Raw genomic sequence first — 124,914 nt, 5'->3', positions numbered from 1 at the left:
GTAGTGATGCACGCCTTTAATCCCAGCCCTAGAGAGGAATATAAGATGGGAGGAGACAGCTCTCAGGCTCAGTCTCATTCTGAGGATTCCTGGAGGAAGATTGCCATTTTGGACTGAGGTAGAGTTAAGAGTCAGTGACTGGTTGTTTTGCTTTTCTGACCTTCAGGCAAACTTTATTTATTAAAATACAAATGAAATATCACTACATGGCTCAGTGGATAAGAGCACTGACTGCTCTTCCAGAGGACTCATGTTCATTTTCTAGCACCCACATGATGACTCACAGCATCTGCAATTTGCCGGGCAATGGTGGTGCATGCCTTTAATCCCAGCACTTGGGAGGCAGAGGCAGGCGGATCTCTGTGAGTTCAAGACCAGCCTGGTCTACAAGAGCTAGTTCCAGGACAGGCTCCAAAACCACAGAGAAACCCTGTCTCGAAAAACCAAAAAAAAAAAAAAAACAGCACCTGCAATTTGAGTTCCAGCCGATTAGATGCCCTCTTCTGACCTCCTTGAGCACTGCACATGCATGGACGGAGTCTGGGGGGACCACCCATGCTCAAAATAATTTTAAAAGTTTTTTGCAAACATGTGACAATTTATAGTCGCGTCCTCTCAGAAGCGCCGGTGTTCCTCCTTCAGAGAGCTTGAAGTCGAATGTTTTTTTCAAGCTGGGTGTGGTAGTACACACCTTTAATCACAGCACTTGAGAGGCAATGACAGGCTGACCTCTGAGTTGGAGGCTAGCCTGGTCTCCAGAGCAAGTTCTAGAACCATTGAGGGCCACACAGAGAAACCCTGTTTTGATAAACAAAAAAATTTAAAAAAGGAAAGAAACTTTAATTTCAAGAAGAATGTATTGGAGGTGTTGCAGTATGTCTAGAAAGTCGCCCATGTGGTCAAACTGTTAGTGTGACAGTGTGGTAACTTGGTCAACTTTCACACTGTGAATCCCTGTATCACACATCGCACACCCGACAAGACATTCCTGGCATTTCAGAAGTCCCCTCTATACCCACTCCCCATCCCACCCCCATGTAGCAAACCATCCTGCCTCCTCTGCAGAAAATCCAGTATCCCTAACATCAAGAGTCATACAGAGAACATGACCACAGCCCAGAAAATCCAGTATCCCTAACATCAAGAGTCATACAGAGAACATGACCACAGCCCAGAAAATCCAGTATCCCTAACATCAAGAGTCATACAGAAAACATGACTACAGCCCAGAAAAGCCAGTATCCCTAACATCAAGAGTCATACAGAGAACATGACCACAGCCCAGAAAAGCCAGCTTTCTAATTCAGTGTGCGAATATGTTTGCTGCTGGGCTTGGGAAGATGATCAGGGGGAGAAAGGACTTGCAACCTGAGTTCCACCCATGGAACTCACAGAAAAGGAGTTCCAACTCCCAAATGTTGTCTCTGACCGGCACGTGTCCTGCGGTACCCACACTCAAAGAAATATTTTTTTAATTAAAGTTACTTAAATTGAAATTACTTTAAATTAAAATTACTTAAATCCTAGGAAACCACATCACTGCAGGCTCCCTGAATTTCCAATTACTTGTATTTTGGAAGCCTGGGTGATGTGCTTTGCAAAGATAAGTATACTTATTCTCGTGTCCCCAGTTAGGTTGGAGAAAGCAGGAACCCACACGATTTTTAAATCCCAGGTGTGGTCAGCGCAGCATCCTTGTGTCCAGTATTCCTTCTTTGGGAACCAGTGAGCATCTCTTAGCATCTTATTCTATCACTAGTACATTTTCAGACCCGACGAGAGGATGACGTGCTGAGATGCTCTTCAGTCCTGACAGCATTAACCCGAGGTAAGACCATCACTACACTCAAGACTCCTGCTGCCTGTTGTGGTGGTGAGTGCTGTCTCCATGCTCTCCACCTCAGCCTAGATAGAAGGAAATCCTCCTCGACCCCGGAAAAGCAGTCTGAGAACGGACCTGAGCTAGTCCCCCAGCTCTTTCCTTCGTGGACTTAGGTTCCCTGGTCTTCCTTTTATGTGGATCCTGCAAAATGCACAGAACAAGTGACTTCACTGATTAGGGTGATTTGGGCTCTGTGAGTAGGCGTTTCATTCTCTGGCAGTTCTGTGGGAATGAACAGGGCTTTGCCTTACAACCAGTTCCTTGAAAGATCCTAAGAGCATTGCTGTTCTCAACACTATCCCCAAACTTCATCTCAACCAGGGCGACCCAGGGCGTACTTCTGCTCTTCACAACTACCCTGAGGTAGGATAGGGTGAGCGTCACTGTCCTCTGCCTGAGACTTGGGGAGGTGGAGTAACTGACCCAGATTTAGTGGTAGATGGACCCCAATGCCCTTCTGTCGTCTTGTGTCCCTGCTTTGTGTATAAGGTCCCACTTTGTGGCAGCCTAGTGCAGAAAGTCATAGGCTTCGAGAGCAGCAGATCCCAGGTGGGATCTGGTTTCAGTCTTGATGAAAATTTAGACAGGTTATTGCCATTGACTCTGCTTAAGCGAATGAGGGAGGACAGTACCCGCTCTACAGTGTAACTGCAAACTCCCAGCAGGGTGTCCGCCCCACTGTCTTACCCACCGTGACAAATCTCAGCCTCCATTACCATGTGGCCATAGACCTTCAGTTCATTCTGCTTTGACTTCTTCCTAATGGTGAAATAGATCCATAGTTATTGAGAAGTCACCCCCCCCCACACACACACACACACACTTTGGCATCTTCCTTTCTTCCCCTGGAGGACAGTCTGAGCAAGGATCAGGCCCACATTGTCAGGTAGTTACCGAAACCTAAGGCAGATGAAATCTACATAGAAGCCATAATCTAAAAACCAAGTCAAAAAGACTTCCGTCTCTCAGAAGAACCTGTGCTCCAAGGTGCCCCACAGCCTGCTTCATTGCATCTTGTGGCTGATGAGCGCTTCTGTTTGTTAATGCTGGGACAGAAGCCAGGTGACAGTAACTTGATCAAATTCACACTCCCAGATTGTTCCCACACGGACCATGGCCCTTTAGGAAGTGAAGGTCATGGCCAGGACCTTAAGACTTATTGGAGACATTCAGTAACTATGGATGTGACCCGCGGGGTGACTGGTCTCAGGTCTTCGAGAATTGTAATCTTCAACAACACTGAGGGAGAAAACTCAGGACTAACTTTCCAGAAGAACAAAATACAGTGGCAAACCATTGTGAGTCTGAGTGGGCTTCTCTGCAATGCTCGCCACCATTGCTCCCAGCCAGATCTGAAGACAGCAGTAGAGCACAGGAGGTCCAGTCATCCACGAGAGGACCTGTCCTTTCTCCCACATGATGTTCACTGCAGTTCAGATCCTGAGCGTGTGGGATGGTGGGGACTAGGGAGCTCTGGTAGCCTCAGGACAAAACAGGATCCTAGGTTCCTGGGAGATCCAGAACAGCACAAGGAGCAACTCACAGCCTCCAGAGAGCCTTTCTTCGCAGGCTCCATTGCACTGTCCTCTCCGAGAAAGGGACCTCTTTCCAAGGAAAGGCCACACAGCACAGGAGCTCTGGCATCACATCCAGCTATCAGCTGGACTTGCTCCAGAGAGGAGCCATTCTCCCCTGCTCTGGTGGCTTGTTCAGACCCCGAGGTCCAGTCACTACTGTAATTCATCACCACACTTGTCCTGAACCGGGAAATAGTCTCAACAATGGCCACTGCCATGTCATAGGATCTCAGCAAGTCCCAAGGCATTTTTGTCTACCTCTCTGCTGCTCTTGTCATTGCTGGAGCATGCCCTGCGCTGTTGTTGGCCTGTCCCTGAACAGGGAGAAGAGGCCCTATAGCAGTTATACCACTGGTCACAGCTTGGCGCCCTTGAAAGTCTGCAGTATATCTTAATCAGCGAAATGTTCGGGTACACTTAGTCTAGCTGTATGGACTGATGAATGAGTGTGTCAGTACTTTTTAAATATTTTGAAATATTTATACATTCATATAGTATGCTTTTTTCAAACTGGCCCCCAATTCCCTCCTCTCCAATACTTCCCCTACCCTCTCACACTTTCCCTCCCAAGTTAAAGTAAATCCACTTAGTGCTTCTCTCATTAGCTGTGGGACCAGCCAGTCATCTTTGAAGAAAGCTGACTCTCTCTTCCCCAGAAGCCATTAGTTGCCAATAGTTTCTCAGGGGTGTCAGGTTTTTTAAACTCCATGATGAGTAAATTCTTTTTTTTAAAAACTGTCACACTTCCTGCACTTCCACTTTTCACCACCAGGTGTCAGTAGACCATGCAGAAGAGCCGTAGAATTCTTTTGGGTAGCGGAAGAAGGTTCCTCCCGTACTTCTCCAGGAGTCCCTGCTCTTTTTGCACCTGTCTGACTTCGTAGTCTCAACTGTTCTACACCGAAGATCTCACCAAGGTTTCCTCCCCTAGGGTTGGAGAGCGGTGGCTGGATCTAAAGGTTTACTATGAGCCTGGCAGGGATCTAAAGGTTTACTGGAACCAATGGTTTGCTTATCAAGGAAATTCTGGGAGCAGCCGTGAGTTCTGATGAGAAAGCTGCGTAAGGAGAGTTAGAGCCCAAAAGTAGCCCCACAGGGCTTTTCCTGTGTGCCCCAAAGGTGAAGCCTTAGCTACCTTCCCCTCCATATTACACGAAGTCACCTGGCTTTAAAGAATGCCTTTTCTCCTCTCCACCCCATGACAAGAACCAACGGCTGACCTCGCATCTTTCCCCAAGTGCAGAACAAGCAGATGGGGAACAAGGCTATTCCTGGAAGCATACATTCCGGGATACTGTGGGATGCCTGAACCTAGGACTTTCATTCCCGCAGGAAGCCTGCCACCTTAGGACTCTCACTGACCTATCCCATTGCTGCCTTCCTACTACTGGACTTTGACTGTAAGCACATTGGTACTGTGACCATCGACTGGACAATACAGCAGGCACCAAGCAGACTTCCTGTATCAGTGTACAGGGTGGAGATGCCGATGCTAGTGGGAGGGAGATGGTGTCAGATTGTATTATGCTACCCAGAGGGATGTACAATTTCAAGCTCAAGGAATGTGTGTTTGTGTGTGTACAAGCATCTGTGTGCTGTGTGTGCATGTGTGTTCATATATGTGATACTAGACACTAAGCCACACAAATGCTCTACTACTCAACTCCATCCCAGTTCTTCGAATCATTTTTACTTTGAGACAGGGTCTTGTTAAGTTGTTCAGACTGCCCTGAACTTGCTGCTCAGACAGACTTTGAACTCGATCCTCCAGCCTCAGCCTTCCAGGTTGGTAGTGCAGGTCTATGCCCCACTTCTGTTACACTCTGAACCGCGGGGGATCTTGGGGGAGGGACATCACAAATAGCTACCGTAAGGCTGGATGTTTTTTTATTCTCAGTGACAGTCCAACCGGTTGCCAGGGGGCGGTGCTACCTCCCTAGAGGTCTGTGGATGCCAGTGGGGAGTGTTCAGTGAACACATAGCATAGGCATTTGGAACAGAAGTTGTTGAACTGCACATTTAATCTTACACTTCCAGTATTGAATATATTTCACGCACTTTTCTACAACTAAATCAAAAAACAAGGAATAACCCATAGCAGAATTAGAACTAGAAAAACCATAAGCTAAATTTACGTGTCCTTCACAGCTGTGCCCATCACTGCATTTGGTCCTTCCTCCTCCCTTAGATTTAGGGAATGTATAGTGGGAATGGGTAATTCTTGTTTCCATTCTTTTTCTTCATGTTATTCTATACCTACACGCATATTTTTCACATGCGTAAATATATTATTGTCTGCATTCCATATATAAAAATGAACCCGTGGCTTTTTTCTTCCTGCCATCGCATGATCTCACTTAATATTACACACTCTAAGTCCATTCGTTGGAGCTGAGTAGTGCTCCATTTTACATACATCCCGAATTTTCAATACCCAAATGGCCAATTATTTTTGAAGCAACTATTCAGTATCCCTAAGCATCAGAGAAATGTAAATTTAAACTACTTTGAGATATACCTCACCCCCAGTCACAAGGTTGTCATCAGCAAATATGACAGCAAATGTTGGGGAGGGTGTGGAGAGAAAGGAACTGTTACTCATTGTCGGGGGGGGGGAGGTAAATATAGACGGGCTGGCGAGATGGTTCGGTGGTTAAGAGCACTTGGCTGCTCTCCCAGAGGTCCTGAGTTCAATTCTCAGCCACCATATGAGATGGCTCACAACCATCTCTAGTGGGCTCAAATCCTTTCTTCTGGTGCGCATGAAGACAGATCACTCCTATGCATAAAATACATGAATAAATCTTTAAAAAATAAATATAGCCATTATGGAAAACAGTTTGGAGATTTTACAAAAAATTAAAAATAGAACTACCATATGACGCGATTTTGCACCCAGGTATACTCAGAGAACTACATACCCTACCACAGTGATATCTGCAGTCCGTGTTTATTGCTTCTCTATACGATCGCAAGGAAATGGCTCCAATCTGGTGCCAGATAACTATATTTATATAAGATCTATATTATATGAATATATACTCATTTATATACATATATGAATGCTAAGTGTTTCTCAGGGCAAACCATTCAGCAAACAACTATTCCCAATTTATAGAAATGAAATGAATAACTGGAGCCACCCCTCAGAGCACACATGCCCTGAGGTCATCTCTATCGGATTCCCAAGCGCTGGCCTTTGGAGCAGACCCCTTCAGTCTGATGTGCTGGTTTGGGCGTCTAGTTTAAAAAGATAATAATAATTAATAATAATAATAATAATAATAATAATAATAATAATAATAATAATAATAATAGATGATGATCCCTCTGGGGTTTGAGGTGAGCTACTGCAGGCAGCCGGGACGAGGAAGATGCAGTGAGCTGAGCCTGTACTTCCTCACCACCAAGTCACTCTCAGTTCGAATCCCATCTGCCCCCCACCCCCACCCCCACCCCTTTCTGCGACCTGCCCAGACGCCCCAGGGCTCTTGTCAGAAGGCTTGTTTTAAACAAAGGGCCACGCCCTCTCCCAAAGCCCAGGCAGAGCAGCAGGGACCGCCTGCCAACAGCAGGTTTCTAAGCAGATGCAGAAATGGGCCCGCAGCTGCCGCTGAGCACACCAGCGCTCTGTTTTCTAATTCCCTCTCCCTGCTAAGTGCTGATTACCCCGCTCTGCCCAGGGGCCCCATCCTCCCAACCACCTGACTTTAGCCTGAGCTGCACGCAGAGAACAGAGCAGCTGGCAGGGCGCACTTCCGGCGAGGGCCTAGCGGGGCAGCAGATGCGAGGCCCTGATTATTCCCGGGCGGGCTGCACCAGAGACCCGTATTTGCACTTCAAAGGGGTCTGGCCCCAGCGCCCCACTCTGGGGACCCAGGCTTGTTCTGGGGAAAAATCAAGTTGCTTTGAGTGAGTTACCCACCCCCTTCCTAACAGGGGGGCGGGTTTAAACAACCCCTAGAAGTTAATGCCCACTCGCTAGACGTCCCCAGGGACCCTCCCCGTCTAGCAGCTCTCCTCGGAAGAATGTATTTCCATCTGGTCACTCACGGAGCCACAGCAAACCCAGATCTATTTACACTGGCTATCTTTTCCCTTTCTAAAAGCAGTCTCACTATGTGGCCCTCCTAGAGATCCTTCGGCACCCACCTGTCAAATGCTAGGATTAAAGGTGAGTTCCACCAGCCTGCCACTCGTCCTTTCAACATCTCCTGCTAGGATTTGAATTCATGCGGATGTCCTAGTCCCTAAGCACCTGAGTGGTCACTGTAGATGAGATTGGTTAGGATGAGGAGACCACAGCCCTGTGTAGCCAGGCCAGCGGTGTGTGTAGCCAGAAGGCAATCGACACCCGGGGGGGTCTGAAAAGTGAAGAAGGGTCGGTCCTCTCACCCCCATGCCCCAGCAGCTTTGTGAGGGAGTGTGGCCCTGCCAAAGTCTCATCTTGGATTCCTGGCCCCTACAACCTTGAGAGAACCAACTTGTGGTAGGGCAGCTAAGTCTGCCGTACATCTGGTGGCCTGGGAACAAAACAGATCCCTGAGAAGTAAGGAAGAGCTTGGCTTATTTCATTGAAGAGGAAACTGAGGTCAGGACTGCCTGGTCTCCTTATCCTCAGAGGGAGCTAAGGGCTGTGTTCACACACCACATAGCTGGGCAGGTTTTAGTACCTCACTATAAAATGACTTTACCAGAGAGCTATCTTTTGTTAGTTGGCCAGCCTTGATTGTCCCTCCTCTACCAATTCCCCATCCTTTCCATCTCTCCCTCTCCCCCCCTCCCATACACACTTTTCCACATACATAACGAAGCTTACAGTAATTAGGATTGACCAGGGCCCTGAAGTCATGTAATAAAATGGAAAGGTTCTGGCCTATTGCCAGCTTCCCTCCTCCGTTCTGCGCATTTGCGCAGTAGGCTGGGTTATAATTACATGTGTTTGTGTCTTAGCCAGACAGCTAATTCCGAGGGTAGAATCCTGGAGCTCGTCCTCTCGCCTCACCTCAGCAAATACCAATTTAATTTGAGAGCCTCTTGCATTGTAGAGTGTTTGGAAATTCAAAAGAAATCAGCACAAAGGGAATTAGATTCTTACAGCCGGCAGCCAGGAAAGCTATGTTCTTTCCTCCTTGTGTCTGTGAATCAAGAGGAGGTACCTGTTCCACAGGAACAGGGCCTGCTGCCAGTCTGGTTTCCACCTCAGAAAGCCTACCCATATTAGCAGCTTCTGTGACACAGTTTCTGCGCATTCCCGGTCCTCGGCTGGGAGGACCTATAACGCATGCGCTATGACACCGCAAGGGAAGCTGGGATCAAAACGAAGGCTTGGAAACCCGAGGATAAATGTCCCCAGCTCCACTCCGAGCCCTCAGCTCTTCCAGCTTCCTAACACTCTTCCCTTTCACAGATGCTGGGATTCTCCTTGCAGGGATCCAACACAAATTTTAGATAAATCCTGCTAAGTCCAGGATAAGCCCTAAATCCTGCCCTGACCCTCTGCCAGCTGTTGGCAACATGGCTGGTGATGTTACCAGAGGGCTTAGGGTACAATCCTGAATCCTGGCGGCCCCAATAGGTAAGGCTGGGTCTCTCATCCCAATCCACCAAGTGAAGAGAGAAGTAACAATACTGAAAAGTAGGGAAAGGAGATTTATCCAGTGAAGTCACACTGCGAAGAGCAAAGAGGCCAATGGCCTCCAAGGCTGCCTTTTACTTTATTACTGTGACGTTTAGATTTAAGTAGAATGCAAGAGGTTTGCATAAACAATCTTGGTCAGGGCGACCAAGTCCACAGTCAGCAGCCTGAGGAGTTCCTTTTAGGGACTCCCTCCCACACACACTTAGACAGGCAAGGCTGGATCTTGACCTTGCTGGAGAAAGGAATGCCATGATGAGCTAGGGTGAAGCTGAGGTCAAGTCTCCAAGCACATTTTTAGCATAGATAGGAAGTACAAGGGTTTCTACACAGAGAGGTATTGGGGGGAAGAATACGATCGACCCCAGCTGCCTAGGTGTGGGTTTCTCAAAGAAGAGTCATGCTGCAGGGGTCCCAGTGATGACAGAACAGAGGATTGTGGACGCTTTTGGAATGTCCAGTGGGTTCCTAAGTGACCCTGCCCTCCTTTATCTCTATTTCTCATAATTGAGATCACATATAGGGTGGCTCCCAGAATGTCTACAGTTGGATTATAATCTGATAAAATAAAACTAAGAGCCAATGGGGTTACACAAGGGAGTTTGAACATGTCTTTTTCCAGCCAGTAGGGTTTCTTACCAAGTCTCTTATAACCTAGTTGCCTGTGATGCCAACCAAGGCAGAGGAAGAATCTATTTCTAAGCTATTGTGCTCTTCAGAACATCCTAGAAAAACCCTGAGGCACACATGTATATCACATATAAAAACACACATCTATACCCACAGTCATGTGTGTGTATACCTCTAAATATATATTATACCTTCATGTACAGATATATACATCCACATTGACACGCATGTATAGTCACATGAAGATCTATATATATATGTGTATCCACAACTATGCATATCCATATCTACATCCATATATACACATATTCATTAGCACACATATTTAGGCACCCAGGAGTATATACATACCCACACATAAATACCACACACGATAGATATATCTCACATACATCTAAACGCATACATACTGTGGTGGTTTGAATGATATATGTATCCCATAGTCTTAGGATACCTGGTTCCCAGTTGTTGGTGTTTTAGGGGAAGTTTAGGAGGTGGCTTCTTGCTGAAGGAGGTACATCACTGGGGATAGGATTTGAGAGTTTAAAGACTTGTGCTATTTCCATTTAATGTCTCTGCTTCTTATTTGTGGCTCAAAATGTGAGCTCAGATTGCTTCTCCAGGTGCAATGTCTATCACCTGCTTCCATGTTACCCCTGCTATCAAGGATGTCAACCTTCTGTTCTAAGTCAACCTAAGTCCAATAAGTTCTTTCATAAGCCATTGAGGTCATAGTGTTTTATGACAGCAACAGAAAAGTAACTAATACTGCCATGGCTACACATTGGAGTGGCATCTGTCGGGGTCCAGCCTCAATGGGATTTGCACGTTCCAGGGTAGGGGTGCGTGGGTTAGAAACACTAGGTAGGAGCAACAGAGATATGAAAGAAAAGGAACAGAGACACAGTAGAACCAGGAAGGCAATCCAGTAGATACTGAATTCACCCGTGTTTATTTTCCATGCTTATATACACCAGTCCAAAAGCGGGGGGAAGAAGGCAAAGACTGCTTTAACATGACACAAAGAACAAACAGAGTAATTACCTGCTTCAGTACCCGAAGCATCAAACCTGAGTTAAGCATTCTGCTGTTTAGGCAGGACATGCAACAACTACACCTTAAACCAAGAATCCTGTAGGCAGCCACTCCCTGGGTCAAACCTCCTGTCACATCCTTGAAGGAGCAGGAATAGGCTTGAATTCTCTGGTCAGGGAGGAACAGATCTACCTCTGTGTGATGTGGGAAGGTCATACGTCTATCTGTTGCTTTCATTGGTTAATTAATAAAGAAACTGCTTGACCTGATAGGTCAGAACATAGGTGGGTGGAGTAGACAGCACAGAATGCTGGGAAGAAGGGAAGTGAGCGCAGACACAATGGAGCTAGCCCCCAGGTCAGATATGCTGAATCTTTCCCGGTAAGCCACCACCTCGTGGTGCTACACAGATTATTAGAAATGGGTTAATCAAGATGTGAGAGTTAGCCCGAAGAGGCTAGATATAATGGGCCAGGCAGTGTTTAAAAGAATACAATTTGTGTGTTGTTATTTCAGGTGTAAAGCTAGCCATGCGGGAGCTGGGCGGGGCAAAAAGCAGGCCTGCTTGCTCACCTCATCACTACATCTGTGGGCCATCTCAATACCAAAAATACCACGTGACCATACCCTAGGTCAAGATATTTTGTTGTAGCCATGCCTTCAGTCAGACTTCTTGTCAACAACCTTGAAAGAGCAAGAGTAGGCTTAAACCCTCAGTCAAGGTAGAGCAGACCCACTTCTGTGGGCCCCTACATAATACACATACCCACAAACATACACACTCAGTCATCCACAACCACATACGCAACACATTCACACTTTACACATGCAATAAAATATGCACCACCTCCTCTTCTATTCCAGTTTCCAACTTTTACTTAAGACAGCTGAATAAACCCGATTGACTTTCATCATGAGTGTACAAATGTGTGCACGGGGTGCCTGTGTGCAAGGCGTGATTCGAAAACAGGGTTTTCTTGTCCTCATGCAGCTGGACCTCTGGCAATCTATGAGAAGGAAAATCCCTGCCTAGCTATAACACATCAAAGCTGTCCCGTGTGACTGTGCCCAAAACTCCCATTTCCTTGGTGACCAGATGGCAGGGAGCAGAAGCCCGTCTTTGGACTGGGGACTTGGTTTTCTATAGTCTGTGTTGCTCTGTGGTGCCAGCTCCCATTCAGAGCTGGCCAGTTGGCATGGCTGTGGCCTGTTCTGCTTGCTAAGTTGGTCTCTGGGACCCAGCCAGGTGGGCTCCGGAGCCAGCATGTCCCTAGAAAGCATTTACTCCACAGGGTAGGGCTGATAATGCTGTTGGTATTGTCAGTGGTTGAGGGTTCCATCCACAGAGAGCCTGACCTTCACTGTATGCAGAGTGGAGGCTTGGAGAGACACCCTTGGGGTTCCTCTATGTGGCAGTTTGTACCTCCAGGATGGTGGAAAGCCCGGCAAGGCATGTCAAGACGCGTAGCACCAGTTGGATGTTTCTCAGGACTCAGAAGATGGTGGCTCAGGAGCACTTCAGGTTGCTCTGATGAGTATGGGGGAGGGGGAGGAAAACTAAGTGACCTTGAACATTGTTGGACATTGCCTTCTCCCCTTCACTGTGCACAGACCCAACTCTGTCACCAGCAAGGGAGCTGGCCTGTGCTGTGGCTCAACCACAGGACTGGGTCAACAAGGACACCCGACCTCTCTTTACATGGAAAATGAATGGAGGGCCCAAAGGCAAGTAAGAGCCTTGGGCAATCCCCCAGCCTCAGCCAGACAGCATCCATCCTCGTTTTGGTGAATGCTAACAGTGCTTGCCCCGACCCCCACCTGTTGAGCTGGAGAGTTCCACTTGAACTGGGAACTCCCGGCTTTGTATTCCACTTTATGTGGCCCTGTAGTCCAAGAGGATGCCATCTGAGTGACAAGCCATGCAGGCATATTACCCTGTTATTTTTAGAACAAGGAATTTGATTTGTTTCACAAGCCACTGATTACAAATTCTGCCGTGAGTTTCTTAGCTCCCAACTAGCTGCAATGGAGGCAATTGGAACGTGTGTGTGTGTGTGTGTGCTTATGTATGTGTGTATACATGTGAGTATGCTCAGAGTGTGTGTATATGTGTATGTGGGTAGCTCAGTATGTGTGTATGCATGTGTGTATGAGTATGCTCTGTCTCTGTGTGTGCTTGTGCATGTGTGTGTGCATGTGGGTACGCTCAGAGTGTATATGTGTGTGTATGTGCACGTGTGTGCATGTGGATACACTCAGGCTGGCACTGTGTGGTGGAGCTGAAATATCAGAGCAGGGAGGGAAGCTGTGCTCAGGGTGGTGGTGAGTGAGGGTTCTGACTGTCTCCTTTTTGGTGCTCATTCACAGGCTGCTCCTTTGAGTTAGGTTCTTTTCTTCTTCCACCTATACCCTCTGCCCTAGAGCCTTGTCCCTACCAAACCAGTCTTCTAGAATGGAGAGCAGAGAGAGAGGACCGCGGGATGCTGGAGATGAGAATATCTGTTCTCACTGAGAGAGATTCAGCAGCGTCAGGAGCATGGGTGCAGCGGAGCTTCGTTAGGCTCTGAAGCAGTGATGTTACACCAGCAAACTCCAGTGTCTGTACTAACACTCTGTCGTGGTGAGAACAATCAAAGCAATACTTGAGAGAGCATTGATCACATTTAATGGTCCAGGCACCCTCAGAGTTACAGAGAGGCTAAGTAACTCATATCACACTGCTCAGCACCAGTCTGAAGGTGAGTGTAGCCAACCCAGATCCTGAGAGGGGCAGGACTGAAGGGCAGACGATGATTGGGAGAAATCCCTCAGGGTTGATGAAACCTCTTTTAGGGAATCTTTTGAACCCCATACTTGTTTTTTCTGATACATGTTAGATTCAGAAAGCAGGAAGACCTTAAAGACCACTGTGAGGGCCATGAGAGTGGTGGCAGCCACTGAAGTATTGAGAAAGGTGTGAGGCTGGAGGGAGCCTTCACAGCAGGGGTTAAAGGTCTTAGAATAGCCAGAGAATGAATGGAGCCAATGGGATGGGGCCAAGGCGACCTGATCTGCAGTTATCCAGCCTCTTTGACCTTGAAACAGTCCAGACGTCTGGATCTTGTTTTTGTATCTCTACTTCATGTGGAATTTTCCTCTGTATGCTGCAAATGGCTTATTACCATTGGTTAATACAGAAGTTGTTTTGGCCTATGGCAGGGCAGGAAACCTAAACTGAATGCAGGGAGAGAGAAGGCAAAATCAGGCAGACATCACGTAGCTGCCAAAGGAGAAAGATGCCAGAATATTACTGGTAAGTCACAACCTCGTGGAGATACATAGATTAGTAGAGATGGGTTAATTTAAGATGTAAGAGCTAGCTAGGAATATGCCTGAGCCATTGGCCAAACAGTGTTGTGATTAATATAGTTTGGATCTGGGTGGTTAAGAAACAAAAGCAGTGTCTGCTTACATCTAATATAGAGAGGGGGCTCTCTGTTTCCAGCTGTCCAGGATACTGAAATGTTCTTTGACTCCTTGATAACCTCTGATTGACCAATAGTTGTAGGAAGGAGGGGGATGAGCTTTAAGGAATGGGCGGGACCTACAGGATCCAGGATCTGATTAGATAGGGAGATGAGACAGTTAACTATGACTTGCTTCCACCATGCAAGGCAAGGCTGGCAGAACAGAGCTGTGCAGGCAGTATGGATTGTACAACGGGCTAAAACATCCCCAGTGTGACTAACGCCTCCCCAAGCAAACATTAGCAATACTATGTATGGATGAATTGCTTGAAGCCCAGCATTTCATTGTCAAACTACCCAGTGAAGGCTGGGGTAAATCTCAGTGGGAGAGCACGTGCCTCGTGTGTGCGAGGCCCTGGGATTCATCCTCAGTGCGTACATCTTTTTCCTAAATTCACTTACCTAGAAACAAGCAAAGAAGCCATGTTGACTTCAGCATCACTGCAAGGATGGCATCACTTCACGAGACTTCCGCTTTCATGTATGATGCTTGCAGCTTTCCAACAGCTATCAGATGACAGAGCTAGTTTTAGAAGGAAGGCAGGGGAGAGCGTAGGTTACCCGGGTGGGGACTGGGGTAGGATAGCAGCGCAGGACACAGCAGTCTGCGGAGAGCTGCAGGTCCCCTCCATAGGCATTTGTCTCCTCAGGCTCTCAGAGAAGAGTTTCTCAAGAGAAAGGATTTGAGGAGACATCCAAGCTAAGGCTTTCCTTTTTCTGTACCAATGGGCTTGCCACATCCTTTTTGGACACATTTCTGGCTACATAGTGCCCACTTTATAGACCAAGTGCCCTCTATATAGTGCCCACTATGTAGACCAAGCTGGCCTCGAACGCCACCTGCCTCTGCCTCCTGAGTGCTGGGAGTGGTGGCCCGTGACTTTGATCCGAGCACTCTGGAAACTGAGACAGGCAATACCTGAGTAGGGGAGAACCTTGGGAGGAGCATGACCTTCCAGAATTGACTAAGTACGCAATGCTGAAGGAGATGGTCAGGGAGAATCATGGACTGGTCCACTCCCTCCTCTCATGGGTGTGCACAGGGTTTAAGACATTGGCACAACAATATCTGTTGCTGGGTGCTGTCTGTGCAGGCTGCTCAAGGCTGAGGCCTGAGCCGCTGGCTCTCAGAAGAGCCCTCTGTCTCTTCCACTCTCCTGTTTGGATCAGCATGGGATGAGGAGGTGGTATGGAGAGACATCCTTGCTCCCACTTCGCTGCCTTTCTTCAGTGGGGCTGCTTTTGTGTATAAGAATAAATAAGTCTTAAAACTTTTTTACATGTCATGGTTCTGGGGTGTCTTGATGCTGGCAGGATCTCTAGACAAATCTCTGCTGCATGTTACTTTGGCTGGGTCCTGGGTGGTCCTAGCTGGGATGCTGGGATCCGCTACCTTCCTTCTCCAGCAGAATGAGAGATTTCTGACGTGACAGCCCGGAGCTTTCAAGAATGTTAAAGTGGAAGCTGCCAAGACTTCCAAGCATATGCTAAAGTTGGCAGCATGGCTCTCCTGCCTAATTCCCCTGGGTCTGCCCCCAGGGAAGGGGAGGGGCCAGTCATCCAGAATGGCATGTTTTAGTTGGGCTATTATGAGTAACACACTCCTAGCTGGGTCTAGGAGGAGGACCTGGCCGCCTTCCTTAACATCAGCCTCTAATGGCCTTCCCTTCCCCAGAGGCATTCTTTCATTCCTGTGGGCCTTTAATTCTCTCTTTGTGCAACCCTTCTGTCACCTGTCACCATATTGGCTATCTTTGGGGCCTAGGATCTGAACCCCAAACAAGCAATGTTTAAGGTGAATCAGGTGGAATAGTTAATCCCAGGCAGACAGGACAGATGGTAGCTGTGGTGGCAGAATTCACACCTAGGGGCTCGAAGAGTGGCAGCAATTGCTACCCCAAGTCCCCTTGCCAAAAGGCCATATGTACTAGACCAAATATTGCCTATGAGGTGAGCAGCTGGCAGAGGGAGGAGGTGAAAGACTGGGCTTAGGAAGGGGCATGCTTCTGAAATCACTGGACCCTGGTTTTCTCCCTCCTTCCTCTGGATCAGCCCAAAACACATATCACAAGTAAGGTCACCAGACTAGTGAAGGCAGGGTTCCCCAGGTCACAGAGATGCCTTCCTCAAGGCCTCTAAGTGAGAGCCACCCCAGCTGGCACAGAGTGACCTTGCCTTTCTGGCTCCAAAGGGAGAGGTCCCCAGGAGTTGCCTGTTACATCATAGCAGAGGGTCAGGAATTAGCTTTAGGAGACAAAAGTGACTGTGAAGACATGAGAAATGGCATTCTTTATTCATAAATAAAAACATAAAATTACCAGAAATAGTTTACAGAGCCAACAAAGAACTTCAAAAATAAAACAAAATGAAGCCATCAAAAGCAAAGCAAACCACAAACAAGGGAGAGAAAAGTAACTATGTACATAGTCTTCAAAATGCCAGCCCCTCAGCAGCCAGCCTCCGCCAAGGGCTCCAGAGTGGTCAAAGGGGAAAGCAGGCGCCACCGAAGGGTGCTGAGCTCTGCTATGTGGCATCTGAGGAGGGCTCAGGTCCTAGGGAAATCTCTGGTCCAGCCTGGCTTTCCCTTGGACATCTCTCAGGCTGGAGCCAGGGACAAGAGGACCAGCAAGTGTCTCTCAGAGGAGAGATGCTAAGTCCTCCAAATGGTTGGTTCCCTGCTGAAGCTCAAAGTGCACCTAGAGAGAACAGAACTGAGCAAGGAGGTACCCCATGGGAGTCTGGGATTGCAAGACATGAGGCAGGCCCTTCCTGCGAGGCCATGTTAGCTGGTAGTCTTCCTTCAGAGGGCAGCAGCATTCCCAGACCAGGCATCTCTGAGGAACGCATAGATCTGAGAGACAGTCCATGGCAGGCTGGTTGTCTGCCCTGAATCCACTCAATAGCTGTTCAATCTGAGCCTTTCAACACGGGCATGGCCCACAGCAGAATGCCTTAGGGCAGAGATGGAAAGAAAGGCCACAGGAAGGCAAGGCTACTGGGTTACAGGTGTCTTGAGTTACCCTGGGATGGTGGACTCTTAGCAGTCTTGAATGGGTATCTGCCACCTTGATTGTTGGGTAAGTCTCAGGCAAAGGGCTCAAAGATGACTTGGAGCAGGGTCACTGGGCAGTGTCGTGGGAAGAACTAACTCCCTGTGAGTAGAAAAGGCACCCAGCACAGATACAGAGTGCCTGGCCCGGGCATGGCACCCACTTCCCTTTGAACAAGAATTCTATGGCACAGCACTGGGCTTTTGGCTGTTCTTTCAGAAGGTGTAGTCCTGCAGTCTAAGGAGAGGCAGCTAACCCCCATCTTGCTCCCCTCTGTTGGACAGTCTCAATATGAAGGACTCAAACAAGGCACAGACCGGTAGAGAACAAAGGGCTGAGGGACGGGAACTTTTTTTTTTTAAACTGGGCTATGAACTGTGCCTAGTGGAGGGTATGACCCTGCAAGCAGGGGCTGTCATCTTTGGCCTGTCAATTCCAGGTTTAAATTGAGCGTGTGGCTATGGGCAACAGGAGACCAGAGGACAGGGTGGCGCTGGAAGTCAGCTGAAGAGGCCAAGCCTAACTGTGGGATCAGACAGATCTAGAGGAGGGGGGGGCACCCAGCCTGCAGATACTAGGAAGGGCAGAAAGTCCACAGAAAGCCAAGGTCAGGGGGACTGGGGGCCACCAGGAACTCTAGCGGCCAGCATTAGGGAGGTAGAACGTAGAACTAGAGTTGGTTCCTGGACTGCCAAGCATAGACCCTCCCTTCCATCTCCCATCCCCTAGGTCCCGCCCACCAGGCAGCACATGGCTGGGTGTCCTACTGACAACAGCTGCGGTAAGAACCAAAAATAGGATATGGAGCAGCCTGGCTGCCTGCTTAATCTGGCTTGCCTTGGAAAACACAGAATGGGAGGGGGAGGGAAGAGACGAAGATAATTTCTTGAACTAAGCAACTGTACTTCCCTCTGCCTCTAGCCCTGGTTATCTTCAGAAGACAAGTCCAGGCTCCCGCGGGTTCACTGCTGCTCTCCAGACTGAATCTTTACGGCATGGGGCTCCAGTGGAGGGAGAAGGCTCTGTGTATGTTCCTGTACCCCTCCTCTGCCTGCCTGGACTGCAACCCAGTCGGCACGGGTGACCCCGCCCAATCTATATAGAGTTATAATAGCTCTGAAGATGCTGTAGGCAAGGAAGGCTAGCGCCTCACTCCTATGCACACTATCTAAGTGGATGAGCTACTCTGGACACAAGCAAGGGCCTGATGTTTGGGGGGAGGGGAGATCCATATTGGCAGCTGGCCAACTGAACCATTCAGGGAAGGCCCTGCCTTGGCCTTGGCTGGAGCACACAGGAGGCTCCCCTGGAATAAGAGTGAAGCTATGCTGTATGTCACTTCCAGGTACCGCACCTGGGACCCCAATATCTATGGCTTTAAACAGAGCGACCACTGGAAGCAGAGGGGTTGTGCACCTCATTTAGACTCTGAATCCCACTGTCTGCCATGGTTCTCTCCCCTCACCTCTCTCTCTGAGCTCTGTGAGACCCATGAAGATTCTGGAATGCAGGACTGTCCATCCACCCCTCCCCCCATGGCTTGCTGGCTAAACTGTGTGGCAACACAACTCCTCTACCTTCGCAGTCGGAGAAGAACAGGCTGGAGTGAGGAGCGTGTCCAAGGCTTCTGGTTACGCATGGCTTCTATCTCAAGGCATCCCAATATGCCTAGGGGATGACGGGGCTTGGGGGTGACAGGGAAGATGTTTCTGTCCTTGGGTGGCCACTTGGCCTATGGCAGTTGTCCCCATCCCTGATGGAGCCTTTACCACTACTGTGAATGAGACCAAAGTTGAGGGAAACATCAACCAGCACAGGAAGCCCCTGAACACATGTCTACTAGCACTTGGGGTTCAGAGATCAAGGTCCAATAAGCAGCAGGGGTAGTTAGATTGGAAAAGGCAAGAAGAAAGGAAAGACTATGTCCCCACCACTGGGGACTCCTGAGTCTGGGCCCCAGAGGTGACTTCTCTCAGAGGCACTCAAAATGCCTCTTTGAACAGGCTCAGACCTTGCTGACTTCTGGGGTCCAGTCCCCAACCCTCCATCCCAGAGGCAGCCCCTCAGATCTCAGTGGCTATGATGTCCTCGTAGGGGATGTCAGCTCCCTCCAGTTCAATTTCAAAGGGCTCCCCTGCCCCATCCCCACGGGCCAGCTGCTGCAGGGCCTTCTCTAGCCGCTGGTTGCGCTGGTACATGGCCAGATAGCTCTGCTGCAGCTGCTTCTGGTACTGAATCACTTTCTCCTTCTCTTCCTTCCACACTAACCGCTCATGCTGGAAGCCAGAGGACATCTGGTCATGGCCCTGCCTTTCCTCCTTCAGCTCAGCCCGCAGCCGCTCCAGCTCCCGCTGCAGAGCAGGGATGTCCTCTGAGAAAGTAGGCCCAACCCCTAGAGGCCCCAGGGAGGCAGCCTGGGCCCGCAGCTCCAGCAGCTCCTGCTCCAAAATGTTCACCTTCTCTCGCAGCAGCTCCGCCTCATTCTTCTTGCGCTGCAGTTCGTTCTCACAGACCTCCAGCTCCAGCCCCTTGGTGCGCAGGGCACTCTCCAAGTCCTGTGTCTTCAGATCCATGCCCTCCAGCTTGCCCCGGGTGTCCTTCAGCTGTGCCTTCAGACTGAGGATCTCACTGGCCTTCGTGTTCACCTCCATCTGGGACTCTTTGAGCTGCTGCTTCAGAAGGGAGATCTCGCCTGACTTCTGGCACACCTGCCAAGGGTGAGGAGAGAGAGGGTGAGACATGGCGCCAGAGGTGATTGGCATCCTAACCAAGATGACATCTCCACCTCCTGAAGGGCTCAGGGTGCTCCTGACGTGGGGCCTTTAACACAGTTCTTTTTTTTCTTTTCTTTTTCTTTTTTTTGCTTTTTTGAGACAGGGTTTTTCTGTGGTTTTGGAGCCTGTCCTGGAACTAGCTCTTGTAGACCAGGCTGGTCTTGAACTCACAGAGATCCGCCTGCCTCTGCCTCCCAAGTGCTGGGATTAAAGGCGTGTGCCACCACCGCCCGGCTAACACAGTTCTTGTGCATGTAGACAATCTACTTTTTTTGCCTGCATTTCCAAGCCTACCTCACCTCCAGTTCAGGCCCCACATCCAAGTCTGTGCCCAAACCTAAGGCTATATGCAATTCCATAATCAATGTCTTCCTCTGGCCACTGCTCCAGGTACAATACAGAAACCTCGCTCCTGCATGTACCCACCCCTGCACTCACCTCTGGGATGAGACCTTTTCATTTTGCCCTGCTGCACCCCAAAGGTTAACCACGCAGTCTGGCTCACAGTGTCCAGAACACATCTGACAAATGACGATCTGCGGTCTTCCTCTCTTCCTTGGCTTCCCCATCCAGTTCAACTGGCATTGGCCACCAAAGTTGGACCAACAACACAATAAAGTCAGATCATTGTGGCTCTGGGGTCTTGTCTCTTTGGGGATCATAAGCATTATTTAGGGTCATGATATGGTTTGAAGTGATGGTACACACCAGCCTATACATATCAAGCCTGTCTCAGATACCCCCTCCCACCTCTAAGAAAGCATGAAAGAAAAGAAAAAGTAAAAAAAAAAAAAAGTATGACTCGTATGCATGAAGCTCCGGGTTTGATATCCACCACGAACCTGCCCCCGACCCAAAGAGGAAGCCTAGGGACCAAAGCCAGTTAGACTAGGAAAATGAAAGCCAGGGCTAGCCACTCCAGAATGAACTATTAGAACAAAACTGGAGACCATCATTCCTGTATTTCCATTTTCCTCTCCCAGTAAAGCTCCCCTTTGCTCCCAGTGAAACACTGGCCAATGTAAAGGAGAACACTTAGCCTCGCCACCACACACAGCTTGAACCTGAATTTCTTGACAAGGCCAAGTCCAGACCCTGAATGCCTCCCAAAGACCACGTGTTAAAACCTGATTTCCAGCGTGGTAACACTGCAGAGGTAATAGAACCTCTTAGGGGTAAGGCACAGAGGAAGACGCTCAGGTCATTGAACCTTGAAGAGGACTGTGGGATCCTGGTCCCTTCTTTGCTCTCGACAGTTGCATGGCTACATGGCCCAATCATGACATGCTACTTCATCACAGGCCCAAAGCAAGTCTGTTTGTCGATTGATCATAAAGAGAAACCTCCAGTACTGTGGGCCAAAACAAACCTTCCCTCTTCATAAATTGCATGTTTTATGCATTTTTTTTTATGATGACGAAAGGCTGAGGAACATCCCAAGCCTAGACTAGTTTGATGGAGGGAGTTAGGACAGCCACATTGGAGCACGGGCTGTGAACCCCGGCTGGATCACTTATGCACCAGGTGAAGTTAGCACACATTAGCATGGAGGCAACAGGCAACGAGAGGTGTGAACTCTATGAAACAGCTCCCAGGGCAAATGCATTTGTCTGCAACAAGCTGAGTTCTGTCCCTGGGACCCACATGGCGAAAAGAACCAACTTTGGAAAGCTGACCTCTGACCTTCACATTTGGACTGCAGCATGCACATGCCCACTGCCCAAATAAATAAATAGTAAAAATGAGAACTTCCAGTCCACAGCCTCACAGGTAAATCCTAGGACCGATCTTCCGTATGTATCAGAGGTCAGCCAAGTCACTTGGCCAGGTATTTGTTATCGTAACTAATCTGTGTGCCAGTTTCCTTAATTATAAACTGAAAAACTGTAACGTACCTACTTTGTAATATGGTTATAAGGATTAGATAGATGAACATGGCACTTCCTAAACTCCCTGTAAATTAGGTGGGTTTATAGCAATATTTCTGTCACTATTCATCACTTATTTTTTTGAATTGTATTGTTAAGTATCCTAACTAGCCAAGGTAGGAACAAGGTCATTGCAATATCCACCTTAGTTCCAGTCTCGACCATCAGGATGGGTGACAAAGGCCAACACTCACTACTTCTCTCTGAGATGCACAACAGGTCCCTTTTTCTTCACCCCTTTTGTGAGTACTTGTCATTTCACAGGGCGAGGACAGGAAGCTGCAGCAGTCAGGGCTATGCCGCTGATGGTGGGTGACTCATCCAGGCCTGACACCAACCCTCCAGATACAACACCTGCTGTCCTTCCTCACATAGACACTTCGGGAGTGAGCGACAGCACTGATGTGCACACGTCCTGCCTGCCTGCCTGGGCCAGAGGGCTGCTCAGGGAGGAAAGCTACTTTCCAATCACAGGATGCATGAAGGGACCCTGCTCTACAGCCAGGCCAGGCTTGAAGAACTCGTTCCAAAAGGACTGAAGGGCTGAAGAAATAGACCAGTGACTGAGTGTTGTCCTAGCAAATGTGAGGTCCTAGGTTTAAGCTCCAGCACAAAACAAAACAAAACAAAACGAAACGAAACCAAACAAAACAGTCCCCGCAAAGTGCAACTATGTGTCTATTCTGCTCTCTTTCTTTTTTCCCCATGTTTAAGTCTTAGCTGATCGAGTAGAATCTGAATGTACTCCTCAGCACGTAGGGGCAATTCCATCACTGGTTACCTGCCACTCATGACAGTAATTAGGGCCCCTCCCCCCAGCTCCAAATAGTCCCATTCCTTCTCTAGGGTCCTCATATCCAGCAAACACAGGTGTGACTGTGCTTCAATCTAGTCTCCCAGAAGTCAGGTCAGCCCTACGGCAGCCTGGCTGAACCTCCCTTGTCTGGGTTTTGACTTTCCCGCCAAAGACTCGGCTAGCAAATTCAATGACTGGGAGCCATAAGGGTGACGACGGAAGGAGCAAGAAACGTGGAACTGACTCAGAGCATTCCCCACGCCAGTCATTCCAGAGTTCCCTCCTTAGCCATAAAGCTTTCTAAGCAGCACAGGCCCGAGCACTGGGTTGGCAACGCGGATGTGGTAGCTGTCAGCAAGCCCAGGCAGGACCAGCGGAGTCTTACCTCCCATTGGGTCTCCTCAAGTGCAGGGGCGAAGTTTGTCTTCTCCCGCTCGTAGGACCTCAGCTTGGTCTCCAGAAGGTCCTGCTCCTTCATTAGGCTCTCAAGCTCCTGCCGTAGCTGCCGTTTCTCCTGCTGCAGCTGGAGCACCTGCAGCTGGAGCACTTGCTGTGTGCGTTGGCTCTTCTGGGAGGCCGGCTTCAGCTTACCCTTGGGTTCTAGGCACTCCAGTTCGTCCCTGGGACGCCTTGGTCGCTCCTCGAAGGTCTGACCCGAGACAAACTCCTTTTCGTCGAAACTGCGCTGGAGCTTCTGCAGGGCACTTTCCCTCTGCAGCAGCTTCTGCTCCAGCTCCTGAATGGTGCACTCGTCCGTGGAGAGTGGTGAGCGCACACACGAGGAACCCTTGTCCACCTTGCCCGGGTGAGCCAGCTTGCTGCCGCCGTCAGAGAACGACAGAGCCTTCAGGCTCATCATATTACTGTCCTGAAGGATGATGCCCTGTGTGATGTTGTGGGCTGAACCCCCAAAACGGCTGGTAGGCCCCACGGGGGTGACCAGAGGATCCAGCTGGTAGCTGCTCGTGGTACTATGTGTGGGCAGGCTAGACATGGAGTTCCGGCCCGAGTCTGACAGTGCCCCCGAGCACAGGCCTGGCTTCAGCTCCTGCTCCTTGGGCTTATCTGGAGGCATGGGGTGAAGCTGGTGACTGGCACTCTCAGGTGACGAGTGCAGGATGGCTCCGGACCGCGGCAGCACAGGCTTGAAGGCAGTGGGCCTCGCTGGCCCCTTGTCTGAGCTCTGGGGAAACAAAGGACCACACAAGCTTGAGTGTCCGTCCCACATTAATGTCACCTTTTCTCACTTCGGGTACACATACGCCATCCTTGTGAGTCCCCCTGAGCTCAGACCCCAAGTGAACCCACCTTGGTTGGTAGCCATGGCAAACCTTGTCATTAGCTCTGGGCCAACTGAGCAAAGAACACTTTTCTTGCGTCCATGTGAGTGCGTGTGTGTGTACACACATGTCACAGCATGCATGTGGAGGTCAGAGGACAACTTACAGGGGTCAGTTGTCCCCTTCCAGGATGTGGAAGACAGGTTGTCAGGCTTGGTGGCAAAGCCCCCAACTGCTGAGTGCCTCACCCACCTCAGTGCACAATTCTTAAGAAACACTCTGAGGGAGGGAGCTGGAGGCAGCAGCTAAGAGCATAGGCGGTTCTTCCTGAGGACCTAGATTTGATTCCCACACTCAGAAGTTGACTCACAACTGTTTTCTAACTCCAGTTCCAGGGGATCTGACACACGCTTCTGACTGGCCTCTGTGGGCACCAGGCACACACAGGGGACACAAACATAACATGTAGGCAAAGGCTCATATACAAAAAAATAAAAAATAAAATAAAAATAAACAAGTCTTTAAAAATAAAAAGAAGAAAGTACTCTAAGGCCAGGTATGATGTCATACACCTTCGTCCTTTAACTTGAGAGGCAGAGGCAGGCAGATCTCTGTGAGTTCCAGGCCACCCTGTTCTATAGAGTGAGTTCTGGGTAGCCAGGGCCACATAATGAGACCCTGTCTTAAACAGACAAACACTACCTCTGTTCCTAAGAATGTCTTTAGTTGTGGCTTAGGCATTGTGCTAGCAATCGCTGCCACCTGGTCCCAGTCCGCTGGAGATGTTAGATGGGGACCGGGGCATGGTTCAGTTAGGACTGCAGGCTGTATGAGCTCAGCACCTCCTTCCCATCCGCCTCTTCCAATGGGCCGAGCATGAAACTGTCAATCACTACTTAGAGTCCAGATCCTTTCTGAAGCTTGCAGTGTCCCTCAGTGGAGGACTTTGCCTTTCACAAGGCATTTGTTCGGAAAGCTCTGAGCAAACACAGGCATCTTTCTCAATCTAGGTTGAGAATTCCTGGTCCTAAAATCTCAGACCTGAAATGCTCCAGAATCTGCAAAGCTTTGAGTCCAGACAAGATGCCGAGAGCGGAAGTCTGCACATTTGGAAATTTCGTTTTGTGTATAAATTATTTAAACATATTATATAATCATCTTCCATTTTTGTGTGTTAGGCATATACGAAACAAATGACGGTTGGCTTAGATATCTTCATGCAAATATTTTATAGACTTGAAGAAACAACCTTGAAATTTCTGGCACTCCTGTTCCCAGGCACTTCAGAGAAGGGGTATTTAACCTGTGTTTTAGTCACTGAGTGCTGCAGAGTGGGCATGGGAACTGAAACAAGCTGGCTTGCTTCCAGTGTGCACTAATGAGGCTTATGCAACTGAACTGTTGCAGGAGATGTTTCTAAACACCTAGGGCTCTTTGTGGGCATCCTTACTCATTCGATAACAAAATCCCAGAGCCCTTCTCCAACCAAGGGGACCAGGAAGCCAACCACAGGTAGGGCAGGGATACGAGTGAGAATCCTCATCCAGGTTATCCAGAGCCCAGACAGGTTTGGATTCTCCTCTGCCCTTTGCTGCAAGGAAAACTAAGATTTCTGGGTTAGGAATAGACTTTTGATGTCAGCAGTGAGGCCAAATACTCTCACCATTGCTGCTCTGGCCTCTTGAAGGCTTAAATGTTTAGATAGGGTGCTCATCCCTCCTACTTCTCATCCTCTTCCAACCCTCCCAAACACCTTTGTCAGAGAACCTCACTTACTATTTCCAGCTGATTGGAGAAAGGCATGAGCTTAGGTGGGGTGGCTGGATCAAAATCTACCCCAGCCTGTCCCCCAATGTCCCCACTGGATAGGGCTGTGTAGTCTGGGCGGTGGGAGCCTCGGGCCTTCTGGCTGACCTTGATGTAGAAGAAGTCTTCACTTTTCCCCATTTTGGAACTGGACTTGCCGCGTCCTGAGTCTTGGGAGAAGCCAAATCTCAGCAGCCCATCCGAGTACCGGTTGAGCTTCTTGAGGTGGGAGGATTTGCGCAGCTTGTACTGTGAGGCACGGCAATGCTTGCTGTGGAAGCTGTGGCCCGAGATGAGGCTGCTGACACTGCCCATGGCGACCGCGTGGCTAAGGGCCCGCAGGGTAGAACAGGGACCTGAAGACACTGTAGCAGCAAAATGTAGTCCTGTCTCAGCCAGGGGACTGTGGTCAGAGCAAAACCCTCTCAGAGCCTGGACAAGCCATGGACCTGGAAAGAGACGGAGGAGATCATAGATCTAGACATAGCATCGTTATGATGATTTTAGGAGAGTCATTTTAACCATGAACCTGGGGTTAGATAAGTGTCAGCCAGTGCCAGCTCCACTTCTGTGAGCATGTCTATCATTCTGAGGGAGGGATCGTTCTCTGCACTGGGCTCCCAGTGGAAGCTGAACACTGAGCATGAGTGTCATATAGAGAGATAGCCCATACCTAATCTACAGGACCCGTTTCAAGTACTGTGCTAAAGAGAAATCAGGATGTTTATGTGTGTATTGGGGTGTGGGTGTGGGGACAGTGACAGAGTTCTGTATGCCCAGGAGTACTAAGGTTTAGATGAATCCCTTAGTACTTATGTTTGAGAAACTCAGTCTCTAGTGTCATATGTTACACAGTATTTGGGAATGTGATTTGAACTCACTAGGATTAGGTGAGATCATGATGCAAGGAGCCTAGTGATGGCATTAGTGGCCCTGTAAGAGGAAGTAAATCCAGGTGTCACAGCACATACCTATACTCCCAGTTTAGAGGGTAGAGGCAGGCAGATGGAGAATTCAAGGCTAGCCTGGGCTGCATATTAAATTAAAGACAGAGAAAGCCTAGGCTTCATCATAATAAGAACCTGTCTTCTTAGACAAGAGGGAACAGGGAGGAAGAGGAGGAGGAGCAGGGAAGAGACACAGTTGAATACTTGTTCTATCTGGAAATGGGCTGCCCTGTACAATCCCCCCAAGGGTGGGGCTAAAGACCACCCTTCTCCACAGCAAGAAAGACTTGATCAGATATGAATGCCCAACCCTTCTTGAACTTCAGAACTGTGGGCCAGCCTATCTTCTTTATAAATTATTCTGCTGTTGGCCTTCTGTCATAGCAATAGCGATGTTGTTGTAGTTGCATTAGAAGAGATCTTAAGAAATTGAGAAACAGGCCATGGGAATCTGGGAGGACAAAGCTTTAAGGAGTTATAAGGACAAAGGGCCTGAGAGCTTGAGACAGAAGGTGCTTCTTGGGACCAGCTGGGACTCCATCCTGACTGGAAAGCCTCCGGGCTGGCAAGGGAGAGCCCGCAGGTAGTTCCAGGGAGCAGGAAGCTTACTGAGACAGAAAGGAGGAATGTCAGCAAGGGACAACTTCATGTCCTGTGCTATGGAAGGCCACCGTGTCAGCCCAATAAAGGGGATGCTGTGAGGGGGAGGGGCTCAGCTGTTTGAGTGACTGATTCAATTGGACCAGAGTGGCTGGGAACTTTTCGTTGTACTTTCAAGGCTGCTCTGATAGGATTTGCAAAAAGGATTTGATAGAGTGAGAGAAGGAGAAGGCAAGAAGGGCTGGGGGGGCGGGTGGGGTCTGGGGAGGATGGAGGGCTGGAGGATGTAGCTCATTGGTAATGGAACTGCCCTGGCAACAGAGATGATATTCTAGAAAGACCTTGAAAAAAAAAAATGATCTCAAAGAATAAAAGTTTCCCTTGGAATCTTGGGGGCAGGATCTGCAGCTCTCCTGACAGCCAGAGGGGGTGCTGCTTCCCAGATTTTACCCAGTTCTGACAACGAAGGGAGCATCCTGCAGGAGAGACTGAGTCTACGATGGACAGGACCACCTTGACAGGTACTGCTTAGTTATGCATGCCCTAGCCCTCAGGTCAAGCCTCAGACCAGTGACTCTGAAGATGGACTAAGAGAAGGAGAGCTACTCCTCATCAGCCCTCCTCCCAGCACGTCCACATGGGCGAATTTCACTAGTGCAGGTTCCTTTAATTGGTATACTGGGGATGGATGGCAGAGCCTAGCTTATTGGGGCTGCCAAAGCCCAAGCTTTTATTTAAAATCCTATTAACAGTAGGGCAGTTACCTAGCATGCACAAGGACCTAGATTCTATCCATCTCTAGCATGTACATGACTCTGTGTGTGTGTGTGTGTGTGCGCGCGTGCGTGCATACACACACACTCACTCACACACACAGAGAGAGAGAGAGAAGAAATAGAGAGAGAAATAAAGAGAAAGGGCAAATCAATAACTTCAAGAATTAATTTTCTAAAATGTTAATGTTCTTTTATGGAGCAGCCAGAAGTAGGGACTTGTCACTCACAGAATTAACAAAGACCACAAGCTGAGCCACTGTAGGGGAGCTGAGCTGAAGAGCAGGGGTTTGGTTGAAGTTTGTGAACGCTGCTTGCGGAAACTGTTGGGTACCTAAGCTTGATGGAGAAGGCGGCAGGCAGTGAGGGAAGGCACTGGAGCTGCCGATTTTCAGGACAAAGATGTAAGTGTGCAGAAAGAGATGACAGAGGAGCTGCATTCAAAGAAAGACAATCCTGAGGATGGGTTCCGAGAGCAAGCTCAGGAAGCAAAAAGGAAGACAGAGGCGGAGGCTGTCCACGCACAGGAGGACTTCTGGTCGGGAGGCTCTCCTGAAATTTTGCACATTGCGTCACTTAAAACTGGGTTCTGTCTTCTACTGTGTGAACTCTTGGGATCAAACTCAAGACCTCAGCTTGCTGTAAGCCATCTTGCTGTTCCCATTACCCCCCCTTGGGCAGGTGGCCCCTTCTTTCTTGCACACCAGGTACACATTTGTGAGAATTATACAATGCTGTGTTGTAAGGCTTTGACCGAGAAAGATTGCAATATGAAAACCAACTTCTCTGATTTTTTTGTATTACAAAGCAGAAATATTTATTGTTTTTAGGGTCTTCCTATATAGCTCTGGCTGGTTTAATGCGAGATAGCCCAGACTGTCCTCAAGCTCACATTGATCCTCCTGCCTTACTCTCCCAAGTGCTGAGATCACAGGTGAACATCTAAGCCTGACTGAAATGTTCACACTTAAGTAGGAACTGCAGGAAGACCGAAGCCTGCTTATGGAGTGCAGTGTGATGCTTGGTGCAGGCAATGCGCCCCTATAGATGTGTCTAGGATAAATAGAAGCCTGTGACAGCATGGTGACTTCAAAAGCTGTGACAGATGAAGTGTATCTACAATACAGTCATGTGTGTCTTAAGTCTGAATGCAAATGGGTTCCCACCAGCATATGTGTTTGAATACTTGGTCCCCAGCCGGTGGCACTGTTTTGGGAAGTTGTGGAACCTTTAGATGGAGACCTAACAGGCAGAGATAGGGCCATAACCAGTTCTAGTTTCACCCAGAGTTCCCTGCTTCCTGATCCACAAGACCTGAGTGGCAGGGTTGTCAATGTGACTTCACGAAAAAGGTGCCTGTCATGCAAGAGGGAGGCCTGGAATTCAGATTCCCAGAGCCCATAGAAGTACAGGGCCAGCATGGTGACCCACCTGCAATTCTGGTATCCAGGAGGATCCTCAGAGCAAACTGACTGGGATTAACAAGCCCGAATTCAAGTTAGAAACCTTGTTTCAAAATAGGGAGGTAGAGAGTGTAGACAAGAAGGATGCTTGCCATTAATTTATGACCTCCATGTACATATGGATACATGTACACCTACATACTTGTGTGCCCATATACATGTGAACATATACACAGCACATGCGCGCACACACACACACACACAAAAAAAAAATTGTGAAGAGCCCCTCTGGCCACCATGCTTTTCCTGCATCGCTAGGCTGTGACCCTCTCGAACTCTGAGATGAAGGCAGCCTTCCTCTCCTCCTGGTCAGGCACTGCAGTGCAGCAGTGAGGAAGGTAAGTGATAAACATACTAACCAAATGTGCTTAGGGCTCTGCTATGCCTGCCATCTCCTCCCTGCTGGCTCCTGAATCAAAGGTCAGATGGCCAATGCCTTTCCCCTTCTGTTTGTTACACAATCACAACCCCTGAGTGTCTACAGTGCAAACCCTTCCAGGCTTCCCATCGTTCTCACAGTAAAATGTAAGACTTCGCTCCACATCCTGCGTCCTTCACTGACATCCACAGCCACATCCGTAGCCACACTGCTTCTCTCTGTGCACTGAGCGCAAGAGGCTTTGTCCGCTTAGGACACGCCCACCTGCTGCTGGCCTACCTACCTTCTTATGCTCCGTATATTTCACCCTTTCTTCTCAACTCATCTCCTGTTACTTTAGACAAGTTCAGCTCCCCCACTGTGTTCCGCCACCAACACACTTATTTTCCATCTAACAATTCCGTTAGCCTACAGTATGCTTACTTTAAAATGTAGTTTACTGCACATTTGTCCACCAGAATTTGACTTCAGTGGCAACAAATACTTTGTATCTGTGGCTCCCAGAACAAAACTGAGGATGCTTAGTCAGCAGCTCAGAGAGCTACTGTAATGTTGTGGCCTCAGTCAGCTCACCACTGAGCAACAGGGGCCTTGACCTTAGATCTGCAGGTCACCATCTGCCAGATAAACACAGATCCACACTGTCACATGCTGATGGGATGCAGACTTAGCTCCTGCGCCAGTGGTCAATAAGGTTGAGAGAGAACCTAGAGGAAAAAACAAGGACCAGAGCCTCCAGCCACACCTTCATTTCCAAATACCAGGAAGGTTCCAGGTGCCCCTGGATGACTTACTGTGCACAAGTTTCATGCTAGGAGCGCAGAATTGGGAGAAAACGAAGAGCATTAGGAGTAAAAGGAGGGGTGCACAAAGGACAGACACATGTGGTCCATGCACCCTGAGGTCTAAACATCCAGGGAGCTGTGAAGGTCAAGGTTTCTCTGGGATCCACTTGCAACCAAGCTGAACACTCCCAAAGTGCCCAGACTTACCCCACCATCAATTAGAGAGCATCAATTAGAGAATAATCATTCAGTCTTATTCTCGCCCGCCCCTGTCAGACTTGATGGCTCTCTCTTCTAAGGGCACCTCCGCACGTCTGAGAAACACGTTTTCATTGACCAAGGGAAGCCATATAACTCTTAAGACATTCGTGCGGGGTTGGGAGCGCACTATGAGGGTGGTAAGGTAGCCTAGGCTGCACGAGCTCTTAGGAATGTCACAGCTGAGTCCGAATTAGCAGCAGATGTCATGTCTGAGGAACTTCCAGAGAGAACAGGAACCCAAAGCAGCCTCAGGCTCTCAGAATCCCTACTGGGGAAATTCAGGACCTCCCTATCCCTGCTCCACAGCAGGGCCAGCATTCACCTCTCCTCCAGGTCCAGCCTGCATCGAGCTGGGACTCACTCACTGCACCAGTACAGGAAATGGGCTAGATAACCAAAGCCCTCGATTTTGACCCTTAGGTGGGAAGAGGAGGATGCCTCTGGCACTCCCTCTCACTCCTGTTCTACAGTGTCATCTCCAAAGGAAATCAGGGCTGAAGCAGATGTGACAATAACGTTCTTTTTTATCTCCTCCAAAAAAGTAGAAGGAGAGACATGGCATCGGAAGGGGTTTGTCTGAATTCCAAACCTATGCTCTTCCTTCCCATGAGGCAAGGTAGCTGGTCCTAGTCCATAACATGCATAGGCTTTAGGCCTAGGGGAAAGGTTCTGGGTATCCATTCATTCTTTTCCCAATTCTCTTCCCACCCAGCGAAGTCACAAGCTCAGGAGGAGGAGCCTAGCTGCCCTCTTGGCTCTCCCCTCCCACTGCCTTCTTTTTTTTTTTTTTTTAAAGATTTTATTTATTATGTATAGAAAGTCTGCCTCCATGTATGCCTGCAGGCCAGAGGGCGCCAGATCTCATTACAGATGGTTGTGAGCAACCATGTGGTTGCTGGGAATTGAACTCAGGTCCTCTGGAAGAACAGTCAGTGCTCTTAACCGCTGAGCCATCTCTCCAGCCCTCCCACTGCCTTCTTTTGCTCTATAACTAATTCTTTTATCGAGAGGGGTCTTGGCTGGAGGAGGTAAGGTAGATAGGAAAACGGCTTCTGGTCTGGCATTCAGAGCAATGCCACAGACCCCTTACTGTTTTCAGGAACAGCTGTCACGGATGCTGTTCACGTGAGAAGTGCTCAGTGCTGCAGTCCCCTTACAGGGCCCCCACACAGCCCCCGCATGTGAAGTCCTACATTTCTGAATCGATCCAGACTTGGTAGAAAGCAGATAGAGACCACAGTAGACAGCTCAGCACCTTCATGAGTGCCCAGTCTTCAGTCTGGGCTCAGTTTCCAACCACAACATGAGGCTGAATTTCGTTCACTGTTGTGTTTTTAAGACTTCTTAGAAATTTAGGACTCTGGACTGACAGCTGGGGAATCCTGCATGAACCAAACAGACTCTCTGAATGTGGGTGACAGTTATGTGGCTTGATCTGATGCCAGGGTTGGGGGGAGGACAGCCTGGGAGTGGGACCGGGTGCATGAACTGGCTTTTTGGAGCCCATTCCCTTTGGTGGGATACCTTGCTCAGCCTTGATACAGGGAGGAGGGGCTTGGTCCTGCCTCAACTTGGTATTCCAGACTTTGTTGACTCTGCAAGGGAGGCCTTACCTCCTCTAAAGAGTGGAGGGAGTAGAAAGGGGGGAGGGAGAAAATGAGGAAAGGGGAACTGGGGTTGGTATGCAAAATGAAAAAAATTTTAAATAAACAGATTATTATCTCCTTCATCAGAAAGATGCACCCTATAACCTCTTGGTTAATACTTCTGTGGGTTCCTTGTCCACAAGTGTCTGTCCTTTGATTGGGCTAGTTCAAAAACATGAATACACACTCCAACATGAACTCTGGGGAGAAAGTCTGGCCTTGGCTTATGGACTGGACTTTGCTGTTTCCTTCTGGGGACTGGAAAGATGGGAAATAGGAGCAAGGACAGGGTGAAAAAGCGTAGAAAATGAGCGGCATGACCTCAGTCCCCTCACAACTTCAGGCTCTGCTGCACTAGATCCCAAGACGTGGGCGTTTAAGACTGACTTCCAAAGGAATGTGCAAGCCAGACATGGCGGTGTACTCCTCAGGAGACTGAGCCAAGAGAATAATTAACCAGGGACCAGCCTGGGCTACACAGCCAGCCTGGCTACACAGCAAGGCCCTGTCTCAAGGAAATAAAAAGGGGAGAGGACTCCCAGGTATTTAGACTGGGAGGCCCTCTAATTACGGTAGCAGTGCTCAGGATACTGTGTCTACCTGGCTGGTCTGGCACCTGGTAATCTACTCTGCCACCTGCATTCTTGTGTTTCGTTCTTACATTAACACAGGTTTTTACATCTGAAATCCTAACAACGAATCCAAGGGCTGGAGAGGCTAGGAGCTCCTTCTGCTCCTGTGGAGGACCTGATTCAGTTCCCAGAACCCACATCGTGGCTTGCAGCGGCCTGTGATTCCAGTTCTGAGGGATCCAATACCTTTGTCTGACCAGACAGACACACATATGGAAAACACACATTCACAGGAAATTAATTCACAGGAAATGAGTCTTACAATTAAAAAAAGAACAGCTCAAGCATCCCGTGAAGTACTGACAATTATTAAACGCTGACATGTTGATTATGGAAATAAAACATGGCAGAGTTGAACCCCCATCCTGCATTTTCCCCAAACCCTTACCCCAAGCTCTCTCCCCAAGGGAAGCCAGTCCCATGAATTTGACAGGAACATTTTTGGATCATAAAGCATTTTTAACATATTCTATATTACACAAATGCTATACTGCTTAACTTCACCTCCTGTACTTGAGGTTCCTTCAGATCACAGGGGGGCAAGGAGCTGGCTAGCATTGCCTATTGCCTGGGTACATCTCTAGGGAGCTGTTTTTCACATTGTAAATGCTCTCTGCTCAAATCTAGCCATTGTGTTGACAAAACTCTCCTATATATGACAACTTTGGCACACCCATGAGAGTTTTTCTAAATTTCTTCTATTGAGGTCTTGAAAGCTATCTAGGTTGTAAAACCTTCGGTCTTTAGTTGAATCCTTCCAGGCCAGATGACACCTGAGCCCCTGTTTAGCCAAGAGGAAGGGCAGGAAGATGAGACTCAAAGCCCCCAAATCACACTTGCCCAGTCACAAGAAGGCAAGGGCAGGGTCAGTCACTTTATGGCAGGGCAGAGTCAGAGACTATCACTGGAGAGGGTGGGCAGAGCCCTGAGGGTAAAGAATCTTCAATCAGAAGAATCTCTGCAAGGCTGCATCAGTCAGATGAGACAAATAGAATGTCCCTGAGACCTTCTGTAACATGGGAGCCTAACTGGACATCCTATGCCGAAATCTTTCATGATATAGAGGCTACTTCATGATGTAGAGGCTCAGATGGGAAGGGGTTATACCAGACTATCTACCTCAACTTCCAGGTCGACAACACACTTTGTAGACACTAATGAGACAAGGCCAGCTGGGTCGATTTATTGATGGGACCAGCCAGAGTAGCACTGACTGTTACTGTTCTCCATGGGTGATATGCGGATAGGTGTATGTGTTTGTGCCTATTAGAACGTAAAGTGTATGAGAACATATAGAAGTATGTGACCATAAGTCTATGCACAAATGGGAACACACGAGTGTGTGAGAAAGTGTGTGATTGTGGACAACACCGTGCACAACTGTGTGTATGAGTGCATTCCGTATGTAAGTGCCCGTGCAAACATGAATTAGCGCTGGCATGACTGTGAGAGTGTGTATGCATGAAAATATATGAGTTTAGAATGAGAGCATGATTGTATGAGCTTGAGTGTATTTCATTACGCGAGTGTGTATGTGGGAGAAAGCTGTGTGACTGTTTTTGTGAGTCCTGTCTCCAGGTATGGCTGGTAGCTTCTGGGTAGGGTCAAAGCTATGCCCCAAGCCTCCCATTTCTCTAAGAAACAGTTCTGATTTTAGTTCCTGGAACCACATCCTTATTTTTCCTATATTGAGCTCTCTTAACTTAGGTCATCCATAAACACAGTTGCTTGGGGTAGACTATGGGCAAGCATGGTGGAGAGCAAGGTTCTCCTGAAGAGCTAGAATCTACTTAAAGCCATTCCGTCTATAAAGGAAGATGAAATCTGCCTAGTTGGGCTCATACATAGCTCATCTTCCTGCTCTAAGTAGATGTTTGAATCAACTGACCACCCCCCAAAAGAAGTGAATTTATGTGGAGGCCCAAAACTGTGAGTCTATTTCTACTTTGTCTGAAGGACAGAGAGTTTGAGGTTGCCCACAACTGCTTGAGTTGTCCTTTGTATCACGTTAAAGCAGTCTTTTGCCTTCTTCCCCCTTTTGTACTGGGGTATAAAAGTGTATTAAAATTAAACATGGGATGTCAGTATTCACTGGAACTCCTTCCCGGTACTATCCTATGTTTCGGTCTTATCATTTTCACTTGTGTCTTCATCTTTACTGTTTTTTTTTTTTTTTTGGTTTTTCGAGACAGGGTTTCTCTGTGGCTTTGAAGCCTGTCCTGGAACTAGCTCTGTAGACCAGGCTGGTCTCGAACTCACAGAGATCTGCCTGCCTCTGCCTCCCGAGTGCTGAAATTAAAGACGTGTGCCACCACCGCCCGGCTTCTTTATTGTTTTTCTGATCCCCATGGAAAGCGGTATTTTTGTCAAAGCTGGTCTCTGACAAATTTACCCTCTAACACCCCAGAGTAGTCCTGTTCAGCGTCTTCATCCAGGACAGAGAAATGTAAGCCTGGGTTTCTGTTTCCGAGGATCCAAGAGCAATGCCAGGTACACAGGAGTTTAAACAACAACACAGGTTCAGCTGAAAGGCCAAGACACTCGAGTTTACCAGGTTGCTTAGAGCCAGGGCCCCCTCTGGCCTAGTACAGAAACACTTTTCCATGAGTGTGTGACGGAGGTGATATTCACACTGCAGTTGTCTGCCCATCCCTCAGAGACCCTGGCAGAACAGGCTGTCTGGTCAGGTCACCATTTCTTGCCCTGTGCTTCAGAGTGCGAAGGACAGGTGTTCTCTTTGAGGAGCCACACGATGGATGGATGCTAGGCTGGACGTCAGGGAACCTGAGCTGATTCAGGTTCTGCCTCATTCCACCTCTGCAGCCCTCATTTCACCTTCTGGACTCTGCTCACTGTGGTTCCTGGCTGACAGGGAACAGCAGCACACAGGAAGAGACCATTCTGTTCCACTCCTCAGGCCCACATTACCACATACCTTACCTGCGCTCAACAAAGGACCACAGATAGACAGACTCACTCCCAGCCGGTGTAGGAATCATTATCAGTCAGGATCTCCATTCCCTTGCATCTCAGATAACCAGAGCTGATAGCAACTCCAGCCATCAGCACCAAGGAAGGAAACCGTATAGCTATAAGTTCACCAACATCAAGGAAGGAAAGCACTGGCAGCAGACATGATGGCAGAAACTGTGAATTTCCAGGCTTTAGGACAAAGGCCCCGAGGGCATGTGTCTGAGAGAGTACTGGCCTGGGCTATGTGGGCATTACAATTTCCTAGGCTAGGATCCCTGAAGGTATGAGAAGGAAAAGTGAGCTAAGCACAGTGCTGTCCGTCTCTCCTGCTGTCTGCAGATGCAATACCACAGCTGTCTCATGCGGCATGGTTCGCCCTTCACACACAGCCCCGGGAGCCACCCGGATATGCAACCCGGTTTCCCCATCCCGTAAGGAGCTAGAAAGAAGGTGGATTGCTTCATGAGACCTCACTGAACTCTCCAGCTGGGAGCCAAAATAAGCCCTTTCTCCCTTCCCGGAGTTTCTTTTGCCAAGGAACTTTGCCACACAACGGGAATGGAAACCAATACAGTAACTGCCAACCAGACCTTCTGAAATTGGGAGGGAGTGTGGAAAGATGCAAGAACTCCATGTTCATATGTCTTGCAGTCAGAATAGTGAGTCCCGCCCGGCACTGATGAAATGGCTCAGTGGATAAGGCATTTGCTGTGTGGGGACCAGAGTTTGGTCTCTAGGAGCTACATAAAAACATGCCGCCACCTGTAAACCCAGCATGGAGTCAGGAATCAGCAGCCTAGCTAGACTAGCCGGCTCCAGCTTCACTGAGAAACCCTTTGCCAATAAAATAAGTAGACATCAATAGAGAAAGACAGCCAGTATCAGCCGTTGGACTCTACAAGCATGTACCCCCACACACACACATACGTGCACAGACTCTTCAGAAACCTATGCATTTCCCAGTTGCTACTCGGGATGAATTCACAGCATCTTCTAGGCAGGAAGTGTCTCTGCCTCCAGTAGGAAGGTTGCTCAATCTTGCAGACCCACAGCAGTAATCTGAAGCATCTGCCAGCTGTACTGCATTGGTCGACAGGCCTCCAGGGACCTCACTGAAAGAGGTCTTTCGGGGGCGAAGAGGCATGTGCCCAGGGCTAATTGAGCACCTTTTGATGACCCGCCTTCCAGCCTTCCACCTATTTGCTCTTCCTGATTCAGCTTTTCCTACCCAGAATTCCTCCCAATGTTTCAGCTTCTTGTCCTTGACCCCTCTCTCATTTGCTTGGGGGTGGGGTGCAAGTCTAGGAAAGGGGTGAGCCCGGTTTGCAAGCTTCAGATGCCTGGAGGGTTTCATGTGCAGAGCTCAATGCATACTTCCCGAGTGAATACATGAATGAAGAAAGAGGCAAGAACGGAGGAGGAAGGGGGGGGGAGCGTGGGAGGTGAGAGGCAAGGCTGAGGGGGCCGAGGTGCTAATGGGGAGCCGGCTGTTGGTGGGTTGAGAGCAAGGGCCCACACAGCTCTCAATTGAGCTTGGATACAGAGACAAGGCAGAAAGTGAAAGGGTAATCACTGGCAGGCTGAGTCACCCCAGCGCACAATCAGAAGCAATTCTGCTTCTCACGGCTCTGGAGGAACCAAAGCCATTCTGCCTGGCAGTCTTTTGTGCAGGTCGGCAGCATTCCGTTGCCAGCTGAGCCTTCCTCCATACCGGTGGGCAGCTTGTGTCTCACTGGCAGCTGATTGACATCTCTCCTCGGGAATATGATTGCAATCCTAACCTCCCCATTTTAAACATAAAGCCCTATTGCATGCAAAGCTCAGACAATTTCACCTCATTGCCACCAGTGTAACGGCTCTACAAAAGCAAGCCAGAAGCATTCTCCTTCACGTGCTTGGCTCTCGGTGCTCAGGTGCCAATGCCTGGCAGACTGGGCAGTATCGACATGGGACAGACAGTTGGACAGATGGACCAAAGAACAGAAATTCTGATCTTAGAGAACAGAATGTGTGAGAACAAGAAGGGTTTGACAACTGGCTGGATGCTTCCCTACCTTATGTGGACAGACACAAATGATTTTGAGGCAAAGTTCAGGTTGGTAAGAATCTGAAAAATCAGGGATGGAACAACAGTGGGTTTGGGGAAGGGGTACTGACATGCGGTTAGCACCGTACGTTCCTGGCTCTGGGCACTAGAGTTGGCATTTGGTCAGCATTTGGCCAATCAGATGTCCCCAGGTCTCCACCTAGGCTGGATATGTCTCAAACTCCCTGAATCCTGAAGGTTAATGACTCTAAGGAGCGCTTCAGTGGTTCTCCTCAAAATTCTGACTTTCCAGTCATTGTTTTCAAGTTCACAAGGAGATCGTCTCTACTGACCTACCCATCCCGTTCCATCCCAAAGCCAGAGACAAGCGCTCCTTTCTAATGGCAACCATTGAATACAGAGGTTGTTGGGGTCCCTCCTGTGCCATCACAGGGGCAACCCCTCCCCAACCTGGGCCTGAGCCCTATTGGCAGACAGAACTAAGAGGCTGTGGGAGTTGGCAGGCACAGAAAGAATTGGCCCCAAGTCGAAGATGATATGACAGATGGAGAAATAATTTTGTTTGTTTGTTTTTCTGAGATTGGTTAATTCTTTTTTCTAAGATACGGTCTTTCTGGGTGTGGTTGTACACACAGCACTGGAGAGGAGAGGCAGATGGGTACATAGAAAGTTCCAGGCAGCCAAGGTTACAAAAGTGAGATTGAAAGAAAAGGCAGCCAAGGAAGGAAAGAAAGAAAGAGAGAGAGAAAGCAAGAAAGAAAGAGTCTCATGTGGCTCAGACTGGCCTTAAACTTCTAGTCTTAACTCCCTAGACAGCTGAGGATGGCCTTCAGTGTCTGATCCTCCTGCTTCTAAACCCCATGTGCTGGGATTATAGCTTCTCCCCATTACACCTCCTTTACGTGGTGCTAGGAACGGAGCCCAGGACTTCCAGCCATCTAGACAAGCACTCTACCCGCTGAGGTATATCACCAGCTCTGGAAGGACTTTTTTTTTTTTTTTTTTTTTGGTTTTTCGAGACAGGGTTTCTCTGTGGCTTTGGAGCCTGTCCTGGAACTAGCTCTTGTAGACCAGGATGGTCTCGAACTCACAGAGATTCACCTGCCTCTGCCTCTCTGCCTCCCAGGTGCTGGGATTAAAGGCGTGCGCCACCACCGCCCGGCTCTGGAAGGACTTTGAAGCATTTCAGCGTGCCACTCTAAGAAGCCATGGCAAGGCCTGTGACTCCTGGGCTATCGGGAAGGTAGCAGTGCAGGCAGCACCATAAGCCTGCTTCCTGCTTGTGTCTGCCTCTAATGTCGAAAGAAAGGGTTGGGTAGGAACAGCGTTCTACAAAGAAAGGTACCGTTTAAAAAATATTCGGATCAGACTCAAGATGAGATCACGTGCCCAGCCTGCACCCCAGCAACCTGAGACTTCCAATGTCATTGGCAGTCCTCAGGGCTGGTGAGGGTCAGGTAGAAGAAACTTGTAACTTGTAACAAGAGATGAGACAAAAAAGGTAGAAATCTCTTTGCCACTTACAAGATCCCGAGGAGGGCTCTGCCTTAAACAGGGAGGAAGGGAAACACCTACCGTGGGCAGGCGTGGGAGAAGCATGGGGGAAATGAAATAAGTAGCAATGAGAGCTGCCTTAAAAGGTTCCGTTTCTCCCTGCTTTGCCACTCCTTCATCGCTACACTATGCTGGCTCCTTCTTCATACCTGCTATGGTGCATGTGTGTGTTGTATGTGCATGAGTGTTGGGGATATGTGGTGAGTGGGTATGACATTTGTGTGGTATGCTTGCCACGTGTGTGTGTTTATGTTGTGTTGTGCCAGGCGGAAGTGGCTGGGTGTTCTGGAGTAGGGAACACAAGAGAGATAACTGGTGGACTACAAAATGTAGAAAGCACTGCAAAGCCCTGGCAGAGAGCTCAGCTCAGACTCCAGCCCTGGGGCTTGTTAGGTTTTGGCTGCATCCTCGAGGCAGGTGACATTGATCAGCGTGTGTACCCGAGTGCGTTATAGCCTGTGCTCCATAGCATGGGCCACGCCTGGTGTCTCTACTTGACTTGAGTTAAAAACCTCTCTCTGCACCATCTTATATACCTGAAGGTCACCTCTGTCCTGCCTTCTGCCCTCACCCTTCCTCTAGGACTCACCCCTGGCTACACTCCAGGACCTCTGTGCACTTGCAGCCCCAGTAATGCTGCCAACATGCCATCATGACTTCTCAGTGACTTTCCGCATGCTCATCTTTCTGCGGGAATGACCTTCCCAGGCAGGTGCTGCAAAGGTGGAGAGGTCTCTTTCCCTCACCACTGCCTGCCTTGGCTGTGTCTGAAGAGAGCACAGCCCGTCGGGGTGAAATCAAATCCCAGATCACACGCCTCCATTGTCTGGGGGCTGGAAAGGGTGGACTGGCCGGTGCACAGAGGCTGCTGTCAGGATGCTCAGAGCTGAGGTCTCTGATGCCCACTGACACTGGAGACCCATTGCTCAGGTGTTTTCTTTGCACCTCTATCTCTTTGTGGGTCACAGCCTGAGCAGCTCCTTGGGAGTAGGCATCTTGTCTCACTTCCCTCAGGATATTAGATAAGTATGTGAATTTGAGTTGGATGTGTCTTTAATTATATTTCACCTGAATAATTAACTCCAATCAGGAAAACAGACAAAAGCTGGGATGCATAGTCACCTTACCATGTAGGTCATAGGTCAGCCATGTTCCTTCCAATAAGGGCCAAACATGGGTGAAGATGTCAGAGGAAGTTTAGCATCACCATTTTTTTAATAGACAGGGATTATGTATTGGCCTTGATCTTTCTATATAGCTGAGAATGACCTTGAATTTCTGATACTCTTGCTCCTACGTCCTGAGTGCTGGAATTATAGAACTATATGCCACTATTCCTGGGTTATACAATACTGGATAATAAATCCAGGACTTTGCATATGCGAAGCAAGCACTCTAGCAACTGAGCTGCATCCTCGGCCCCACATTTAACCTTCTGTCTACTACAAGAACTCGGAAGGCAACCCGGAAGTTAGGTGCCACAGCCAACGCATCGGTTGTTCATGCGCTCTCGCACTTGGTCCTTATGCCATCTGTTCCTACTATGACCCTGTGCAGGCATTACTCACAGCATTCGACATAGGGTTTCTTGAGGCCAAGGCTCACTCTTCCTGGAAACAGCCTCCTCATGGGGAAGCCAAGGCAAGAACAGGGCTGAGTCTGGCTCGACGTGCCTTCCACATTCTAGAACCTGTATCATAGCAACTTTTGAAGGGCAACAGATGTGTCCTGGGAGGAACATTGCATTGTCGTAGCATTCCAAATGTGTGGTCACCACCAGGACCCTGTCACTACAGGACAGAGTACTCCTTTACCAAGAAGTTAGATGAGAAAATGGCAGGGTCGTTTCGCTTCAAGCCCCCATACAAGACCATTCTTTCTTCCCAGCTCGTCTCCCATTATCCCAGCTCTATTCATTATGCCGCCTGCCTTTGAAGCACAGTATAAGGAGTCACTGCTACTCCCAGGATGGACTGGACATCTGCGGTCATTTGTGACTATGTTTTCACACATTTTTACTGTTGACAATTATTTTGACCACTGTCCCTTGCATTCAGTTATACATCCTCCTACAGCTTTGCAGTCCACAGTTCAAGACCCTGTGTCCTATGGCGTCACGGCTTTTCTGCTTTCTTCCCACTCTTTTCCCTATGAATTCTCTGTAAACCTTTCTTTCGCTTCCTTGAGCCTTCCAGGTTTCTCTACATTCTTCCTGTGCCTACTGGGGTTGTTCAGAAGGCACAGGGAAGATGACTGTGTGTTTGGAAGGCACAAACCCTTTCTCTGCTCCCTTTTTCCTCTTTTATAATCTGAGATGAGACTTTGATGTATAGCCCCAACTAGCCTTTCTCCCCTAATCCTCCAACCTCAGCCTCCTGGATCCTGGAATAATGAGGCATGCACCAGCATGATGAGCTCTCTGTATTCCTTCTTATAAGAGCAGTCATGGATCACAGTCCAGAGAGGCTTCTCTTTCCTCTCATCTCCTCTGGCAAATAGGAAGCACTTTTATCCAATGTTGTATTCCCAACCCCTAGTACAGTTCCTGGCCCAGGATTGAGTGTTTAGAAATAGACTCCATAAGCCAGGGTTTCTCTGTATAACAGCCCCGGTTGCCCTGGAACTTGCTTTGTAGACCTGGCTGGCCTTGAACTCACAGAGATCTACCTGCCTCTGCTTCCTGAGTGCTTGGATTAAAGGTGCGCACCCCCATGACTAGTTTATAATGTTTTCATAAAAAGAAAAGAAGAAAGGAAGGGAAGGATGGAGGAATGAGGAGGGAGGGAGAGAGAAATAAGGTTCAATGTAGTAGCGTACACCTTTGATCCCAACACTCAGGAGGCAGAGGCAGATGGATCTCTGTGAGTTTGAGGCCAGCCTGATTTACATGCTGAGTTTCAAGATAGGGCTACTTAGAGAAAGCCTTGTCTCAAAGAACAAACAAATAAATAAAAATCACCAAATGTTTTCATCCTTAACCCCCTGGGCTAAGGGAGACCTTGGGGTGGATGTATTCAGTGGCTCTAGCACAGTGGCCTCGGGATGCACTAGGTGAGTTTCCTGGTTGTTTTCATGCTGCTGAAACAACAGTTGACAAAGCTCCTTGGAAGGAAGATGAATTTATTCTGCCTCTCAGTTGTAGTGGGCTCAGTCCATCATGACAAAGAAAACATTTATGCCAGGAAACACAGAAAGGGTAATGCCAGTGTTTGGCTGACTTTCTCCCCATACCCAGCCCAGAGGGTGGTACTATTCCCATGCAAGCTGTGTCTTCTTCCTTCTGAAAATCTCCTCACAGAAAAGGTGTGCCTTGCCATCTTTTGGGTGGTGGCCCCATGAGGCTGACAATGAAGCTGACTGTCACAGGAGGCAGTAGACACACAGACCTTGGTAGTATGCTAGGCTACCCTCCAGTCAGGCTGGGGCTGTGGAAAGCATCTCTAGACTTGTGTGAGACATTCCTGCTGTGGATTCCCTGACTGACATAACCTCTACGGGTATAGGTGTAGTCAGTCATGGGTTTGTGTAGATGCCAAGCTGTGTTTCAGGAGAAGGATCTAGTATGGACCGAGCACTCTGCTGTCCTAATTTGCCTGGCATTTTGGGATTCCCGGAGCATAAGGTTACAATCCTAAGTAGTGATAAACTCAGAGAGTGACTGGAACTAGAGGGTGGGCCGACACAAGCAGGAAGCTGGGATTTGCAGAAAATGAAATGAGTCAACCAAGATCTGCTGATCTGCATCAAAGTAGCCTGCTGAGGGAAGGTAATTTAGAAAATAGAAAGTTCCAGTAGCCGCATGTATGTTTCCACAGAGCTGCCTCTCAAGATATGATCTTGAGCCTGTTTGTAGGCAACACAGAGTATTGTACGGAGTGGATGAGTGATTCATGAAACTGGGGGCAGGAGAGAGCAGAAGTACACGAAGGGATACACCATCCCAGCCTCCCTGGAGACATCAAAGGGCGGGGCAGAGGAATGGAAGAGAACCTGAGTAGGTGGGAGAAGTCTAAGGATGGGAGGGAAGGGAGAAAGGGATTCCTCTGAGTGAAAGGGAGACTGGAGAGATAGGTGGAGGAGAGGAGCAGGAAAACAGGTGAAAGATGGAATGAGCTGGTTGGGTGCGGACAAATAGCCCGAGAGGGAGGGGCTCGTCTGGGACTCAGAGAGGGAGCTGCTTGTGATGAAGATGAAGTGACCCAGAGGACCAGGAAGGGTGATAGTGCAAGGCCGAAGCGGAGGTGTAAGCTGAGTGTGAGAGCAGCATCACAGGACCCTGCTGCTGGAAACTGATGGACTTCTGTGTGTGTGAGTCACAATGCTGGGTGAACTGTGACCAGAACAAGAAGTCGGGGCTCAGAAGCAAGGTGGGGTGTTGAGGCCATTGTAGAAGTAATCCTAGAGACTGCAGAAAGGAAGGTAGCTTCCAGGGACCGGAACATACATATTCTAATGGTAACAGAAGTCTATACAGGCAGCATATATACAGACAGGTATAGCCACCTACCTACTCCTCACTATAAACACCTCCAAAGACCAAGAGAAGAGATACAGAAAGCTTTCCTGTTATCAAGAAATTACACAGTCAGGAGTGCTGGTGCATGCTTGTAGTTAGTACTCAGGAGGCTGAGGCAGGAGCATTGTGAGTTCAAAGCCAATCTGAGATAGAGCAAGATCCTGCCTCAAAAACAAATCACAACACAACAAAAAATAACTTTTGAAAATTAAAAAAAAAAAAAACACATCAAGTACACCACTCAGGAAGACTCTAAGGCAACACAACTACAGAAAGATGTACACATTCATGCTTGTTGCTTCAGCATTCACAATAGCCAAGTCATGGGACCAGACTGTATGTCCACTAGATAAGTGGATAAAGAAAATGTGGTATATATATATGCAACAGATTTTCACTCAGCTGTAAAGAGAACAAAATGACATTTAAAGGAAAGTTGATGGGACTGAAACTCATCATGTTAAGTGAAAAACAAACACATTTTCTCTTCTATGTGGAATCTAGATTTAAATATATATGACATGACATATATGATATTAAAATATGATACACACATATGCATTATATTTAAGTAGAAGGGGATTATTTGGAGAGAAAAGCAGGGGATGGGAGGGACAGTAAGGAAGAAAGTGGGAGATATGAACAGGTGCTATGACATATGCATTTGAAAATGTCAGGTTAGGCAGTGGCGGCGCACACCTTTAACCCCAGCACTCAGGAGGCAGAGGCAGGCGGATCTCTGTGAGTTCAAGGCCAGCCTGGACTACAGAGCGAGTTCCAGGACAGGTTCCAAAGCTACAGAGAAACCCTGTCTCGAAAACCAAAACACAACAAAACAAAAAAAAGTGTCACAGAAAAACAAGCAGACCATATTCTTGTATAATAACTAAAAAAATAATAAATTTTGAAAGGTTTTAGAGCCAGGACCTGACTATGTATTTCTAACTGTACTAGAACTCACTATCTAGGCCACTCTAGTCTGCACTCATAGAGATCTGCCTGACTCTGCCTTCTGAGTACTGGGATTAAAGTCATGCATCACAACACCAGGGCCTAAATTTTTTTAAAAAAAAATGTAAAGAAGCCTTTAAAAGAAATGATAATCTATGTATTGAATTTTTTTTTTTTTTTTTTTTTTTTTTTGGTTTTTCGAGACAGGGTTTCTCTGTGGCTTTGGAGCCTGTCCTGGAACTCCCTTTGTAGACCAGGCTGGCCTCGAACTCACAGAGATCCACCTGCCTCTGCCTCCTGAGTGCTGGGATTAAAGGCGTGTGCCACCACCGCCCGGCAATGTATTGAATTTTTGAGGTGGGGCTCTCACTCTTTGGCCCTGGCTGGCACTATATAGACCAGTGGCCTAGAATTCACTATGTAGAGCAGGCTGATCTTGAACTCATAGAGATTCACCTGCCTCTGTTTCTGCCTCTGAGTGCTGTCACCACACCTGGTGTTTTTAAAACCAGCAACATGAGAAGCATCTACACACACACACGCACACACACACACATATACACACACACATACACACTCATGCACGCATGCACTATAGGTTAGAGATCAAACCCAGGTTTTTGTGGGAAGAAACAAAATCAAAGCTGCTCAATGAGAATCCATCCATGGTGGAAAATCAAAACAAAGAAATAATGTAATCTTAGGCTAGATCTGTATTGTTTGACTCATTAATACGGCTCAAGTATTAAAGATGTCTCCAATACTGGATGCCAGAACTTATTGTAAGAATAAGAGACAGGTATTTATCTTTAATGAAAGATATGCTCTAAGAACTTTACCTGTAAATCTAAACTCCCAGTCACCCCAGGGTGCGATCTGTCCCCAAAGCACCCTCTTCTGTTTCTACCACCACAGAACTAGAGTCTGAAATAGTTTGCCAGGATCCTGGCACCATCCCAGGGTGCTGTCCATGACTCCTGCCAACTCCGGCTTGGTGCAATCTGGAAATTCTGGTACTGGGGAAGAGCCTGTAGAAGACAATGAATGCAGAAAGGCCAGCCAACTGTAAGCACTGGCGACTGCTGCCGCCACCACTATACCACTGAGCACCGAGCCTGGCACACAGCTGGAGCTCAACAAATGCTCACTGAGCAAATGGATCAACTTTGCAGCAACTACAAGTTACATTTGTAAAACACCAAACCAGTCCTTTCAGCTGGGAAGCCTGGCAGCCTCTCTGAAACCATTGCCCTTCCGGAAATCAGTTCTCATTCACAATGCTCCACAACCGAGCTGTGCTTTGGGACCGAAACGCATGCTGTCCCCTGCGCAGGCGTTTGAACACTTGGTCCCTAACTAATGATGCTGTCTTGATGGTTGTGGAACGTTTGGGGTGTGAGGCCTGGCTGATGCTCTTAGCCCCTACAAGCTGGCCTTTGCAGACCCTAATCTTTAAGATTGATCGACAGGACTTAGAATCACCTAGCAGACAAACATGGAGGGGGTTTCCAGATACATTTTTTTGTTCGTTTGTTTCTTGAGACAGAGTTTCTCTGTGTAACTGTCCTAGCTGTCCTGGAACTAGCTCTTGCAGTTCAGGCTGACCTCAAACTCACAGAGATCCGCCTGCCACTGCCTCCCAAGTACTGGGATTAAAGGTGTGCACTGCCCACACCTGGCTATCTAGTTATTTAACTGAAAAGATCTACCATGATTATAGGTAGTACCATTGTGGCCTGGAATCCTGGACAACATAAAATGATGAAAGCTATCTGAGCACCAGCATCCATTGCTCTCTGCTTCCTAACTGTGGGCCTAAGGTTCCCAGCTGCCCCGAGCCTGTACCACTATAGCAGACTGTACCCTGGAACTGGGAGCCAAAGTAAACCTTTGTTTCCATTCTAAAGGAGTGCTTTTATTGCGTCTGTCAGGTATTTTATGGTCCAGCAAGAAGAGTCACTAACCCATGCATTACACCAGCCTCGGGGTCTGGTCTGATACTCTACCTAATCCACCAGTATAAGCAGGTGCCACTTGAAGCTGCCAGCACTGTGTGTGGGACTGCTCTAGCTGCCTCGCCCTCCCAGACAAGATGGACTGCTTCCTCGGAAACCAGGAGCCAAAATCACCTTCCTTTAAGTTGATCTGTCTGCCAGGTACTTTGTCACAGAGTATGTAACACATCCCAGTTCTTGCCAGTCCCTCAACTATCATCAAACCTCTCCAGGCCCTCCCGATAACACTTGCAAATACCACCTCACGGCCTTGCTAAGGCTTGGCTCCCCTAGAATCTCTTGCACAACTGACCCCCAGGGTTGACACTCTATTCCACTGAAAGCCGCGTCTTCCTGACTCATTTCAACGCTCCACCCCCCACCCCGGAAACCTTACATTTACCTTGCTGCTTTGTCTGATCTTTCTCATTAAACCAGATATTTCTAAAATGGCTTGCTTTTTTATCCATGTGTCCTTCTTTAGAAGTCTTTGGGATCCTTTTCGATAAACCCTAGTTTATTTATCTTTATATACCCAGCTAAACTGTCCATGCAGAGGTGGTGGTACGGTGGGAGGAGGGGTGTCAGAAAGATTCAGAGAAGGAGGCAGAGGAAATGTTAGTGAGTTGCTGTTAAGACAACAAAATTGTGGCTTCAGAAACTGAACATCATGTTCCTAACTCATCCTACTGAGAGGCAGAAGTACCACTAAGACAGGAAGGAGATGAAAGAGCCTTATAGCATCTCCTGGGGTCAAAAGACTGGCTCCCTTAGGCACTGTCCCTGTCAACTAACCCCGGGTTTCACCAGAGAAGATGTGGTCGTGCTTGCCTCCTGTATTCAGCCTTTCTTTGGAAGAACTAGCCCTGCTCTCAGGGGAGTCGCACAATAAGGCTGTGCTTCTTCCTGCTTCCATCTGCCCAGTCATCTTGCTAATTGGAGGAACTCTGGTTCCCCTGGCAGCCTGGTTCTGCCAGGCAGAAAGGTCCTCTCCGGTTTTCTGGATGTAGTTCGTGTTCCCGCCGGCCCCTCCTTGGGAGTTCACTTGTCATTCAGGCCTCATAAAAGGCTCCCTTACAACTGCGCATTCACTGGAGTTTATTGTCCCTGGCCATTCATCCACATTCATGGGTATAATTCCTCCAGCAGCCACATGCGCAGGGGCGTGCGCACGTGTGTTGAGACCCCACGTCCCCATTAGCACTGAGCACACTTGAAATAAAAGGCAACGTCGCCTGAATGCAGAAGTGCTCCCCCCCCCCCCCCCCAACGGGTGGCCAGTCTGCTGTACTCAAGTTATTTCAAGAAATACCAGGAAAATGCATGGCTGCTGAGGGCTGAGGAGGAGGAGCAAGGCAATTCCCGCAGCCACTTTCTTTTTTTTTTTTTTTTTTTTTTGGTTTTTCGAGACAGGGTTTCTCTGTGGTTTTGGAGCCTGTCCTGGAACTAGCTCTTGTAGACCAGGCTGGTCTCGAACTCACAGAGATCCTCCTGCCTCTGCCTCCCGAGTGCTGGGATTAAAGGCGTGCGCCACCACCGCCCGGCCCGCAGCCACTTTCTTAAAGCACTGTCGGGGACTTGGGTCCAGATACTGCAGCAGGCTCCATCCTTCCTCAAGCAGCCCATTCTGGGGACCTGCTCACACTTTCTGGACGCTTCTTCCGCTCCTCCACTGAATCCTGTTTGATTAACCAGCAGTTTCTCCTTCCGTGTTGCTTGTGGGGGTGGTGCTGGGACTCAGGGCCTCATGAGTGCCAGACAAATGCTGTACCACTGAGCTAGGTTCCCCGGCTCTTCATAACACTTTAAAGATGATGACTGGTAGATGATTTTTAGAACTATAGGAAGCAAAGCGAAACTAGGTTCATGAAATAGGAGATCAGGGAAACAGCCAGAAACTGGACCTTGTCATTGTTCATCTCCTACTTGACCACTGAAGGACGCCACTGGCCACAGGTCCCCAGAACCAGCCTTGATTCTCCCTGATACTAGGGTTTTACCATCTCTGCAGAGCGTCAGGGCCTAGTCTAATCCAACCCTTCACTGAGGGAGCCTTCCCTGGTTCCCAATGGGTCCACAGGCCCAGAAGCCAGTGCTGCCAAAGCCACTTCATAGACTCAAAGATTTCCAGTATTGGGGAGGAAAAGGACAGACTCCAGTCGCTGTAAAACTTCAGAGAACCTGATGGGAAAGACTTCTCTGGTCAGTGACTATTTCGGGGCCTGCCTGGATCCTGTTCAGCAGACACTGTTTGATGTTTACTTGCCTGGTGAGAAACACCAGAGATAGATCCAATTGAGAGGGCAGTTGGTCCTTCACAGGGATGTTTTGTAACTAAAAAGATAAGAAGACTCTGAGATCACACAGAAGTAGGTTTGAATCCAGACCCGCCTTGACAGAAGGCCTTGGGGAAGCCTCTAAACTGCTTGGAACCAAAGCTTTTCTTTTTACATTTGCATGTTCCTCAGCTTTGGGATGCTGAGAAATTAGACTGGACATCGTCATGTTCCACATTAACGATGTTTGGTCGATTCTGGACCACACTGTAATAGTGTAAAGATGCGGCAGGCACATCACTGGTGCGGGTTTGCTGACACCGCTATATGAGAAACACACACACACAGCTATGTGTGGTACCTAGTGCTTGTTCGTAAATGACTATTTTACTTGTTATGGTGACTAATCTTCATTGTTAACTTGACAAGGTTAGAAGACACGAGGTGGGAAGACAGGCCTTGAACGTGTGTGGTACTACTCACTCAGTGGGTTGGGCTCTCAGACTGAATAGAAAGGAGAAAGCTAGCTGAGCAGCAGCATTTGTCTCTCTCTGCTTCCTGACTGCAGATGCCTGTGCTCAGCTTTCTCACACGCTTAGACCACACCCTCTCTGCCAGAATAAAGCCTCCCTGCCAGAATAAAGTCTCCCCTTCTTAAAGGCTTTTATTGGGTGCTTTGTTATATCAAGGGCTAATAACTACTACATTGGCTCGTGTGTTATACAATACCTTTATCACTACTTTAGAGTAGATATCGCTACCTAGAAAGAAAAAGTTCACTGTAAATAATTTATAGCAGTCTCATACATCTCTTTATTGCAAAAAAAGAAAAAAAAAACCCTGTGAAATGACTGACCTGTACTGTTAGGTTTGTATAAATCAGTCTGTGATGAACTCACCTATAGACAAATGTCTTGACACGTCCCCTGCCAACAGACAATGCCTGACTATAATGCTTTGTAGACAAAGCTGTCCTATGTATATAGCAAGTTTAGAACATCCCCAGAAGCTATTTGTACTCATCCACCCCATGTTGTGACATTTGGAAATGTCTCTAAGTAATGCCACATATTCCTTGGAAGGCAGAATCTTCCTCAGTTGAAAGCCATTGATAGAACCACCCTGGGTTTGTTTTCTAAAGATTAGATGATATACTAGCAAATGTAGGTATCTCACATAGCAATCTAGTACAAGTGATGATCCATATATATCAGTTCATTTAATACTTTGCAAGTTATCCTTCCATGCTCACGCACCAGGGATAGTCCTGGGGTGCAATGTCACAATCCCCAGAGAAGGGCTTTGGAGGAGGTATGCAAGCCAAGTGGTATCACTAGTGGCTTCTTTAATCTCAGGATGAAGACCAATAGACATCTTCAGATGCTTGCGTGTATTTGGAACCGTGTGAATGGGAAAGGGGGTTGTAGTTTGCTATGGTCTGGAATTTTGTTATTGGTGCCTTGTTTGTTGAGGTACTGGACCTGGTATTTAGCTAAGCACTAGACTATATTCTCAGTACATTTTCACTGCTTTGTTTTAATTTGAGTGGGGGGTCTTAAGAAGTTTCCCAGGCTAGCCTCAGACTCATTTTGCAGTGCAGCAAGAACTTGAATTTATGATCCCAGGCAGCCAGGATACATTTAGACCAACACACTCATGCTGAAACCTAATCACCAATGGGAGGAGGGTCTCTGGAAGTAGTGAGGTCACGTGGGTAGAGCCCTCAAGAATGGGATTAGCATCCTTATAGAAAGAGGCCCCACGAAGCTGCCTTATCCCCCCCTCCTTACCACACAGAGACAGTGCAAGAAGACACACACCATGAAGAAGAAACTGGACCCTCACCGGACCCTGAGTCTGTTGGTGCCTTAATCTTCAACTTCTCAGCCCTCAGAAATTGGCAAAACCATATCTGTTGTGTAGAAGCCATGGAGTCTATAACTTTTTTTTTTTTAGTAGCTCAAACAGAGTAAGACATTGATGAAGGCCCAGAGATTGCAGCAAATTAAGGGTCATTTCAAAGTGGACAGTATGCTTCCATCTCAATTCTCTCTCTCCCCTTTGCTGTTCCTCAGAGGACAGAGTCCATGTAGATGAGATGACAAGGACAGTGTGGAGAAGTCGCTGAGAGTTTGTTGGCATGGCTAGGGCAAAGGAGGAAAGATTTAGCCTCTGCAGCCTGCAAGTCCAGGCCACAGAGAAGCTGCCTGCCTTGAATGCCCACTATGCGTCTGGCTTCATGCCGTGCCCATCCTACGTGTCCAGGGCCAGGCTTCCTCTGCATGTGCACAGGGGATGTTGGGTCTGGAGTTTGCACTTCCTTAAGAAGGAGAACCAATGGGAACCTTCCAAGTCAGCACCAGCTTTTTCCGCACCAAAACCATCTCTGGACTGCAGGGACTGGTCCAGGAATCCACTCAAATTTCAAAATTTGCAGATACTTAAATCTCTTCCCTTTCATCCTCCTCTCCCTCCTTTTCCTCTTTAAGGCAAGAATTCTGTCACTCGGCTACATCCCATTTGAGAACTTGCTGTGTAGTCTAGGCTGGCTTGAATTCACATTACTCCTGCCTCAACCTCTCAAGTGTTGGAATTACAGAATTATGCCACCACCTCAAGCATCAAGTTCATGCTATAAAGTGGTATATTTGCATAGAACCTATTCATGATGTCTCCTGGGTTTTAAATCATATTTGCATTAACCGTAATACCCACTCAAATGTAAATGCTATGTGAATAGTTGTTATATTGTATTGCCCAAGGAATCAGGATTTTTTTTAAGTCTCTACATACTCAGTACAGACACAACTGTTTTTCCCTACGTATTTTTGATGCAAGGTATTGGTTAAATCAACAGATATAGAACCTGAAGATAGAGAGGGACCTGAGGGAATCTGAGAGGCTCAACCTTTTTCATGTGCGTGCGTGTGTGTGTGTGTACATGTGCATGGATGTACATGAGAGGCAAAGGTTAACCAAGGGTATCATTCCTCAGGTGCTGGGTTTTTTTTTTTTCATAATGTCTCATCAAACAGGCTAGGCTAAGTGGTCAGTGAGTCTTGGGCATCCTTTTGTCTCTAACTCCCAGTGCTGGGATAACAAACACATACCACCATGACAGGCTTCTAGCTTTTTATAAACATGGCTGTTAGAGATTAAACACAGGTTCTCATGCTTGCATGGCAAACCCTTTACCAACTGAGCATCTCCTAGTATCCAAACTCTTTCTTAATTTTTAAAAAATATTATTATAGTCTGCATATGATGTGGCATACATAAGCCAGAGCACAAGCAGAGATGTCCAAGGACAACTTTCCAGAGTTGGTTTTCTCCTTCCACTTTTCTGTGGGATGCAGGGATCGAACTCAAGGTATTAGTCTTCATGGCAGGTTGTTTACCTACCAATTCATCTCACTAGCCCTCAACCTGAACAGCGATGATAATGGACTTGACACCAGGCGGCAGACTTGTTCTTAAATACTAGTCACTAGGTATATGGCTTTGCCTGTGTCCCTTCTCTCTAGGGATTCCTTTGTCAATTCCTCTCAAGCAGGCTGGCAACCGCTCCCTAAAGAGTGTCCTGGGTAGATCTACAGAGCTCAGTGACCCAACCCACTCTGAGGAGGAAGGAAGGGTTATTGATGAGCACTCAGCCACCACCAAGTGCAGTCTCCCACTGCGGGTGCAAGGCCATGCCTGAGCCACATGAAAGGGAGTTGTCTGATGAAAGGGGCTAAGCTGACAAGATGAGCACAGACCAAGGCCAAGGCCAAGGGATCCTTCTAAAGACTCACGAGTGTACATGTGACAGGAGCTGGGACTAAGGCAGCCGAGAAAGAGTCCAGAAGAGCAGCTGAGGGGGGAAGAATTTGTTGTTTCGGTTTTAATCACAAGATTAGACGAGAAGGTTTTTAAAAATTACACTTTTTGGTTTTGTGGAGCTAGGTGGAGAATAGAGAACGAAGAACTCTGAAGGTGTGTTCTGCAGATATGTGTGTACGTTATACACTGACTGATCTGTGAACTGCATTCCAGGAACCCAGACACCTTTGACAGTCTCCTCTGCATGTATCTCATCGTCTCTCATCCCCTACTTCAGGACCCCTACAATCTTCTGCTCAATGAATAGTGGCATCTTAGAGGATGGCCTGCTTGCTACCCGGCCTCCAATTTCTGCACAAAGGTCATTTCGAGCATGGTTTTCAACACTCCATCACTATCACCTGCTAACCTCCATAACTCATCTCATCCAGTCTCAGACCTGATAGTCTCAGAAAACTCCTCTATGAAATCATGAATCAGTAAGTTGTGGTTGACTTCTGTTTTGAAATCGGGTCTCCATAGGTAGAGCTGGCTAGCCTCAAGCCATCCATCCTCCTTCCTCCATCTCCTGACTCAGCAGTCAGGATTACAGGTAAGACTGGGATGTGCAGCTTTAAAAACGGTGTGGGAAAATTATCATTTACTTCCTTGTTGACCAAGCTTCTCAATGGCCTGAGTCCCCTTCTTTATGGTTACCTGGTGACCCTATAGACACAAAATGAGGATCAATGACACAGTCCATGTCAAAGGCTTTCTACACTGTAAAGGGCAAAAGCAGTAACCAAGTTTATCTGTGTATCTAGAACCTTCCTCAATGTCCATTCAGGACAGTCTGCACATTGTTTCCCTTCATTTACTGCTCAGGTAAATCCTGCCCCCACAGTTTCACCCATCTCCCTACACCACACCCTCAGTCAGTATGAACAGGTGATTGGTAAAATAGTATATACTATGGCTAAGAAAGATTTTCACCATGCTTAGTTATCTGGAAAATATGAGCTAATGTCACAAGTAATGACTTCTAGATAATGACTAGAAGGGCTAAATGCAAAATCCCGACAATACCAAGTGTTGACAAGGATGAAGAAGATGTGAAACTCATCCATTGTTGACAACACTATAGATGTGTTTGGCCAACCTTAGGCATGCTGCCAGAACGTCTATTCAAGTTGAACGTATGACCCAGTGGTTCCATTCCTATACACTGGGAGAGGTGGGGTCACATGCTCATTAAGAGTGCTAGCAGCTTTGTGCTAAGAGTCCCCATGTGGAAAGACTTAAATGCCTATTATCAGTAGATGGGAACATTCATAGAGCAGAGAGTAGGGAGATTACTAGAGGGGCTCCTATATACAACAGCATCGGCTGCCTACAAAGAAGTACATGGTGTGATTCTGCTGGGAAGAGAGAGATAAAAGTTACCTCTTTCCATAGCTCTGGAGAGATGAATCCGCATTTAAGAGCACTAGCTGTTCTTCCAAAAGTCCTGAGTTCAATTCCTAGCACCTACATGGCATCTTACAACATCAGTAACTGTAGTCCCAAGGGATCTAATGCCCTCTTCTGGTGTACACACATTAGATGATAGATAGATAGATAGATAGATAGATAGATAGATAGATAGATAGATAGATAGATAGACAGACGATAGATAGAGATGGATGATAGATGGATAGATAGGTGGATACATAGGTGATAGATAGATAGATAGATAGATAGATGATAGATAGAGATGGATAATAGATGGATAGATAGATGGATACATAGGAGATAGATAGATAGATAGATAGATAGATAGATAGATAGATAGACGATAGATAGAGATGGATGATAGATGGATAGATAGATGGATACATAGGTGATAGATAGATAGATAGATAGATAGATAGATAGATAGATAGATAGACGATAGATAGAGATGGATGATAGATGGATAGATAGATGGATACATAGGTGATAGATAGATAGATAATAGATAGATAGATAGATAGATAGATAGATAGATAGATAGATAGATGGATGACTTTTAAGGAAGTCATCGTGCTAGCAACTGGGAAAGACCATTCTGGTCTTGTTTAATTTTAAAATTCTTGTCTTTTTTGTTTTCATTTTGAGACAGGGTCTCATGTAGACCAGGCTAGCCTCAAACTCACTGGTAGCTGGGAAGGACATTAAACTCCCTGCTTCTCCTGTCTCTCCCTTCTGAGTGCTGGAATTACAGGGGTTACCGTCACATTCAGCTAAAGCCCCCACGTCTTGACCTTTGTTCTAGTGATACGAAAACTTGTCACTCGTGACCTGCACACATTTCTGGAAGTATATGTCTATTTCTTTTATCTCACATGTACAAACACTCCAATGCTTTTTTTATTTAAAAATGTACAATAGCCGGGTGGTGGTGGCGCACGCCTTTAATCCCAGCACTCGGGAAGCAGAGGCAGGCGGATCTCTGGGAGTTCGAGACCAGCCTGGTCTACAAGTTCCAGGACAGGCTCCAAAACCACAGAGAAACCCTGTCTCGATAAATAAATAAATAAATAAATAAATATAAAAAAAATAAAAATGTACAATAATCTTGCAGAGACAGATGCACCAAAAGGATAAGTAATGTGTCCAGTGCTACATGGGATGAAAAGCAAGCCAGGGCTCTTCATTCCTACACACCATCTCCTGTCTAGATTGCTTTCACATTTCCAGCTCAGCTCCTCACTGGGCTTAGAGCTACCAAAGTCAGGGACTTTAACTGCTTTTGCAGTCAGTACAGGAAGTCATAGTTCTGAGCATGGTCAGTGAGAAGTGGAGGTCTGAGACAAAATCCCAGGGCTCATTCTCTTGGACTTACCGTTTCTGCTTATTCTGCCTTTGTTTACCTCTCTGTGCTGCTGAGGATGTACCCCCCAGGCAAGTGCTTTTTTATCTGAGTCTCATCCCAGTAACCTGAGCTTCTTGACTCTTCCTTGCTGCTTGGCCAAATCAGTGCCGTCTTTGGGACAGGCAGACTTCAGTCATACACCCAGAAGGGCAAGTAGAAAAGAACCAATGAAGAGCTTGTAGAAACGTCCAGATGGCTCCTTCCTTCTACTTAGGCTGCCACCCCACCCCTCAGGCACAGCCACCAACCATGTGCCAGGTGTGTGTTGGCCACAACTCCACACAGTATCAGTTCAGACACCAACTCCCACATCCCTCTGGCCCCAAGGCTCTGCTGTTCTCCCTGCCTAGCAAGCTTCTTCCCCAAAAGAATGAGGGAAGCATCTGTCTGGACTGGCAGCTCAGCAGGACTGTCTGCCCATCTCCTCCTCCCCCATACAGCTGGGAATCCTTCCATCACTGCCTCCCAAAGATCCAAGACCTGGATAACCTGGAGAGCGATAAGAGCCTCACTGAAAAGGCAGCTTGCAAACCTCCCCTCCCCGGGCTCGTTCTCTCTCGCTCTCTTCTTTCTCCCTCTCTCTCTCTCACACACACACACACACACACACACACACATGCCCCACTCCCTGCTTCTGTGCCCCACATCCCCAGGCTGTCAGGAGGCTATATCCCACCTGAAGCATTAGTCAACTTCAAGCTAGGGGATAGGGTTTTCCGTTAGCTGCCTTGGGTTTCTTATGCATTTTCTGTAGTAGACAAAGCATGATGTATGCAAGGTGGAAAGCCCATCCCATCTCAAAAGGGGCAGTTTTCACCCCCTCTGACAGCAGTAGAAAACTCATTACTCTGAGTTTTATGCCATGCCTCAAATGCAGGCTGTGGTTAACGTAACTCAGCTATTCATTTGTAGGCTGATCCTTACCAGTAGGTTTCCCTGTCTCCACAGACCTTCCCTAACGCTACTCTAGACCTTAGCCTGTTTCCTTCCTAAGTGCCCTCCTCTCTATTCACCTCGGTCAGTTGTAATCCTTATAACCCTTTTACTCTTAGCCTTGGGCCTTGCTTGGTTTCCGGTTCCTATCTATAACCTGGAGCTAAATGTTCTTCCTGGCTAGAGGGTACTGAGGGGAATGTCATCTGTGAAGGGACCAGGGTTTAATTAAGAGTTTGATTCCTGTTTTTCCTTTGCTTTCTTTTTTTCTTTCTTTCTTTCTTTTTTTTTTTTAACATATGGGACTTGGTGATTCAAGACATTAGTGGGATTGCTGAGGTTCAAATTCTTCATACCCTGTCTTCTCCAGATTCACAGGTTCACGGTGCCCTGGGTTCTCTTTCCTGTCTTTTTGTAATTAAAAGAATGAGAAGATCTTCATTTGCATTCGTTAGAGCCTGACTAAAATAAAGATAGTATCGGAAGTACACTAGTCTAAAAGATTAGGAGGCATTGTTTGGAAGAACTTGGAGAGTGCTCAGCAATCACTGATCTAGAAATAGATTAGAAACTCCCGGAGGACAGGATGCCTGTCAGGTTCACTATGGCATCTTCAGGGCTGCCTCACAGGGAATGGAACTCCAGAAGTCCCTTCAGGTTTGGGAGGGAGTCGCCCCCGTAGCTCCCTCGGTGACAGAGAATGGAGCCAGAGGGTTTCAGTTGAATCCGACCCTGACATCTGGCCTGTAACAGTCAGAGGGCTGGCCTCTTCTGGTCCCTTGCGTCCTCTCTACAGCCCTAATTTTCCCCCAGTCTTTATGAAGCTTAGACGTGGGTACTTGCAGAGTGTCCTCTTCTCCTGGGTCTTGGGGTGGGAGAACAGAAGGCACGCACGGCCCCCTCACCTCTGTGGTATGGGCCAAGAGGAGTGAGAAGGAGTTGGTTGGCAGGGGTGAGGAACAGGGGAAAGTCAAGTGGAGACTTGTTTAGAGGATAGAGCCTAGGTCACCATGCATGCTAGGTTAAGTGCCCTATCGCTGGGCCACACCCCCCAGCCTGGGGAGACACTGGGAGTATGCCAGCAGGTGTTTATGTGGAACAAAAATCAGGTTGTCTCCATATTGGGATTAGACAAGGACTGGCCTCTTATGTGTACACCACATATCTGAACTCAGGTTGCACCTCCATCTCACGCTTGCATGCCTCTTCTTAGTTTGAGATAGGGCTTCCATAAGCTGGCTTAGGCTGGCCTTGAACTTACTCTGCAGCCCAGGCGTGCCTCAGTGTCCCTGGAAGCTGGGACAGCAGGCTTGACTGGAACACATACTGGATCTGGTGTACATGGCCAGAGGAACCTGCAATCAGAACCTTGAGGTGCCAGACACTTCCAGAAGGTCCCAGATACCTCCAGAAGGTCTCTTACTGTCATTGGGGGTAGAAATGGACTTACCTGTCAAGTCTCAGATGGAGAAAACCCCTCTCAGCAAGAAGACCAAGCAGGTGGCTGCTCAAAGAGAGGGTTCCCTTACTATGTCCTCATAGATTGCCTGGTCCAGCTGCCTGGGAAACACAGGTCTGGGCAAGGCCAGGAGACCAGCACTGCAATTAAAGCAGCCCCACAATTGGGAGTTCCCAGGAGATCCTTGCCCGCCTCCAGGTCCCTGTGTCCTGGAGCCTGCAGTGGTTGGCAAAAAGCAGGAAAGGGAAAGGCGGACAATGGGCTTGCTGCCATGTCCTCATGTTTTTATGCTGGGGTACACCTTCCCAGGCCTTTCTGGGTGGAAACATCTTGACCAGAGACCTCAAGGTAGCACCATGATTTCGACTTCTGGCAAGCATCCCAAAAAGAGAGTAAGATACAATTCCAGGCTGCCTTGGGCTTCATTAACAAGTTTCCTATCTCTCCTCAGCTTGGAAATCTCTGAAGCAAGGTCAAGTGGGAGTTTAATAGTCATCCCTGGGCCTGTACAGAGGGCAGTCTTTGAACTCTGCCCACAGGTGGGTGGTTCCCACCACCAAATCACTTATAATTGAAGCAGGAGGGGTGAGCGCCTACAGGGAAATGCCTGGGCTTCCTAGGGCTCTCTGGCCCTCATACCTCGCTCTAGAATCAAAGGTTCTACAAACTAGCCTATACAACCAGCCACGGCATCCCTCTTCCAGCCATCCCAGCATGGCTAGGGACACCACCCTCTTCCTGGTAGACACTAGCATGCTAGGGAACGGTTGTTGTACTTCGACAGTGTAGGGTCTCACATCAGATTCCAAGAGTGGACACGTTAACAGCTGTATACCTCCAAGGGAGCCTCCTCAACACACAGCTACACCTTTACCAGGGAAAACTGTCTCCCCTGTGCGCATGGAGTGGGCTAAGTGTGGGGTGGCCAAGGAGGAGACTGAAGGCAATACAGAGCCCTCCTGGATGGTGCACTCAACTCCAGCCTACACATTTCCTGTGGGAGCATTTGGATGTTTCCTTAGTAGGAAAATGTGTCCCCAATAGAAGCAGCTTCTCCTGGGCCCACTCAGTCTGCCCCCGCCTGACTTTGTCTAATGCTAGTTAGGCTGAGACAAGCTTCTTGTCTTCCCCAAGTGTAAGACTGGACCCTCCCATGCTTTGCTCTCTCTTGGGGAGACTCGGCCAGACTTGGGCCATCTCCATCTGAAGAACACACAGAGAAGTTCCCTCGTATTTGTTTTTCTTCCTGTCCTTAGATGCCAACATCATTCCAGAACTAGGCAGCTGGGAAAGCCATTGACTTTGTTTGAAGCAGGGGGCTGGAGGAGATGGAAAACGAGGAGAGTGAACTCCCACCAGACAATGGCCAACTGGGATATAATTCTCCCTGCCCTGGGTCTTTCCACACTCTGATTGAGATGGAGTACCTGGACTTTGGTGGAGTGCACGGAAGCCCAACTGGCGTGCATGGCCCCTGACCCTATTCTACCCGCTGCCTCTCCTAGGCATTCTGCACTACCATTCCGAGCAAGAAACTAATTTTCAGGCTCCAAGAGAACAATGCCAGCTGATGATCCAGCATGCTTCTGCAGGTAGTCTGAAATTAAAGCTAGTCAAAGGGACAAGTGAGATGGAGACCAGAAGACAAAAGTAGAAAATTACTCCTTGCCACAGTTTTCAGTTGTCACTGACCACAGTCAGGTCGTCACATTAATTCCTTCACTAGAGTAAGCTGATAAAATGCTTGTGCACCCTAAGCCGTCCCTCCTCGACCTACATGAAGACCTTATGACCCTCTCTCGCATACAGAAACCTCAGCTTCAGGCATTGTGCTTCCTTTGAAGCACTAACAAATTGTTTTACATGGCTTTGCTTATACTGGCCCATGTGATTCCCACAGCAATTCTATATAAGGCACAATATATTTTGCAAACACAAAAAGAGAGGCCAAGTGGCTTGCCCACCAGCACACAGACAACAGGCAGCAGAACTAGCTGCTATAACCAGGTGTCATAGATCCATTGCTGTTGGGTGATAAAATACACTGATAAAAATCACTTTAGGGGAGAAAGAGTTATTTAGCTCACAGTTCCAGTCCCTCACTGGAGGGACGTCAAGGCAGGACCCCGAATCAGCCATGCATGTTCACGATCAAGAGCAGACAGAAAAGGAATCCATTCAGGCCTACTACTCAGACCTCTTTGCCTGTTCATCTCAAATTCAGGACCCAAAGCCAGGGAATGGGGCCATCCGCTTTTATTTTTTTATTAAAATGTTTTAAATTAAAATGTAATCACATCACTTTCTCCCCCTCTTTCTTCCCTCCAACCTCTCCCATGTCCCTCTTCACCCCGTCTCACACCGATGGCCTCTTTTTCTTTGATTATTATGATATATATTACACTTCTAGTCTGAGTCTTCCCACATTAATGTAATTAAGACAATCCCTCACAAGCATGCCCACAGGCCGGTCTGATCTAGATAATCCTTCACTGGGACTTTTTCCACGTGATTACAGACTGTCGTTTGACAATTAAACTAATATCACAATTGTTTTGCCAACCGTTTGCCTGATTCCATGCCCTGTGTTTTCATCACGTCAACCTGATCCACAGGGTTGGTACATAAGGCTTTAGAGCTCATGTCTTGCCAGACAGCAGCTTGCTGCCGGGGCGCGGGGAACTCTCCCTGGAGACAGTGTGGCATGGTTGGAGTACCACGTTAGCTGTCATGGTCCAGTTATGTGCACTCGTCACCTGGTGGGGTGGTGGGGTGCTTCCATGCTAGATGTATGTCTACATTCCTGCGTCCCCAAGTCTCCATTCTTCTATGATTTTAAGAAAGGAATTATACAGAAAGCAGCTGGGCTCTGGGGGTCCAAACTGAGACTTCTTAGAGCTGAGCAGAGAGGAAGCGACTTGGGGAAGAACTGTTTTGGGGTGGTGCAGGCCAAGAAGCAGGTGCTACAGATAGGATGCTATTTAGGAATTCTTCCCACCCTTGAAGCCTGGCAGGCGTTTTAGTTTTTGAACAATTTGGAAACTTAGACTTGAATCCTTGATGTAGGTCCTTGTAAAAGTAACTGCAGGAGGTTTCTAAGTAACAGAGGTCTGGAGGTACTATTAGAAGGCCCAGGGAGGCTGTCCATACAGCTTTCCTGATCTGGTAGATGAGAAGATGAAGGCTCAGGAAAAGCCATGGGTGCTGCCCACACCTGTCCACCAACCACTGTGCCCACACCTGCCCACCAGCCACTGTGGTTGTTGAGACTTTGAGCAGACGCAGCTGCAAGTCTGGCCAGGGGAGAAGTCCAAGGCAGCTGGAAACCCTTCCCGGGCTCCTTGGGTAACCAGCTCCCTTTGCTGCGCAGGTGGAGGAGGGGGGTGCTTCTGGGCTTCTCTTGTTTTCCCCCACCTGCCTGCAGTGCGGTTTGTCTGCTGGCGCCACAGAGGCATTAAGGCTGGGGGAATTTGATCAGTAAAGAGGGGGTGTTGCCTCAAGATGTGAGCCCAGTACAATCCTCCCTCCTCCTCCCCTTGACTGCTGAGATGCCCCTCCACCTTCCATCGGGGGCTCCGGGGCTAAACCTCTAAAGGCTGCAACAATAAGACAGCCGCCCTGTATATTCAGCTTCTCTTCTGGAACACTGCTCCCCGGGACCCTGCTGCTCAGGGGCTGGGTGGACCTAGCTCAGGATGGGGTCAAGTGGAAGGTCAGGCGCAGCCCTGGGGCTCCTTGTCTCCTTCCCTCGACAGGTTTTAGTGCTCTTTAGCTGTGTCCAGGCTCCTGCTCTCATGTCACACTGTTATCTCGCTGAAGCAGAGAGCAAGAAAGAAGGATCCTGGGTCCAGGGGCACAGTAGCTCTCAAGCCTGCTTGGGTTAGTGTGTTCCTCTCCCGCAGATGACCAAACCCACGCCATCAGCCACGTAGAGCAACTCCTGTCCAGCGCTCTGTCCGGCCTACTGCAGCCCCAGATGCTGCTCTCTGGTTCCTGCAAACCCCAGAACAATGCCAGCCCTAAGACATGTCCTGGAGGAAGTCCTCTGCCTTGGGGGACTTTCTTGAGGGTTTCTGCTTCTCTGCATGCCTGGTCTTTATGTAATTCCTTCCCTCACTGAAACAGGAGCCAAGCTCTTCGGGATTCCTCAACATTACTGTCCTCTTCCTGTGTGCCTGGGATAGCACAGTACACCCAGAGGGCTACCATGAGCCTGGCCCCCATCAATCTCAGTCATCCGGCTGCATCCAGCCTGTGCCCAAAGCACTGGACACACGGTGCTCGTTCTCTTTCAAAGGACTTCTAATCTCAGCTGGGAGGAAAGACAAGAGCGGAAAAGCTAAATCTTTACACCTGAGAACAAATGCTTCCTAGGAGCAACAAGATCATACCGTAGAATTCAGGGAACAGAGCTATAAGAGGTGTGTGTGGGGGTCTCTCCTTGTGGCTCCTGCCCTTCTCTCCTCCTAGACCAGCAGGAGTAGGCCCTCAGATGTGTTATCTCCCGGACATGTGGCACAGCCCCACCACCCAATGTCATTGGGGTACCCAGGAAAAGGTGCTGGCAACCCCCCAGCTTTGTCTCCCTCTTACCTCCTTCCCTCTCTCCCCACTCCGTGCATGTCTCTACTCAATTCTCCCTTTACAGCAGGAATATAATGTTCGGCTGCCTTACACCCACTCCGAGCGCTGCCAGCGAATAATGACTAAGGTGGTGGGTGGAAGTACAGCAAGTCGAGACCAATTTAGCAGTCCAGGGTGCCAGGAGGAGGGTGGTTTAGCATCAAATGGCTTTGCAACAGCAATGAGAGTGAAGCTGCCCCCAAAGCCAGCAGGCCACCGAGCCAAGTACACAGCCCTGCCCTGAATGCCTGGGGCAGGGGTTGCACCAGCCACCTGGAAGTCTGCTGGATGAGAGGCACACACCGGGTTTCAAAGCCAAGAGCAGAAGCCACTCCCATCCCTGACTTCATCTCTACTTGAGGGACCCCTTTCTTGTATGTTTCTCAAACTGGGGGTTTCAACCAGACTGGATCCTCCCCTGGGAGGAAATGCAGCTGTGAAGAACCCATAGCTACCCCCAAACTGCTCTAGGGATAGGAGGAATTGAGGTTCTGTGGTGTTAGGGAATGGGCACACCTCGGGTCATGCCACAGAGAAGCAACTCAGGACTACAGGATGTGGACCTTTGGGTCTTAAGATCTTGGGAGTCCCTGGAGGCTTGTGTCACATGGCAAGATTGTGCATGGTATCACAGGAAAGCAAATTTTAAAAGGACAGGCGATGGCAGGGAATGAATAAATTGGGGGGGGGGAGAGAAAGAGAAAGAGAGAGGACAGTCTTCTCCAAGTGTGACAAGGCAAAGCCACTGGTGGTCTGCAGGGGGGCAGCCTTTGTTCCAGGTAGAGGACACAACCCACATCACATCTATGTAGGTGACAATTTAGCCTGTGACTTAGTAAGAAAAATTAGACTTCTACTGTACTGATTGGGACAATCCCCTCTCTACACTATCTCCTTCCATTCTCCTGCCCACGCTTTCTTCCTATGGCACTCCACCCTCAACTGGGGGAGCTCCCATGGCTGATAAACTGTGGAGTCTGGATCCACACAGGGTGTTGACTCACAGCAAAGAAGTTGTGGCCATGTTTTATTCTGGAACTTACCTGCTATGTCCAAGGTGAAATAGGTAAAACATGCATCTTGCCAGTCCAGTTACATATGATTAATTCAGCTTCTCTGAAGGAAGCATTTATTCTAAAGTGGACTCATCAATAAATGTCACGAATTAACTAATTTTAAAGAGAAATCTAACATATTAAAGTCATTCTTTAAAATAAACCGCAAACAGATATCCCATTCCTAGCTATTTCCTGGCTTGATTTGAGCTTAACAGATACACGACATATACGTATATAGCAGTCAGGAGTTAAGAGAAGCACAATAAAACTAAAGAAAAAATTGAGGTCTTTATCATCCTCAATTGACAATAGTTATTAGAGTAGTGGAGCTCTTACAATTAAGAAATTTCACCACATTTGTTTGTTGTTAGTTTGTTGGTTGGTTGGTTGGGGGCATATGTGCTATGAGGCCAAGGGCACCTTGTAGGGAGAGTCGGTTCTCTCCTTCCACTACGTGGGACCCAGGTAGCCAGGCTTGGTAGCAAGTACCCTTACCTACTAAACCATCCTGCTGGCCCAAATTTTAAAGATATTTTTTTCTTTGTTTATTATACTTTTGTCAATAACTTAGGGAGCCTACATCTGTTTAACTCATAAGGCCAGGGCCTGAGAGACTAGCTCCGGGCTAAGGCACAGTCTTAACACAGGCAAGGCCCTGGGTTCTACATCCAGTACTACTCCCTCCCCTCAAAACATCAGTGACTTCCAATAACCTCATAACTCTGCTTCAACGAGGACTCAAGTCAGTTGGGTTTTGGGCTCAACGCTCAGGTGAAAACTCTGGGTGAATTCCTTGACTTTTTCCTCACCTGCCAGAGGGTGAAGGAACAGCATAGGGCAACTGGGAGGTTTTCAGTAACAATAACAGGAAGCTCTCTTTTAAAGTAGAGCTTCTATGCCCAAAAAAGACCTATAAAATAATTGTTTGGGGGAGTCTGGATGCACTGAAAAGCAGACCTGGATGTGTGCTGGCACAGGACTCTAATCCTAGCGCTTGAGAGTTGGTCCGGGAGGAACAGAACTTCAAGGTCATCTTTGGCTCCATAGACAGTTCAGGGCCAACTTTGGGGAGTACACAAGATCCTATCCCATAAAAGTCAAAAGACAACAACAACAACAACAAACCCTCAATGAGTCTTAACATAAACTGCTGTTTCTGAGGCAGTTGTCTACTTCTGGGTTCTCGGTTGGTAAGACCTCCCAAACTCCTCAGCAGTGCTCTGGAACTATCTAAGGAGGTGGCAGTCAGGGCCTAGAGAAAGCAGCAGCCTACAGAAATGACTCTGCTAAAGAGGCTGGCAGGCCAGCCCAGCCAGGCCTGAGTTTAGCCAAGGTCTCTTGCCCACTCTCCTAAACCTTAAGAGTAGTAACTCTGGGGGCCAAGCTGCTGCCGACCTACCGGTGACAGTCACCCACCAAGCTGCAGGCCTACTGGAGACAGTCATCTGCCAAGCTGCCAACCTACCGGTGACAGTACCTACCACTTTTCATTCACCTGTCAGGAGGGAGGTGGCAGGTTCCCCAGAGGGTTCTTTCCAGCTCTGGGCTACAACATGGAAGACGGACTGACCTTACCTATAACTATTCTACCTACTCTCTACATCTCACTCAGATTCAGCTTCCAGACTGAGCGCCCGCCAAACTGCCTCCTCTCTGGCACCCCCAGTTCACTTCCATCCTGATGCAACTGTTGTGTTGAAGACAGTGTGACCCCATTTTCAGTGCGACTGTCACGAATTTGTAAATGCTAGGTTCTCTTTCTAACTCCCATCACCAAGTTTAGCCTCCAAGGATTAGTCCCACTCATTTCTCTAGCGCCTCACCCAGACAAGACATTTAACAAACGGTGAAATAAGGGCTGGGAGCATCGCTCAGTTAGTAGAGCATGCATGAAGACCTGGGTTTGATCCCTCGCACTGAATTCAGGCACATGCCTATAATCTAAGTACTCTGAAAGGAACAGAAATTCAGAGTCACTCTTAATTACATAACGATTTCAGGCCAGCATGGCCTACACAAGATCCTGTCTCAAAAACAATTCTTAAACAAATAATAATGAACTGCAGGTTTTCAAGCTTGAGTAATGCTCTTGCACAGAGAAATGGCAATGACCATGGGCCCTTGAGAGCATATATGGCCAGCACAATACGAAACTGAATGAGTGACAAAGCTAAGAGCATTGTCACGTGAAGCTACTCTTGGCCTTGGATAAAGCCCAGCCTAACAGCAGCAGTTCACAGCCCTCAGAGAAGCCCCAGAGTGTCCAAAAGGCAGCAACAAGAAGACCCACTCAAAGGCAAACACAAAGAACTAATATGTAAATGGCCTGAAGAGTCCCCAGGCAGTTGCAAACTTTTTTTTTTTTAAACCCCACCTCATTGTTCTGCAACTACATGCCCTGAAGCTATGAAGGTACAAACTCCAGACCCCAGGTCTCAATCAGGTCTAGCACCTCCTCCTACCACATCTGCTTTTGTGTGTTAAACAAGAAGACACAGTAGGTAAAGTGAGGGTTTTCTTGTTTCTGAAAATTGTTAGGACCAGGGCCTGGGGTGGAGTAAGCTTGTCCAGGTAGAGCCTTATAGCAAGGGAAGTGAGGGTCTTTATCAGTGAAGTGTGCCTGTGTAGGAATCTGCCCCTGGAACCAGAGCCCCCAACCAGCCCTCTTTGCTAACACTCTGCTGAACAAGAAATCACTAAGGGCCTGGTCCAAGCAGCCAGACGCTGTACCCTGAGTTGGGATTCACTGTATGGTCTGTCTCAGAAACTCGGTGGTTCTTGGAAAGCTGTGGTAACAGTTCCAAATGGCAGCAATATCTCAGAAGAAGGTATGAGAGCTGGACCTAAGGAAAAGATGGGTTTAGGGGCTATCCCACAATGGCAGATCCTGTGGTTAAAGCAATGGTCTGACAGCACTCAGTAGATAACGTTAAACTGTGTTACAATATTGTTCAAACATGAGGTGACAATAAGTTGCTTAAAAGTCGGTTATTTATCATTATTTTATTCACTGTATATTTTTAGTTGTTTTCTGCTTTTGAGATTGTCTCCAGTAGCCCAGGCTGATCCTGAACTTCCTATAGTCTAGACTGGCCTTGAGTTTCTGATCCTTCTATCTCCACCACCCCCGGACAAGGTTTGTTTATAATCCTGTGCCGCCATATGAAGGTTTGTGTAGTGCTAAGGCTCATACCCAGAGCCCCTGCATTCTTTCAATAAACTGTATCTCCACCTGTGATATTCATTCCTCAGCTTCACTGTGGGTCCCAGAGCCTTGCATTCTGTAGCATCCAACAAAAATTTGTGAAATGAATGTTAAACAAGTACAAAGCATAAAAATAAGTTTTCAAGGCCATTTTTATCTAGTTGAGCCCATCTTCTTCTTCACCCATCCATGAAGACATGTGGCTTCTTAACACTGCATGGCAATTTTGCACTCTCACACTCAGAGAACTGGCACAGCCAGCCCACTCCACCCAGCACACTTCTTCTGCCTCAGCGCCTGCCAACCGTCGTAGGTAGATAGACACAGACAAGGACATCTCCTTCAGTCACCAAAGTGCACAAACTGAATTGTTAAAGCAGGTTTGCCTTGCAGAGTGTGCCAAGATTGTTAGAAATACTAAAAATATTAAAAATAAAATATTGAACAAAAGCGAATGTCTGGTCCTTCCGCTTGCATAGAAGCTCCCTAGAAAGATGCTCTTCTTTCTTTTTTCCACAGACTTTTCTTCTCACCTCTAGCAGGTGAGAGCTTGCTCTTCGGACCTCATTAGCTATAGGACCTGGGGGAATTCCCTTCCCTTTTGGTGCCTCAGTTTCTTACCTGGCAGACACAGAGTAAACCATATCTTATGCTAACCTGGTAGTTACGCTGTGAGGATAAAGGAGATAACAAATGAGATAATGTCTATGATGCACAGAAAATAGTCAGAAGAAAGGGCTGGGTAAATACAAGGTGTGGACCATGCCTGATTAGGGTGTATTCTCTGCCCACAGACTCCTGCCCACACTCTGCTCTGTGCCAACCTTGAACACTCTGACCCTATAAAAGCTATCTCTAATACCCATCCATGTGTGTATACCTTTCAAACACCTCCATTTTCCCTCTGCCTTCCCGCAGAAAATTGTTTTTGAACTTGAAGGAAGCTCAGGTTACAAACCCTCAAATGCCCCTACCAGCAGCCAGGGTCTACCTGCTGGAAGAATTGCATGTAGGCGGCTTATCTCTCTGTTGATGGGCTCTGAGACTAAGTAGATTCTGCTTCCAGGAAAACGCGGGGGCCCTGTGGTGGAGAAGCCCCGGTGAGGGCTGCCCAGAACCTGACGCACCTTATTGGCTGAACAGCAGCTCAAAGACCTTGTGGAAAAGCTGAGGGCAGTGTGGAAAGGCTGAAGACAGAAAGAATAGGTGCTTGGATTCCTAAACACCCCTTGTACTTGGGAAATTGAGGACCGAAGCCAACAGGTCTGCAGCGCTTTCCCCAGGCCTGGCAACCCAAGGGCAAGCAGAATACTCTCATGACCCACGGTTTAATCGCTTCCCCTTGGAGCAGGAAAGGAACCATCACCTGGATCTTAGTTGCCTGTTGCTACTGAGTTAAGTTAGAGCAGATTGAGCTGCCAGGGTAGGGGGGATCTGACCCCTGTGGAGAAGGAGCGAATTGAAGCCTGTGTGCCCCTCCGTACAAGTTTATTACTTGTTTTTCCTTCCAGAGAGACACAACGCACCTCCAAAGTTCCACTCGCAAGGTAAAGTTCACTAGCCAGTCCCCAACCGCTGGATCCTCTTTCGGGGGGGCTTCAGTGCCTGTGATCTCACTTCCTCACCTCTCAATTCTTCACCTCCACATTCATGTCACCTAACACATGTCTCCAAGATCAAATTCAGGTTTGGGAGGAATACCTCCCCCCCCCCCCACACACACACATCTGACAGAGACAAAGACAGAATGATTGACTGACGCACCTCATTTCCCCCGTCTAGGGTCAGATCAGCAACATACGCAGTGACAGGGGAGAAGACCCCCGCCCCCGCGCGCCCGACAGTTACGTACAGAAACAAAGACACCTAGACAGACGCAGGCATGGACAGACAAAGACCGACAGACGAGCGGACGCACTCCCGAAGTGGCAAGCTGCGGGGAGCGCAGCTGTCTTTGAGTCTGGGCCGCGGGCACGGCTGCAGACACTCCGCGGGGGAGGAACAGGACCCCGGGTACCCTCACCTTACCTGTCTGTCCTCCTGAGCCTCGGGGTTAGCTGCAAATGGCTGCAGATTTTGATTTTTTCGGTGTATTTTGTGTTGTGTCCCTGTCTCTTTTTCTGTAGAACTGCTGGACCCAGCGCTCAAGTCCCGCTTCCAGGAGCAGCAGGAAGGGCAGAGAAACTTTCGGACTGGAACCCCGTCGCAGCCGGCCCGCGCCCGCCCGCTTGCTCGGGCGCGCTGGCCTCAGCGCCGGGTCCCCAGCCGAGGGCGGGGCGGGGCGGGGCACGGGCGGGGCGGGGCCAGCGTCGCAGCCACTCATTGGCCCGTGCTGCCGGCGCCCCGTCCTGCTCTCTCCCCGGCCTTTGTTCCCGGCTGACAGCTGGGGTTGCTCTGACCTCCTGGCTCCCCTGCGCCCACAGCCCGCGCGAGTCCGACTTTGCAGTTTTTTCCGCTCTCTCTTCATCACACCCTACTCGGGAGCTCCCGTCTGCTCAGCCTTTCTCTCCCTTTCTCATGCCTTTCCCACCTTGCACTATCTTCTCGGTTCCCGCTCTCACTACCTGCATTCTGTTCGCCTTCGCATTTTCTTTACCCATTTTCTGCATTCCTCTCTACTGCTACCTCATACCAGTGATTTCTCCAGTACTTCTGCCCCAGCCCTGCAAAAAGGTTGGATTTCATGGTTCAAGGACCAAACTAGCGGCCTAGGAGGCTAACCAGGCTATGGCTTCCCCCAGCTGCGCTTATAGGCTGGAGCCTAGAGCAGCTGCGCTCCACTCCTCAACAATTTCAATTCAAATTTTGCCACTTCGGAAACCGGGCCTGGTGGTGCAAGCCGGTAATCCCAGCGGCTTGGGAGGCTGAAATAGGAGGGTTCTAAATTCCAGGACTGCGTGGGGACACAACGTTCAATGCCAGCCTAAAGCCTCGAAGTTCGATCTTGTCTCAAAATATAAAGTAAAAATATGAAAAGTACGGCTGGAGAAGTAGTTCAGTGGTAAAGGTTGAGACCTTAGTTTCCATCCCCAGAACAGAAAAGCAGCAGCCATTCACCCACTTTTTCACCTCCTGTCTGTGAAAAATAGGCCAGCCTAAAGGTAGAGATGCTTCCCAGAAAGTATCAGTCCAGGTCTGAAAGGGGCAGGTTAAGGGAAGGGGGAGGGGAGAAATCACTAATAGAATTGCGGGGGGGGGGGGGGGGTAGATAGCCAGGTAGCCTGTAATCCCAGCAGTTGGGAGACTGAGACAGAGGAGAGTTACCTGTTTCATTCCAATCATCCCTCCATTCCAGAAGTGTTTCTCCTGTGCCTCAAATGTCCAGACCTACAGTGCCAACTCAAAGCTCGGCAGGGCAGCCGTCACAGGACTGATGCCTCCTGCTGTCTCTGTGTCCCACTCAACAACCCGCATAAGCCTGCCTGCTCAGAGGTGAAAGTGGCCTCGGGCGGCTTGCTGAATAGGAGGATGCAGGAACAACCTTCTGGCACTTGAAGATAACAGTAGACTAGAGGGTCAGTGGGTTCCAGACCTTGGCCAAACTCAACTTTGTCCCCTGTCAAATTCAACTTTGTCATGGAATGTGGTATTCCAGAGAACTGGGAAAAGGAGCCTGAAAGCTTCCTGGTTCTGATCTACCACTGTCTGTTTACTAGAGTACAAGTCACATCCTTGGCTAGACCTCAGTTTCTTCTTCTGAAAAGTGGGTGGCTTGGATGACACTTTTTTTCCTTTTTGAGACACATTTTCCCTAAGTAATCCAGGCTGATTGAGGTCAAGATTTTCCTTCGGAGAGCTAGGACTGCAAGTGATTCTCTGTAACTGAGATACCTTTACTGCATGCAGCACTGGCATCTCTACCAGGGACACTGTGGGTTGAGCGCTGAGCTTGCCATACCATCTTATTGCAACCAGTTAGGCAGAAAGTGGGCAGTGTTTGGGTGCGTGCTTGGAACTGAATGTGCCATGGGACAAGAGAAGCATCTTAAAGAAAGGATGCTTGGGGGATAGAGGGAAGTGTGTTAAGAGTGGAGGAGGCAGAATGATGAGAGGAAACCTGTGATGGATGACACATTGCATGCATGTGTGTAACGTGTCTCACACTTAAAAACCTAAAGAATATGGCCTTCAGCAAAACAAAAATAATAATAAATTTCTTATTCCAAGGGAATGACTAGATGTGCCTACTTTCTTACCCCAGTGGAATTCTCGAGGTTAACCCTCCTCTTCCTCATCCATCTGAGGCAACATCCATCACATTGTCCTATACGTGAGTCAAGTCTAGAGAGCTGGGTCACAAAGTCTGTTGTTATGTTTGACCATGATAGTCCATGTCGGTAGACAAATGATCAAGAGGATGGAGCAGGGAGGTTTTGAGTTCTAAGCCAACCTGGTGTACAAAACACCTGGTAGCTAGAAAAGTCGCCTGACCTCACTTGTCTTCTAACATATAGGCTCCATGTTCTGACGTGGCATCTCATTCTTCTTCTCTAGAACCCATAACTGACCACATAGGACCAGGACCCAGATTGTTTAAACCAGTAGTTTGTCTCATCTGTAAGTTTCTTCTTCTAAGACTGCATCCTTTTCATTTAGCATCAAATCCTTAAAATCCGACATATGTAGATAGCAAGCATGCACACAAAATTCTTACATGAATACTGTTAAGGGAAGAGTAGTGTACAGGATGATATCTCTCTCAAAGGAGTGGTTGGAGTCAAATTCAGAAGACCCACATCTAAGTGCTATGGTTTCAATATTAGTCTTGCCATAACCTTTTTGAAACTCAGTTTTCCATCAGCTAAATAGGTCTAATAACATTTGCACTATCTTTCTGTCCATGGGTATACTATAAAAAATGAATAAAATCAAAGGTGGTTTGAATAGAAAATGTCACATAGTCACTTAATATTGTGTTGTCTAAACTCCAGGGCCTTGTGTTGTAAGAAAAGAAAGGCTACCTACATGTAAGTGAGTCTGGGGACTCTCCAAAAGTAGAAGAGAGGATATGTAAGGTTGCCAAGCCAATATCTAAGGGATCCACAGGCTGTGTTCACCTTGTCTCCCAGCTGCCTCAAGAAGGAACATGACAGGCTGATTTTCATGCATCTCTAGCCACCCTAAGACTTTAGAGGTGTGTCCTTGACATCCTCTGGGGGTTCATGAGTAGTGTGCCTTAAAACCGGAATGTTTCCTATTTTTATTTATAGTTATTAGTATTGAGATAAGGTCTCATGTGGCCCATGCTGACTTTGAACTAGTAATTGTCAGGAAGGTTATCTTGAACTTCTTATTCTCCTGGGCCTCACCTCCCAAGCATTGGGAATAAAATAATGAAGGGCCTGGTTTATGGGGTGATCACCCTTCAGTAAACCTTTTCATGTAACTGCAAGATTAGGCCAGACTATAGAGAAATGGGAAGGCCTGGGTAAATTTCTCCATCTTCTCTTCTTTCCAGTAGGATGCAGTACATTATTTGTAATTCAGCATCCTAGCTCAAGAAGGTCCTGGCCTGTCACCTGTTATAAAGTATTCCTCTGCAGTGGTTTTAACAAGTTTGTTTGAAGCTATGAATCAATGGGGTTGTTTCCATTTGCAAGTAGCTAAAATGGCCAACCCAGCCTGGCTTAAACAATAGGAAAACCTATCAGGAACTAACAAGCACCTAACTAGATCCTTGGTTTGGGTCATATCTTCAGAGTGGTGGTGGGACTCCAATCTTTCTACCCTCCCCTGTTCTATAGTTGTCAGACCTTTGCCCTCAACATGGTAGCTTCACGGGCTGGAGAGATGGTTCAGTGGTTAAGAGCATTGCCTGCTCTTCCAAAGGTCCTGAGTTCAATTCCCGGCAACCACATGGTGGCTCACAACCATCTGTAATGAGGTCTGGTGCCCTCTTCTGGCCTGCATACATACACACAGACAGAATATTGTATACATAATAAATAAGTAAATATTAAAAAAAAAAAAAAACATGGTAGCTTCATGATGACAATTTGACATCATCAGTCAAGTTGTCACACTCAAGACCTGTGTTGGACTGAGAAACAAAAGGTCTTTGTTCCAGCATTTCTTTTTTTCCCCCCAGCATTTCTTATAATCAATAAAACCATTCCTGACACCCAACAGATTCAGTCACCTTTTCTAGATGTGAACGGAAGACTCAAGGAAATTACCTGCATTGACCTTGTCCCATCTTTTGAGGAAGGGGGTTGACTAGAGATTGGATTATACCTGTGTGTATCATCACTTTTGTTGTCGAGAAGTGGACGGCCATGCAGCAAAGTACTCTCCCTGTCTGGCCAAACTATGCCACTTGTCTGTCTATCTGGCACTTTATATAGCGTAGAAGGACCATCCAGTACCTGTGCTCTCTTTCCTTCTACACAGCCTCTCTAGAATGGAGAACCCCCTCAAGCTCCCCAAGCTAGAGCCTTCCAGAGTGAGTCTTCCAGAGCCATCAGTAGTCCAACACAGGAAGGTCTGAACTGCTTGACAGAGTTCAGAGTTCTCAAGCCAAACATCTGGTTCCCTAGAGTACATGCTTTTTTTTTTTTTTTTGAGACAAGATTTGTGGAGGTTTGAATGAGAAACGTCCGCCATAGTTTCAGGCATTTGAACAGTTGATTGGTATATTGCGAACACTTGATCAATATACTGCTTACTGCTTGGAGAGGTTGTGGGAAGGTACAGCCTTGACAGAAGAAGTATGGGGCTGGGAGGATTTGAGAATATAAATCACCCTTCTCCCAGTTCACGCTCTGCTTCATGCTTGCTGCTAAAGCTTCCTGCTCCTGCCGCCATGCCTGCCGCTTTCCAACCATAGTGAAACCATAAGCCAAACACAGTTGCTTAATATTATGTCAACTACCTCTTCCATAAGCTACTTTCAGTCATGATGTTTTATTACAAGGACAGGAAAACGTAAAAAAAAAAAAAAAAATTCACCAAACACGGTTTTACTGTATAGCCCAGGAATTCACTGACTAGTCCTACAAACTTATTGAAATCCTCCTGCCTCAACCTTCTAAGCGCTATTACACCATGAACCAGCCATCGTATACTTGGAGGACTTACTTTCCTACTAGATTTTAAGTGCTCAGCTCACTGCTTCACGTATGACAGGCATTCCACAAACGTGGATTGCAGAGACCACTTACCCAGTGACATCAGCTTGCTCCTGCGCACATGGTTGGTGGTTAATGGGCTAATTGGCTTTGAGCTCATTTCTCCCCAGGGCTTAAGAATGGCATGCAGACAAAGGAGTTGGCATGACCCTTGTCAGTTCTGAGGGAGGCCTTTTTCAAATAGGCCCTGTCATGCTCACGTTTGCTCAGTGCCCTAAACTCATTTACACAAATAGCGCATATGAGACCATGGCTTCTGAGAAAGCATTTAGTTCCCCTGTGGGGAATGTTAGCACATTCATTTCCTCCTCCCAGAAGGGAGTTAAGAAAACAACAGAGGGCTCTGAGACCCAGTGTGCCTCAATTTAATTTACTCATTTACTCAGAATCGTCTGCCACACTGCCATAGGTGTCCCAGACTGGGAGGCTAATATTCTCTAAGGGTTGTGGTCTCTCTTGGACTTGGGAATCCTCCTCTCCCGCCTTTCTGACGGAACTGTCGCAGTCCCTAGGTTCTGAGCTGGAGTCTCAGTTCTTCTCTGATACCTCTAGGGTTAACTGTAAATGACAAACGCCCCATTTGCTGCCTTATATTTTGCTTATATTTCAGACCTGACTCTGTCCTCAGGAAATGAATGCCATGTGATCATCTGATATTAGAGGGGACAGAAGAGCCGGAAGAGGACACAATGGGTAGTTGCACGAGGAACCTCTGAGGTTGCTTACAGTATTTTCCCCCAGCAAAAAATGAGTCAGAACGGGACAGCTGTGCCTTATTTCCAAAAGAGCTCTACGTAACTTAACTAATTTGCCTTCTATCTGTCTTCAATAGATAGAAACTTTGATGATAACCCCAGTTTTCTTTGTGTATATGTGGTGTGTGCATGTATATATTCATGCAAATGTGTACACATAGGTGTGTATGCACACCTGTTCATATGTGCAGAAGCTAGGACTTGACAAGAAGTGTATTCCTCTATCACTCTTCACACTTTATTTTATCTTATTTTAGAGACAGGACCTCACTATGTAGCCTATGCTGGCCTCAAACTCACAGCGATCTGCCAGCCTCTGCCCAGCTTTGTGTGTTCAGGGATTAAAGCTATGTACCACCACAACCAGGCCTTTATTTTTTGAGACAGGATCTTTCATTGAATCAAGAGCTGCCCAATTTGGCTAGACTGACTGGCTCCTGAGATGATGGAGGTGGGTCTTGTATCTTATCTGTTGCTTTTATTGGTTAACTAATAAAGAAAACTGCTTGGCCTGATAGGACAGGAAATTAGGTAGGCGGAGTAGACAAAACAAAATGCTGGGAGAAAGAAGCTGAGTCAGGCGGTCGCCATGATTCTCCCACTCCAGACAGACACAGGTTAAGATCTTTCCTGGTAAGCCACCTTGTGGTGTTACACAGATTATTAGAAATGGGTTAGATCAATATGTAAGAGCTAGCCAATAAGAGGCTGGAACTAATGGGCCAGGCAGTGTTTAAAAGAATACAGTTTCCGTGTAATTATTTGGGGGCATAAGCTAGCCAGGCGGCCGGGAGCTGGAGTGGCAGGAACACAGCCCGCAGCTCCTTACAACACTGGGATCTTTCTGTCTCTGCTCCCCAATTGTTGGGGTTACAAAGGACACAGCCATTCTTAGCCTTGTACATAGGTACTGAGGATCTGAACTCAGGTCACCATGCTTGTGTGTGTGGCAAGCACTTTACCTGAACTTCATTTTTTTTTTTTTTTACTTTCCCTAGTGAGAGGACAGGTAGAGCTTCAGACCTGTGGTTTCCACATCCTTGGGACCAACCAACAGTACTGAAAATATTAAAAATACTCTGTCTATCCTGAACATATATGGACCTTTATTTTCTTGTCATTATTCACTAGTTGTATCGGGTATTTTAAGTAATCTGGTGATTTAGAATCTAAGATGGATTGCCCAAGTTATATACACAAACACAAACACGATGCTGTTTCACGTGAGGGACTTGAGCATCTGTGGGTTTTGGCATCTTCAGTAGGATGGCTATGTACCTACCTCATAGTGTTGCCATGGAGATTAGGTGAATCGATGGGGTGCTTGTCTAGCACGCTTGAATCCGTGGGTTCAATTATCAGAAGTAAATAAACGAAGGATAGTGGTTGAGTCTGTAGCCCCACCTCTAGGGAGGTAGAGACAGGAGGGTCAGAAGTTCAAGGTCATCCTTGAAACCAGATCTAGCTTGCTAAATAGGTAGAAAACTCTTCTGGTTTTTTTTTTTTTTGTTGTTAATTTTTTTTTTTTTTTTGCGGTTGTTGTTGCTAATATTTATTCACTGATCTTTCGGAGACAAGGGTCTCACTGTGTAGGCCAGCTAGCCTCAAAATTACAATCCTCCTGCCTCAGCTTCTGAGTGCCCCTATGCTTCACTTGGAACATAAGAGTGGTTTACTCTGCCACCCCTGCTCTAGTCAGAGACGTGGTCCCATCTTCTCTCTTCTCCCTCTTCTCTTTGAAATGGCCTGTTCCCGCATGATGTAATAAAGAAAGAAACAATTTTGTTCTATTGTACTAGAGGAGGACATAGGTTTGTGTTCTATAGGCAGATAGCTTGGCCTAGTCCCTAGCCTCCGAGTGAAAAATTAGCAATATAATTCCACAGGCTTCAATACATAGAAAAATGTGAGACTACAAACAACATTTAATAGAAGTCTCAGAAGTAGTGACGCTATAAAATAGAGCCCTCCCACTAAGATGGGTGAGGTCCAGAGTTTAAATACTGCCTCCTTCCTCTTGACCCCACCTTCTTCCTTACAGAACCTTTGAATTTTTTCAGAGGAGATAATTAAACGAATGTGGCCAGAGTAAACTTCCTGGCTTTCGGAGTGGTCAAAAGAGCTACTCAAGAGGACCACAGGACGTGTCTTGTCATTGAAACCCCAGGGTTAGGTTCAGAGCTGGTCAAACTGCCAAGTGCAAGGCCCTTTGCTTGGAAGCGGGAGGGGTGGGCGCAGACCAGGGAACTAATCCAGAATAGCAGCTTGAAAGGAAGTAGCTTAGCTGGCTGCCTGTTCTGGAACCTCTTCGAATGTTTAGAATGTTCTCTCTCATTAATCCTATTTAAAGCTCGGCTGCTGAGAGGGAAGGATGCAGAATCCTGTTGCAACTTGAGTTGTGAGGTTCCCTTAGCCGCCTCTGCCACAAGGCCTGACTCAGGAATGGGAGGGGGGTGGGGGCAAAGGGACTTGAGGGGCCGCTGCTGCTGGCTTGTCAGTGACACTCAGGGGAGAGGATCCGATTTCCTCTCCCTTCAGGCCTGCTGTTGACTGGGGCGAAAATGCTTGTGGAGGAGAGTGGCAGGCTGAAGGCTCTGCTAATGAAGGGGTGCTGGAGAGAGGTGCGGGGAGGGGGGGAGGCGGCGGCAAAGTCAGGCAGGGGCTCTTTGCAAGAGCTTGTCTGGGAAAGTCCCTCTATCTCTGGGCGTGAGAAGGGCTTTAGCAAAATTTAAAAGCAAAAACCAAAGCTTTCTTCCTTTAGGGTTCTCATAGAAGAGTCTGATCTGGTGAAAGGGAATCGTCCCTGCCTGAAGACGCAGCTGCGGAGCTCAACCTGCTATTAGTAATGGAGGGGCCAGTCATTTGCAGAGAAAGAACAGCAGGGCCATGTTGACCTCTGTGTTATTATTTCTGAGAATCCAAAAGGACATTCCCTTTTCTAACTATTTCTCCGTAATTGACAGTCAATGCTTGGTTTCATCTGCAGACCAGTCAGAACCTATGGGCAGTGCAGAGGGTGAGCCGTGTGGCTGCATCTGATGCCAAGACCAGGGGATTCATCTGTAAAGAGGAGTGAATTCCCTCCCCCATTTATATATCTCACTGGGTGGTCACCAGGATCACGTGAAGTGACCTGGAGTGCCTGGTGTGGTGCATAGGCCACACGCATCCTCTGTACTCAGTGCCGGCCTTTAACCCCCCCTCCATCTCCCCCCCACCCCCATCCCCCCACCGCCTCCACTCCACCCCCCCCACCCCCCCCACCCCCCCACCCCACCCCCACCCCCCGCAGGCAGAGGCAAGCAGATCTCTCTGAGTTCAGTTAGCCTGATTTACATGGTGAGTTCCAGCACAGCCAGGGCTACACTGAAAAACAAGGATCTCCTAAGCACCAAGTTTCCCGTGGAATATGGACTATTCTCCTTTTGTTGTTGTTTTGAGATAGGTTCTTACCATGTAGCCCTGGCTGGTCTTGAACTTCTGTGGCATCTATCTGAGTCTCTTCAATACTGGGATTACAGGACTGTGCCACCACACTGGGCTCCCTGAGATATTTTTAATTAGCATATATTAATTATACATGATGATGGGTTTCATGTATATGACGTATTTTACCATAGGCACTGTAATTATCCTCTCTTGTTTCCTCCCGCACCAGATCCCCTTCATGTTACTAGCTTTCTACTTTATTTTATTTTTCATTTTTGTGACCCATTGCATTTTATTAAAGTTTATTACAAAATTCTGGGTGAGGGATTATTTACAAGAACATGGGACTCTTCGTGAGTTTGAAGCCAACCTGGTCTACAAGAGCTAGTTTCAGGACAGGCACCAAAGCTGTCCTGAAAAACCCTGTCTCAAAAATACCAAAAAACAAAAACAAAGAACATGGGAAATTCTAATTGTGTGTTTTCAAAGATGTTCCTATAAAGAGAGGTCTTAGAAAAATCCTTCTGGCGGGGAGGTGGTGGCGCATGCCTTTAATTTCAGCACTCTGGGAGGCAGAGGCAGGCCCAACTGGATCTCTGTGAGTTCAAGGCCAGTCTGGTCTACAAGAGCTAGTTCCAGAACAGGTTCTCAAAGTTACAGAGAAACCCTGTCTTGAAAAACCAAAAAGAAAAGAAAAGGAAAAAAGAAAATCCTTCTTAACAGTTCTAGTCAGCAGTTGAGAGAAAGCTCCTGTGCCATGACCAGATACACACTTTGGCAAATGCGGGATCTTCTAGTATTGTCTGATGACTCAGGATCAAGTGTGATATGCCAATAGGAAGTGAGACTTGGAAACTCAGGGCAAACACTAGCCAAGTGCCCTTTGTAAAGGTACTTGCTTTTTTTGTATCTTGATTGTCCCGCTCAATAAAATGGAGATAATTACATACATCTCTTGTTCACTTTTGGCCTGCATGACGGGAGACTGAGTGAACCCAAGAGCTGCAAATGAAAGGTGATTTAGACTCTTGAGACTCTCAGGCTGTCCTTGAGAAACGCCTGTTTGGCGGCACTTCTGTCGTCTTGATGCTCAGCCAAAGTCAGTATGATTTGCATTAAGCTCCCAAAATGCCAGGCACTATTCTCATTGCCTTGAAAGCAGTTGGTGAAAATATGCTATTTTAAGACTTAAAACTGAAAAAGAAAAAAAACCAATGTGCATAAAAGAATAATTTAACTGGGTTGTACTTAGGAGAAAAGGAGAGACATTTTATATTAACTTCTGGTCAACTGGTACTTCACATTATGTAGGAAGAGGAATTGACTTGGGAAAAAAAGCAAGATAACATCATTATCATCACTGAACAGGGAAAGGGAGAGACACACAAACTATCTCTCAGCTGTCTCAGGGGTTTGAGGGAAAACCCCTCTTTTAGACTGACCAAATAAGTGCATGGTCGTCAGGAGATGGATCCTTCTAGATTTCTTCCTTTACCTCAAGAGCAGAGTATGCTGTAGAGCATTTTGTCCTTTCAAAATTCAGAGAGGCTCTCTTTTGAATTCCACACCCCCACTTCCCACTCCCATCACCACCCCCTTAGAGATGAGAAAACAAGTTTGACCAAAATGGTGAGCAACAGAACAAGGCAGAAAGTGTGTGTGTCACCCCCCTATCCCGTTCTTCCCATTTTTGACACTGAAAACACAGAGTGTCCTAGAAATTGATGTAGCGACATGTCACCCTGACCAGTGTCTCACCAATGCAAGAATTCTTAGCACATCGCACACAGCAGGTAGTTATCCAGCTTGTCTGGAAGATTTATATTAACAAACAACTCGCTACTCTCTGAGACAAGCCATTCTGGTTTCAGCCGGTCCAAAGCTAGGGAGTTGGGGCAAATGAGAACAGAGACCTTACAAGGTCTGACAGTGTAAAGTTATAATACAAGGTACCTGGGAGCCTACGATAAAAGGATTACAAGTTCAAGATCTGCCTGAGTCACTTAGCAAGACTCTGTCACAGCCGAAAAGGTATAAAAAGGGACAGGGGTTGTGGCTCTTTGGTGCTAGGCATACCTGCCTAGTATGTCTAAGATGAGAGGGAGAGAGAGAAACAAGGGAGGCTAGCGGGGGGGGGGGGATATCTTGAAATTTGTTTCTTTAATGTATATTCAGTGGTTTATTAGTAAGGAGGCAGTAGAGCTTAGAAATGATGTATTGGGTGGTTCCAGGCATAAAGGATTGGCCTGCCAAAAACTGGTGAGTTCAAGGCTTTGCCAAGTGTTGGGTCTTCTTCTGTTCTCTTGCACAACCCCGATAAACCTTCTTTTTGTGTGTATCTCAGAGTCCCAATTCAGTCTACTTGAGGTTTCTCCTCAGATTTACATCCTCACTGTTCATTACCATCACTGTATGATGTGGTTCCTCCATGCATTCAGCACCGCTCAGTGGTGGAAGCCAAGAAGAGCGCTAGGTGCTCCAAGCAGAGTAGTGACTACAGTGAACGGATTTGCCCGTCTTCATGGGACTCCCACACTCAGTCTAGTCCGATACGCAGATGCTGGACAAACAGAACAAGGTGGGGGGATGCAGTGATCCAGGTGATATGGTGTAATTAAGCTTCTGTAGAAGGTTCGTGGATACCCAGAGATGGCATTAGAGGGGGCACTGAATCTATGTTCTTGCCACTAGGTATCCTTCGTGCTTGAGTTCTATATGGTGTCGGATTTTCATGTTTGTGTGTGGGTTTGTTTGTTTGTTTTGAGACAGGGTTCCACCTTTGGAATGACTTGGAATTTACTATGTAGATCAAGTTGGCCTCCAACTTGCTTTGATTCCCCTTTTTTGGCTTTGACCCAAAATTCAGGCCTCCGACAATCTCTTCTTGGTCTCTTTCTTTGTTTGGTTTTGTTATTTCCTTTTCTTGTTTTTATTTCTGTTAACAAAGATACATTTGCAAGTTCTAGGAACACAGTGGGGGTTATCTCAGTTTATTCATAAGGACAAGAAAAACTTCATTGTAGGATCTCAGAGAAGGAACTGTTATTTGTAAATGAGGTGACCACAGCAGCTGCAAAAAGAATGACCCTGGGGACCCATCTGCTACTGAGATATTTCCTTCTTCTTTTTCATTTGCCTACTGACTTCCTTCTGCCTGCTCTCTCTCTCTCTCTCTCTCTCTCTCTCTCTCTCTCTCTCTCTCTCTCTCTCTCTCTCCCTCTCCCTTCCCCTCCTCTCCTTTTCTCCCTCTTCCCCCTCTTCCTCTCCCCCTTCTTCCCCCTCTTTCTCCCCCTCCCTTCCTCTTTTTCCCTCTCTCCATCGTTCCTTCCTGTCGCCTTTTCTTTGTGCCTTTGTCCTTCTGCCCCGTGCTGTCAGCAGCATCTGCTCTTTTTAAAAGCACAGAAGAAATGATTAAGTCAGCTACCACTACCCAGAATCTTGCACCTGCATAGCCCTAGCTATTTAGGCTAGACACAGTCCCTGATCTAATCAGCTACAGATGAGGCCTTGACATTGTGTTAAAACAAGCCCAGTCACCAAATGCCTAAGGAACTCTCACAGGATGGGTGTGAGCGTGCAGGCGCTGAAACTCACTGAAAGCCCCAACTCCACAACTAGCTCCTCACTTCCACTGGCCACTAATTCCCTGAACCATTTGTATTATGTTTCCTTGCCTTCATCCCTCTATGTCTCCAGTTTGGACTGAATATCTAACCTTTCCCTGCCTGTGGGTGCTAGAGGCAAGAATCACAGTCCCTGACACTTGTCACTAGAGCCCGTGGAGATTTACTACCTTTGATCTAATTAGTGCATGTTATAACAGGAATGCCTTGTGCACCGACAAAGACACTCTCCAAACTTACCCTTGTTTCTTGTTTCTAAATCTATCCTTTGATGCCAGCCAAGAAGGGAAACCCAGAGGGTTGTTTTCTGAGATGGTGGAGGTATGCACATTCATGATCCCTGTGGTCAGACATTCAGACTGGTACTGGCTTTCATAGTCTAAGCTTAGCTAGTCATTGCAATAAGCTTTTTGAGATCAGGAGAACAAATAGGGACCTCCAAGTATGAAATTAAAACAGATTATTAGCCCTTATCTAGAGGGAATATGTTCCAAGATTCCCAGTGGGTGAGTGAAGCTTTAAATATGTACATTGTATACATTTTATGGTGTTTTCCTATAAACATATACCTATGAAAAAGTTTAATTTATACATTACATATAGAAAGAGATTAACAATAACTAATGATTAAATAGAACAATTATAAAAGCATACTATAATAAAAGTTATGTGACTTTAGTCTCCCCCAGCCTCCACTAAGACAGGGTCTCACATAGCCCAGGCTGACTGTCAACTTACCATGTAACCTTGAACTTCTGATCTTCCTGCCTCCATTCTCCCAAGTACTGAGATTATAAATTTGTGTACTCCACCCGGTTTTATGCTATACTGGGGATTGAATCCAGGGCAAGCACCCAGAGCAAACTCGCATCAACTGAGCTACATTCCCAGCCCCAGTATTTTCTCATATTGTACTCTTTTCTTGTGAGAAGCTGAAAGAGTGTAAAGCTTCTGTTACGTAATGGAGTGCAGTGGGGCAGTGGGTGCCCAGTATGGATGTTATGACACAGTGTTAAGGTGGAAACACAGGGTTGCTGAAACACAGCTACGGTGAGATCACAGCTCTCCGAAAACCAAGGTGGCTATCAAATAACTAACATAGCGTGGATATACCTACATACTACATCCAAGAGATGTTTTATGTTCTGGTCAGGATGGAATGGGAGGGCATGAGATTTCATCTTGTAACTTAGGGTACAATTTGAAAATTATTAACTATTTCTAGAATTTTTCATTTAATTTAATGTGGACTATTGTTGACTGTGGGCACTGAGAACTACTGAAAACAAAAGTAGGTAAGGAAGTAGCCACTGTCTTAGACCAAAAATGGCTGTGGGAGGGCCAGCAGAAAGGCTCAATGGGTAAAAGGACTCTTGGGCCCCACGTGGTGGCAGCAGAGAACTGATGCCCGCAGGTTGTCTTCTGACCTCCACCTGTGTGATAAAGCACATGCAAACTCACAATAAATAAGTACATGCAACAAAATTATTTTGAAAAAAGAAAGGTATATGATCGATGTTTTATTGCCTATCTAGAGATTTTCTTTTAAAATATATTCATTTATGATTATTTTGAATTTTTTTTTTTTTTTTGGATTTTTCGAGACAGGGTTTCTCCGTAGCTTTTGGTTCCTGTCCTGGAACTAGCTCTTGTAGACCAGGCTGGCCTCGAACTCCCAGAGATCCGCCTGCCTCTGCCTCCCGAGTGCTGGGATTAAAGGCGTGCGCCACCACCGCCCGGCTTGAATTTTTAAAGACAAGGTTTCTTGGAGTCCAAACTGGCCTTGAACTCACTATGTAGCTGAGCTTGCTACTGAGCTCTTGCTCTTCTGCCTCTGTCTTTCAAGGGCTGAGATTATTAATCTGTGCCACCACGCCCAGTTATCCAGCGGTTTTCACAGCAATGACTGTCACTCCATATGGCTGATCACAGGGCACACTCCATACGGCTGACCATAGGGCACACTCCATACGGCTGACCATAGGGCACACTCATGCCATACGGCTGACCATAGGGCACACTCCATACGGCTGACCATAGGGCACACTCATGCCATACGGCTGACCATAGGGCACACTCCATACGGCTGACCATAGGGCACACTCATGCCATACGGCTGACCATAGGGCACACTCCATACGGCTGACCATAGGGCACACTCATGCCATACGGCTGACCATAGGGCACACTCATGCCATACGGCTGACCATAGGGCACACTCCATACGGCTGACCATAGGGCACACTCATGCCATACGGCTGACCATAGGGCACACTCATGCCATACGGCTGACCATAGGGCACACTCCATACGGCTGACCATAGGGCACACTCCATACGGCTGACCATAGGGCACACTCCATACGGCTGACCATAGGGCACACTCCATACGGCTGATCATAGGGCACACTCCATACGGCTGATTATAGGGCATACTCCATACGGCTGACCATAGGGCACATTCCATATGACTGATCATAGGGCATACTCCATACGGCTTTAGGTGCACACTGTGCAGCAGATGACAGCAGTAGCAATCATAAGCATTTGGGTAAGTTCTTCATGGAACCTGCTCTGGCCTAATCACAAATATGCCACTTCCATTTGATTACAGACTGCAACTGTGCATGTCCTAGCTTATGATTTGGTGGGTAAGATAATACCCAGCTCATGATGGGCAACTCAGGTTGCATGGTAACTTGGTGGCCTATTGTCAAAAGTTCAGCTTCCACTAAGACCTAATAACAGGCCAAGAGCTGTCTTTCAAAGGGAGAATAGTTGTCTGTAGAAGATGGTAAAGGCTTATTTCAAAATCCCAAAAGTCTCTTCTGTGAGTCACCTGCAGGGGCCTGCCAAAGTTTCAAACAATATCTCTCTCTGCCACTGATATTTCAGGTACCATTGATTGAGTCTGTTGGATCATATAGTTCAAGTGGTAGAGCAGCCTGCATAGGAGCCCGAACCTGTTGAAGAGCCTTCTCCTGTTCCAGACCCCAGACAAAGCTAGCAACTTTCTAAATCCCTTAGTAAATGGACCAGAGTAACACACCCAAGAGAGAACTGTTCAGTCTCCAAAATTCAGATAGGCCCACTAAAGGTTGTGTGTCTTTCTTTCTTGCCAGTGGGAGGACTCAGGTGCAATAACTTATTCTTTACCTTAGAAAAACTATCTCTGGGGCTGGAGAGATGGCTCAGTGGTTAAGAGCCATCTGCTCTTCCAGAGGACCTGGGTTCAATTCCCAGCACCCACATGGCAGCTCACAACTGTCTGAAGATCCAGTTGCAGGTGATCTGACACCTTCACACCAATGCATATAAAATAAAGTTAAATGGACCATAAAAAAAAAACTTAAAAAAAAAAGAAAGAAAAACTATCTCTGCATGCCCCACATCACTGGACTCCTAAGAACTTCACCGAGGAGCAAGGTCTTTGAATTTTGGTTGGATTAATTTCCTATCCTCTACTGCCTCTGCATCTTACCAATGAGTCCTACTCAGTTGGTTCAGTTAGCAAAATGTCGTCAATATAGTACATCAATGTGATATTTCCTGGAAGAGACAGATGCCTTCTAACCAAGTTATGATAGGGCTGAAGAGTTACCACATCTAGTACAGCAGCTGCAATTGGAGTCACTACCTGATTGAGTTTTCAATAGTCACCTGTCTTTCTCCCTGATCCATTTGTCCTCTGGCACTGTTCAGATAAGAGAGTTAAAAGGAGATGTGGTAGGAACCTCCCTTCCTGCATCTTTCAAGCCGTTAATGGTGGCACTAAATTCTGAACCTCCCTTCCTGCATCTTTCAAGCCGTTAATGGTGGCACTAAATTCTGTAATTTCTCCATGGATGTGATATTGTTTTCGATTCACTATTTTCTTTGTCAGAGATAACTCTGAAGACTTCCATTTAGCTGTTCCAACCATGATAGCCCTCACTCCACAGCTCAGTGAACAACTGTGAGAATTCTGCCAACTTCTAAATGTATCTATCACAATTATGTATTCTAGAACTGGGAAAATGACCATGGGAGGAGTTTGCAAACTCACTGGGCCTAGTGTAAGTATGACTTCAGCCAAAATTCCATTGATCAACTGTTTTCCATAAGCCCCTACTTAAACTTAAAGGGCCACAATGTTTCTTGTGGTCTCCCAGAATCAGTGTTGATTCAGAATTAGTATCCAACAGACCCCAGAAAGTCTGATTGCTTCCTTTCTCCCTGTGGTGGTTTGAAAGAATGTGGCCCCCAAAAGGAATGACAATATTTGGAGGTGTGGCCTTGGTAGAGGAAGTGTGTCACTGTTGGGATGGGCTTTGAGGTCTCTTTTGCTCAAGCTTAGCCCAGTGTGATATTAAGACTACTTCCTGCTGCTTGTAAGGTGTAGAGCTCTTGGCTACTTCTTCAGCACCACGTCTGCCTGTACACCGCTATGTCCCACCCTGTTGATAATGGACTAAACTTCTGAACTGTAAGTGAGCCATCCCAATTAAATGTTTTCTTTATAAGAGCTGCTGTGGTCCTGGTGTCTCTTCACAGCAATAGAAATCCTAACTGAGACAGAAGTTTATACCAGGGACTGGGGTATAACTGTGACAGGCCTGACCATGTTTTCGTTTGGAGGAATTTGGACTTTAGTACTTTGTGTTGGGAAAGCAGTGGGGTGCTTTAAATGCTGCTTAGTGGGCCATACTAGTAGGAACACAGAAGGCAGAGGTGCTAAGAATTATTTGAACTGTGAGGGCCTAGATCAAGAGTTTTCAGAGAGTAAGACTATTAACATGTGACCTAGAGAGCATTCTTGTGATATATTGTTAAAGAATGTGGCTACTTTTTGCCCTTGTTGGAAGAGTTTGCCTGAGGATGAAGTAAAGAGATTTCGAGTAATTCCATGGATATTAGTGTTAACTCTAATGAAGATTTATAATGAAAAAGAGCAAACTGACCAAGAAAAAAAAAAGTACAGATTGAGAAAAGGAAGTGAAATAGAGTTAAATCTTGTGTTCAAGGAGATCAACAGATTGTGAAACTGAAAAGGGGAAATGGTGACCACAGGGCAAGATCCTACCTTCTAAATTTGCAACCTCTGAAAAGGAATTAAAGAAAAGTTTAGCTGGCAGTAGTGAGACATATCTTTAAATCCAGCACTTGGGAAGCACAGGCAGGAGGGTCTCTGTGAGTTTGAGGCCAGTCTGGTCTATAAGAGCTAGTTCCAGGACAGCTGGGAATGTTACGCAGAGAAACCCTGTTTCAAAAAATAAAAATAAAAACAAAAACAAAAAAGAGAGAGAGATAAAAAAAAGACAGAAGGAAAGAGAGAGAGAGAGAGAGAGAGAGAGAGAGAGAGAGAGAAGGAAAGAAAGAAAGAAAGAAAGAAAGAAAGAAAGAAAGAAAGAAAGAAAGAAAGAGAAAGATACTTTATCAGAGGAACTTGGCCACCTCTTTATTCAAGTGATTCTGGGTCTGCAAACTGGCTTGTCTGGCAAGCAATTCATGAGCTGAGGTTCCCTTTGGTCACGATTCGATGTAGCCTTCCTTTCATTTGTTTCAGAATTTTTCCACTCACATCAATCAAACAAAATTTCAGTGGTATTCTTGTCTGTTTCATGCCTGGAAACACCAAGATTTATCAGTCAGTGCCAAAGGCCCATACGAGCCATTCTGCCACAAAATCATTTACCCCTGCTGGGTCAGGTCATTAGAGACATTGCTTTGTCTATACTACCCATGACACTAACTATAATCAACTTGCCCTTGGCAATTCAGGGCTGCCACTTGGCCCCTGCCTCCTCAGAACCCAGTTAGAACCATTGCATTTTATCCATCTAACTGAGCATCAACACCTCCAACACTAAGGTCTGGCACAAAGAAAAGGGTAACCCAAAGCTCTTCAAATGTGCTGGTGCCCTCTCATTTTTCATCTGTTAGGAGGAGGATTATGAAGGACAGTTTTCTGGGCTTTCCCATTGGGAAGGATTAAAACTGTAAAACACAATATACTCACTCTACCATTACAGTTTCCCTGGACCTTAAATTCCCTTCATCAACATTAAACCAAGGGATCAGATATCGACAACTAACTCCTTTTCAGTAGGCCATCTTTTGACAGATGTTTCAGTCAACCATTCAAACAACCTTTTGACACCTTTTCAAACTGTGTAAGGGGGCTAGAGAGGTGGCTCAACAGGTAAGAGCACTGGCTGCTCTTCTAGAGGACCTGGGTTGAATTTCCAGTACCCATATGGCCGCTCACAACTGTCTGTAATTCCCAGGGGATCTAGAACCCATACACAAACACACACGTAGGCAAACATGAATGCAAATAAATAAATCATTAAAAAACTATGTGAGCCTTTATATTAAACCTAGAATCTGCACTCTGAGTGTCCATACCAATAAACTCAACCTGATCCAGTTTTATGTTCCTTCCACCATTATCCCACACCCTTAAAAATCCATTCCCACAACTCTCCCCCAGACTTCTGCTTGAATAAATTAGAGATCTCATTAAGCTCTTTAGTAGTGTAGTGTACCTTCTCATGGGCTACACTTTCACCTCCCTCTAGAAGCCTGGACTTGGGGGACATCAGTATTATCTTGCTTGACATCTTCTTCAGAGAAAGTCACTATTGGTTTAGAAGACAATGAACGATTATGAAAAAGGCAATATTTCAGAGGATGGGGTGTGAGTGCATCTTTTGATGCGGTTAGAGAAACTACTTCCTCAGGTGAGATAAACCCTTAAGAATCTGAGGGTTTGCCGGGCGGTGGTGGTGCACGCCTTTAATCCCAGCACTTGGGAGGCAGAGACAGGCGGATCTCTGTGAGTTCGAGACCAGCCTGGTCTACAAGAGCTAGTTCCAGGACAGGCTCCAAAACCACAGAGAAACCCTGTCTCAAAAAAAAAAAAAAAAAAAAAAAAAAAAAAAAAGAATCTGAGGGTTCAAAGTTCTTGGCTTCAATCGGGTCCTCCCATACATCCCCATGCCAAGTTACAGGACCCTGTTCTTTACCAATTAATATCCTTGCATTAAAAACCAACACCCTTCACCCAGACTTATAAGGAAAGCTTCAGTTTGAGTTTCCAGATCTTGAGCTCTGTGACTGAAAATTCTCTTCTGGGTCACACTTAGAAACTTTTAGATTGTTTATGCACATCTTGAGTCGGTTATTTTTTTATCCCAAAGTTAATTGTTATCCTTCTCTGTATTCTGAGAGCTGGAAGTTGGTTAATTTTATCAAGAAACACATTCTTTTCCTTTGTCAATTTATCCACAGATACTAGGAGTAACTGACCAGCATAGTAATTTTCATTTTTCCATAAATTTTTAAAAGTTTTATATACAAAGTCACTAAATTTGTTGCTTCTCACAATTGATGAATCAGGATAATAAGAAGTACTTGTCTCCTTAAGTTTGTAAAATAGTTCAGATTATGGATTTTCCGTATTCTGAGCTCTCAGGTAACTCTTCAGAAACTGGAGAAACTTGGGTAACTGTAGTTGTTAGCAAATTGGAAAACCTGTTCCAGATGTGTAGGAGACTCATCCACATACTTTGGTTCCTCTGGAGTCTAGAACCACTTCTAGTATTAAAATCTTTATTAGTCAGGGTTCTCTAGAGAAACAGAACTTAAAGAATGAATGTCTCCATATATACAGAAGGGGGATTTATTAGGATGACTTAGAGGCTATGATCAGCTGATCAAACAATGACTATACATGAGCAGAAGGTTCAAGAATCCAGCATGTTCAGCCCACCAGGCTGGATGCCTTAGCTTCAGTATACATCAGAATCCCAAGAAAGTAGGCTCTGGGGCCAGCGAAGAAATGGGCTTTCCAGTAAGACAGGAGCAAACAGGCAGAGTGAAGTTCCCTTCTTCCATCTCTTTATGTAGGCTTCCAGCAGAAGGTGTGGCCTAGATTATAGTTGGGTCTTCCTACCTCAAAAGATCTGGGTTAAAGATGTGGATCTTCTCATTTCAAGATGAGCAAAAATCCCTCACAGGTATACCCCTCCATTTTAGTTTTAGTTAATTCTAGATATAGTTAAGTAGGCAAGCAAGAAAATCAGTTACATGCTAATATAAATTTCCTATATGAGTGTATCTATATAAACACTTGAATAAATTTTGGGAACCACCATGCACTTTGAATATAGTGAGGGTTTTTTGTTGTTGTTGTTTTGTAGGTTTAAACAGTGTTCTTTGTTTCATTTGCCCTCAGAACCAATTGATCAATAACATAAAGAAACAATGGGAGAGCATCAAAAATAAAAAAAATAATCAAAGCACCATTTTTCCCCCCGAGACAGGATTTCTTTGTGTAACAGTCCTAACTTTCATAGAACTCACTTTGTAGACCAGACTGGCTTCAAACTCACAGAGATCTGCCTGCCTTTGCCTCATAACTGTTGGGTTAAAGGCGTGTGCCAACACCACCAGGCTGAATCATCTCTTTTTTTTTCAGACAAAATTATTATTGATTCTTTGGGCATTTCACATCATGCACCCTAATCCCACCCATTTCCCAATCCTTCTGTCCTATCCACTCCCCACTTTTGTAGCATTCTCACCAAAGGAAAACTTAAAAAGAAATAATACAAATAAGAAATAATTTAAAATAAAAATATTAAAACAAACAAACTTAAACAAAAAAACAAACAAACAAAAAGCAAATAAAAAACCCACTTCGGTCCTTCATCCTTCCCTCCTCTCCATTGCCTCTTCATTTGTCTTGGCGGCGCTGGGAGCTGTAATGTGTCACTCAGTAGACCCTTTTGTTCAAACAGCTTTCGTTGCAAATGTTCACTGTGTAATGTGTTGCTGGTCAGGTTTAAGGCCTCTGGCTTCTGATATACCATCATCATTACTGGACCCTCACCCAAACTCCTCTCAGGTATCCTGTGTTTGCCCTGAGTCACGGAGATCCTGCAGCTATGCTTCCCCAGGACTGTTCCTTTCACATGTTCCAGAAGGTCATAGATAAAATAGATGTTGGCTGGGGTGGGCCTGGGTGGTAGCTGAGTTGGTCTGTCTGGGCCCCTCATACAATCCCCTTTAGATGAGGGACAGAGCCAGCTCTCTTGTGTCTATGGTGAAGATGGGACCAGCTCTTCCAGTCAGTTCTCTGATAGCGGGGAGCAGATCCTCCTGGGCCAATGAGAGGCAGGGCCAGCTCAGCATAGCCCTCTTACGTCAACACATAATTCAAATGGGCCTCTCTGGTAACATAGGCAATGGACATCATCACAGACCCCACCTGCAGCAGGACCATGGACCCAGACATGACCATCAGCAGCAGCTTGGGCTCAGATGTCACCATGACCCCAAGTGTAGCACAGGCCTCCCAGATTGGCATGGTCCCAGCAGCAGTGTGGTCCCCAGAATCCAACATGTCCTCATGTGGTGGCCCAGACCCCGGGAGGTTGCATGGGCCTCCAATGGCAACAGCAGCCACAGACAGCAATCAACACTGAACCTGGCTCTAGGATGGACCCTCACAAAGCTTCTGGCCACAGCTAGTGCCCCGACATCAGTGTGGCCCTGGGTGGCAGTGCAGGCCTCCCCAATCTGCATAACCCTGGAGGCAGCATGTCACTTGGATGCCAACATGGGCTCAGGAAAGCACCATCTTTATAGTCACAAGTAGAATTCTGCTTCAGTTAGTGGGTAAATTTTCCAATAGTCCCACCCGTGAGGACATAAAGAGAAGTTGAGAGGGCCAAACTTCACATGGAAAGAAGAGTAAAGACCAAGTCCTCCAATTATAACACTTGGTCTTCTGGGGGCTTGGTCAAGAGAAAAAGCGTGGCTCTCCTTTTCACAGCTGGAGGCCAACATTGAACAAAGGCCATCTGCCTCTCGACTCAGTACTCATCTTCTGGGACCATCTATTGCATCCTTTGCTTATTTGTCTTTCTGAGACAAGGACTCACGATACAGCCCTGCTTGGCTTGGAGCTGACTTTCTAACCTGGCCTGATCTTGGACTTATAGGAGTCCTTCTGCCTCAGCCTCTTGTCACCACGTCTGGCAACTGGAGCACCTGCTGATACCTTTTGATGCCTCTTCAGGACAGTGTGGAGTTCACTTGGGAAGATTCTGGAGTAGATCGTAATATCCCATTAATTTAACAAACTAAAAATTGCTTTAAAGCTGTGCTTGAAAACTGGACCCCATTTTTAAAAGATTATTTGGCTCCTTGATGTCTAATTTATTGAGTTCTTTATATATTTTGAATATTAGCCCTCTGTTGAATGTAGAACTGATGAAATTCTTTTTTTTTCATTCTGCAGGCTGCCATTTTGTCCCATTGACTGTGTGTGTCCTTTGCCTTATGGAAGCTTTTCAGTTTCATGGGATCCCACTGATTGTCGATCTTAGTGCAACTGTTGTAGGTATTATGCTTGTCTCCTCTGCTGTCCCCCACTTTCAGGGCTGTCCCCCACTTCCTCTTCTATCAGGTCCAGTGTATCTGGTTTTATGTTGAGGTCTTTGATCCACTGGATCTCGAGTTTTGTGCATGGTAGTAAATATGGCTCTATCTGAATTTTTCTACATGCTGATGTTCACTTAGAACAGCACCATTTGTTCAAGATGCTTTTATTTTCTATTATGCCTTTCTGGCTTCTTTATTGAAAAAAATCTTTATTGAAAAAATCAAATGTCCACCTCGGGCCACCCCCACCTCACTTCGAACCCTGCCCAGTCTCAGGAAGTCCAAGAAACAGAAGTTCCCCCCCCCCAAGAGATGCTCAAGACCATGTATGCCTACAGGGTATTTAAAGGGCCTCTAAAGGAAAGGCCACATGCTTTTCTGGTTCCTTCTTGGTACCTTCTCCCTGTCTCTCTCTGGGAGCCAGAAGACCAACCTGGGAGCATTTTACTCATTAAACCTGGACTTTTAATTCTTAATTCAGCTTGGTTTGGTTTGCTTCATCAGTGGAGAGACTTAATATCGGGGTACAGCAATTTTTCACATAGGTAGGTGGATTTATGCCTGGGTTCTCAAATCAATTCCATTGATCAACCTGTCGGTTTTTATGTCACTACCATGGGGTTTTTATTGCTATAGCTCTACAGTACAGCTTGAAATCAAATATGGCAATACCTCTGGAAGTTCCTTTATTGTACAGGAGAGTTTTACCTATCCTGGGTTCTTTGTTTTTCCATATGAAATTAAATATTGCTTTTAGTAGGATGGCCATTTTTACTATGTTAATTCTGCCAATCCAAGAGCTTGGGAGATCTTTTTCATCTTCCGATATGTCCTTCAATTTCTTTCTTCAAAGATGTGGAGTTTTTGTCATACAAATCTTTTACTTTCTTGGTCACAGTTGCCCTAGGATATTGAATATTATCTGGTGCTGTTATGAAAGGTGTTGTCTCCCTAATCTCTCCAAGACTTTTATCATGAAGGGTTATGTATTTTGTCAAAGGCTTCTTGGCATCTAGTAAGATAATCATGTTTTTTTTCTTTCAGTTTGTTTACATGGTGGATTACATTGATGGTTTTTGTTATCAACCATCCCTGTATCTCTTAGATGAAGCTTGCTTGATCATGGTGGATGATCTTTTTGATATGTTCTTGGATTCAGATTGCAAGTATTTTGCTGAATATTTTTGCATCTATGTTCATAAGGGAAATTAGTTTGTAATTCTCTTTCTTTGTTGAGTCTTTGTGTGGTTTGGGTATCAGGGTGATTGTTGCCTCATAAAATTCCTTAAGCAATGTTCTTTTTCTTTTCTTTTATTTGAGTAGTATTGGTGTAAACTCGTCTTTGGAAGTTTGATAGAATACTGCACTAAACCATCTGGCCTGAGCTTCTTTTGGTTGAGAAACTTTTTTGTTTTTTTGTTTTTCCAGACAGGGTTTCTCTGTAGCTTTGGAGTCTATCCTGGAACTAGCTCTTGTAGACCAGGCTGGCCTCAAACTCATGGGGGTCCGTCTGCCTCTGAGTCATGAGTGCTGTGATTAAATGCCTGCACCACCACTGCCTGGTTCTTGAGAAACTTTTAATGACTGCTTCTAGTTCCTTAGAGGTTATAGGTCTATTTGCATCATGTATCTGGTGTTGATTTAACTTTGGTAAACAGTATCTACGCAGAAAATTATCTGTTTCTTTTATATCTTCCAATTGGATGGAACACAGGTTTTAAAAGTATGACCAAGTGATTCTTTGCATTTCCTCAGTATCTGATGTTATACCCTACCCCTGGCTTTTTTTTTTTTTTCTAGAAGGCAGGCAGAAATCCTTAGAGAATTTGCCATAATGTATTTCCCACGTATATCATTAGAACTTGTCAAGGGAAGAGAGAGAAAACAAATTCCCAGTAAAACCTTTATTTTTGAATTTAATGTTGCCATAAACCTACAGTGTCCCCGGGGACATGGGACATTTTGTAGAGTTCCTAGAGGTTTTCTTGGTTAACTGATGTCACGCTCAGAAGTTCAATGAACTCTTATTTAATGTTTCCTTTGACTGTACTCTGTTCTAAGTTTTGTGTTTTACCAATTGAGCCCTAATCATGAGAGGGTTGAAAAATCAGTTTGTATTTGAGATGCAGAGATGCCTCGGTGGTTAAGAGTGTGTATTGCTCTGGTAGAGGACCCACGTTCTGTTTTTAGCACCCATACTGGGCAGATCACAACTGCCTATAACTTCAGCTCCAGAGAATCTGACACCCTCTTTTGCCCTCTGTGGGTACCTGGATACATGTGCACATACACACACGCCCACATATACACACAGCTAAAGCTAAAAAACTAGTCATCATTACTATGCTTCCATACAGATAGGTTAATTGAAATTTGACATGATAACAAATCACGTGACTTGAATTCCAAGGAGTACTGGTACTCTTGTACCAGTGCTTACTTGGAACCCTGAACAGTTGAGTCCAATCTTTTAACATCATGCATTTGCAAACTTTACACCAGCATACTATGCAATCAAGTGACAAAAAATAATCACTAAAGAAAAATCTCACAGTCTTTTAAGAACACTTATGATTGTATGTTAAGCTACATCTGTAGCTTTTATTCTAAAAATCCCTGCGGCGGGAAATGCTGGCCAGTCCTGAGCAGCTGTAGGCAGGCAACGAGCTCTGGGAACAGCCAGTCCCAAGGCAGAGACTTGCAGTTTCCCCGGAGAGCCACCCAAGCGGGTGGCGAGCTCACAGTGGGTGCCTGGCAGCAGGAAATGCTAGCCAGCAGGGGCGGACGGACAGGAGTCAGAGACATGGACAGACAGAGTATGTTCATGTTAAATATTTATTTAGGGGATTATGGAAGGAAAAAGGAGAAAGGAGGGGCAAAGAGAAAGAGGGAGGGAGAGAGAGAGAAAGAGAGAGAGACAGAAAGAAGGAGAAGAGAAAAGGGGGGGAGGAGACACGTGTGCACTCCAGAGGGGACAGAAAAGAGAGAGAGAGTTTCCAGATGGGACGAGTGATCAGGTCGCTGGGAGTGGGTGTGGCTTGTCCCTTAAAGAGATAAGGGACCAAGGAATAACAGCGGTTATTCTTGCGATTGGCCAACATGCCATGGGTTGGACAAGTCTGTGGAGTAAAGAGTATTCTTTTTTCTTTTTTATTGTTTTTAATTTAGCTATATATTTTTCTCCACTCCCCTTCTTTCCTCTCTCCTTTCCTTCTACACTCTCCCATGACCCCCGTGCTCCCAAGTTACTCAGGAGACCTTGTCTTTTTCTACTTCCCATGTAGGTTAGATCCATGTATGTCTCTGTTAGGGTCCTCTTTGTTGTCTAGGTTCTCTGGGATTGTGAATTATAGACTGTTTTTTCTTTGCTTTATGTCTAAAAGTCACTTATGAGTGAGTACATATGATATTTGTCTTTCTGGGTGTGGGTTACCTCACTTAATATGATGTTTTCTAGATCCATCCATTTGCCTGCAAAATTCAAGATGTCGTTATTTTTTCTGCTGTGTAGTACTCTATTGTGTAAATGTACCACATTTTCCTTATCCATTCTTTAGTCAAGGGGCATTTAGGTTGTTTCCAGGTTCTGGCTATGACAAACAAAGCTGCTATGAACATAGCTGAGCATATGTCCTTGTGGTATGATTGAGCATCCTTTGGGTATATACCGAAAAGTGATATTTTTGGGTCTTGAGGTAGGATTTTTTTAATTTTCTGAGAAATTGCCATGCTGATATCCGAAGTGACTGTATGACTGTTACACTTTGCATTCCCACCAGCAGTGCAGGAGTGTTCTCTTTATCCCACATCCTCTTCAGTCTAAGTTGTCATCAGGATTTTTGACCTTGGTCATTCTTTCAAGTGTAAGAAGGAATCTCAGAGTTGTTTTGATTTGCATTTCTCTGATGACTAAGGATGTTGAGCATTTCCTTAAGTGTCTTTCAGCCATTTTAAATTAATCTGTTTAGAGTTCTCTGTTTAGGTCTGTACCCCTTTTTTATTGGATTATTTGTTCTTTTGATGACCAATCTCTTGAGTTCTTTGAATATTTCAGAGATCAGACCTCTGTCTGATTTGGGGTCGGTGAAGATCTTTTCCTATTTTGTAGGCGCCGTTTGTCTTGTTAATCATGTCCTTTGTTTTACAGAAGCTTTTCAGTTTCAGGAGGTCCCATTTATTAATTGTTTCTCTCAGTGTCTGTGCTACTGGGTTTATATTTCAGAAGTGGTCACACAGAAAATCACTGCTTAGCCTATTAGCTCTAGCTTCTTATTGGCTAACTCTTACATCTTAATTTAACCCATTTCCATTACTTTATATTTTACCACAAGACTCATGGCATCCTGGCAAGGTTCCAGCTAATGACTTGCGTCTTTCTCCTCAGGTGCATGCCCTTGAGTTCAGAGCATAGATGTAAGAATCAACACAGCATCTAGTTGGAAGTTTCCTTTTGTAAGTATGAAATGTCTTTCTCCGTGTGCTCAACTATGTTCATAGCAACTTTGTTTGTCATAGCCAGACCTGGAAATAACCTAAATGCCCCTTAACTGAAGAATGGATAAGGAAAATGTGGTACATTTACACAATGGAGTACTACACAGCAGAAAAAAAGACATCTTGAATTTTGCAGGCAAATAGTTGGAGCTAGAAAACATTATTCTGAGTGAGGTAACCCAGACACAGAAAGACAATTATCACATGTACTCTCTCATAAGTGGTTTTTTAACATAAAGCAAAGAAAACCAGCCCACAAACCACAATACCAGAGAACTTAGACAACAATGAGGACACTAAGAAGGACTTACATAGATCTAATCTACATGGGAAGTAGAAAAAGACAAGATCTCCTGAGTAAATTGGGAGCATGGGGACCTTGGGGAAGGGCTGAAGGGAGACACAGGGAGGGGAACAGAGAAATATGTAGAACTCAATAAAAATCAATAAAAAAGAAAAAAAACAGTAAAAAAATCAAAAGACATGTCTTCCCTTTAAAAAAAAAAAGAAAAAGAAATGTCCTTCTCTGTGTCATTTGGCTAATTTTGATTAGAAGTCTACTTTGTTAGATATTAGAATGGCATACCACCTTGCTTCTTAGGTCCATTTGCTTGGAAGATTTTTCTAACCCTACTCTTAATGTTGAGGTGTATTTCTTGTATGCAAGAGAAGGATGTATCCTGTCTTTACATACATCTGTTAGTCGTGTCTTTTTACTGGGAAATTGAGTCCATTGACACTTAGAGATATCAATGACCAACGATTGCTAATTCCTGTTATTTTGTTATTGTTGTCAGTTGTGGTGATGCGTGCACGTGTGTGTGTGTGTGTTTTTGAGACAGAGTTTCTTTATGTAGCTATGACTGTGTTTGTTGGACTAGTTCTGTAGACCATACTGGCGTTGAATTCACAGAAATCCACCTTCCTCTCTCTCCCAAGTACTGGGATTAAAGGTGTATGCCAACACCTCCTGGCTTTATATGTTTATAGGCATCTTCTTCTTTAGGTTAGGAAAATTTTCTTCCATGATTTTGTTGAAAAAAATTTCTGAGCTAGGCCAAGTAGGACATGCCTTTAATCACAGGACTAGAGAGGTGGAGGCAGGCAGAGATCTGAGTTCGGGGCCAGCCTGGCCTACACAGAGAGCTCCAGGACAGCCATCTGATTGGTACTAGAAATGGCTGCACGACTGAGCTTCAGTTCCTCCACTCTGCTTCTTCCTGAGAGGTTACATTCCATGCAAATAGGTCACGTCTGGAAAAGGTCAATCGGTTCTAGGGACATTTTTAAGTTCATTAAAATGCCACCATAGCAGCTCACACCTATAATTCCAGCACATGTGTAGCTGAGGCAGGAAAGTGGTCATTAGTTAGAGACCAGAAGAGGCTACATAAAGAATTCCAAACCAGCCTGGGTTCCAGAGTGACTTCTTATCTCCAGAATTCTAGAAGAACTGCTTAAAAAAAAACAAAGCCAAAACCTTCCTTAACACATGCACGGAAGCCCTTTGGTTATAATTACTCGTTTGTAATCTTCATCTCTGCCCCACACTGTGGGAGTTTCCAGATGAAGTTTAAGGAAATCCAGCAGCTTTGCTCAAGGAAACCAGGGCAAAAGATTCTCTCCAAGTGCCTGAGACCCTGTTAGGAGCAGTTAGCATTTCCTCTGATTGCTCTGGGTGCACAGGATTTGGGAGTGCTTGGCCGGGGTTTCTGGACTGGAGAGTCAGCGTGGGATTTCTTGCTTCCTTTTCCTTTCTTGAGAGCCCAGCTGAGTACAGAAGGAAAGGGAAATGAAATAAACATCTCTGGCTCCACAGCCCACCAGGGTCATTGCATTCACAGAGCTGCTTCTGAGTCACAGTTGACCCTTCTGTGTCATCAGCCCAGGCGCTGGATCCCTAAGTGTAAATAAAGACGGGAGGACAGAGGACTAGTCTCCCAGTAACATTATTTACCACACACACACACACACACACACACACACACACGCCATACAGAACACACACACACACACACACACACCATACAGAAGCCAGAGAAAAACTGGGGGGGAGGTCAGTTTTCTCTCTTTCCTACCATGTGGGCCCCGGGAACAATCTCAGATCCTTAGACTTAGCAGCGAAGCGCATTCTCCCACTAAGCCACTCTCCTGCCCAAATCCTCAGTGTTCCGTAGCAGACCTCTAGCCCGTGAGGACTTCATAAACCCAGTCTGGCCTGTGAGCTTGCCTTCAGCGTCATATCAAATCCTTATTAGGTCCCTCTCAGAGAGGGGTTCTGACAAGTTAGAGGAGCCCTTAGTGGGTCTGCTAAGCGCTCCTTCAGGGCACTTTCAGACGATCATTCTGCTTCGGGGGGTGGACCGTGTTTCTCCAACCAAATAGAGGGACTGGGAAAAGGCAGCAAAGGTCACTCCTTTAATTGTCTGAGGTATATAACCTGAAACCCGGGCTTCAGTTTTGCCAACAGGCATTTGGGGAGCAGGGCATTTCAAGAGCTCAGTTAAAACCCTCCCTGCCCACTCTGTCTTACAGATGCCCTGGAAGTAGAACTCCTTGCTTTCCACAATAATTCTTGTGAGGACGAGAGTCAAGGAACTTTTTTTTTTTTTTTGGTTCCCAGTTCACTCTCTTTTCAATCCACTAAGCTGTCTCCTCCTTGCAGCGGCTCTACAAGCCCTGTCTGTCAAGAAGGTGGAATGCCTGCTGGCCTCTCTCTCTGCTGGGTGGGGAAGAGATGGCAAGGAAGTTCAAAGTTTAAATTCAACTCATTGCTGCTCAGCTTTGTGAGTGGGACAGTCCCAAAGGAATACCGAGTAAATTGTCTCCCTTAACAGTGAACTCTGTTTCTAAGACTTGGCAAATGGCTCAGAGATGTAGGATTATGTTCATCTGGTTATTGCCAGTTTTCTATAATAAATAATCCCGCACAATAAAGAATTCTTTTGGCCCATGCCTATGTAATATTTTATTTTATTTTATTTACTTTTTGTTTTGTTTTGTTTTTTGAGACAGGGTTTCTCTGTGGTTTTGGAGCCTGTCCTGGAACTAGCTCTTGTAGACCAGGCTGGTCTCGAACTCACAGAGATCCGCCTGCCTCTGCCTCCCAAGTGCTGGGATTAAAGGCGTGCGCCACCACCGCCTGGCTTGTAATATTTTATAATGAATTAAAATGACTTAGACATTTGTGTTTGCACCTGAGGATACACATTCATTGGTGGCTAAGCTTTCATGGGTATTTGTCTTTCTTTGGTATTGATCTCAGCGTCGTAACTAGACCATGACTTTCTACAGTATTTATTTCTACTGCCTAGTGGTCAAATGCTGAAACTGTGTCCCAATGAAAATGTTATTCAGCATCGCTTAGCCTTTTTGCCGTGGTTTGAATGTAATTATCCCTTTAGGTTTATGTGTTTGAAGACTTGGTTCCCAGCTGGTGACTCTACTGGAAACAGCTGTAGAACCTTCAGGAAGCGGAGCCTGGCTGGAGAAAATGAGTCACTGAGTGGTGGTGGTGGTAACGGTGAGACTTGAGATTTGTCTCCGCTTTCTTTTCACCTCTCTCTGCTTCTTTACTGGAGATTCAATGTTACCAGAAGATTCTGAAACCTGCCACCGTGCCTTCCCACCATGATGGGCTGTATCCTCAAACTATGAGCTAAAACAAATCTTCCCTTCCTTAAATTGCTTCTGTTTGCTTGTTTTAACAAAACAATGAGAAAATTAACTAACACATTCGCCTATTCCAGACCCCTTAACAAGAACAGCAGCTCCCACCGTTAAAACCTTAAAGTAAGCACAGTATGGTGGGTGCACAACTGTGATTCCGTACAGACTGGAGAATCATGAGTTCAAGGCCACACGGGGCTGTGTGTTAAAACCTTGTCTTAAAACACAAGACAGAAGAAACACAGACTTCCAGTAAAGCACTCACAGGAAGAAAGAAGATCCTCCTGGCTGGGTTGGCCAAATGCTCTCACCAGAAATTTAGGGTTCCACCCGAAATGTATGGAGAATTAAAGCTTTAGAAGCAAAATCCCAAGAGCTTCAGCAGCAAAGGCTTTCAGATCTGTCCTCGTGTCCCGTGTTCAGACTCTGAGGGGCTCCCGGGCCCTGCCACTGCCTCCCTTCTAATATATTTTACCCATGTGGTGCTAGGACTTGGACTCGAGGCCGTGAATGTGGTAGGCAAACACTCCCACCGAGCTACACCCATAGCCTTGAACTCTTATTTTAAAAAATTATTTATTTCTATTATGTGTATGTGTGTTTACAATTGCCCATGGGGTCCAGAAGAGTGTCGGAGCTCCTGAAGCTGAGGTGCAGGTGGTCATGAGCTGCCCCACGTGGGTGTTGAAAACTAAAGTCCTCTGCAAGAGCACTATACTCTTAACTACGGAGCCGTCTCTCCAGCCCTAAAATCTTTTGCCATGACTGCACATCTTCCAGGGGTACAGCGTTATATTTTGACACATGCTTACAACAGAAATTGATCAAATCTAGGGGCTGGAGAGATGGCTCAGTGGTTAAGAGCATTGCCTGCTCTTCCAAAGGTCATGAGTTCAATTCCCAGCAACCACATGATGGCTCACAACCATCTGTAATGAGGTTTGGTGCCCTCTTCTGGCCTGCAGACACAGACAGACAGAATACTGTATACATAATAAATAAATAAATAAATAAATATTTTTAAAAAGAAATTGATCGAATCTGAGTAATTAGCATCCTCATCTCTGTATCATGATTTTTATCTTCAAAGCTTTCCAGCTCCTCTCTTCCAAACCTGGAAGTAAGTGAGTGTGCGTGTGTGCGCATGTGTGTGCATGTGCGTGCATGCATGTGTGTGAGAGAGAGAGAGAGAGAGAGAGCACGCCATCTGAGTCGACGTCTCGTCTTTTGCACATATAAGCTTTTAATAGATGCATGTCTGTCTCATTTGTTTTCTCACAATAATTAACTGATAACATTTACTTAACCAGTGAGAAACTTTTGTATTTTAATAATGTGAGCAGTATGTGAATTTAGAAAAGTAATGTAATTTTTTAAATTGTAGTTTTCATTAAAATGTGGTAAAAGATGTGTAACGTTGAACCACTTGAAATTCTCATTGCTTTTATTTTTGCTTGTCGCAGTTTCATGTCTTTTAGAGCAATGCATCTTACATGAACCCACAGGACAACAACAAAAAGACTATAGAAAACATTCATCACCATTTATGCAGCCTCTCAACAAATCAGGCATCCCCTCATTGCCCATTCTTACATGAAGATCAGCCCTCTAGATGCTCACCAGGGCACAGACAGAAAGCAGATACAGATTCTGGTCCAGGGGCTCATAGCGATGACTGTAATAGAAGATACATAAGGATGTATGTAATAAATGAAATTCTGACTGAATTGTAAGTAAAAAGATATTCTTATATTCCAACAAAGAACACAAGCATTTCTGTGAATGGATAGTCTCAGCATGGGGCATTTAAAGATAGACAACATGTTTATGTTAAAAAAAAATACAGAGCTACAACAAAGCATGAGATGAGCGCTCCGGGAAGATGGTGGGAGATGCTGGAAATTATGCTTTGCAAATACTAAGTAGAAATGAGTCTTAGCTCGGCTGAAGTGGGAGAAAGTCATGGCAGAATGAGGTGAGGTACTCAGAAAACAGCTCAGTGTGTCCTAATACAAAGACCAGATTTTGGACCTCCAACTTTGACATAAAGATTGGGAACCCAGTGCTTGAGAAGCAGTTTCCCAAAGGTGAGCTGGCTAGATTGACTAGCTGAAGCAGTAACCTCAGGGTTCCATTGCAACAAACAAAATGTGAGGACTGACTGAGGAAGACATTTAACACCAACCTCTGAGCTCCATCCACCTGTGCACACAGGCGGATGTACATCAGCAAACCTATTTGCCATGAATTCACACTGCATGCACAGACACACGTGGGAAAAGAACAAAGACAACTGGGAGAGGAAACTGTGGTTGAAATATGAGGACCTTGGTAGCAAAGAGGGTGTCTAAAGGAGTGGTACAGTTAGAGTCAGCTTAGAGGAAATATTAGCAAATGTGCGAGACAGTGAAGGGAAGCGGGAACAGCTTGAAACCATGGTCTAAGTAAGGTGCTGAGGGCACGGGGTAAGAGTAAGGGGCATGGACCCTCTATGGTCAGGCCTAGTCTCTGTGACAGCTAACACTGGTTGTATTACCATCATCCCATGAGACCCTTACAGAGAAGGGAACTAAAAGCATTTGTCTCCGTCAGCTTGCATTAACTTAAAGTGAGAAGTCAGGGAAAGGTCTTGGGTTAAGCGAAACAAAACAATGATAACAATAAAACCCTATAAACCTTGCACTCATCTTACCTCCCTTCAACTAACGAGGCCCAAGTTTGCTTCCTTTATTTGCTCTTAATTATTTATTAAAAAAATTAAAAGTTGCCTGTCAGATCTCCTGCCTCTGTTTTGTGTGTTCTGGGGCATGGGTGTGTGCCACCATTCCATAATTCTTAGAACATTTTCAAAAATAAATACCTTAAATATAATTCTGAAGACATTTTTAGCTACGAAAAATTCTCCAGCTGGAAAGGAATGGCAACAAAATTAGGTCTGAATTGTCTCCCTCCCATTTTTCCTCCTCCTCCTCTTTCTGTTCATTTTTTTGAGACAGTTTTCTCTGTGTAGCCCCGACTGTCCTGGAACTAGCTCTATTGACCAGGCTGACTTCAATCTTCCTTTGTGTCCTGGGTGCTGGGACTAAAGGCATGAACACCATGCCCCGCTCCATTTTATTTTCTGGTTACGCTGCTCCTTTTCATACATCTTATATGGCAGATGTCTAAAACTCTCTACTGTCTAGATCTAGAAGAGTCTGTTGCATAGTTAACAAAACAGGCAGACACTGGCACTTCTGTTCGTGCTGCACTTCTGTTCGTGCTGCAGTAGCTGAGGCATGCATGCCTCCCAGCTGGAAAGAACCAGAGTCCTGGAGAGATGGTTCAGCAGTTAAGAAAGAGTGTGTATTGCTTTTGCAAAGGACATGGGTGTAGTTCCCAGAACCCACAATTGGTGGCTCACAACAGGCTGCAACTTCAGTTCTAGGGGTGTTTGATTCATCTAGTCTCTGTGGATTCACACACACAATTAAAAATAAAAACATACTTTGAAAACAGAATACTAGAAAAATATATGAGGACTTTGTATATTAGACTATGTATAACTTTGTGTAACACAGACTGTGGTACAAGAGGAGGGAACATGTGAACTAAGCACTAAGATTGTTCTGATGTATTCTGGAAATTTCTTCAGACATCAACACAGGAGGTACCCTCATCAGAATCCAGCATTCCTTCAAAATAGGACGCAATATAACATTACCAAAACCAAGGTGGTCATAAGGTTTTGAACTGTGTTCTGCAATTTTAAAACTATATAAAAATAAAAAAGTGATCAAGAATGCTGCATGGAGCCCTCTTAAATCAGTTGCACAGTAGTAAGCTATGTAAGCACAGAGTGGAACCCTGCTGGACCAGGGAATGGGCAACTAGCACAGTGAACTAGAGAGTTGTCAGAATTCATGGTCTGGAAGATGTCTGAGTTCTGACCAACCGCAGCTGAGTATTCACTGAGTTCCTGGGAACTCTGGTGGCAACTCAGGGGCTACCCTAATAATAGTATCTCCTCTGTTCTTACCTGTTCTCTATTTCACAAGAATTCTCAGAAATGTGCAGGCCAGAGAACAATCCTTCACTTTATTTTGTCCTGTCTTACATGTATCCTCCATCGGGCCACATCCTTCATCCTTCAGAAACCTGACCTTAAAATACTTATCCCTCTTCCTTCCTGACATATAAAATGTCTCAAGGAATGTATTTCATGCTATCTTAGATTACTTTTTATTTTTAGAAACAAATTCCATAGGTTTTATTTACTTCTTCCTGGGGGGGGGGGGAGAGAAAGCAGAAGATATGGTGCTTGTAGAGGCCAGAGATCTGAAGAACCTAGAAAAGCAAAAGCATTTTCAGTTTTGATAGATGGTAAGCTTATTGTTTGGCTGGATGTTTGTTGTCTGAGTCAGGGTTTCTATTGCTGTGAAGAGGCACTATGAACACAGAAACACTTACAAATGAAAACGTTTAATTGGGATTAGCCTAAAGCTCCAGTTTAGTCCATTGTCATCATGGTGGGAAGCATGACAGTGTGCAGGAAGATATGGTGCTGGAGAAGGGTTGAGAATTCTATATCTTGATCCACAGGCACCAGGAAGTAGGTGAAGCTTGAGCATATGGGACCTCAATGCCTGCCCCCATAGTGACATACTTCCTCAAACAAGGCCACACCTACTCCTACAAGATGACACCTCCTAATCGTGCCACTTCCTATAAGTCAAGCATTCAAGCACATAGTCTATGCAGCCATACCTTTTCAAACCACCATATTCCACTCCCTGGACCCCCTAGACTTGTAGCCATGCCATAACAATTTCAAAGTCCCCATAGTCTGTAACAGTCTCAACTTTTGTTTAAAAGTTCAAAGTCTCTTCTGAGACTCAGGCAATCTCTTAATCGTAATCCCCTGTAAAATCAAAGTAAAACAACAACAACGCAACAACAACAGCAACGAAAAACCAGATCACATACTTCCAAAAACCAGATCACATACTTCCAATGCATAACCGCACAGAATATGCATTGCCATTTCAAACATGCAGAAGGAAGCATAGTAAGGAAATACTGCACCAAAGCAAGACCAAAAAACAGCTGAGCAAACTACAAACTCTGCATCTCTATGCCTGATGTTAAAACACTTTTCATACTTTCAATTTCTTTCAACTTTGTTGTACAACACTGTTCTTTCCCTTGGGATGGTTCCACTCCCTCTTAGCAACTTTCCTCAGCAGGTATCTCATGAGTCTGGTATCTCTAACATCTCGGGGTCTCCAAGGCAATTCAGTCTTCTCTTTCACAGGTCTGCACAATGGCCTCTCTAGGCCTCCATTAAGACACACCCCTGACACATGCTTGGCCTCAGCAGCTTTCCTTAGTCATAGAGGAAAAGACTACAACCCCTTTCTTGTACCCATGACTCTAAAGCCAGGACCACATGGCCAAAGCTGTCATGTTCTGCTGCTCACTGGGGCTAGAACATGGCCCCCTCATTCAATTACATCTTCATCAGCTTTCTATTTTTAATGGTTTTCTTCACTGCCTAAGCTTGACTGTCTTGAAACAGATGTAGACCATGCTGGGCTCAAAGCCAGAGATCTGCTTGCCTTTGCCTCTGGAGTACTGGGATTAAAGGCATAAACCTCCACATCCAACTCTAAGCTTTTCTATAATTTCTTTTCTATAATTCACAAATTGATAACTTAGCTTGGTGGGATCGTGCCCTGAGGTCACCATGTCCTTTATTCCATTTCCTATTCTGTTTTTCTCCTTGAACACAGGTTTTAGCTCCATTCTATTTCCTGGTGCCCCTTTTCTCCTCAAATTTTGCACTTTGTATATTTCCTTGCTCAGCTTGTTCTTTTTCCTTGTAGATCTTTATTAGAGTTAATACTAATAGCCATACAACAAAGTGTATACCAGGGTGCTTTGAGATTTACTCTGCCAATGGAATAAATTCAAATATCTTCACTTTTACCTCAGGTAGATTTCCTGAACAAGAACAAAAACCAGCCACATTATTCATCATAATATCATAAGAGCAATCTCTAAGCAACATACTAAAATTCTTCTCCCCAGAAACATCTTGAGACAGACCCCGATGGTTCAAATCATCCTCAACACCACTGTTTCTACTTGAATGGCCCATTGAATCCCACTTAAACTGTTAAACTCCTTTTTTTGTTTGTTTTTTTAATAGTTTTTATTGAGCAATGTATTTCTCTCTGCTCTCCTCCTTTTCTCTCCCCTCTCCTTCTACTCTCTCCCATGACCCCCATGCTCCCAATTTACTCAGGAAACCTTGTCTTTTTCTACTTCCCATGTAGATTAGATCCATGCATGTTTCTGTTAAGGTTCTCTTTGTTGTCTAGGTTCTCTGGGATTATAAATTGTAGGCTGGTTTTCCTTTGTTTTATGTCTAAAAGCCACTTATGAATGAATACATATGATATTTGTCTTTCTGGGTGTGGGTTACCTCACTTAATATGATGTTTTCTAGATCCATCCAGTTGCCTGCAAATTTCAAAATGTCATTATTTTTTTCTGCTGTGTAGTACTCCATTGTGTAAATGTACCACATTTTCCTTATCCATTCTTCAGTTGAGGGGCATTTAGGTTGTTTCCAGGTTCTGGCTATGACAAACAATGTTGCTGTGAACATAGTTGAGCACATGTCCTTGTGGTATGATTGAGCATCCTTTGGGCATATACCCCAAACTGGTATTACTGGGTCTTGAGGTACATTATTTCCTAACTTTCTGAGAAATCGCCATACTGATATCCAAAGCAGCAGCTGTTCCACTTTGCACTTCCACCAGCATTGCAGGAGTGTTCCCTTTACCCCACATCCTCGCTAGCAAAAGTTGTCATCAGTGTTTTTGACCTTGGTCATTCTTATAGGTGTAAGATAGAATCTCAGAGTTTTTTGATTTGCATTTCTCTGATGGCTAAGGCTGATGAGCATTTCCTTAAGTGTCTTTCAGCCATTTTAGATTCCTGTGTTGAAAGTTCTCTGTTTAAGTCTGTACTCCATTTTTTTAATTGGATTATTTGTTCTTTTGATGACCAATTTCTTGAGTTCTTTGTATTTTGGAAATCAGACCTCTGTGTGATGCAGGGTTCATGAAGATCTTTTCCCATTCTGTAGGCTGCCATTTTTTCTTGTTGACTGTTATATTTAGGAAGTGATCTCCTGTGACAATGTATTTAAGTGTACTTTCCACTTTCTCTTCTATGAGGTTTATTGTGGTTGATTTTATGTTGGTCTTTGATCCATTTGGACTTGAGTTTTATGTATGGCAATGGATATGGCTCTATTTTCATTCTTCTACATGTTGATATCCAGTTATGCCAGCACCATTTGTTGAATATGCTTTCTTTTTTCCATTTTATATTTTTTGCTTCTTTGTTCAAAATCAAGTGTTTGTAGGTGTGTGGATTTATTTCCAGGTCTTTGATTCAGTTCCATTGTACTGTCTGTCTATTTTGATCCATAGCTCAAAAGTCCTGATTTCTCCAAACAAATCTTGGTCAGGTCTATTGCAACATCCCAGTCCCTGGTACCAACATCTGTCTTCGGCTTTGTATATCTGTGAAGAGACACCATGACCATGGCAACTCTTATAAAGGAAAACATTTAATTGGGGTTGGCTTGCAGTTTCAGAGATTTAGATCATTATCATCACGGAAGGAAGAATGGCAGTGTGCAGGCAGATGTGATGTAGGAGGGTCTTCTTACTTTCATTGGTTAAATAAAGAAGCTGCCTTGGCCTTTTGATAGGCCAGGCCTTAGGTGGGTGGAGAGGACAGAACAGAATTCTGGGAGGAAGAAAACAGAATCATGCAGACGCCATGAAGCTCTGGCCCGAGATGGACGTAGGTTAGAATCTTCCAGGTAAGCCACAACCCCGTGGTGATACACAGATTACTAGATATGGGTTAAGCACGATGTGAGGGCTAGCCAAGAAGAGGCTAGATGTAATGGGCCAGGCAGTGTTTAAATGAATACAGTTTTCGTGTAATTATTTCGGGTAAAGCTAGCTGGGCGGGAAGAAAAGCAGCCTGCTCCTATTAATATAGATATGGTGCTGTAGAAGGAGCTGAGAGTTCTGCATTTTGATATGCAGGCAACAGGAAGTGAACTATGTCTCACACTGACCATAACTTGAGCACATGAGACATCAAAGCCTGCCCCCACAGTGACACACTTTTTCCAACAAGGTCATACCTACTCCAACAAGTCCACACCTCCTAATAGAGCTCCTCGCTATAAGCCAAGCATTCAGACACATGAGTCTATGGGGGCCATAATTATTCAAACTATCATGTTAGTTTAAGCAGTTATTGTTCTTTTGCTGGTTTTGGACTTTTATAATGTTAAGATTGTTGTGTTTTATCATGTATGTTATTAGGAAAATCAATGTAAAATTTGTTCAGAAAACTTTGGCAGGACTGGGTTTTGATCCTACTGCACGTACTGGCTTTGTGGGAGCCTAGGCAGTTTGGATGCTCAACTTACTAGACCTGGAAGGAGGTGGGAGGTCCTTGGACTTCCCACAGGGCAGGGAACCCTGACTGCTCTTTGGGCTGATGAGGAAGGGGGACTTGATTGGGGGAGGGGGAGGAAAATGGGAGGTGGGGGCTGGGAGGAGGCAGAAATCTTTAATAAATAAATAAAAAAAGAAATAAAAACTTTGGCAGAGCAAACAAAACATTAAAGATATGTTTACAATGGCTGGAGAGAGAGAGATGGTTTATTAGTTGAGAGTGGGAAGTTTCTGCAGCCTGATAAATCTCTCCACTGACACAATAATACAAATCAGACCAAATCAAACCGAATTTTAAAAAGCCCAGGTTTCATGGATACCAATGCTCTCAGGTGGCCCTCCAGTTTGCCAGAGAGAAGCAGGGGAATGAAGATGGGAAAACCATGTGGGATATGATTTAACTACCCTCTGGGAGTGGTCTTGAGCACCTCTGGGGAGGGATCATTGTTTGGCGGTCTTTCTCAGAGGTTGAGTCTGGACTGAGGCGACTTCTAGGGGAGGGGACTTGGGATGGAACTTCCACCCAAACATTCCAGACTCTTTGGATATATGGATGTCAGGGGCTGAGGTGAAGCTTCCAACCAAACAGAGAGAGCACTTGTTCTTGCAAAGGACCTAGGTTCAATTCCTAGTATCTACATGATTGCTTACAACCATCTGTGGCTGCAGTTCCCAGATGAAACTTGCCTGTATAGTGAGTTTGAAAGCACCCTGGGTTACTCAAGACATTAAGTAAGCAAAATAGACCAAAACAAAAACAAGAATTCCAGTAACAACAAAGAAGTACTTCAAAGGATGGTGCTGGTTCTCCTGGAACTGGAATTACCAGTAGTTGTGAGCTACCATATGAATGTCAAAGATGAACTTGGGTTCACTGTAAAAGCAGCAAGTACTCTTAACTGTTGACATGTCTTAGAAAATGCGTCTTTGTGACTTACAATGTTTACAACAGGGTCTGGGGAGATGGCTCAGCAATTAAGAGTCTTTTGCAAGTAAGGAGCAATAAAAGATGACACCAGAGGTCCTCCCTTGTCTTCCACATTGCCCACAAACTGGTGCACACACCCACAGACTCACATGCATGCAACACAATGCACATGTGCACACAGACACTTCCATACTCATACACATTTATAATGCATATTTAAAATTTTGGAAAACTTGAAATAACTAAATGGTATTGTTTAAGGTTTCTATTGATAAAATAGAGCACCAGGACCAAGAACAACTTGGGAAGGGACGAGTTTACTTCATCTTACTCTTCTTCGTGATAGTCTATCACTGAGGATGCCAGGGCAGGGATTCAGGGCAGGGATTCAAGGCAGGGTCCTGGAGGCAGGAACTGACGCAATCACCATTGAGGAATACTTGATCAGCCTGATTTCAGATACCACTCTGGATCACTCGCCCAGGGGCCGCCCATAGTGGCCTTGGCTTTTCCACACCAATTGTTTATCAAGAAAATGCCCTATAAACTTGCTGACAGGCAATCTTAGGAAGGCATTTTTCATTTAAGGTTCCTCTTCCCAGAAAACTCTGTGCCAAGTTAACAGAAAAGCTAGTCAGGACACATATCATTTTATGTACATATGTAAGAATGTATAATTTGCTTATTTATTTTATGTGTGTACATGTGCCCATATGCATGTTTGCCCTACATTTAGAATATGGTAGAGACTAGATTAAGGAAAGGAGTCAAAGTCAATGTTAGGAACAGTAATGCCTGAGATACCAGTGAGATCTAAGTATGGCTGGAGACGCTTCCTGGAGGAGACAGCCTTGGATCCCTGTTTTAAAGGATTTAAGGATTTGGAAGGATGGACAACGGTAGCAACAATTCCAAAAGCACAGACGTGGCAGCAAGTGTGTTGCTGATGTAGGGGTAGGTAAGCTTGTATCATTTGGGTTATTACGGCGAGCCAGGCAGTGGTGGCGCACACCTTTAATCTCAGCACTCAGGGAAGCAGGATCTCTGTGAGGGTTTGAGCCCAGTCTGGTCTACAGAGTGAGTTCCAGGACAGCCAAGCGTAAGGCTACACAGAGAAATTTTGTCTCGAAAAACCAAAAAGAAAAAAAAAAAAGAAAGAAAAGAAAGAAAAAAGGAAAAATAAGGGGAAATTTGGTTTAAGCATATAAAAACATTGAAGGTGGGGTGCACCTGTCACATCTAAACAAATTGTAACTAATTATGAACTTGAATATGAACAGGTTTTCAAGCAAATAAGGAAGTCTTTTCATTCCAAGATGAGTGGAAGGCCACAGTCCCTTCAGGGAGGCCTAACTCATTCCTGACATTTGTCCTGCTGAATCATCACCTCTGCAGGTCCTGCTGTCTTCAAGGGCCCTCAGCGCTAAGAGCCATCGGTCTCCCATCTGCTCTTTCTGTCAGTCAGGCGCTGCCCAGCTGAGGCCCCCGTCCCCTGCACCTGCTTTATAGGCTCTGGCATTTGCTTTGAGGAAAAGACCTTGGCTGTGACTTTGCGACGTGAGGCCACCTCTCGTGCTAGCACCTGCGAGGTGAGACTTGAGTCTGGCATGTTTGTGAGAGCTGCTCAGAGTTTAGGTGCCCCGTGTGTTAGTCACTGTTCTGACCGCGTAACCAATACAGTACGTGAGGAAAACAGGAGAGGAGGCCTGTTATACTGCTAGACTGGCTCGTTAGCGAACCCTTGGCATCTCTCTAACTCTGCACACCATTTCCTGCCCCCCACCTAGTGCTGGCCTTTTCGACACACACTGCTTTACAGGGCCTTTACATTGGTCCTGGGGAGCTAAAGATAGGTGGGTCCTCATTCTTACATAATGTGGTGGTTGAAAAATAATGACTTCTCCATAGGCTCATATGTTTGAATGTTTAGTCACCAGGGAATGGGACTCTGACAGGATTAGAAGCATTAGGAGGTGTGGCCTTGTTGGAGGAGGTGTGTCACTGGGGGGAGGCGTTGAGGTTTCAAAAACTCAGGCCAGACCCAGACTCTTTTCCTGCTGCCCGGGGGTCAGAATGTAGAATTCTCACCTTCAGGACCATGTCTGCCTGCATGTCACCCCTCCTATGATGGTAATGGATTAGCCTCTGAAATTGTAAGTGAGTCTCCATGTTTTCTGTTATAAGAGTTGCCTTTGCTTGGCCATGGTGTCTCTCCACGGCAACGGAACAGTGACTAAGATAGTAAGCTCCCAAGACACTGCAGGTCTTCACTGCCAGGCGTCCTGGATTGAAACATGCTTAGGAGACTTGTCAAGTCAGCCTTCCTCGTGTCTGTGAAGAATTCTCAGGGAGAATTAGCTCAGTGGAGAAACCTTCCCTGAATATGGCCATCCCCTTTGGGGCCCAGAGAGAATGAAAGGGGTCAAAGGGGACAACCTGTGAGTCCAGGTATTTCCCCTCTCTGTTTCCTGGCCACCACGAGGAAAACTGTTGTCCTTTACCATATTCTCCCGGACATGTGGGTTGAGGAACCCCTGGAATGGTGAGCCAAGGTAAATCGTTCCTTAGCTTGTTTTCTTGGCTACTTGCCGTGGTGACGGAAAGTGTCCCATAGCCGCTATACCCAACTTTATCTCTGCCACGTCACTTCGTGGGGTTACAAAGCAAATGACCATGGAGGAGGCTGGAAGACAGAAGAGTGGGGGGAGGGGAAGAAGAGGGATGACTTCCTGCTCTGAATCTGCCATGGTGCTCTAGCTGTGACTGTCATGCCCTGCCCACCTCGGGGCCGGGAACTGTCATTGCTAGCCAAAGGGTTTCAGCCACGTCCAGCCTTCTGACATTCACACAAGACATTGTCGTCTATGGCGGTCATGCCAAAGAACCTCACGGTTACAACAACAAATCACACACACTAAAAACCCTTCATAATGCTTCGCGTAAATTTATGACTTCGAGTTGGACTGCATTCCTATCTATCTTTAGCCTTCAGTGGCCTGTGGCCTATGGGTTGGACACGCCTCAACCAAAGGAGCCACAGGACATTAAGGTTTGAATGCAAAAAGTCCTCCATAGCCTCCCATGTTTGAACACTTGGTTCCTAGCTGGTCGCATTGTTTTGGAAAGGTGTGGAACTTTGGGGACTGTGACCTCACTAGCGGGAACAGATTGTTGGATATAGGTCATTAAGGTATGTTGAATTCTGGTACGGTTCTGGGGTCTCAGCTTCCTGATCTCCCCAGATATTAGCAGCGACATTGCAAGCTGCTGACACTCCAGACTGAACTGCCCCAGTTACAGCAATTTCCCAAGCACTGGTCCTCTATCAGATGCCAGGACAAACCTCTCCTCGTTTAGCTTGCTTCTGTCAGATATTTTGCCATGGCAACTCTGCAAGTGACTAATTCAAAGATTTACAGTTTGCCCTAAAATTTTGTGGTATGGTGACGTTGGTGCCATCACAACTACAGGATCCTTTTTTGATGTGTTTCCCTTACTCTTAGTTGCCATCTCTGTCCAGGAAGTGGTCTGGAGGCAACTCCCTGGTTTCCGCTCTTCCCCTTCCTTCTATTTTCAATTCTTCCTTATTACTGGGTTGTCTGTCTATGATGGGGGCTGCATAACTGGTAACCAGAAACACCCTTCACCCCCACGTCCCTGCACCCCCACCCCACTAAGCAATTACCTTTCCCCAGGGCATTTCGTAGGAAATCCGCCTGGCTTGGCACTTGCTCTCTGGCTCAGGCCGGTGGGGAAAGCAGGGAAATTACCAGTTATTTTAAATGTCGGGGGCTTTGCTGAGTGCTTGGCAGAATTTCCTCACAGGTTGGAGGCCCCTGGAGGCCCCAGGGCACTGCCTGCCCAATTCCCAGAGTTCAGGCACAGATGGCCCCCGCCAGCCCTTAAGTGAGGGGAGGGGCTGTCACTCCAGTGAGTCTTTGGAGGGATCTCCAGAGGCCTGGCCCAGCTGGCCATCTCCTGCTGAAACTGTTTAGTGTGGCGGGGGAGGGGGAGAAACAGCAGATGGGCCTCAAGGTGCAAATTTGTTTCCAATCTCAGTTGCTCTGGGCAGAGGAGGAGAGACACCTCTTTATTAGCAGTGTTTGTTTGGGCATTAACCTTGATTTGAGGGGGCGGGCTTGGAGAGCACTCAGAATTAATGCTGGAGCGAGCCAGATCAGCCTGTAGCTGAGCTTTTTGTGGAGTAGGGGTGAGAAAGAACCCTTGGCGGGACACCACCTGCCTTAACGAACCCTGTTTGGAAGAGATGTCCTTGGAACAGGAAGCCAAGGTCCCCAGAGTGGATGAAGTCAGAACTTCCCCAGATGCAAGGTGTTCCGCTCCAAGTCTTCTAAGTCTGCAGGGGAGATCTCTGCAGCAAACAGCCAGGTTGTCCCCTGGTGGTTCTGCAGCTGCTCTCCTCAGGTTGAAGCTGGCAGGCTTGCTTCTCACATACCCATTCCCACAGAACAAGCATGCCGGGACAGGAAACGGGGAACCAAGACAGTAAAGGTCACCAATGCAGATGTGTGTCAGCCTGCTGATGAACATCATGCACAAGTCAGTGGGTGACACGGGCCAGAAACTCCTGAAAACCTCATTTGCAGGTCTGAGAAAGGTTAAGGTCAAGGTCAGGAGGAGGCTGGAAAAGGAGAAACACCTTCCTGTCTTTGGTTTGCTAGGTCCAAAAGAAAGAAAGAAATAGAACAAAAGGCTAACTATGGCCTATTAGCACACCAAACAATGCTGGCCTCTAGACTCCCTCAGCATCTCCAATACCTGCTACAGGGTCCATGCTGGCATCCTGGCCCCTCTCAGCTCTTCTCACCCCACCCCTACCCTAAACTTCTCCAGCTCCTAGGCTTCCCTTCCACAGCATTTTATTCCCAGTAACCCTGACAGTTCTGCCATGCACTCTCTTGGCCTCCTCTCTCTCGCCCCCCTCCTCCTTTTGACCTCTCTTCTCTCCCACTTCCTTCTCTCTCCTCTCAATGCCCAGTGCTGTCTACCGGCCATGTTTAGTCCACTATGTTTTCTCTCTGCCATGGACTCTTCAAGATGCTTTTGGCTGTACTATCTTATCTATAATAAAATTTTTCTCCATAACCATACCTTGGAGCATTCATGTTCTTGTTTTACAAACCTGGTGCGAAAACCCCCACTTTATATAACTCAGAGGTTTGCTTACCCCACTCACTGCCTGATCCACCATGTTGCTCAAGTCTCATGTAGCCTAAATTTCTTGAAGGAAGTAACAAGAATATTTCTGATGTCCTTGAGGATCTATCTGAGGACACATCAGACAAAACTGACACTGTATTGTGCGACACAGCATTTTTCTTTTTAATCTCAATAATAATTTTATTATTTAAAACAGTTTAAAAATTTAAATATATTTAGTCAAATTCTTCCCCTCCCTTAAGCCCTTCTAGATCCTTTCCCTGCCCACCCAACTTTAAGTTCTTTATCAAAAAACAAATAAAAACCTAATACATCAGCAGCCCCCTTCACAATCCAAGAAAACAAAATAAAACCACACCCAAAAAGAAAAAACAAGAAACAAGCCCCATTGAACTGTAACCAAATAAAAGCACGCACATACCAAAAAACTGTAAAGTTCGTTGTATGTTGATCAACTACTCCTGAACATGAGACCTGTCCTGGATTGGTTGGTATACCCAGTGCCACTTCTTTGGGGAGAACTAATTGTTAGCCTTTACCCTAGAGGCTAGGTTTTCACCAATTCATTTTTTTTTTTAAATAAGATAAAACATAAACTATCACTTCAGAGTTGGACAAGCCAAGAGAAGAAAAAGAGCCCAAGAGAAGGCACAAGAATCAGAGACCCACTCAGGAATCCCATAAAAACACTAAACTGGAAACCATGGTATCATGCAGAGGACCTGGTACAGACCCCGTGTGTGCAGGTCCAGCATCCATGCCTGCAGGCCATGTGTGTGCTGTGCGTCTCTGTTCACATAAGCCAAGCTCATGTTGTTTTTGAGGGTCTTGTATTCCTGGTGTTCTCCATTCCTTCTGACTTTACATTCTTTCTGCCTCTTCTTTCTTGGGGTTACTCCATTTAGACTGAGTGTTCTAAGGTCTCTCTCTATATATATGTAATATCTGTCAGTGGGTCTCTATATTTGTTCTTATCTGCTGCAAGAGAAAACTTCTCTGATGATGACTGAACAAGACATTGAAATATGAGTATAGCCGAATATCGTTAGAAGTCATTTTATCACTACATTTTTTTTTTCCCTTTTAGACCAGTATTATATGGTTTTACCCTAGGTCCCTGGGCTATTTACTATCAGGTTCTTAGTTACCAAAGCAGTGCTGGGTGTGGGTTGTTATCATTCATAACGCGGGTGATTTGAGGCTGCCTCAGGCAAGAGAAAGACAGTTATGCCATGCAGGTAGAGCTTGGGTACAGAGTTTATTTAGTGGGTATTGGGAACGGCATAAAAGTAAGGAGTTATGGGCGGGGGAGAAGAAAGGCAGAGAGAGAAAGGGGAGGTACAGAAGAGAAGAAAAGGGGGGGAAGGGGAGAGGAAGAAGCTGCCTCTTCAGACAGAGACTCCTTGCCTCCACTGAAGGGGGGGTTGGGAGGGTGGAAGTGGGCGGGGTTTGCCTCTTAAAGGACCTGTACCCAGGTAACAGGCCAGGCCAGCTGATTTACTTTTGCAACTCCTGGGGGATTTCAAAATGAATCATTTCAAGGAATACTTCTTCCTTCCTTCCTTCCTTCCTTCCTTCCTTCCTTCCTTCCTCCCTCCCTCCCTCCCTCCCTCCCTCCCTCCCTCCCTCCCTCCCTCTCTCTTTTTGCACAGGAAGTGTTTTGAATGACAGTTTTCATCCTGAAAGGAATGATGAATTTTAGAAGTGCATACATGCTGTTGTGGCCATTAAAAAAGAATTAGTTTGAAGTGGAATCCAAGGTAGCTTTGGTGCGGGGAGTGTTCTTGCGTTTTGTGTTTATACTTGGTTTTGGTGCTGAAGTTAGGCGTAGGGCCTGCCTTTAATCACTCATCTCCCTCAGCCCCTTGGGTGTGAGGAGCTTCCTTAAATGGAGACTTACTCAGGTTAACTCTAGAGATGGGAGGGGGACCACAGTAAAGGCGGTGGGGGGTGGAGGGGGGGAGATCCTTTGTGGAGATAACAGGTGATGTTGATAGGCTTTGGTCTTTTATTTGTTTTATGGGGTGCTGTGGACTGAACCCAGGGTTTTGTGCATATGTTGCTAAAATTCCTTCCCTGGGGAAACATAATGCAATGTCAACCCCTCCTCCGAAAAGCAGGATTCTGAGAACCAATGGATTTATGGTGCTTCCGGCAAAGCCTAGGTGAGGCTTAGAGGGGGTTCTGAGCACTCTCCCTCAGTCAATAGCCCCTGAAACGCCTTACCCAGCAGGGGCGAGGGCTCCCTCTCTAGTACAGTGGGTGGAGTCCCAACTCCCAGTCTGCCCCAACTCCAATATCCTCCAGCCCTTCCCCCGGCCAGGTGCTGTGAAATAGCTGGATACTCAGGCAGAAATCTTGTGCCTTTTCCCCTGCTTCTTTTCAGGGTTGTCAACCATCACCCAGGCCCACTGGCATGGTCTTTTACAAGAGACACAGATGATTTCCTCAAGATGGTAGTTTGTTTTGGAGGAGGACATGTCACTCACTACCGCATACGAGTGCTTTCCAACTGAACTATAGCATCAGGCCTCCTTTAAGACTTTTGGTTTTGAGACAGGGCGTCGTTAAGTTGCCCGGGTTGGCTTTAGACTCCCTCCACAGCCTCTGATTTTCTGCCTCAGCCCGAGTAGCCGGCTTTACAGCTATACCACCAGGCTCGACTTCTTTGCTTTGCAACAGGGTCTTATCCTCAAGCCCAGACTGTTCTGAACCCACTATGGAGCCTAGGCTAACTTTGAACTTGTTCTACCCTACTTTCTCAGCCTGCCAAGTGCTAGGATCACACATATGTACCACATCATCAACAAGATGGACTTGTGCAAAAAAGAGTGTAAAAAAGAAGAGCAAGTACAGAGGTGAGGTGGGTGGGTGGTGGAAGCCAGGGAGAGGCTTGGGAAGAACTCGGGCCCAGGGCTCAGGCAAAGCTGACTTCAGATTCTGTTTATGCTTTGAATTGGCCTTGGGTGACAAACATACCTTAGGGCTTTAGCCTTCTGCATTCATGAGGAAACAACCCTCTAAAGCCCCTTGGAGTTTGAGGTATGTACATTTTTCTGGGGGTACAATGTAGGGTTTCTTGCAGGCTGTGTGCATGGAGCAACACCAAGCCCTAGCTCCATTGTACAACCTCTCCACTGAGCCAGATAAGAGAAAGCTGGCAAGTATTTTCTTGTATATCCCCCCTCCCCTGTTCTAGTCAGAGTGGTGGATCTAAACTTAGAAGATTTAATTAAGAAGAAAAGCAATCCACTATTTTGGATTTTTCTCTAGGAAACAGGGACAGGGTGGTGGAGAAGGAATTGCTTAGCTTGTGCCCATCCTTCCCAGAAGCAGGGTACTTAGGATTCTGTTACATCTTGGTCCCAGTTCCATGCCCAGATTAACCGTCTTTCCGACTGCCAGGAGCTCACCATGCTCTAAGGCTCAAATGCCATCAAAGCATCATTTCCTGTGCTCCTGGAGCTGCTGTGCACATTTAGAATGGAGACTGGACTACTAAGATGTGTTTCGTGAGTGAATGAGTGACGTCTGCTGTAGCCAGTGCAGCCTGGATAGCCGAGACTGGTGGGGGTGCCGGGATTGAGACAGAGGCGGAGGATTCTTTTCAGGTGGAAGAACAGCAACCTTTAGTTTGCCCAGCAACCTTCTACTGCTTCTGTGGAAACCCACCCGCCAGAAAGAACACAAACATTCTTGTCAATTACAGACCACAAGGAAGTTCCGCTGTCAGTCAGGGGGAGTGAGGGCGCTGGATCACAACACTTGTCCACTTCATCTCCCTCCCTGTGTGGCCACTAGACTCGTATGGTAAACTGGTATTTTTCTCCTTGTGCCCTTATAGTAACCTGGGGCCACCACAGACTCAGTTCTGGGTCATGAGCAGATTTCTAGTCTTCCTTAGAAATACTGAGGCCAGGATGTTTGGGACAGATCTTCTTTTGTTTTGTCATCCAGTCTTAGACCGTGTGATTCTCAACCCCTGTAACACTTGCCAGTCCTACAGGAGCCCAAATCCCAGCCCCTTTCTTCTCTGTGCTCATTTTAAACCTGAGTTTAATTTAGAAAAGATGAAAGATGTTTATAATCCAATTTGTGCCTCTAAATTCAGTTGCTAGTAGCCTGGGATGGGGACCCGCTGGGAGAGTGTTTGCAGCTGAACAGCGTGCCTCAAACACCTACCTTCTAGTCTGCTCTCCTTTCTCAGCCTTCAAGTAGCAAAGAGTTAGGTAGATAAATCTGCTTAAAGAGAAGAGCATGGGTTCTCACACTAGAGAGAATTTATTCTATATGACAAAACCCATTCATGTCACCATGTTAGAGATGGATGCTGGGGAAGTGAAATAAATATCTCACCAAGGTCAGCCAGTGCTGTGGAGAAGTAGGATTTGAAGCCAGGCAGTATGATGCTCACATCCATCCCCCCACCCTCGCCCCTTCAGCCTCCCGATACTCCCTCCCACAGTCTTCCCACGGAGACAGCGACAGCCGTGTGCAGTGGAAAGTGGGCTGAGATGAAGTCTGGTTAAGACTAATCAGGGTGACCTCCCCAACCCCATGTGCCCTCTTTTTTCTCCTCTCCTCATCCCCAGGCTTTGTAGGCTACATAGGGAAGGAATTTCAGATTCCTGATAAGAGATCTCTAAGGCCCTTGCCCCCTTTTCACACAATCTTGGATGCATCAGCTGACATTTGCACAAAATCAGACCTGTGCACCGACAGCCATAGTTTCTAATTCATAGATCATCCCCCGCATCTCCTGGGTACGTCGTCATTAGCTGGGTGTGGAGTGCATGCCTATAATCCCAACACCCAGGACGTCAAGGTAAGAGGACCCAGAGAGTTCAAGGGAACACAAGCTTTGTAGTAAGACGCTGTTTCAAGACAAAAACAAAAGCAAAACTGGCTACGACCATATTTCAATGTTAGATCATGTACTTAGCAAGCACAGGCCCTGGGTTGAATCTGCAGCACCACAGAAACAACGTAAAGCTAAACATAACTCAGCCCTCAATAAATGGTGTGATGTGGAGCTGCAGAAAATGCATTTAGGTGCTAGATACACTGATTACACAAAATGGAAGTGTGTGTCTTGTGTGGCAGCTGCCCCCTCTCAGGGGTCCTGCTGACATGCATGGGAAATGCACTCTGAGTGACATCTATGGCTGTGGGAGGAAATGACTGAAATATACACAGAACTGGGCAGAGATCCAGGGAAGAAAGTGAGGAAGATGAACAGTGAAGTTCCCACATCTGGCCAATGCTCTGGGACACTGTTTCTATGGAGCTCAGCAATGGGGTTGGGTTCAGGACTCTGGATTCCACCTCCAAAGTCAGGGACACCCTGACAGGCACAAAGAAACCCCAATGCCTAAAGAGAACAGTGTTGTAATTTGAAAAAAAAGTGGCATGCAAGACAGACTCCATGCGACAGAGCTTACATGGAAGGGTTTTTTATTGGGGAAAAATAAATGGGAAAAGAGGGGAGAGGAAAGGGGACAGGACTGGCAGAAGAGAAAAGAGAGAAAGAGAGATGGAAGGTGGGCAGGGCCCTTTGAAAAGGGAATGTAGTCAATGTGTACAGGAAATGCCCTTAGTGGCTGCAGCTGAAGATGCAACCTGTCAGAAACCCAAGGTCAGGCCAGCACAGAGGCCTGAATACTGACTTACACTCTGTAGCAGATGAAGAGGGAAGAAGAATAAAAGGTAATTTGTTTGTGTAGACCTCTTCAGACCCACATGTATGCAGCCACAGGTCCTTCCAGGGCGCCAGTTGTTCCAGGTATAATGCCCCCAAGTCCCGCAATGAAGATATGACTGTTCTGTTTTCACGGGGACCCAGAACACATAGATTGAGAGATTTTCTCTGAGTCATAGCTTGGGCCTCTGTAAAGAGGTAAGGTAGATGGAGCTATCTCTTTGGGGTCTTGGGAAGCTGTTGACAGCAGAGCAGAGGTCAGTGGACACCAGAGGGATTTCCCTCAGCTGGGAGACCTGTCTGCAATCTCTAGAGACTTCAGGCTGAATTATCTTGTCCACTGTAGGGTAACTTCTGAGCAGCAGGTAGCACTGTTAAGTGGGGTGGGAGGGGCCTTGGAATGCAGGCACTGTGAGCACAGGGGTCCACCCACTCTGCCTGCTCCTCTCCCTGCTTCCCCTGCCTTGTGAGTCCCAGAGCTTCTCAGCGATGTACCTGCAAATGACATCTCATCTTTCTGATCTTCCTCTCAGCAGACCTTAAGCTGCAAGCCTCCCTGATAAATCAGTTGTCATTCCTTCCTCGGCTTTGAGCAGATTTATTACGGTATAATTGACGTGTGAGAAACCATGCATTTAAAGTCTGTCTGCGTGATGTTTTGATATGCAATGCTATTTGACATGTGCACCTGGGAAACCATTGCCATCGTCAAGATACTGTGCACACAAATCCCTTGTGCAGCTTGGTAACTCCCTCTTGTTCCTTCTGCGCTCTCGTTAGGCGTCCCCAGGCCTGCTTTCTGTCACTCTGGGATGCATGCGAATAGAATCATACAGGACATTTCTTTTATTCATCGTGTTACTTTGATAATTCAAGTGTTTCAGTTTTAGAAACCAATTTTCTATTTCCTGTAGAGGGCAAACAATCAGTTATTTGATTGCTGAGAAATTGTTATAATAGTGTGAGCATTACACAGAGTGTGGTCTACGGTTGCTACTAGCTGAGAACACGTGATGGCTTTGAGAGTCGTCCTGGGCTGGGTTTCCATATTCGTTCTCTTGACTCTTTTGTGGGTAGATCGGATGGACCACTCAGTCTTGGTACCCAGCCCCAGCCCACATGGGTGCATCTCAGTTTACACCCTTGCTCTTGCCAACTAGTAGCTGATCATTAGGGCCAGAAGGACCTGCCCAAAGTTCCTCATTCACTTCCAGAGATGTGGATAAGTGCTGGAAAGACCCTAGATACCAGTGAGGCTGACTTTTGCACACCCAAAACAATATGCCGAGGCCACAATCCCTAGTTCTTCAGAATGTGACTGTGCTTGGACTTGGGACCTTTAAAGGTAGAAGAAATGAAATCATGAGGGATCTCTAATCTAATATGACTCATGTTCTTTTAAGACCCGTGTGTGTGTGTGTGTGTGTGTGTCCTAATTGCCATGAAGTGAGGAACTGGCCAAAGCTGAGCTAAGGAAAGAGGCTGCCAGAGAAACTCTGGTGATCGCTTGACCTTGGGTTTCTGGCCTCCAGAGCTGTGAGGAAGGACATTTCTGTCTATGGGGCACTAAGATTGTGATACCTTACTATAGGGCTCCCAAATGACTAGTCCAGTCCTCTGACATCCAATTCAGCTAGACATTTCTGGGTGCTTGTTTCACTATGGGCTGGAATGTATATGTGGGGGGGGTCGCTGTAAGCTTTAGGTTCATTAAAAGCCTATAATTTATTTGGTTTATTTTACATGTGAAGAAATGGAAACTCACAGTGGGGAGCTGATCTGCTGGAGACAGAAGCATCAGTGCAGATTCCCACAAGTGACTGTATCTGCTCAAAGGACAGAAGCAGTAAAGCTTCTGCTATCACGGAAGGGGCCACAAATACCAAACAAGGTCCCCTGCCCTGCCATAAAATTCCTTCTTAGGGAACATTCAGTGAGACCTGGTCATGTACCATGACTGAGGTGGGTCTTACATACATGCTGGCCTCGGAGCCTGCTCATAGACAGACAGATGATTAGATATGACATCGTGGAAGTGAGCCTAAGTGGGCCTTCCCTGGGCTCATGATTACAGAAGATAGATTGTTTGCATGACGGAAAGAAATCTGGAACCTCCTGTGGAAGCCGGAGTTCATGGCTGCCTCCTGAGTCACACGGAAAGGACAGCAGAAACAAAGAGGAAAGTAGCTCAAAGCTGCACGGGGGGCAGCGGGGGTGGCCTTGTGTGCCCAGAGATTCCAGTAAGTAGACGGGAATATATGGAAGGGTAAAATGGGAAAGAAGAAAGTCCAGACAGAGCACGTTCTGCAAACTGCAGAGCTGAGTACCCTAACAGTCTGCGGTGTGCAGACTGCATGATGGTACATAACTGTTTTTCTCTTTTAGTTTGCAGGGACATCATACTGAGGTCTAGCCACTGCGAGCATGCTCTAAGGCCAGCGCCCATGATCTGGGCTTTACCGCAGATTTACCTGGGTTTACTGCAAGACCACATATGGCCCAGAGGGAATGGACAGCTTCTGAGGTCTTGCGCACTGCAAATATCGCTGTATCTGTGGGTTCTTTTACAAGGCTTGGAGTACACGGCTTTGGTGAGATTTGGAAAAAGAGAAAAGAAAAACAAAAAACAAAACAAAAACCCCCAAACCTTTGTGTTCCAAGACTGTCATCGCTTTGTGATGGCATTTCCAGTTTCCCGTATATTTCCAATAGCTGGCGCTTATTGTCCCTACTATTGTACAGAATTTAATTAGTCATTTCTCTTATTGTTGCATCAGAATAGCTGGTAGAAGCAACTGAAGGGAAAAGGATTTGCACTGACTTATGGTTTCCGAGGAATATCAGCATACTAGGGCAGAGAACACATGATGGCAGGAGCCTGGGGAATAATTCACATCTTGGCCCATCTGGTAGTAGAAATCAGAATTATACATGGATCACGCTATAATCTTCAAGGTCCTGTCCTTAGTAACTTATGTTCTCCAGCTTGGCACCATGTCCCAAAGGTTTTGCAACCTCCAAAACAGCACTACCCACTGCGGGGGCGGGGGTAAGGACTCAAAACACAAACCTGCTTGGAATGGAGAAATTCCACATTTGAACCATAATAAGAATGTTCTGAACACATTATCAGGGAGAAGGAGAGAAGATGAACTGTCTTTACTTGAGAAGTAAGGAATTTCTGAGGTCATGGTGGACCCATCATGCAGCCACAGGTCTTGAAGCTGGTGTTTGGGGTTCTTTGCTGCTTTCTTGGTGTCTTTACAGAGAAAAGGACACAGCTAGCCTTTGAATAAACAAAGCATCTCACAATCGTAGTATGTTCAAACAGCTCTAAAACCCTGGCACAGGACCAGGGTGTGACATCCGAAG

At 46.4% G+C, this 124,914-nt stretch overlaps 1 protein-coding gene across 1 annotated transcript; it reads right to left on the bottom strand.

Moving 5' to 3' along the window:
• Window positions 1-16,538: 16,538 nt before the first annotated feature.
• Window positions 16,539-69,917, bottom strand: Lzts1 (leucine zipper tumor suppressor 1). The gene is made up of 4 exons (XM_057752890.1): window positions 69,700-69,917; window positions 25,873-26,351; window positions 23,202-23,999; window positions 16,539-20,026 (listed from the first exon to the last, which is right to left on the bottom strand). Exons 2-4 carry the CDS (start codon window positions 26,215-26,217, stop codon window positions 19,382-19,384), a joined length of 1,788 nt encoding a protein of 595 aa, XP_057608873.1. The 5' UTR covers window positions 26,218-26,351; window positions 69,700-69,917; the 3' UTR covers window positions 16,539-19,381.
• Between the last annotated feature and the right edge of the window lie 54,997 nt (window positions 69,918-124,914).

The sequence above is a fragment of the Chionomys nivalis genome, chromosome 20, assembly GCF_950005125.1.
Source record: "Chionomys nivalis chromosome 20, mChiNiv1.1, whole genome shotgun sequence".
In the NCBI taxonomy this organism is placed as follows: domain Eukaryota; kingdom Metazoa; phylum Chordata; class Mammalia; order Rodentia; family Cricetidae; genus Chionomys; species Chionomys nivalis.
The sequence above is the reverse complement of the archived record's forward strand: the minus strand, read 5'-3'. Positions and strand labels throughout refer to the sequence as shown.

What these genes read in the sequence shown, in the direction of transcription:
- Lzts1 (XM_057752890.1), bottom strand. Translation starts at nt 26,217, where the DNA reads ATGGGCAGTGTCAGCAGCCTCATCTCGGGCCACAGCTTCCACAGCAAG. An exon ending in TCTCCAATCAGCTGGAAATA is followed by an intron (nt 24,000 to 25,872) that starts GTAAGTGAGGTT and finishes TTGTTTCCCCAG; the next exon opens with AGCTCAGACAAGGGGCCAGC. An exon ending in TTGAGGAGACCCAATGGGAG is followed by an intron (nt 20,027 to 23,201) that starts GTAAGACTCCGC and finishes CACCCTTGGCAG; the next exon opens with GTGTGCCAGAAGTCAGGCGA.